Here is a 131,683-nt window from a genome sequence, read left to right on the forward strand (position 1 = left end):
GAGCTGCTACAGCAGTGACCGCAGCCACCCACCCAGGGGACGCAGCCGTGGTGCCGGTACGACCAGCGCCGAGCAAGGCGGGTGCATGTGGGCTGTTGGGGTTCCGGCACCCCTTCCCTTTCCCCAGGACACACTGTCGAAGCCAGCCCGTCCCTGTCCCCCGGGGTCCCGTGCCCTGCAGCCTGCCCTTCCCAGGACACAGCTCCCCACTTGTTCCCCAGCCACCACCACCCACCCTCGCCACACGGTCGTATACCCAGCTCAGAAATAAACTGCCGTTATCCCACCCGGCCTGGCCTGCCTGGCTCCGGTCCGTCCCCGAGGTGGCCTGGGCACACGTGGCACATGGCCACCTCCTGCTGCTGCTGTACGTCTGCCATCCCGGTCCCCAAGGGTCAGCCCTGCTCCGTGCCAGGGTGATGGTGTCCTGGTTCCCAAGGGTCTGCCCTGCTTCATGCCAGGGTGACAGCATCCTGGTCCCTAAGGGTCTGCCCTGCTCTGTGGGATGAGTGACAGTGTCCCTGTCCCCAAGGGTTAGCCGTGCTCTGTTCCACAGTGACAGCATCCCAGTCCCCAAGGGTCAGCCCTGCTCCCGGGTGCAGTGACAGCGTCCCCATCGCCACGGGCCAGCCCTGCTCCATGCTGGGGTGATGGCATCCTGGTCACCAAGGGTCATCCCTGCTCCCGGGGGCAGTGACAGCGTCCCCATCGCCACGGGCCAGCCCTGCTCCGTGCCGGGGTGACGGCATCCCGGTCCCCAAGGGTCAGCCCTGCTCCGCCCCTTCTCAGCCAGAAATAACTGCTGTCCCGCAGCCGGACCGTGGCATCTGGGCTGGAGCCCAGCACGGGTCGGGGCGAGCGGCAGGGAGCCCGGGGGTGCCGCCGAGGGCCAGCCGGGGCTACCGAGCGCGGGTGGCAGCAGCTTGGCTTCGGCCTCGTCCCCAGCGCAGCGCGAGAGCATCTTCAGTCCCCGGCATCTCCCCTGGCCAGGTAGGGGAGATGAGAGCCCACCCTGGGGTCGGCAAGGGGGGGTGGGTGCAAGGGGCTGGGGGACATCCCAGCCTTGGCGGTGGGGACATTGCCACCGTGGGGGTCAGGAATGGTCTCCCTGGAGGGGACACTGGGGGAAGGACGGGGTGCAGGTCCCAGGCTCGCTGTGCCGATGACGAACGTTGAACTGGGAGCTGGCGGGGAGCCGTGTGCCAGGCAGCCGCAGCCCCGCAGGGACCCCCTGCTCCCCAGGGCTCTCCGGGCAAGCTGCACAGCATCAGCCCCAGCCGAGGGGCGGGAGATGCACCAAACAGGGCCAAGCTTCGCCCCTGCTGAGCCAAACGCCCCGGCCGCGCGGAAGGGTGCTGCTGTGGGTGGGCAGCTCGGGGGGCTCGGACCGGGGCTGGGCTCCAGCCACCGCCCCGCGATGAAGCTGGAAGCTGAGGAGCAACCCAGCCCCAGAAGCGGGGACAGTGACCCCGCACCCCGTCTCTGTGCTGGCTGGGCTCGCCGGCTCCCCGGCAGGGTCGGGGTTGTGGCTCCCGCACCCTCGGGGCCAGCAGCTGAAAATAGCTCTGCTGAGGCGGAGGTGCTGGCTGGGGGGACAGGCTGTGGGCAGCGGGTGCTGCTCCAAGAGGGCTCAGGACGCGAGGACACCGGCTCGCTGTGGGCAAGGACAGAACTGGGGACATTTTCTGCCCTACAGAAAGGCAGAGAGGAATGATGACAAGTAGGGCCTGAGAGGTGGAACACTTTGGACATTTTCCTACATCTACTGAAGCAAATGGAGACTGGTGCGGGGATGATGCTGGCCAGGGGTGACACTCAGGGATAATGCTGGCCAGGAGCAGTGCTGGGGGATGACGCTGGCCAGGGGGGATGCTCAGGGATGATGCTGGCCATGGGAGATGCTGTGGGATGATGCTGGCCAGGGGAGATGCTGGGGGATGACACTGGCCAGGGGCGATGCTCAGCTGAAGCCTGGCCTCCCCCCGCAGCACGCCCCGGGCTGATGTGTCCCCATGCTCAGCATCACCCCGGGGCTGCCTCTCTCTTCCAGCCAGGCAGAATCCGTCCCTCTCCCGCAGAGCTGCCCCAGGAGTGCGGCAGCAAGTGATGACCATCATGAAACCGGGCCCTGAAGACGGTAAGGGGGGGGGCTGGGGGTGCCGCTGGTCCCAGGGCAGTGCTGCACCCCCTGCCTAGGGTGGGTGCCCCTAAACTCCCCCCACCGAGGAAATGCTGGTCCCTGGCACAGCTCCCGGCATGGGCGCATGGCTGAGCCGTGTCACAGGGACCCCGGGGAGGGGACACTCTGTCCTTGCGCTGGGCGCGGGGGTCCCCAGCGCCGCAGCAGCCTCAGCTGCTCCCCCCCGGCCTCCCCAGTGCCCCGGCTGGACCTGGGCAAGAAGATGAGCACGCCGCAGGACCTGATGATCGAGGAGCTCTCCCTGCGGAACAACCGCGGCTCCCAGCTCTTCCAGCAGCGCCAGAGGCGGATGCAGCGCTTCGTCTACGAGCATCCCGGCGGCTCCCGGGAGGTGGGTCTGCGGCTGACCCCCGGCTCCGAGCGGGACAGCCCTTCCCCGGCTCTCGCAGCCTTTGCAGGGAAGCGGTTCCTTGTGGGGCTGGGGGTCTCAGCTGAGACGAATGGAGAGCGGAGATGGCTTGGTGGGCTGGGCATGGAGACGGGCAAGCATCAGATTCAGCATCCACCGAAGAGCAAGGGTGCTGGTCCCCCTCTGCACCCAGTAACCCCTCTCCTCGCCTCCTGCAGCATCCAGGCCTGGGTGCGGGTGGCTCACACCTCACCAAGACAGCTGACCTGGAGGGAACGGCAAACGAGCTGACGGTGAGCAGCTGGAGGAAGCTCCGAGGTGCCTTCACCAGCCTCCCGAGCCCCAGCCGGGGCAGGGGCTGCTCCCGCGCCCGCTGACTCTCCCCTCCGCAGGCAGGGGAGGATGCCGGGGGCCAGCAGAGCTATCACTCCGAGCTCCACGTCGCAGCATCGCCCCAGGGCGGCCCCCCCGAAGTGCCCAAGAAGACGGAGAAAGTCTTGCAGATGAGCAAAGTCCTCAACCCCGACGCTCTGGCCCCGGGTAAAGGCCACCTACACCCCAAAGACTACACTGTTGTAACCTCAGTGACGTGGGGCTGGAGGCAGTGAGCTGGTCCCCCAGGCCCTCCGTCAGAGATTTTATATAGACAAATATATAACATGTTTATGTCATATATACATAACCCTGCCCCCAGCAGCAGGTCCCCCAGGGCTGTGTGAAGCCAGGGCTGTTCCCAGTCTCCCCTCTCCTGCTTGGGACGATGCCCCAGCCCGGCTGTGGCCGCAGCAGCCCACACCGTCTCTCTCCTCCCACACAGGGTACTCAGGCCCCCTCAAAGAAGTCCCTCCAGAGAAGTTCAACGTCACTGCCATCCCCAAGGGCTACCGCTCCCCGTGGCAGGAGCTCCTTGGTGACAAGGACAACGCTGTGCACGGCGAGAACCAGCCGCTGGTGAGACCCTGTCCATGGGACTTCAGGAGCTTCAACAGGTAATACTAGCCGAGGAGCAGGCACCGCCAGCCTGTCCATCCCTTGGCCAAGCCCTTCAGCCTCAAGAAGCACCTACCACTCTACCAGGGAACCACAGTGGGCCATGTCCTCTTTATACTCCACAAGGGAGCAGCAGGGGCTCAGGTTGCTCTTTTTCTTCTCAGGAGCTCCTCCGTGACCCCTCTGCAAAGGTCCTTGCCTCCAGCACCTCCCCAGATCTCCTTTCAGCTCCACCACCGTTTTTTTGCGCGGCCTTAAGCAGCTTGGTCTCACGGGGTAGCCTCGGGGCTGAAATTTGGGAGGACTAATTCTCACGCACGTGGTCCTGGAGGAGGAATCGCTGCTGTTCCCAGCCGGGCTCAGCTGTGGGCTGGGTGGAGGAACGGCACAGTGTGCCAAGTCTCTCCTAGCTTCCTTAAGGTATCCAAGCAGCTGCTGGAAGCAGTGGGGCTGTGAGGTTAATCTTCCCGCAAGGTGCTAAGAGGTCACCCAATTCCTTCCAAATTCCCTCCAAACACCTGCTTGAGGCTGACGTCTCCAGGCCGGGGAGTTTCTGTTGGAGTCTGGCCACCTCCATGCCCTGCGGCTGCTTCCAACAGAGCATGGCTGCCATGCCTCCTCGCACCGCCACATCACCCTGGGGTTGAGCTTAGGACCCTGGAGCGGAGACCGCCAAGGCAAGTCTCAAGTCTGGAAAGGTGCTTGATGGGGATTCGGGAGATGGGAGATCTGGTGGTAGCAAAGCACCAGCAGCCCAAGGTAGAATAATGAGAACTGAACCTTTAAGCTGAACATCATCCCAGGGAATCTGCAAACCAAGGTCCCGGTTCTCCTTCTCCCTGAAAGCCTCTTTCATGAGGATGAAAGCACATTAGCCTTGGTGGTCTGGCCAGCATCACCTTCCAGTAGGCAAGCTGCCACTGGAGCTCCCCACGGGGACACAGCACTGCTGCCCATCAGACCGTCTGCCATGGTGCTTGGCGGACCCCGCACCAGCGTTGAATCTGAGCTGCGGGGGTCACGGCTGCTGCGCTCCCAACGCCTGGTTGCAGCCCCTCTGCGTGGGCACCACGTCCCAACGGGCCGAGATCGGCCGGCGGAGCTGAGGTGATGCTGCTGCTGTCCCTTTGCCGTTCTTCTCACCCTCGGCTCCAGGGTTTTGCCGTGGGGCACAGCTCAAGGCTGCTGCACATTCAGCCTCCCTGTGCTTCCCCTTCCACACCAGTGAAAGCGTGGCAGCGCACTGGTTTGCACTGGAGTGGAGCTGAGGGAGACAAGGTTAACAGAAGGGACAAGAAGCCAGGGGCAGCCCTGGACAAATGCGGAAAAGCAAAGGGGCTGCGTGAGCTGTTCCCTCAAGGTCTCCTTCCCAGTTACTCGGCCACCTTGAGCTTTCCTGGAACGGTAACATCTGAGGAGGTGCCGTAGGAGGAGAACAAGAAGCTGCTGCAGACACTTGGCTCTTTTCTTTCAACATTTAGCCATGCTCCTGCCTCCGTATTTATTTACGGACAGGGACCGAAGCAAGGGCATGTTTCTGAATAATGCTTTACCCTGTCCCATTTCTCCCTTCTCACATGCTGCCTTTCTATTTAAAGTCTTGAGCTGTTATTTAATACAGATGGATGCTAATTTAACACCAAGCCTCTCGCCACCTCCTCTAATTCTTCACCGAGGCATGCAGATTCAGAGAGCCAATCTGCTTTTAACTGGGCTTTTCATGATCTTCCAAGCTGTTGGCTTTTAAATCACTTCTCAGTTCATCAAATACCAAACTGCAGAAAAACAAGCTTTTCGGAACAAATCAGCTAGCGAGAAGCCAGTGGTCTTGCCTAGAGCTAGGTGAATCCCAGCACAGCTTACATGGGTCACAGGGCAAGGGCAAGTTCACCATCCCAACAGCAACTGCGTCACAGTAGACTGATTTACTCCCAATTTAAGCACTCGGGCTGTGATGCAAAGACCTTCAGGTGATGCCTAAACTGTGCTGCCCTAAGAGAGAAGGAAAACCAAGTTTTGAAAAGGACTGTCTTTTCTTAGAAGGGAGAAAGTTTCTGGAGCAAACCCCTCTCATTTACCTTTCCCCCCTTATTTCTCCCTCAGGCACCATTGCCAAACGGTGCCGCGTTACTCACGTTGGAGCAGTGCTTCCCAAAGCAAACACTCCCAGCTATGCCTCGTTGATAGCTCAGCCTCCACGCGCTGCTCCAAAACCAACATTCTCAGCTTTTCGGGGCTGGCACTCTCTACCCCGGTCCCTTTCCACGTTTCTCCAGGAAGAGATGACAGCTCTTGCCCCCGCGCTGCTCCCCCCGTTAGTCAGAATTCAAGAGAAGCTGTCCCAGAAGGCAGCCTGGGGTGAGACATTTGCCTGCACACGTGCTAGAGCAGTTGGGAGGCTCCCTCGGCCCTCTGCAGAACACAGCAGTGGCGGCCGAGTCACCTTTTAGAGCCCAGGGAGTTTGTCACCGTCACCCGCTCTCTTAATCTCACCCCTTCCACACACGAAACTTCGCTCTTGCTGTTGCAAAGCCCATCAAGAGAGACTACGGCGAAGGCAGCAACGCGCTTCATCCCTCCCCTGCGTGGCCACTGATGCTCAGGCACCAAGCACCGCTCTCCGGGCTCACCGAAGCTGGGGTTGAGGTTGGCTCTGTACAGAGGCAGCTCGCTGGGCTAGCAGAGCCGCTAACGGCATCCTGGGGAGGAGGAGGAGGAGGGTTGCCATCTGCTACAGGTTGCTGCTGGGCTCAGAGTTAGTAAATGCAAACCTGCTTCTTCCATCACCTTTACAACGCGCACAACCTCTCCTCATGACGCGCCGTCTGCTTCTTCTCGTGCTGCAGGACTCCCACCCCCTTCGACAGAGCACTGGTCGGCGACCCGTTCTCCATGCCCACCGTGGAGCTGGAGACCCTCAGCGTTTTGGAGGTGATCTCCCACAGACGCAACTTCAACAGAGTGCCGCAAGGCTGGGTGCGGGTTCTACCGGAGAGCGACGAGCTGTAGGACGCGTGCTCCTTTCCCCATCGCTACGGCTGCTTTTCTCGCTAGACTCCAACACACTGCGCAGGGTAGGGGAGAGGAGAGTAAGTATTCTTCGTGAAAGCTAAGCTAGTGGTCTCGGGTTGTCATCCTCTTCAGTGGGACCTGAACAAGCCCAGGTCTGGGACCATTTGGAATTCCCCTCGTACCAGCCACTGTCACAAGGGTGCTCAGCGCTAAGCTAACCGGCCAAGTGCTCACCGTTAGTGCAAGCAGATCCTTGTAAGCTCCCGTACAGAACCCCCCGTACAGCCTGTCCTCTGCCCTGCCTCGCGGAAAACGGCAGGGCCACACCGAGCTGTCCCGCTGCTCCTTCGCCGATGCACAAGACCTGCTCCGACAGCTGGTGCCTTTGCAGAGAAATTCCATCTTCGGGACAACTCTGCATCTGTCATCCCCATCAGGACGGCGAGAGGAGGTGATAACTGAAGAAGAACACCAGCAAAACAAGTTACTGGAGACACTGGCATGTTAAAAGCAGCTACCTTGGGCCTGGCTGCACAACAAAAAACAGATGATGAACCGAGCGTGTTTATTTATCAACACATCTACAGCACAGCCAGGATGGATGGGAGGGGAACCATGGAAGCTGGAAATTTGTGCCCCATTTTCCACAAGCTACTGGCTAGCACTTGGCAAGCTGTTATTTCCCCTCCCCTCCTGCTATTTGCATGCCTTGCTTGAACACCCGAGCCCTTGGGTTGACTTCGGCCAGATTTGCTTCACGGAGGTGGTCAGTAAGGACCAGCCCGCCTGGACCCGCTGTGCTGCAGAACGGCACCGGTCTGAAGACACTGCCAGGGCGCGGGGGGACTCTGACATCGGCGGGAAGGGAAAGCAGCACAGCCCTGGCTCCGGCGCAAGCTTCTCCATGAATGTAAAAACCAGCAGCGAGGATTTGACTACAGGAGTGTTTTCAGCAGTGACAGGCAGCGGGACATGCAGCTAACAGTCTGTAGGACAGTCGTCAGAACATCTGGAAACCCCCGCTAACAAAAACCCCAACTTAACACAGGCTTTCTACAGCGGCTTTTGTCAGGTTCCTACTGTTCCCCTTCCTTAACCTGGCAACAGCAGGAGCATCAGGATAAAAGTTTCTTTTTCCACCACTGCGGTTAAACCGGGCAAGTAAGTTTTGTGGTAAAAACGCGGTTATCGGCCGCCTCGCTTGTGAGGTGCATTTGTAACGCTGTGCAGACAGATGCGCGGAGCAAATCCCACGCAGGGATTCTGCTGCCACAACGCACCATTCAGGCAGGAAACTTTCATCGCTCTGTTCTTCCCCCAGCAGCAGGAGGGGACAAGCAAAAGGAAAGAAAAAAAGTCTGCTCCTTAAACATGAATTTATGATGCTCAGCTGCTGTCCTGTTCCAAACCCATCTTTCTCCTTTGTCCATCAGCTGAAGAACTCGTGTACCCTTGGGGACCTGGCTGGAAATAATAAATAAATAAATTGCGATAATGTAAAGCCTGCTTGCATTTGAGGCCTCTGCACAGCGCTCACGGGCCCCGACTGCAGAGCGGTGGCAAACGCTGCAGCCCTGCCCGACCCACCAGCAGACCTCTGCCCGTCCTCCAGTGCTGCCTGGGGGTGGCTCTTCCCTGACAAAAACTAAGTCACCTACGCCCAAAGCCCAGCTCTTTCTCCAGAGAAAGCCAGCCTGCCCGCCAGCCATGCCCCTGGTGCCACCTCTGACAGCCTGGCAGGGCTGGCAGGACTGGTGGGACCCAGGGGCATCGCACAGGGCAGCACCCAGAACTAAAACGTGGACCTGCTGCCGCTGCCCGCTCTGCATCTTGGCTTTGGCAGCAGCCAAATATAAATCAAATTCCTCAGACACTGTGCTGCAGGAAGCAGGGTCTAGGCAGAGTGTTGAAAAATTCAAATATTTTAATGCATTCTTTTTAAAACAAGCAGGTGAAGCTTCAGAACAGGTCCCATCAAGTTTTGCTTTACAGAAAGCTGTCCACAGATCCATTACGTGAAAGCAGCTGACATACAGACACACTTCCAACCCTCCAGCCATGTGTGCATACATCTCACTCAACGGCAGGCTCCATGCAGGACACAGCTGCTCCTGGGCAAGCACTAGAGCTGGAGCACAGAAAGAAAAGTCTCATGTCTTATCAGAGCAGGACGGAGGGGGATCCACCTCACAGTTTAAGAGCAGACGGTATCCACAGGCCCCAAAAGCCCCACCCGGGCTCCAAACCCCCCCTCACCAAGCGGGCAGCTGCACCACATCCTCCCCTGCGGCCACCACGAGCCCAGCCTCTGGGGGCCTGCACCCACCGACACGGGCAACCGCTGGCCCCGCTCCACCTCGCACCTGCGCTGCTCGGGGGCTGCTCGCACCACCGGACGCTCATCTTGCTCAGGACAGGCAGGAGTACAAGTGAAGCATCAAAAAAGTTTGGGTTTTTCGTTTTTGTTTTTTTTTAAGCAGGAAGTCAGGAAAAAGGAGGGAGGAAAATTCTGTGGCAGTAGTAAGGCAAAGCCATGGGTTTGGCACGTCTGAAAAGCTTGTTTTTCAGCCCTTCTTCAGTCCTGGTTTAATACCTCATTAGAGTAACACGTCATTAATTACCTGACATAGACAAGAATCTCTGGTTATATTTAAGCAGCCCATAGTGTTCAGACTGAGGATATCAAACGGGCTTGAAAAGGGTTTGGTTTTGTTTTTCCAGCAGTTTATTTCCAAAGTGGGATACACTGATAGCACTGTAATTCACCTGATCCACAGAGCCCCGACAGCCCTTCTGTCTGCCCCCCGCCCCACCCCCACCCCCCAACACTAAACGAAAGACCCGGGACCTATCACCCATCCGATCAGCTAGCGAGGACACGGAGCTCGGCTCGCCCCGTGTCTGCAAGCAGGGGAATAAGGCTTCTCTAGCTCACCCACAGCTCAACATACGCCGCTACCATGGTAACTAGAAAGTAACATTTACTTAGAGGAGGAGGGCGGCATGCCGTGCTAGGGGCTGCTGTGCTTCCCCGCGTGGGCACCCATCCTCTGCGGATCTTGCGACGGGTAGTGGATGGGGCCCGGGGCTCTCATGAAGGGAGGCGGGGGCCCCATGGCGTGGAACATGTGCGGGCCGAAACCTGCAGGAACAAAGTTGTCAGGTTCAGACAAAGCAACGGAACGGTGAAGGCAGATGTCCTGCTGCTGGAAACTACCGGCAGAAAGCAGCTGGCTTACGGCTGTGCCTGAGAACGGTGGACATCTCCCATGGCTCCTCACATCCCCAGACTCCTTCCTCTCTTTCCAGTACAACGGGGGGCAATCCTTACCCAGCACACACCTTACTCGCAGATAAAAGCCAGTGGGGGGACCGGAGAGCTGTCTGTAACGCCAATCTAAATGCTTTCTGTTCAACTGTGGAGCAAAACAAACGCATCCACAAGGGTCTGACATCCCGTAAATAAAAGGGGGTTGCCGGATAGATACATACGCACAGCCAAACGCAGGCTGGCATTCCACAAGCTGCAGAATTACCCTTTGCAGTTCAGGTTAACGTGGCATTTACACGGCCAGTAAAAGCACTGAGTATGTCTCAGTACCAGTAACAGGGATCTCTGACATGCCTGAGACTTTGCAAGTGAATACATACCACAGGAGGCAGCTCAGTTTAATTAAACTGTGCTGACAGCTCATTTCAGATCGTTGGTTTACACTGTATGATCGGCGATGAGGAAAATCAACTCGGGGCATGCACCAGTGCTGCGGTGCAGCCAAGCAAGGAGGACTAGATCATCTACAGCTGAGCCAGACACCCCACCCGCAGGGGAAACCCACGTACCTGGAGGCGGCGGCGGAGCAATGCCAGGAGGAGGTGGCAAGGCAATGTTAACCACGGCTGGAGGGCCGCTCGGAGGTAGGTTGAAGTAATTTGCAGAAGCCTCCTCTTCTGCAGCTGGAGGAGGGGGGAGAGCTGCAGAAAAAACACACAGTGATTATGGAAACATCTCTCAGTCGAGATACGCAGAGGTACCTCCCTTCAGAGAGGAGGCACACTCAGCTCTTCTGCAAGGGCAAACTGCTGCTACTACTGCATGTCCGAACCGGAGCGAGTAGCGGGACCGCACTGTAACTCCAGAACAGCCACCATGTTTCGTCACCCAAAACCAGCTTTGCTTTTTCCATCATACAATACTCACTGGATCAGGAAAACATTAACCAAGCCTTGAAAAGCGTGGGTTGCCAGTATCTCAGACCTAAGTAACTTTAATTCCGCTTTAACTTTTCACTCATCACGTAACGAACCCTCTTTTCATCGCGAATTTGCTTTGAGACCAAGCTCGCCTCCCATCCCAGCTGGATCCGCCGCAAACCTGCCTAACTGCCCACCCCGGGCTCGGCAGTGCCTCTGCTGTCCTGGACTCTGTCACTGCTCTCCGAGGCTTGACACCAGCCTCCCTCATGGGAGCAGGTCAGCCTTAGGTGTTTCAGAGATGAAAACAACTCCCTTACCTCCGGGAAGTCCTGGAACTGGCTCCAGCTTTATCCCGGATTCTGTAGTACCTTCCTTGTCCTTTTCTTTTCCTCTTGCTGCCTGGGACCTAAAAACCAGACAAACATTTGAGAACAAGGATGAGAAAAAGCAGGATAAGCAGATATTCCACCACAATACAATAGTTTCCCATTATCTAATCCAGATCCATTGCTTCAGGCCAAAGATGAAAAATTCCCAGAACATCAGAAACAGCTGGTACAAAGTGCGCAAACCGTGCTTACAGGAGACGGATTTGAAAGAAAACTGAAAAAACTCATTCATAACCCTCAACCACAAAACCCCTCACACAATCTGTGTCATCTCCAACCCAGATCCCACTGCTGAAAGAAAACCAGACTGGAAGAGGACCCCAACTATATACCAAATCAGCATCTACTACAGCGCAATATCCAACCCTGCTCAGCAGGACTGCATCAACCAAGCAAAGGATCTTGTGGCAGCATCCTCAAGGATTCCCCCCCACTCACCTCCCCCACTTGACATTGAGCCTGCGACCATTGACAATGAGCTTGTTGAAGGATTTCTCAGCAGCCACCTCTGCAGCTTGCCGGGTGGCAAACTGGATGAAAGCACACTGTTGTCTCTGCACTACAGTTATCGTCCGAATCTCCCCAAACTGGTAGAAGTGATTCCTGTGTAGGGGAAAAAAACGGTGATGAAATCCCACTCCTCATCACTGCAGGGTACACAGGATCTCATCATCTCCTGAAACAGATACGCACAGATCCTTTCTTTTCTCCATCACCAGTTCAGACTAACCATTAGAAATCAAGTCTCTTGCCCTGCTGTGCTATTATGGAACGATAAAAACTCTGCAGCAGCTTTTCTCAACAGCTAGCTAGAGAAGGGTGACGGGACTTTCTTGTAAAAGGAGTAACACAGTACCCCCAACAGCTCAGAATGATGACTCATCTTTAAAGAGAGAAAATTTAATCAAAGCATTTGAAATCTGCCTGTTTATCTGTTCTCCAAAAAGCTGGCACTCCTCTGCACTTGCCCACCACAGTTCCCCATTAACGAAAACTGAAAACCAGATTATGTTTTTTTTTTTCCTTACAAGAGAGAGTTCCTCACTTCAAGATGAACAGTAACCAAAGCGTCAAATAACAAGGCAAGGGCAATACAAATTCACCAACACACCTGAGATCCGATTCAGTGATAGTATCTCCAAGCCCTCCAACATACAGCGTAGTAATAGTCTTGTCATCAGGGGGGTCTAGACGAGGCATGGTTGATGCTCGTTTCAGAAGTTTATCAGCCACAGGATCATTAATTCCATAGTAACGATCTTTGATGTTCTGATCTGCCAGAGGATCGTCTGGATCTGTGGGTTTCTCATGTCTAAGGTTCAGAAAACAAAGCATTTCGTAACACCAGTCACAGCTGCATCAGATTAAAATGACTCTAACTGCTGCCTTCCCCTCCAGAGGCCTCTGGTCACTTCTGTGCCTAACCCTGTTCACATAAACACGCCAAAAGGGAACAAAAAGCCTGGAGAACTTAAATTGCAGCCAAGACTGCCTCGAGTTCTGAATGAATGGCACTTCTGACAGCTCAGCAGTCAACACTACAAAATGCAAGAGCTGGATTTCAAATGGCCTCTTGTTCACACACAAAGATCTCTGATTGAGGGGACTGACGCCACGCAGGGAAAAAATGAACTATGCAAGAGAAGAGCTGCAGTCGCTACTTCAGCAAAGTGCTACAAGGCCACATAGCTAACTCCCCACAAACGAACCTACCACAACAGTGATTCGTTCACTGCCGCCGCGTGCCAACCGAACGCACGTTCCGCACTGACCCCATCACAGTGCTGGGCACTGACCCCATCACAGTGCTGGGCACTGACCCCATCACAGTGCTGGGCACTGACCCCATCACAGTGCTGGGCACTGACCCCATCACAGTGCTGGGCACTGACCCCATCACAGTGCTGCGTCTCCTGCCCACGGCAGCATTTCCCGTCCTTCGCAGCCCGAGGGCAGCTGTATCTGCCCACGGTGAACGGGTTAACTGTTTAAGCTGTGTTGGTACCTGTAGGGACACTCTTCTCCTCTCTTGCATTCTCCTTTTACCCAGAAGGAACAGATGTGAGGACGGTTACGTTTATAGTAAGGAGTGGTCCGCGCCAGCTTCAGCAGCATGTCGCTGGTAGAAGTAGCTTTTCCTAGCGCACCAACTGGTCTAGTGCCATCAGAATTGGATATCTAAACAGTAGATGAAACGCAAATAAATATGTATATCACCACGGAAAACTAATGCACAGAATCAGAGCGAGCAAATGATTTTAAGATAGCTAGGTCATTCCTCCCCTTTCCTCCCCTACACACATCCACAGAGAACACGATTATAACTATACTCTCCTACCTCTCGTTCCATGTTTTGGGTGTAATACTCTTTATTGACGTCAGACTTCGGCATTTCATCCTTAAGGGAGAGTCCTGCATCCCGGACTTGAATAGGCAAACCTACAACGAAACAGAAAAAAACCCCCCACCAAATCCATATGAAGCACAAACTGGAAGAGCAGACATCGTTACTGCACCCTGCATCAGCCAGAGAGAACTCCTCCGCTGCTCAGGTTCACCACGCTGCCCCTGAACCTCCGGAGAGACGGGATTATCAAAGACTGTCCAGAGACAACCGTGCCAATTACATGCACACACGTGAAGACATTTCACCAGCTTTCATTTCAGAGGCAAGCAGACCACCTTCTTCTCTTAGTTTACGTTTTTCGGTACGCACCATATTCCAGGTCAAGCAGACAGGTTTGACAGACGTTCTTCAGCTTGCTGCACGTCTGGCATACTTCTGTTTTCTTGAAACGCATACGAACGCCAGGGCACCAGCGGAATACTGTGAAAGGCCTGGCACAAATCTGAAAGACAGAAAGTCAACGCTCATATCGCTACCACACAGCAACGAAGTCACCATTCTGGTTCTTGCACAGAAACTTAAAGTCCAAACACATCTAATCTCTTTAAACCGTAAATTCAATTTCTTCATCTTAATGCTAAGATTCAGACCTCAGGAAATATTTGTTTCTCTTTGGTGCCTTACTTTGACAGGAGAAAGTGTTAGGAAGGTTTCTTTCCTTGTTGTTGTCTTTTTGATTTATGACAATAACCCAAATGCTGCAAGCAGATCTACTCAAAGGAAGAAGAAATTCCCCTTCGCTCCAGGTGATGTCAGTACAGAGCTATCAGAGAGAAACGGCCAATCGGTCACCAGCACAGCAGCAAGCCCAGGGAGACTTCTGGTCCAGAAGAAGACTGCTGCTCTCTACCGTACCCTGTGGAATGATGCATCTGCTTCCGCTGCACATACGGTGTGAGGAAGGGAAGCGAGATTTCAGCACATACCTTCTCCCCACCTCAGATGACGATTGACAAAAGGGGCAAAAAAATCTGTTACTTCCCTCAGTCAAGACAACAATAATATTTCCTGCTCTCTCAGAAATAAACATGGCTTATTTCTTAGACAGCTAACACAAATCACCACCTAGCCACGAATAGCATTCACAGCAAAACCTAAACTCCAATTATTTGTGCACCAATTAGGAATAAAACCAAACTTGCAAGAGAAAATATGAGATCATTCCAAATGCTGAAATACCTTCAAGTATAGCACACCAATATTCACAAAACCTAATTCTGATAAACCTGAGGAAAATAAATCTGTCTGAACAGTCTTCAATAATTTTACTATTTTAAGACCAACTGACTTTGTCTAACAAAGCACACAGCAGATTGACCTGAAAATCTATGTAGTTACAGAAACATTTTGTTAACCCAGATAAGCACTTTTCTGAAGCCAACAGGTTTCTTAACACAAAAATGTATTAACCCTAGATGTGCGCCAATTTAGACGTTCTTTCTTCAAAAGACAACACACATACCTTGCATTCTTTTCCATATTTTTCTTTGGTCTGAAATACAATAAAAAACCATAAAAGAAAATATGAAATATCATCAATTGAACATAAAACATATCATTGGTGTTATATAGCACAGTCATTTTTTCCTACTTATGCTGCATTCAGACTCACCCACACCCATCTGCTGGGCTTACACCTTGGCAGGTCAACAGGATGAACAAAAAAAAAATTCTAAAAAACTCTTGAGTCCATTTTTGTTCTCTAAACATTCATTAAAAACACAGCACTGTAAGTCCCATTTCACATACCGGTGAAAAGCAAGACTAAAACCGAACATTAATAGCAATTTTTAAGCAAAGATGATGTTACATAAAACAAATCCATGAAAATAAGCAGTTGTTGCAATATCACCTATACTGACAGTGGGGTTATGTTTCACAAAAATATCACAGTCTCTCTCAGCAAACTCAGTGGAATGGCAATGTGCAGGGGAAATCGTGTACAGGTAGGGCACACACAACTGGACTGAGCGCAGAGAGCGACATAAAATCGACTCACCCCGCACAGAGTGTGAACAAACCAGGATGTAAATTAGGGTCGGGCAGCCTTCATCAGACAGTTTTAACTTCTTTTTCCAGGTGCATATTCCTCACATTTCAGAAACTGTGCTACCTAATACTTCAGCACCTCACTGTTCTCTGTGTCGCAGGATTTACCAGCACCAAAGCTTTCTTTTCTTGTATTTCCTGCACTCTAGACACTGGACGATGTCATCTTGCTCTCCTTTCTGACTGATCTGTTCCTAAATCGCATACCTAACACCATGACGCCATATCCCAAGAACGGCTGGAACCTGCTGTGCAGAACCAGCAGAGGAGGAGGGCGCGTGCACCTCGCCATCTCCTCACTTCGGTCCCCGACACCCAGCAGTCCGAGGGCCAACACGAGGAAGGGGCTGCACGGCCGGACGCGTACATACCATCCGAATGTAGGGGTTTTCTCCAAGGCATGTCTGGCACAGGATGGGGAAGTCCTGAATTGAGCGAGAAGAAAGAAAATCAGGAATCTGCACCCAACTTTCACCCCCGCAGCAGCGCTCACGTTACGCTCTGAGGTAACGCAGCTCAGCTCAGCTCATGGGAGTGCTCGGAAGAGGCAAAACCACCCCAAGAGCCACGGGGAGAGGGCGCAGCCACGACGCCAGGCCGCGGTGCCAGAGCTCCCCGACCTGGCTGAGGGGAAATATGACGAAATAGGAAATATGAGCTCCAGGCTGAGGGGAAATACGACAAAGGCGGACCGAGCATCTGCGGGCACCGCGGCTCCTCAGCGGCCTGACCGCCGCGGATCCCAACCCCCCCCCCGCCCCTCAGCACCCCCGCTCTGCACCGGGCCCGCCCAGCAGAGGCACCGGGCGGGCCCGGCCCGGCCCCCCGCCCGCCCCGGCTCACCGCGTCCTCCCAGTTCTGCCGGTTGTAGGTGTTGGAGCCCAGCGACGTCGACATGGCCGCGCGGCCCCCGCTCCCCTCCCCGCACCCGCCGGAAGCCCCCGCGCCGCTCCGCCTCGATCCCGGCAGGCGGCGCGGGGCCGGAAGTGGCACAGCTTCCGCCAGGGACGCGGTGGCGTCAGCAGGGCGCTCTAGGCACGCGGCGAGCCATAGAGCGAAAGCGGCGGGAAGGGGCTGGGCGGACGAAACCACCAAGAAGGGGGACGGGGGGAGGGACAGGGGTGAGACCATGTGGGGAAGGTGGGGGGGAGCTTCGCTTTTTTTTTTTTTTAATTATTATTTTCTAACGAACCGCAGCGTAAGAACCAGCGCAGAGCCTCCAAGAGCCACGTTTGCTTTATTGAAGGTCACTACACGACGCCAAGCAGCAAGGCACCAGCGGCCTGGCAGGAAGGGGCGCGGGGACAGACATACAGATGGGGGACAGACAGGCCAACACCCTTCCTATGGCTACAAGCACCTACTGGCAGGGGAAAAACAACCTCACCGAGCTCAGAATATCATAAATTGATGCAACCTTGTCGTTTTCGGTGAGAAACAGCGCGTTCCCGAGCAAACCCGGCAGCAGCTCCCTCCCGCAGCGGCGTCCCCAACATGGCGGCTGCTTCGGCTGCTGGAGAGGAGAAGCCACAGCCGAAGGCGAAGCGCTGTGTTATCTGGCGAGGGAAAGCCGCAGCACGCTAGCATTACACATGAACTACAAACTACAAGTCTCAAGGCCGTACACCCGCGTGTCACCCACGCGTGGAGGGGCTGGCAGCTCCGGGCTGCGGAACCACAGCGCGCGCGTCCCCAGCGACGCCGCCGTGGCTGGCCGGCAGTCGAGGGCTTTCCCAGCACAGCAAAGCCCATCAGAAACGTTTAACGAAGGTCAGCATCTGAACCAGGAATGCAAGCTGGAGCCTCGGCAAGAGCGGCCACCTCGCCCGCTCGCACTAAGCTAGGCAGTTACTGGTAATCCAGTATCCTGGTTACACTACTCTTAATTACTGGGTTTAGCTTGGACTACAGCCAAATTACACCCCAGATAAACTACCTCCTGGTACAGCGTATGCTAGTTAACGTGTAACTGTCTTCCCACCTTTACACCTCCCTCCCACCCCCCCCAACTGGAAAAAGACAGAGATGAACTCAAACAACCCCTGCAGTTTTATGTCCACCGGACCTACCCGTAACTCCCCAGGCTTCACACTCTGATCCCTACCCCTACGACACACGTTTAGCGATCGGCAGACGGCCAGGCAGCCTCTCCGCAGCGTCCCTGCCCCAATCAAGAGCTGCAGCAGAGCCTCCACTCCCAGCTCGCCGTGCATCCTGCTACCGTGTCCACCTGCACCACAGTGGGCTGGCAGCGGGCTCGGTTGCCAGTCAAATCCACAAACACTACAGTAACTACGTTTTGAGTTTAAAGGCAAACCGACCATTTCCTTTGTGACAACAGATCTACCGCCTTGGCTAAGCACGCTGCGTGTGCCGGAGCGGCAGGGTGGTATGTCCCAGTCCCCCCAGCTGAGGTATCCTACGAGCAAGCAGAAAACCAGTAACTTGCCAATAACGCAGCAGACACAGCCGCCTCCTAAAACGTTTGTTTAGGAAGGGCATAGCTCTGCGTGACAAATAATTTGTTCGCTATTGAGTATCTAATGTCAACGTATGGGCTGACACAAAGAAAAAACAACACGGGTTCTTCTCTGTTGATAAACCCAAATTCAGCCAGGTGCAGTGCAAATGGGGAGACAGTGAGACCTTTTCCCTGTGCTGAAACACGTGCTGCAAGTTGCAGGAGCCTGCGGCGGTCGGGGGGGAAGCAGAGCGGCGGTCAGTGGGCACTACGACAAGAGGAGAGAGCACAAACCACCCCAAACCACGGCACCCTCAGCCACCTCCTCGCGGCCCGGCCGGGGCCCGTGGCACACACCCACACATCACAAAGGAGCTCTCGCCGAAGGTTTCGCCAGCTGCTTTCTCCACGGTGACAGCCCGTCCTGCGGCCAGCCGTCGGGCACAAGCGTCGGGAGCGTTTATGGGAGCACTGGGCCGAGGCTGAGCTCCACGTGATGGGTGAGCCAGATGACCTCAGAGCTGTGATCGCTGTCCTCGCTGGGCCGGATTGGAGCAGCCAGGTTTTTAAACTCGTGCTTCATCTTGAAACTCACGGTCACTTCGCCCTCTTCTTTCTGTGGGGTGACCTTGATGAAAACTCCGACCTTATTAGCTTTTCTGAAGGCAATAACGCTGCAAGGCAGAAAACAAAAGAGCGCTGGGTCAGCCAAGTTCTCAAACAATTGCTGTCAGAGATTTGTTCTGACACCACAGAGGAGGGATGCTCAGTTTACAGCCCGTGGGCTGAATATGCCCTGCTAGGAATGCTGCCCTGCTTTGTGACTTATTCCCCGCTGCTCCTTCTGCAGGGGCCCGCAGCCCCTCCTGCCCCACGACCAGAGCGTGGGTACCCCCACTCTATGCTGACGGCTTCTGGCACATCCGCCAAGCAGAACATGCCCGCGTTGGCCACGGGAGCTGTGTACCCAGCTGTGCAACAGGGAACGGCCGTAGCTTACAGCTCGAGTTGCTCTAAGAGGCTGCCAGAACGTATTCCGTTTTGGAGGCACCTCTGTCACACACCCCACTGCGTTCTTCTCACCGCTACTGTGAACCCTCTGCTTGCAAAGGAAAGGATGACACAGGGTGTTCCTGGAGGGAATTAGTACCACCACCTACAAGTCAACGGCTATAAGAATATGCATCTTGCCTCAGAGGGAGCACACTTCTACCGAGCAGTCCAAACCACAAGCAGAAAGATTTGCATTGCTGATCTCTGACCCCCCAAAAACCCCACCACCACTACACCCAAGAAAACCTGAAAAAAGCCCCAAAATGTGCTGAAGACAGAGAGGAGAGCAAATTACTCTGTTGAAGTGCCAAGTATTTAAGGGAAAGGATCTCCACAAGACAGACAACACTCACTCCGGGTCATCCTGGAAGTCTTGGGGCTCTGCCAGCTCATCATATTCCGCGGCAGCATCTTTGCCGGCCAAAATAAGCTCCTTGGGAGGAACTACCACCTGAAACAGAGCACGAAGAAAAAAAGCCTCTCAGCGCTGATCACTACATACACTGTGAGGAGCAGAGAGCCCACCCTTTCTGAGGGCTGCTTTACTACAGTTTAACAGAAAAATGATTCATCCTCAGCTTTCCTCCACTCTGGTACCAGCTGGTCACCAGCCTACCAGTGACATCGTGTATTTCTCCTCTGGGTCCTAGATCTCCAGGAACAGACACAATTTCAAAATCCTTTATCATCTGATGTTTACATTGCTGACAGTCATTTAAGCTCCAAGGAGGAAAATGCAACACAGTCAGCAAGGACTGAAGGACGTATGAAAAGCGTGATCTGTGGAAGGACAAATGCGAGTGGAACACCTGGGAAGAGGCTTGGGCTCCCACAGCAGGAGGGTACGATACCTTGGCAGTGCTGTTGATGTCGTCAGGGTCTCCCTCCTCGCACTCCAGCAGTGTGACATGCGTGATGTTCTCCACCGGATTGGTCAGAGTCAGAAGGACTTGGCTCTCCTGGGGAGGTTCAAGAATCACAGTTCAAGCAGCAATTACTCTAAAATTCATCGTTACTCTTAGCACCTCCATCTTCTGTGACTGATCAACACCTTCAAAAACTGCACCACATATCCATCCCATCACGGGATGGCTAACGAACACCCTCAGTCCATAAGAAAAGCGTCAATGCCATGCAGCACTCTTTCTTAATGTAAGAAATATACATCTTTGGAATCTGGCCAAGATCTCAACTCCACGCCTTTCATTCTTCAGATATTGGTGTGTGCTTGTGATGCCAGATGTCACACTGCACGGTAATCTGCTCCTGCAGAGTGACAAGTACATGCAGTGTTATCCCGACCACTCCCTTAATCCCCGCACCTTCTCTAAACAGGGCGAGCGAGGCCCTCAGGGTACAACCATCACACCATGTCATCTCCCAAGAAGATCCCACATCCACACCTCACCCTATGACATTTCTGGAAAAATCCACTGACCTTCATGTAGCGCAGGTTGGGAATAGACATGATTCTCACTTCAGGGATGTAGTTACTGCAATGAGAACAAAGCAAATGACCATGACTATAAGCGACCTCTTGAAGTAGAGAGATGTATTCAGAGACATCCATGTAACTCATTCAACGCTATTAGAGCTTAGCTTACATTAAAAAGAAAACTGAAGTGCCTTTTTGCTATATAAGCCTGATCCTAAAAACTCCTGCTACCGAGGGGTGCTGACACAGCCCGCAGTGCCCTTTTCAAACTGCTAAAATCTCCAGAAATCTTTTTAGTAGATCAGGAAACAAACCCGTTACAGATAAGCTAAATTTATTTTAAAAGCTGATTACACCATCCTAAGAGATGACTTGATCATACAAGAGGTCAAATCAAGAGTACAAAAGAAATTAAAACAGCAGGCATTATTGTCAGGTATTGTTCTCCCCAGTCCCCGTATCTTACTTACACAGCAACAAGCTGGATCTTGAATTTGATAGATGTTGGATTGAATTCTGGTTTGCTCAGGTTATGTTCACATTTCTAGACAGAAAGATATTTCAGTCAGCACCAAAAGACAGCGTCCAGCCACACACTGAACAATCAGAGCTGTAAGCACCACGCCACTAGCCAGGACACTACCGGCCTCCAGCGCAGCGCACATAAAGACTACCTTGGGATGCCTGTAGCCATAGCTGTGTCACGTCACTGATACTCCAAAAATGTCATATCCAGCACTATCAGTGCAATCTCAAAAGCATAAGATTTGGAACCAGGATTGAAAACACTTGCACACTTACTGAATGCAGCAGAAAGAAGGCACAAATACCTGCAAGCCCTTTGTCTTGCGCTTCAGAATCCATTAAAAAACACAAACAGCTGGAACTCAAAACTGATCTCCTCATAAGCTTCAAACACAGGCTCAGCCTGACATTACTTATTTCCAAGAAAATATTCTGCATTTGCAAAGCGTTCTGCATCTTACTTACAAGAATATTGTTCTATTTTTCTGGAAACTAGACAAATGTCCCTGTTTCACCAAGTAAGCAGGTGGCTTTTTAAAGACCAGGTAGTAAGCCAACAGCAGAACTTGGATTTAATTCTTGCCAGTCTTCACTTCCCAGCTCTCTGCTTTTCTCCTCTGAAATATCCTCCTTCTGCCTTCGCTCTAAGGGCATCTTCAGTATTCTGCACTGCCTCTCGCTAATGTTTGCTGACTTCATTTTCGTCTTTAGTAATAGCAGAAATTTGTTAATTCTGGCTGTACTGGCAGCCTTCTGTGACTCCTTGGCTAGGCAGGGCACACAGACCCTTATACAAACCCACCCCTGTACCTTTCTGCATCTTTGACAATGTTGTCTCCCCTTCACAATCTTCATCACATCAGAGATGTGACTGCCTCTCTCATCTCCCAGTGCTGTTACCAGTAATTTGGTTGAGAACGTTCAACAACCAGCAGCATTTCAGCAGTTTCTTTTAAGCAGAAATACACAGCCCGTTTCCCACCATCCAAGTTCGGTGAGCCTAGAAAAAGCAGGTTTTTGTATTGAATTACCCACCCGACAGCGCAGCGAACGTTTGATCAGGAGGTGCTTGTGACGCGGGTAGAGCTGGGAAGCACAGATCGGCTGGAAGTCGGGCTGCAGCAGGCGCTGACGCAGAGTCGTCACTGGGCACACAAAAGAAAGCAAGACCAAATCAACGTCTCACCCAGGGACCGCAACTCGAGCTAGACTGCACACCTGCACTGGCCTAAGAGCACTGTGCGCAGACGTGCTACAATCTCTAAGAAACTGAAGTTTCACCCGCACCCAGTAATTCAGAAGCCACCGGCAAGTGTCACTGTTTCTAGCAGTGAATGAATGGAAGGTAAGGGTTGGAGGAAGGGCTGCCCTGACTGGGCATGGTAAAGCTAGAGCAACAGCTGTGCCAGCCCAGGAGAAACAAGGGACCCTGATCTCTATTCAAAACTCAGCTGGGGTGGAAGCAGAATTTTGTAATCATCTAGAAAATAAGCTCTTTCCACCCCAGGGGCAAAGCAGTTGTCATAGCTTTGTCACCCTCACAGCTGGGTGCTGCAGGAGTACAATGAGTACAATATGCAGCTTCTCAGCAAGGAGTTTGCGTAACTCAGACTCACGCACAGAATTAGTGACTGCATAGTTCCTGAGGCAAGGGACTCCAGCAGCCAAACAGCCCGTGGATTTCTCCCAAAAAGCAGGCTCCTCGCTGTTCCCGGTGTCTAACAGGCAGTGAGCCACCTGGCAGCCTTTCCCTCACTGCGGGGAACCATGAAAGCCGTCTTCTTTACCAGCACCACTCTCACAATGCTGACAGTCTCATGAGAAAGGGAGACCGAGACAATCCACCCCCTCCCATAAACCTTTCATGAATCAATTAACACTGGTGGACTTTGTAGGCCTGCAGGACTACCGAGAACACCTGTCCTACTCAGAGCCACCTCAGCACCAAGTCCACATCGCTTCCCGTATCTGCTGTTTTACCCCATTCGCTCCTAAGTTTTGTTGACCAATTTACAATATTTGCTCATTAAATCATAAGCGAGCTAAGTAATTGGCAAGTGTATGCAAGCCGTTCCAAGCTGATGTCGAAGTAATGTGCAATGGTTACTGAACAGGTCAGTTAAGTTTCCAGCTCCCCAGTAGCTCAGCTATTTCCTTATTTCCTGCTATTATTTGAAAAAGGACGTCAGCTCTTCTCTCCCTCCAAAAGCTGACACTTCACATGCAGAGAAAATAAGGTCAGCAAGAAAACAAAACAACCGTTACCACGCCTGACGTATTTGGCTCTGAACTTTCCACATACAACACGAAGCTGAGGCTGCATTCCAAGTTACCATTTCAAAAGTCACAAAATTCCCACCGTTTCAATCCCAGCGTAAAGATTACTAAGACCTTGGGCCATTAGGAACCCCACTGACAAGTTTCCAGGCACTGTCCGTGTTATAAATTGCATGGGCAAAAAGTGACTGAAGATTGAGGTGTTACCTTCTGTCAGATTGATTGGTCTCGTGTAGTAATCCTCAGGAAGAGGTTCCACTTCTTCCACTGCATCAGCTGGCTCAATCTTGATCTCCTTCTGGTCCTCTCCTTCTTTCAGCCTGAAGCAAAGTGAAGGACAACTGGGTCATAAAATATGGCACACGTGTTCTGTCAAACAGCAGTGGCAGTAACTGCATTACAACATAGAAGGCAGCAAGAGCCGAGATTGCAAGACAACAGTAACTGCACATGGAGGTGAGCTGTCACTTGCTTCTATCAGGAGAAAGCAAAACATCTGGAGCTGCTGCACAGAGATGCCAGAGGATCTGACATCTAATACTCCAAAGAAAAAAGCTCCTTCCACTGTTATCTGCCAATACGTTCATCATCTTTCTGAAGCTGCTTCACTGTTCTGTAGGAGGTTGCTTACACCTCCTACCCTTCCCAGAAAGGTAACCCCAACCCTGAGACTCACGAGAGTCCAGCGAGGGCACTGATCGGTGCTCCAGGCCTCTGGCGTTGCAGCCTGGTTCCCAAGCCGTATTTGTCCTACAAGGTAAAAAGGAAGTGTCAGCTTCAGGTCTGCTTCCTGCCAGGACAAAAAGACCTACTGCAAACTCATCCTCTGAGCTGCATGACAAGCATAGGGAAACAAGCAAAGAAAAGCAAAAAGGGAAAGGTATTCAATGCTTCCCGAGGTTTTTTTCCTGGCTCAAACTGTTAGTAAGGAGAAAACAATTACCACCGCACTGCAGACAGGGAAGAGACAGATGTGGCTACTGCTTATAAAGCCATTTCTCTTTCCTTACATCACCAGCCTGCACTACTGACACATTTTCCTTTGATCTTCTCTTCAGAGCAACTGGATGCCAACTAGCGCAGAACGAGAGCTCAACTGCTGAAAGAACTGGGTCAACGTGGGTATGCATCCACCTGAAATACTCCGTGGCCCTACCAGAAGCAGCTGGAAGGTTTAGCCTCCTCCAGGCCTTGTTACCTACAGGTGTCTCTCACCGGGCACCACCAGCTGGGAGGAACAGCTGAGCTACTCCTCAGCTTTCTACAGCTGCACTGTACACAGGGTGCCTGGAGGCAGAAATCTTCCTTCTGGGCAGGACCAAAAACCTGAATTCTGACCAAATGAGAAATGTGAGCCTACCCTGGTGATTTTCCATGGATCAGAAGACTAACGTTAGTGCCGTTTGCCTCAGGCAAACAGGCGGCTGTGTCCCAGCCGAGCTTTGCCAAGGACTCCATTTCACATGTACGTTACTTACCCAAAGACACTGCCCGATTCGTAAATAACAAAAATACTGTTTTGTAACAGATGTTATGTTCTAATCAGTTAGTCTCACATGGGTTTGTTCAAGGCACATCCAAATTGGAGGCCCTGAGGCAAGGTGAAGAGTAGGATCTGTTACTGCCCTTTGGTCGGTACCATGACAGCTTTAACACCAGCAGAAACCGTGAAAAGACTTACCACTACGTGTATAGTGTGTTGCTGTGGAGAGCGCCCAAAATAGCAGCAGGTAGCAACGGAGACAAAAAATGCAGCCATAAGACACAAGCAAGAGCACAGAGCAAGCACAGTTAATTGAGAAGTAGCAAGCATACGCAGAGTCATCCAGCTAAACAAAGTAAGCATTTACCTGCCAGTTACAGTAAACAAGTCATTCAGGGCACAACCAAGTCAAGGTTAATTTCAGTTGAGGCATCACATGGAAAAGCGCCAGACAATCCTGATCTAACTGCTGCAGAGCTGTGGTAGCAACTGTCCTGAGAAAGAGCTACCACCGGTATCATGATGGCGGTTACGCTGCATTTAACTGCTGATAACGTATTCCTCTGCGTGGCAAGTATAAACCCTTCTGGCATTATCAGAGAGGACTATCAGAGAGTGAGGCAATGTAATAGGCAATAATGGGTGTAAAACTACTTGTCCCTAAAGAAACCCCTGTGCCCTAGCACATTTTCTCCACGTTGTCCTCAATAAAGAAAGGCTGAGCAGCCCTATCATGCTACCAACTGGCTAATCTTTCACGCTGAGGCTGTTGTGCATCACTTCTCCTGCTCCAGACCCCAGTACTCCCAGCTCACCGAAAAGGCCAGGGGCATGTAGTTTCGGCGCCGCACCAGCTTCTTTCGGTCCCGCTCAATCTTCTCTTTCTGAGCCAACTGCTGGTAGTACTCCACCAGTTTGTTAATCTGGAGGGACGAAAAGGAACAGACACCCAGTGAACTGGGAACAAATGCCAGACCAGCTGCAGTACTTGGCTGTGAACAAGGTGGGGTTCCTGCTACTAGTTTTACTCTGTTCCTAGTACCAGTTGTATTTGGAAGGACATATATTAAAGAAGTCTCCATGTCTTAACCCACACCGTGAGGTACAAACTGATCCCCCTTTGGGAACGACGTCTATCGGAGAGCAGTGTCCAGTTCTCACTTTGTAGTTGGGCAACTGCAACTTTGTCCAAGCATTTGCCATGACTGAAGACAGTAATGTCATGTGGCCAAAGCCGAGCAATTTGGATTAGTGCGGCAAACAGCACTTTCTCCCCCACCCTGAGGCCGATGACATTTAGTGTAGTGCCCTAACGGGTGACAGGGAAGAGTAGCAAAGGTGCAGTTCTGTTTTCCAGATCCTAGATGCACTCTTGGTCGGAAAACAGCTTTTGTTCACATACATACGCAGTATATTCATCGGTGTCGTTTTAACAGCACTATTAGTTATGGTGTTTGCAAATGAGTTTCTTCTGAAAAGGAGATTTTATACTGCGACATCCACGGGAGAGCCTCTAAGAGGCCTTCCTTCCACTGAATTCAGTCAAGGTGGAGATTAGGAACTGGAACTGGTATCTGAAGGATTATACAGATGCAGAAAAAGTGATCGAGAGGGCCTGGCGTCTCTAACAGCTCTTTCTAGCTGATGTATCTCAGCCTAAACACGGCCTCCCCCCTCACTCACCCGCTGTGTGTGAGGATTCTCCGGCTCCTGCCAGCCACCACTAGCTGCACGAGAAACAGAAAAAACAAAGTCCTCAGGAGGAGATTTCCAGACTCCACACAGAAATCACATCTAACATCCAACTATCTTGCTTTTACTCACGAAATATGACGTTCCTTATTTTTGCTACACTCGGCATTGCAATTCTTTAAGTTCACAGCTGCACAAACATACACCTCTGAAAGCCTTTCACAGGCAGGTTTGGGCTGAAGGAGCTTCGCCAGCTTTTATACTGTGTTTTTAAACAACTGCTGTTTGAGAGATACTCAGGCCAGCACCTAGGAGTCACTCTGGCAGCAGGTACATGAGTTTACAAGAACGGCCTCTTATTACTGGCTGCCCATGTCTCTGCATCTTCAGCTCCCAGCCTTCAGTCACAGCAACACTGGAAGTCAGAGGATCTGCTTGGTCTACTCAGCCCCATCTCTGGAGCCTGACAGGTACTTTCTGAATGTCTTATGCACCAAGAAAAAGATGAAAGCTTTGTTCTAGTAATGTCATGAAGAGAAAAACCAGGTACAAACACTGACTAGCAACTCTGGAATAAGCCTACATGATGGAAAATAAATTAGGTGTTTACGCTGTCAGACAAGAGTGGCTTCAAAGACTCTGAAGGTGCACAAACAGGATCTCAACCATGGCAAGAGCGCACCAACTAACAAAGCCCCTCATCTGACAGCTTTCTCACTAGTCAGGTAAGACGAGCATGGGAGCGGGTCACGTGTTTCACTAACTCATCTCAGCTCTTCAGGAGACTTCAGCAACAAACACTTTTCCTGTAGATTTCCAAGGGTGACTCAAAACTTAGACAGATATTACGTCTATCATACAACCAGAAAGCAATTTAATCATCTATTATCTTCAGAACACATACTGGGCTCCTGCTGTTACTCAGTTTTCTGTCTTTGACTGTCACTTACCGACAGACTTGTCTGCCATGCCAACATCCCGGGAAGTCCAGCGGCAAAATCCACAGGCCAGGTAATACGCTTTCTTCATGGTGGTCTTGGCTGGGTCATCAGGGAGCGGAGCAGGAATGCTCGTGGCCCGGGTGGAAAGGGTGTGCATGCAGCAGGGGCAGTCAAAGCAGTTAGCACACCTGCAAAGAGGAAGGCACTTCAGACACTGCCCTGGCAAGGGTCCTTGGCCGAGGACAATGCTCTAAACCAGCAAATCATGATTAAACCAACAGACCTTTTCATCTTATGCAAGAGCATTAAGGAAAAAGGGCAACAGAGCCATCAAGGGGAATAGGAGGGCTTCAGAGTCAACATAAGAATGGCAACAGCAAGAAATACTGGGTGATACTAAAAAACCCTTTCTAATAGGAGAGCAGGTCATCAAAAATACTAAACGTGATGTACCAGTGCAACACCCATCTACAAGCAGGACCGGAAGAAGGATCCTGGGAACTACAGGCCTGTCAGCCTGACCTCGGTGCCAGGGAAGATTATAGAGCGACTTATCCTGAGTGAGCTCACTGGGCACGTGCAGGACAGCCAGGGGATCAGGCCCAGCCAGCATGGGTTCATAAAAGCCAGGTCCTGCTTGACCAACCTCATCTCCTCCTATGATGACCAGGTGACCCGCCTAGTGGATGAGGGAAGGGCTGGGAATGTCATCTACCTGGAGTTTAGTAAGGCCTCTGACACTGTTCCCCACAGCATCCTCCTGGAGAAGCCAGCTGCTCGTGGTTTGGATGGGTGTACTCTTCACTGGATCAAGAACTGGCTGGATGGCCGAGCCCAGAGAGCGGTGGTGAAAGGAGTTAAATCCAACTGGTGGCCAGTCACGAGTGGTGTTTCCCAGGGCTCAGTTTTGGGTCCAGTCTTGTTTAACATCTTTACCAATGATCTGGGTGAGGGGATTGAGTGCTCCCTCACTAAGTTTGCAGGTGACACCAAGCTGGGTGGAAGTGTCGATCTGCTTGAGGGTAGGAAGGCTCTGCAGAAGGATCTGGACAGACTGGATCGATGGGCCGAGGCCAGCTGTATGAGGTTCAACAAGGCCAAGTGCTGGGTCCTGCACTTGGGTCACAACAACCCCAGGCAACGCTACAGCCTTGGGGAGGAGTGGCTGGAAAGCTGCCTGGTGGAAAAGAATCTGGGGGTGCTGGTCAAGAGCCGGCTGAACATGAGCCGGCAGTGTGCCCAGGTGGCCAAGAAGGCCAATGGCATCCTGGCTTGGATCAGGAATAGTGAGGCCAGCAGGAGCAGGGAGGGGATCGTGCCCCTGTACTCGGCACTGGTGAGGCTGCACGTTGAGAGCTGCGTTCAGTTTTGGGCCCCTCACTACAAGAAGGACATTGAGGGGCTGGAGCGTGTTCAGAGGAGGGCAGCAAGACTGGTGAGGGGTCTGGAGAACAAGTCTGATGAGGAGTGACTGAGGGAGCTGGGGTTGTTTGGTCTGGAGAAGAGAAGGCTGAGGGGGGACCTTATTGCTCTCTACAACTACCTGAAAGGAGGCTGTAGTGAGGCGGGTGTTGGTCTCTTCTCCCAAGTAACTAGTGATAGGATGAGAGGCAATGGTCTCAAGTTGCATCACGGGAGGCTTATATTGGATATTAGGAAAAATTTCTTTACTGAAAGAGTGGTCAGGCATTGGAACAGGCTGCCCAGGGCAGTGGTGGAGTCACTGTCCCTGGAGGCATCCAGAAAACGTGCAGATGTGGCACTTTGGGATGTGGTTTAGTAGGCATGGTGGTGTTGGGTGGATGGTTGGACTTGATGAGCTTAGAGGTCTTTTCCATCCTATTATTCTATGTGCTCTTCAGGGAAAGCCACTTATTCCCCAAAACAGACTAAAACGTAATAAGCAATGTAATATTTGAAGACTGTTTCAGATACACATGGTCAGGTGTTGAATAATGAAGGAGCCATTTAAAATAGCAAGTCTTGATGAAAAAAGCCAGAGCGACCTTACCTATTCTTTTTCAGCTTGGCTTCAGCTGATGGCATGTTTTCCAGGCAGCTGGGGCAGTAGTGAGAGTCCACCTGACGAACAAGACGGTCACATCACACTTGCTGGCACGTGTCTGTCTAGACAGCATGCTGGCAGCAGCCAGAAACTCTGCCGCAGGATTTAACAAGGCTCTGTGTCTGGCAACACACAGGTGAAGTCAGGGAAGACTCAAGACATTTTTTGGTATTTGAAATCTTAGACATTCTTAGCCAGATTTTGATCTTCAATAATGTAAGTCAGAAGGTTTCTTAAGTTAGAATAGATTAAACTACTCTGCCTCGTGGGAAAAGGACAACCGGGTGGTGACCTTTTGCAGTTACCAGCATTTAATTTTTCAGCTTTAACAACAGGTTTTAACATGTTATTTTCCATTTATATCTGTATTTATTCTGGCCTTGTAGTTACACTGGTCAGATCTGCATACATTTCAGAAAATGCTTTGTATCTGTCTGCTGTCACATATTAATTTTGTAAATTAAAACAACAGTAGGAAGCAGGGGGTTCCCTTCTTAAAGAGGAAAACGAACCTATTATTAAATATGGAAATGGACAATGACTGCACTCCTCCCACTATCGCGAATTCATGCCGGACGCAGTCTGGTGACAAAGCTATTTTCTACTCTTCAGTGGCTTTAACATTTACGAAGAGAAACCTCTGCCGAGATCTGGGCTGCACAGTCATTCTTCTCAGCCTTTTCAAGCCTATCACAATTCCACAATTCACCCAGACTTCCACCAAATCCATTTCACCAATTTTCCTATGACGTCTCGTGAAGTCACCGCCGCAGCCCCAGGCCCACGGGCTCCCGGCAGGCCCCTGGGCACCAGCAGACCATGGCCCCAGCCCGGTCACCACCTACACCCTACGGCTCCGGCCACCCCCGGGCAAAGAGCGAGCCCTCCGCGGCAGGAACCGCGGGGAGAAACCTTGTCCGGGGGGAAACAAACTCCCAGCAAGCACCCCCGGCCGCGACTGCCCTCTCAAACAAGGGCGATGCCCTCCGGCCTCAGCACGCCGCCCCTGCCCGCTGCCAAGGCCACCAGGCCCCGGGGGCCGGCCGAGAGCTGCTCCCCCCGTGAGACGGCACCGGCCCGAGCGCGGGAGCGGTGCGGGAGCCCCAGGCCGGGCCCCGCGGACCCGGCCCTGTGGAGGGGCGGGGGGGGGGGGTACACCCCGTATCAGACGAAGCCGCCTCTCGCGGCAGCCCCTCACCCCTGGGGACGCGCGCCTCAGCCAATCACAGCCCTAACTCCGCCGACGGACAGGCGTGCAGGCCAACCCGACGCGAAGCCACCGCCCCTTCCCTCCTCCGCTGCCTAATCACGCCGCTCCATGGAGGTACCGCTGTACCCACCCCTTAGCCCCGCCACCAACCAATGGCGAGGCAGACCGCGAGTGAGCAGCAGGAGAGCCACCCAATCGGCGCCCGCAGTGGGGCGGCGTCCCGCCCCATCCCACCCGGTCGGCGGGCGCGGCGCGGCGCGGCCGGGCCGCCGTTACCTCGTGCGAGACGCACTCCAGGGAGCGGAGCTCGCTGCAGTACCGGCAGAAGTACAGCTGCGACAGCGGCGCCCGCATCTCCTTCTCGCCGCGCACCAGGTACAGCACCCGCTCCGACTGCAGCAGCGACGCCATCTTGGGAGGGGGGCGGCCGCCGCCGTCAGACGTCACCACGCCGCGCCGCCCACGTGACCCCGGCAGGAGGGGCGGGGGCCGCGGCGCGTAATGGCCGCCGGGGCGCGGGGCTCTGCGTTCCTCGGGGTGGGCGGGGGACGGGCCCTGCCTGGGCCTTCACCCGCCCCGGAGCCGCCGGGACGCCTTGGAGCTCTGTATCCTTCCGCCGGCCTCGCTGCCCGCCTTCCCCTGCGAACCCCCCAGGGGCCGGGCTCCTTCCCACCCCGGCGGGGGTTTCTCCTCAGTCCCTGGTCCTCAAGGCCGGGTCCCGCCCAAACCAACCAGCCCCGTGGCGCGGGATCACAGAATCACAGAATGTTCGGGGTTGGAAGGGACCTCTGTGGGTCACCCAGTCCAACCCCCTGCCCAAGCAGGGTCACCCAGAGCAGGCTGAACAGCACCGCATCCAGGTGGGTCTGGAATATCTCCAGAGAAGGAGACTCCACAGCCTCCCTGGGCAGCCTGTTCCAGGGCTCCGTCACCCTCAGAGGGAAGAAGTTCTTCCTCATGTTCAGCTGGAGCTTCCTCTGCTTCAGTTTGTGCTTGTTGCCCCTTGTCCTGTTGCTGGGCACCACTGGAAAGAGTCTGGACCCATCCTCCTGACACCCACTCTTCAGATATTTGTAGGCATTTATAAGGTCCCCTCTCAGCCTTCTCTTCTTCAGGCTGAACAAGCCCAGCTCCCTCAGCCTCTCCTCATAGGAGAGATGCTCCAGTCCCCTCCTCATCCTCATAGCCCTCCTCTGGACTCTCTCCAGTAGCTCCTCATCTTTCTTGAACTGGGGAGCCCAGAACTGGACACAGTGCTCCAGATGGGGCCTCACTAGGACTGTGTAGAGGGGAAGGAGAACCTCCCTCGTCCTGCTGGCCACACTCCTCTTGATGCACCCCAGAATGCCATTGGCCTTCTTGGCAGCCAGGGCACACTGCTGGCTCATGGTTAACCTGTCGTCCACCAGGACACCCAGGTCCCTCTCCACAGAGCTGCTTTCCAGCAGGTCCGCCCCAGCCTGTACTGGTGCATGGGGTTGTTTCTCCCCAGGTGCAGGACCCTGCATTTGCGCTTGTTGAACCTCATCAGGTTCCTCTCTGCCGAACTCTCCAGCCTGTCCGGGTCACACTGAATGGCAGCACAGCCTGCCAGTGTACCCACCACTCCTCCCAGTTTGGTGTCATCAGCAAACTTGCTGAGGGTAGGAAGGCCCTGGCCCGTCGGGATCCGCCGCCGCTCCCAATAAAAACCCCACGCTCCCTTTATCCGATGAGGAATTGCATGCCCGGCAGTCCGAGAGACGTGGCAGTGGTTTCTGCCACCGGGAACCCGTCAGGTTTCCCCGGGAGAGGCGGAGGTGAAGGGTGCCGCATGTGGGCCCCCCTGCAGGTGACGCCGGCCTTGGGTCTTGGCAGGAACACCGGAGCATCCCGCCTTGCTTCCCAGGACTGGCTGGGAATAGCTGCTGCTGGCTTTGCCCTTCGGCATCACCAGTGGAGCGGGGCGTTGCACGGGGCAGCTGAAACACCGTTCCCGGGCGGTGGGCTGGCGTCTGTCCCCTCCCCAGAGCTTCTCTCTGCCTGCAGCCCTGGCTGCCACCTCGCTGCTGGGGTTCGGCTTCTCCCTCTTATAGAATCATAGGTTGGAAAAGACCTCTAAGATCAAGTCCAACCGTCAACCCATCACCACCATGCCTGCTAAACCATGTCCCAAAGTGCCACATCTACAAGGTTTTTGAACCCCTCCAGGGATGGTGACTCCACCACTGCCCTGGGCAGCCTGTTCCAATGTCTGACCACTCTCAGTAAAGAAATTTTTCCTAATATCCAATCTAAACCTCCCCTGATGCAACTTGAGGCCGTTTCCTCTCCTCCTATCGCTTGTTACTTGGGAGCAGAGACCAACACCCACCTCACTGCAACCTCCCTTCAGGTAGCTGTAGGGAGCAATAAGGTCCCCCCTCAGCCTCCTCTTCTCCAGACTAAAGAGCCCCAGCTCCCTCAGTCACTCCTCATCAGACTTGTTCTCCAGACCCCTCACCAGTCTCTCTGCCCTTCTCTGGACATGCTCCAGCCCCTCAATGTCCTTCTTGTAGTGAGGGGCCCAAAACTGAACACAGCACTCGAGGTGCAGCCTCACCAGTGCCAAGTACAGGGGCAAGATCCCTGCTTGCTCCTGCTTGCCTCACTATTCCTGATCCAAGCCAGGATGATGGAGAGTGGCTTGGCCAGCTCCTCTGCCAGGTCCCTCGGCACTGTCAGGTGGATCCCATCTGGCCCCATAGACTTGTAAGCGCCCAGGTGGCACAGCAGGTCGTTCACTGCTTCCTCCTGGATTATGGGAGGTTTGTTCCACACTCCTTCTTTATCTTCCAGCAGTGGGGGCTCACTCTCCTGGGAATAACTGGCCTGACTATTAAAGACTGAGGCAAAGAAGGCATGAAGTACCTCAGCCTTCTCCTCATCCTGGTTGACAATATTCCCCCTCGCATCCCGTAAGCGATGGAGACTCTCCTTGGCCCTCTTTTTGTTGATGTATTTGTAAAAACATTTTTTGTTGTCCCTTACAACAGCGTGAGCTCTAGCTGGGCTTTTGCCTTTCAAATTTCCTCTCTGCACGACCTAACGAGACCCCTGCGCTCCCCTAGACTCGCCTGCCCTTCCTCCATAGCTGCTCGACCCTCCTTTTTTTCCTAAGCCCCAGCAAGAGCGCCCTGTCCAGCCAGCCCAGGAGGAGCGGGAGCTGCTCTCGCTTTATCCCGCTGCAGGAAAAAGGTGCGTCCCGCCCTGCCCGCCTTCCCCATCCCTCCCTCCGCCTTCCCCATCCCTCCCGCCCCTCTCCCCTGCCACCCCCCCCCGGGCGGGGCCAGCCCGGGGCTCCCTCCCCCGCCGGGGATCCGGCCGCTGCCGCAGCCGCAGCCGGGACCGCCGCAGGTAGGGGGGTGCGGGCAGGGTGCGGGGGCTGCTGCGGGGGTTCGTGTCTCCCTCACCCACCCCCGGGCTGCCGGAGCCTGGGACGGGGTGGGGGGTGGGCTCAGCCCGGTGCCCTGAGTCGCGTCCCGGCTGCCGGACCCCCGGAGGGGTGGTCCTCCGCCCCGAGCCCTGCTGCTAATTAAGCCGCTAATAAGCAGGAGGCACGGCGGTGGGGGCCGGGACGTGCGAGGCTCCCCCGGAGCGAGGGGGGCTCCGGCTGCCGGGGTCCCGCCGTTTCCCTGCTCGATGACCCCTTCGTGAGCGGCCGGCGGGACGCCTGCGTCTGGCTTTGCTTCGTCAGCTCCCTGAACAGCGGTACCAATTAACAGGGAAGTTTTTTTTTTCCCCTGGGCTTTTATCCAGCCGCATCAAAGCATCCTATAAAATCCTGGGGCTTCTCAAAGGAGCCTTTACCAAAGCCCTTTGCGCTCGAAGGAGCCCGAGGCCAAGGCTGGACGTGGCTGCAGGGGTCTCCCTGGGGAGAGCAGCGGGGTGCTCGGAGTGGTGGTGGGGTTTCTGGCTATGGGAGGGAAGGAGGGGTCTGCCCCGTCACCCCTCTGCCTCTCCCTTGCAGGATGGACCTCCCTGACCCCGCAGGTCCCGCTGCCCTCCCCAAGCACATCCTGGACGTCTGGGTCATCGTCTTGATCATCCTGGCCACCATCCTCATCATGACAGCCCTGGTGCTCTGCCCGGCCACTGCCGTCATCATCTACCGGGTACGGACTCACCCCACGCGCAATGGCATCGTGTGAGGCCACGGCAGGGGCGACGAGGGACGGCCGGCTCGCTGGGCAGGGGGCCACAGCCCTGGGACCCCGTGCTGGGGACCCCGCAGAGCCCAACAGGGCACCCCGAGAGCTGGGGAGAAACAGGCAGGAGCCGGGGTGAGCCAGCACCCAGACCCCTGCCCTTGTACCTGGCTCTCACTGGGTGAACCCGCTGCCTCCTGCTTACCCACCGAGCTCACGGGGACTGTCGGGGTGATGGCGGCCTGGGCACCAGCGAGGAGATGTGTGACTTTGCAGCTAGAAACAGCTCGCTCCCGCGAGGCAGGCAGGCTGGTCTCACCTTCGCCGGCCACCCCGTCTCCTCCCAGGCGAGCAGCAAGGAGTGGAAGTGCCCAGCAGAGTTTTCTCTCCTTGGGAGTCCCAGCTGCTGGGGTGGTTGGGGAAGAAGGGACAAAACAAGATGGATGTGGCTTCTGGTTGTGCATTCAGAGACTTGGCTAAAAGCGTCGGCAGCAGAGCCTGTCCGGCTGCGCAGCAGGCGTGTGGCTGGCACTGGCTTTTCCTCTGTGTGATATCTGCTGGAATTGTAGGGAAACACGATGGGGTGCTCGCTTCCTCTGGGTCTCGTGAGACAGAGGAGCGCAGGCAGCTCCTGCCTGCCCACACGCCGGCCCCGTGTGGGGGGTCTGTGTGCCCCTCACCCGGGCAGGCAGAACGGGGGGAGCAGACAGGTTTGCGCCCAGGCGGTGGCAGGGACCACGTAAGCTCTTAGATTGCCCCTTGCTATGAAATAAATTGACTTTATTCTGCATGTGAGTGTGTCATGCAGCTCTGTCCACAGAATCTAAGATGTTTCACAGCCTCTCCAGCAGCCCTCCCTGCGCTGACCTCCTGCACCGCCTTGGCTCGAGGTCCCCGGGGTTCTTGCCCGGCCTTGGAGCCTGCTGGCCGCAGCCCCGCGGGAGGCACGGTGCCGGCCCGGCCCCGCGCTCCGGGGCTGCAAACCCGAATCCGGCTGTGGTAGCGGCAATGGCTGTCGGGCAGCGAGCGCGAAGGATCCCTGGGGACTTTCTGGTGGTGACGGCTGCTTTTCTCCCGCTCCGGTGACTGGCATCGCTCCCTGCCGCCAGCCTCATGCCGGGCTCTGGCGTGTGGAAGCAGTCCTGGGGCTGAAACAGCGTCCCGGTGACTCACGGTGAGGATGTAATCAATAATAATAAGATGAATCAGGGTGGGATGTGGGGAAACGCTGCGGTGATGCTGACGGGAGTTGCTTAAATCCCACTTTCACTGCTGGAAAGAGCAACCAGCCCCACAGTGTTGGAAACCCTGCGTCCCATCGCTGTGCGGCTCGATCTGCGGCAGCCGGCGTTGGGTTTGCTTTTGGCGTTGGGACCGGAGTGGCAGGCGATTCCCGGGGAAGCAGGAGCTTGGGCGAACGCCTCCCTTCCCGGGGAGGGAGCCCAGCGCGGGGACGCAGCCCCCGGGGAGCGGAAACGCCTGCGGCTGCGCCGGGGAGGGAGCGGACACGTACTCCTTGCCCAGCCCAGAAACAAATTTCTGTTTTGAGCTGTTGTCTCTCTCTCCCCTCTCGAGTTACAGAATTTGAGGCAAATAACGAGAGTTCTTTTCCTGTTGTTCCCCCTTTCTCCCTCCCTCGCTGGCCCGTGCGGCGGCGGCAGCTGGAGGAGATCGCGGCTGTGCTGGGTGGGAGCAGCCCCAGCTCTGCTTCCCCCCCACGCTCCAGCCCAGTTTCCCTTCCCTGGGGACACCATCGGGTGTGGGGACAGCCAACAGCATCTGGAACCGGAGCTGAGCAGCTCTGCTGAGTGGGGAAGAAGCCACAAACATTGGACCGGTTTGAGGAGGAAGCCTGGTTTGGAGCAAAACACTCACGGAAAAGCCTGCAAAGCCCCCCCCGTCCCTGCAGCCGTGCCCGGCGGCTGCTCCCACCTCCCTGTGCCCCTTGTCGCGAGCAGCCAGGGGCTGCGAGAGGTTTCCTTTCCTGGTTGGAGTTTTCTGGGAAATTTCAAGCCCGTGGCAAATGTTTCCCGGAAAGGTGTTGCAAAGCCTCGGGAAGACGGGTTTGCTCACGGCGACAACAAACTCCGCAGAGCAAAAGGGGAGCAGGGAGAAGCCGGGACGTTTTTAAAGCGTGACAACAGGGGGGATGGACTTCTACTGATGTGCACAGTCGAGCTGGACTGAGGAAGATAAACAAATCCCCCCCGCAGCCCCGGCTGGAGCTCGGAGGCAGCGTCTGCGTGGCGTTTGCTCCCGTCGGGGAGCGGGTCCTGCGGCCGTGACGCGGCGGCAGACAGGCGTGATGCGGCGGCCGAAGTGATTCAGCATCCACCGGGATGCTTCCCTGCCAGGGCCGGCGGCTGCTGGAGCGCGGCGGGACCCGGCGGCCGGCTCGCAGGGGCTGCTGCGGGGGGAGGCCGATGCCGGCAGCCCCGGCAGGACGGAGGTCAGGCGGGATGCTGGCTCTCCCCTCGCCTCGGGGGATACGAACACCCGGCTCGGTTGCCTTATCCCTGCCAGACGGGGCATCGCGGACCCCGTGGCTTGTCAGGAAGGTTTTGGGGAGCCCCAGCAGCAACTGCGCAGCAGGAGCCGACCCCGAACATCTTGGACGCTGTGGGGGAAGCATCTCCTGGAGCAACTGTTGGTGCAAGACCCAAACACAAGCCCCGTGGCCCCAGAAGGAGGTTTACGGGGTCCCGACCCGCCCTCCGCGCTCCAGGCTGCAGCAGGGTCTGCGGGAGCACATCGCAAGTGTCACGGCCGGTGGGCTCGTCCGTCCCCAGCCTCGGGAGGACCAAATCCCCGCAGGGTCACAGCACTCAGGGGAGGTTCTCATGCTGGAGGGGAGAGCAGCAGCACCCAGCAGCCACCCGTGTCCCATCCCCTGCTCTGCAGCAGCGGATCACTCTGTGCTCATGCCCCCTTCGGGTGGGGGCAACAGTCCAGGGGCAGGGGGCAAATCTTTGCCTGGGAGAAGAAGGGATGGGGGTGGCGGAGGGGGCAGCACCTGCAGCCATAGCCCACGGGGCTATGTTCCAAAGGGCGCTGGGCACCGTGCCCAGCGGGGAGGCTGCCGGGGAACGGGCAGGATGGCGAGGGCTGGGCGAGCAGCGTGGGGGAAGCCGGGCACAGGGCGGGGGGGAGCCGGGGCCTCTCACCCGGCAGTGCTTGTTTTGCTTTCACCTCCCGTTGCACACCTAGAACAAAAGTTCAGAGGTTGCCCTGGGACTGGTGCCGTGCCAGGCTGCCGGAGGGAAAGCAGCGCCGCTGCCAGCCGGGGTGATGCTGCCTGCCGCTGCCCGAGCCCCTTGCCACTGTCCCCAGCACGCTACTGGCACCGTCCCCGGCACGCAACGTGGAAGAAGCTCCTCACTCAGCTCTGGGACAAGGCCAGCCAGCAGCAGTGTGTGGTCCCCACCGCTGGTTTCACATTCCCTGTGCTCCCCATGGCCCTGGAGCCTGGCGTGAGGTCCCTGCAGCCCCTGGCCGGTGGCTCAGCCAGGGAGGCTGGTGGCAGTGGCAGCATGGCGGCCGGGGGGCTGGAAGCGCTTGGCCTCCCACGCCGAGACTCCTGCCAAACGTCTGCAGCAGGCGGGGGCTGGCTCCAGCCCAGCTCTGGTGGAGAAAACAACCGAGGAGGGAGGTTCGTGTGTGGGTCAGCCCGCCCAGCGCGCCTGCCATTTGGGGGTGGGGGACCCCGATGTGGCAGGGTGGAGCAGCATGCTGCCCTCGGCCGCTCTTGTGGAGACCCCGGCACCCTCATCTCTCCCGTGCTACTGCCAGCACGGCACGGTGGGGACGCTGGGTGACATGCCCGGGGTCACACAGAAGCTCAGTGGCAGAGGTGGGCTCCATCAATTGTGGCTCATTAAATCCTCCCCCGTTCCCCACCTCTGCCGAGGCCGATTCCGTGCCAGGACCTGAGGAGAAGGCACTTGGAGGGACGGGTCCCTTATTTTTATTTTGGTTTTAGGAAAACACGATTCAGGAGTGGCTCAGCCTTTCCCTGCATATGGTGGGGATCAGGGACACGTGGAAGGGACACAACCACGCTGTGCCACCACTGCGCGTGCCACACTGCTCCTCCCAGCCCCCCAGTCCCTGTTAACCCCGGAAAGCCACCACAGCCCCACGCAGGCAATTAGGGGTTATAATTAGAAGCGGGCGGCTGTTCCTGTGGCAGGAATTAGCGGCTCAGCAAGCCCAGCCCCGAGCAGTTCCCCGCTCTGTGTGGCTCTGTCCCGGGAGGTGGCTCAGGCCCTGGCTGGGGTCAGCAGTGTGAGCCGCCCGGGGAGCGCAGCACCGTGCCGGGGAGCGTGGCACAGTGCCGGGCACGCACCCGTCAGCGAGCTGCAAGCAGCGTGTTGGCTGAGCTGCAGCCCGATGGCCCCACGGCCCCAGATCTCCCCAGAGCCTGGGAAATGTGCAGGGAGGGTCAAGCCCCTGGTTTTGGCTCCCACAGGCTCCCTGGTTTTGGCAAGGAGCCACCTCATGCTGCCCACAGCCACGTCCGTGAGGGGTGACCGGAGCATCCCTGCGGCCAGCCCGGCCGTTGGCGTGTTGTGTCGGGCCCTGGGCAAACCCCAGGCAGCAGCCGAGCGCCTCGGGGGGGTTCGCCTGGACCTGGGGGAGCACCCCACTAAGCCAATTCCCCAGCAGCAGTGCAGGTTTAAAACTTTGGGAAACGCTGCCCGCGAGAGAGGGACCCGCAGCCCCCCTGCTCCATGGGTTCCCCGCGTGCTGGGGGGATGTAGCCGACCCCCAGCCCTCCCACACCAGCCGAGGGAGCCTGACAGCATCAGCCTTTCCCAGGACGTGCTGTTCCTGCCGGCAAAGGACATGGGACGGGAGCTTGCCCCCAGCCTCCCCCAAGCCCACGGCCTGTCTCCGGGAGCTGGCTCGGTGACAGAGCCCTGGCAGGGCTGCCCCTGCTTTCTAGTAAAGCCAAACCTCGTGCTGGCACCCATGGTCCCCCCTCAGGGCTCCCCTGCTGCACCCTGTCCTGCCCTCCATCCCAGGCCAGCTCCCATCCCAAACTGCAGCCCCCCCTCCACCCCTCAGCTCCCCTCCCGCCAGTTGATTCTCCCATCGCGTAATTTTTTTTTGCAAGATTTCACGGAATTTTCACCTCACCACGGATATTTCCCTTGGAGCCAGCCCAGGGTAAATGTTTGCATTCCCCCAGCTTGAAAACAGGGCCCTGGAAACTCCTGTCCCTAGGGACAGCAAGGGCTAAGGGACAGCCGTGCCCTGCCCAGCGGGGTCACCGTGGGGCCCCGGCACAGACCCCCCCCCCCCCCCCCAGGGAAGGACCCTACTCCACGGTTTCATCTAGGAGCACCCAAATACGGGAGAGCAGCTGGATTAACCCTTCCGCAGCCCCGAGGCGGAGGGGAGGACAGGGGACCCCAGCCCAGCATCCCCGGGGATGCTGCTGGGGCGGTTGGGTCCCCCCTCCCGGGGTCCCCGCACCCCGCCCGGGGGTGGGTGTCACCTCGGGGTGGGGACATCGCCTGGCACCTCTCCCACCAGCGCCGGTTGTCATCCCCCCGGGGTCCCCTTTTCGCATGAATCGACGCATTAAACCCCCCGGGTGTCCCCCATCCGCGCCGCGCCCGCATGGCAGTGCCACCCCCCCCTGTCCCCGCGTCCCCCCCGCCTCCGCCCCAGAGCCCACACGGTTAACGCAGCCCTCGGGCCGTCCTTCCTCCGGCCATTGGCTCCCCCCCCGCTCAGCCCAGCAGCTATTTCTCGGCTGTCGGGCTCGGAGGTGGCAGAAGGCGACGTGGGGGGGGGGTGTCGTGTGTGTCCCCCCGCCCCGACACCGCTCTCCCCCGGGAGTGCGAGGAGGGTCCCCCCCACCCCGCCATGGGGGGCTGGTCCCGCAGCGCCTGGATTTTGCCCCTTTTCTTGGCTGGGCTCGTCCAGCCGGGGCAGAGCCAGGAGAGGGAGAAGGTAAGCGGGGGTGGGGGGGGGGGGACGACGACACGGGAACCCCCCCCACAGGGGCTGCAGGGAAGGGGGGGGATGTGGCACCCTGGGGACCCGCCTGTCCCCAAGGTTTGCTGCAGAGCTCCCGGGGGCAGCACTGGGGCAAGGTGATCCTCTCCCCTCCCCATGCCTGCATCATGGGGGGATTTTTCCGAGCCAGTTCTTGCGGGAGGGGGGGAATCGCTCTCCTGGGGTGGGGACAGAGGGGGATGGAGCCTTGTCCTCCCCCCCAGTGACCCCCATAGGGGCAGAGTGCGGGGCTTTTGTGGCCAGGGGGGGTGCACCCATGTTTGGAGGATGTGGGGGCTTGCTGTGTCCCCACGTCAGGCAGAGAGCAGGGGTGACCGTCCCCAACCCCCCCCGACCCCCGGGCAGCCTCCCCACCCCGGGCGGGTGAAGCAGAGCCCGGCTGCCGGGATCCGGCTGAGCTCCCCCGGACAGAGCCCCCGTGACTTTATCTCCTGCCAGGTCCCAAAATAGCCCCTCGGTGTCACTTGGGTGCGGCTGGGTGCCCTGATGGCAACAGGAGATGGGGTCCCCTCGGTTAACCCCTGAAGCACCGCAGGCGGAGGCTGCTCCACCCGGGTCTGATCCAGCCCTGACCCCTTGGCCACGGCACAGCATTGGGTGCTGCTCCCGGGCACCCCAACTGCCCCTGCCCCAGGGGTGCGTGTGGGGGGGCTGGGGTCCTGCCCGCCTGCTGCCCTGGGGGGGGCTGGGGCTGGTGTCCCCACGCCAGCGTGGGCCGTTTTCCAGCTTCCCGCCAGACCCTGGCCGGGTAAACATCCCTCCAGCTGCGGCCGGCCCCGCTGCCGGGGTGTGCGCATGTGTGCACACGCGTGTGCACGCACACGCCAGCCGGTCCCGCCACCGCGGCCTCGGCACGCCGGAGCCAGCGGCATTCCGGGCAGGAGACGCAACGCTGGCAGCTGCCATCTCAGCCAGCACCAGTGGGCGTGGGGTGGGTGGCAGCCCCCAGCCCTGTCCCACGGGATGCTCCTCGCCCCACGGGATGCTCCTCGCCCCACAGGTGAAATGCTACGGCTCGGTGCAGGGCACCATCTACGACTACGGGGCCCTGACCATCCATGGGGACGAGTACATCCCCTTTAGGAAGTACGCGGGGAAGATGGTGCTCTTCGTCAACGTGGCCACGTACTGAGGCCTCACCCTGCAGTACCTCGGTAAGGGTCCCCCCGGGGCACGGGCACCCCAGGGGACAGCGCGGCGTCACCCAGGCGTGCAGCCCGTGGCAGGTCCCCACGGTCTGTCCTGCCTCGGGGAGCTGGGAGAAGGGGTAACGCCGGCACCCCGCGATCCGGCATGGCTGGGGATGCTCCAAGGGGGTCAGTGTGGGTGGTGGGGTGAGCCCGGTTCCCTGCTAACCCACCCCTGGCTCTGCTTGTCTGCAGAACTGAATGCACTACAAAATGAGCTGGGGCCCTACGGGCTCGTCGTCCTGGGCTTCCCCTGCAACCAGTTTGGGAAGCAGGAGCCTGGCCAGAACTCGGAGATCCTCCCCGCGCTGAAGTGAGTACCGCCACGGGGGCTGCGGGGTGTCTGCCCCATGGCTGGACGGGGGTCCCAGGCTGGGCAGTGGGTGCAAAGGCTGCAGCTCCTGCTGGCTGCAAACCCCCTCCCAGCCTGGGGCTGTGGCCCCCAAAAACACAGCACTTGGGGTTCCCCTGGTGCCCCCGTGCAGCCCCGAGAGCTGCCCGCTGCGTGACGCTCTGCCCACCCTCCCCTCGCAGGTACGTCCGGCCCGGGGGCGGCTTCGTCCCCAACTTCCAGCTCTTCCAGAAAGGGGACGTGAACGGGGCCAAGGAGCAGAAGTTCTACACCTTCCTGAAGGTGGGTGCCATGGTGCAGGGGCAGCACCCAGCTTGGCTTTTTGGGGGGGCAAGGCAGTGATGCACCGGGTCTCTGTTGCAGAATGCCTGTCCCCCGGTGGCAGAGGAGTTCGGGAACCCCAAGAACCTCTTCTGGGAGCCCCTGCGGAACCACGACATCAAGTGGAACTTCGAGAAGTTCCTGGTGGGCCCCGACGGCGTGCCCGTCATGCGCTGGTACCACCGCGCCAACATCGCCGTCGTGAAGAACGACATCATCGCCTACATCAGGCAGCAGCAGGGTCTGTAGAGGCGGGGATGCCAGCCTGGGGGATGACACCCCTCCCGCTGGCACCCCCCTCGCTGCTGCAGGGCTGGTCCCCACCGTCCCCTCCCAGGCTGCTCCCCAACAGCAGGAGCCAAACGCCGAGCCAGCACGCTCCCCCCTCCATCGCTTCCATCTCCACCACCCGCGCTGCCGGGCTGGGCAACTCGGTGGCAGAGACCTCAGCGATGGGAGGGGGACGTTTCCCAGTAACCCCCTGTCCCACCTCCACCCCGGCGGTGACATCTCCTCCCGGCCCCCAGCTTGCCCCCCTCCCCGCTCCACCATCCCGCCTCGCTGGGCAGCGGGGGGATGCGGGGACCGGCCGCCCCCGGAGCAGAAGACCACGTCTGGATGAAGGCTCGGCCCGAAAGCCCCTGCTGGGGGGTGGGCCCGGCCTGATCCTGCTGGGCACGGAGCAGCTCTTCAGTGCATTCAGGCTGCCCGCGGTCCCGGCGCAGAGACGTGCTCCTCTCCCGGCCGGGGGCAGCCGGCCCCTCGCCCCCCGCCGTAGAAACGCCAAATAAAGGCTCTGCAAACACACAGCCCCACTTCTTGGCCAGGGCTGGGGGGAAAGAGTGGGGGGGCACAGTGGCCACGCCGGGGGCACCAGCGGGGAGGGATGGCTCCCAGCTGGAGAAACTAAAATGTTTTTGCAGGTCAACTGCAAACACGTATTTATCAGCCCAGCCCAGCCCAGCATCTCGGGAGAGGAGGGGGGGACGTGTGCGGGTCAGCGCAGAGCACAGCGGGGCAGAGGGGGCTGCGGGAGCAGGGAGCAGCCCCGGCAAGGAGCACATCGGGGTGCTGTGGCTCCGGCTGTCACACACGTGACAGCCACACTTACAGAAACAGCGTTGGGTTTGGTTTTTCTTTTTCTCTTCTCCTGCTCCAGACTTGTTTTCCTGGAGCAAGATTTGCTCTGTGCAATGCGAGAGCGGCCCTGAGGCCACTGCTGCCGAAAAAGGCAGAGGGGGAAGCGAGGGGCTGAGCCCAGCACCCCAGGGAAGGTGGGGGGCATGCACCTGGGGCAACAGATCCTGGGGTGCCTGTGCTCTGTCCCCGCAGCTACTCCTCAGCACAGGGGGACCAGCAGTCCTGGCATCCCTCCCAGTCGTCCCCCCCCCCCCCCAGGAAGCAGCTTTCAGGATAAAACCAGAGAGACTCGGCTACACTTCAGTCCTTAAATAAATACAAAGACACCAACCCCCCTCAGCCCGGGCTGTGGCTGCGGCAGGCACCCGCCTGCAAGTGTGGGATCTCCCACCGCCGGGAGAGTCCCCCCCCTGCTGTCACCCCCTGCTCCAGGGGCTGAACCGGGCCAAGACCCAGGGCGAAGCCCCTGGACTGGGGCAGCTCCTGGGAGACACCAGCTCCTCTTTGATGGAGACCTGGCTCGGGTCTACAGCGACGCCAGGCCTGACACCTCACGGGGAAAGGGGTGGCCGGGGGGGCTGATCCTGCGCTGGCCACCGCCGCGATGGCACCTCCGGTCCCCTCCTTCGCACCTTCCCGGGGGATGCGCTGCCGAGCCGCTCCAGGCCACGGGTGCGGCCACGTCCACTGCATGTCCGCGCGCGGGGATGGGCAGCCGGAGGAAGCTCCTAGATACATACACACGGGCACACACACACACCCTAGTCCTCTTCCCCCGGCGTCGCAGCGCAGCTGGTCCTTGGCGTTAGGGCAATCCGGGACCTGCCTGTTCTGAGACACAAGAGGGGCAAGCACAGGGTGAGCCCCCCGGGAGGGATGCCAGCCCTCAGATGGCCGTTATCCCCGAGCACCGACTGCCATAACCTTCACGCCTGCCTTTAGACGCTGCGGGGATGGTGGGGGGGGATGCAGCAGGGTCCATCCCCACGGCAGAATCATCCCCTCGGCTGATCAGAGGTGGGGGCTGGAGGGAAACGGCCACTGCCCCCCTCCCCATCCCACCCCAAAGTGTTCAGCCAACCGCCCAGGGTCTCGGGGTGCAGGGCAGGGACGCTCCCCTCGCCGAGGGGCTAAGCCTTACCCAAGTCCTTGGGGACCGGCTTCACGCCGGCCACTGCCTGGGCGTTCTGGCTGCGAGCCATGGCGCAGGGCGGGCGCCACGGGTACTCGGGCTGCGGGAGCAGATGGAACAGAAACGGAGAATTACCAGGGATGTGACTCATGAGGCTGCGCTCCGTGTTTGATTGCCGGGGCGTGAGGAGGAGGAGGGGGATGAAGAGGGCTGAGCATCATGCACCAACAGGACATGTGTCCTCAGCTCCCTGCTGGGTGGCTTGGTGGCCATGGAGGAGCCACTCGCTCAGCAGCGAGCCCCAGACCAGCTCGCACGGGACCCCCCGCTCCCTTTCGTGCCAGCATGAGGAGACACTCACCGGGGGAAAATGGTGGAAGTTCTGTCCCGGCGCGTGCTCGCCCGGCATCGCTGGCGGGTATCGGATCTGCTGCCACTCGTCAAAGCCATGGTACACAGGGTGACCCACGGGGGGACTGTACTGGTACGGGTACATGGGGCAGGCAGGGGCCAGCGGCCCCGGCAGCGGCTCGGCGTGCAGCCTCTCTCCGGAAGCCTGCGGGGAGCCAGGGGAAATGCTGGGGAGATGCCCAAGGGCAGACCACCACCACCCATCGCCCACAGCTCAGAGCTGCCCCCCCCAACAGGGGATGAGGGGCTGGCACCAGGCCTGCAGCCCCCAGCCCCTCCGCCCAAGAAGGTTTTTCCCCATCCCCACCTGTTTGTGCTGTTTCAGCAGCTTCTTCAGCTTCTCCTTCTCCTCCTTCTCCCTCTGGCAGTCATCCTTGGAGGCCCGCAGCTGGGAGCAAGGGGGGGATTAGTGTGGAGCCCACCCTACCACCCACCGTGCCCATGGGGTGAGGGATGCTGCAATGCCCTGCGGGAGTGCCTGCACCAGTGTCCCCCCCCCCGCAGATCCCCAGGAGAGGGGCAGAAGGCAGAGACGAGCGAAAGGAGATGCTCTGGCAGGGACAAGCAGCAGCAAAACCACCACTGACCCTTCTGTCCCTGCTCCGAGGTGGGCACAGGGGCTGTGACGCTGGGGACGAGCACACCTCTGACGCACCCGGGGGGGTCACGGGGCTCCCGGGGTGCCACCCGCAGTGCCCCAGTGCTGCTCACCTGGTTGTTGGAGAGGACCAACTGCTTCTGCAGCTTCTCCAGCTGCTGCTTCAGCTCCTCCTTCTCCTCGTTCATCCTCTCCCTGTCACTCCGCTCCCGCTGGAAGTCCTCCTCGAAAATTTTCACCTGGCAGGAGGGAGGGGTGTGGGTGCCCCCGGCCGAGGGCAGACACCTCTCCCAAACACCCCCGTGCTGCCATCCCTGACCCCACCAGCTACACCAAGCGCCAGGCACTCGGGTTGGCACGATGGTCCGTGGCTGTGGTCCTTCTAGCTGAAAGCCAGGAGGATGCTGAGCTCAGACCCCAGCTCCCCCCCACACCAGCACTGTCCCCCTCAGGGCTGCTGGGCTGCTCCCAACCACGCCGGGCTCTTTGCCAGGGAGGTCCAGGGCACATAGCTCCCTCCCTGCCTCCGGCAGCTCCACGTCCTGCCCTACCTGCTGCTTGAGGAGCTCGTTCTGGGTCAGCAGCTCCTGCTGCGGCACCTTCCCCGCCGGCTCCATGGTGCTGGCAAAAATGGGTGGTGGGGAGGCCTGGACATTCAGGGCCTCCTCTAGCGCCTGGAGAGGAAGAGGAGCAGAGAGGGGGCTTAGAGCAAGGTGCTGTGCCCACAAGGATTCCGGAGAACCATGGGCACGCACCCAGCATGGGAAGCAGGTATAACTGGGCAAGAGCAAGAGGGACTACAGAGCCTTCCTATTCCCCTTTCCTGGGAGCCTAGAGGGACGTGGCGGGCATCGTCTGACACGAGCTCCCGCCTGGGCAAGGAGCTAGGCAGGAGCGGGTTGATTGGGGTCCGTTTTGGATTTGAGAGGGAAGAGGCTGGAGAACATAAAACTTGTTTTGCAGGGAGGGGTTATGCCTGGGCTCCCACCTTGTTCAGCCTCTGGATCTCCTTCTCCTGGTACTCCCGCTGCCTGGTGACCGGAGCCAGCTGCTCCTGCAGGAACCGCATCCTCTGCTGCAGGTCCCTCACCTCCATGGCCAGCCTCTCCTTCTCCGCCTGCAGGATCCAGGGAGGGGGGATCAGCCAGGGCAGGACGACAGGGCCGGCCGGGCTCCCCGCCACCCTTCTCGAGGGACTTGCCTCCTCCGTTTCGATCCGGGACTTGGCCAGGAGCAGCTTGCGGTCGAAATCCCGTTGCTTTTGCTCCCGCTCTGACTCCAGCTCGGTCAGTGCCCTGCGAGCCTCGGCCAGCTCCTGGTGCAGGTCCGTGACCTGCCGGGAGGGAGCGGGGACGTTGGCATGCGCACAGGGACCCACACCGGGGATGAAGGAGGTGCAGGCAAGCGCCGAAACCTTCCCCTGCACCCAGTCTCCTCCAAGCCCCCACAGCCAGCGCCCAGCAGAGATGTGCCCCCCGACCACCCAGACCCGAGCACCCAGCCCTACCTTCTGCTCATACTTCTGCTTCGTGGCTCGGAAGTGCTGATCCCATTGCTTATTCACCTCCAGCAGCTGCGGGGAGAGAGGGATGGCTGAACGCGAGCCCAGCCCCTGCCCTGAGCCAGCCGTGGCAGTCCCAGCAGCCTCCCGTCACGACAGCACCTCAGGGACCAGCTGGATGGAGCTCCTGGCTCCGGCAGCGCTTCCCGGCGGCTCCGCAGCCCTGCCCCGGTCTCCCCGTGCCGTCCCAGCCACGCGCCCCCGTGCCCGCTCCCACCCTGCTCCTGGCAATGCCTCCCTCCCAGCCTGGTCCTCACCTCCCTGCGCTGGTGCTCCAGGATCTTCACCTTCTTCTCCTTGGCCTCCAGCTCGCCTCTGCCCGGCGCCTTCTCCACTGTGGCCCCGCTCTGCTGGACGCGCACGGGGGGACCCTCAGGGCTTTTGCGGAGGCTGTGCCCGAGGCCAGCTAAACTCAGGCCGGTTCCCCTCCCACGGCCTCCCCCGTCCCCTCGAGACCCTGAGAAGTCCTGCTGGTCATACTGGGACAAACTGGGGGCTCGATTTCAATGAGGCCACCTTTGCTGATGTGTCAGCGGGCTGCCTGCCTCCTTCCCAGCCCTCTCCGAGGGCGATGCTGCCTCCTCACCTGCTGCTGCTCGGCACCTTCCCTCTTCCCGCTGTCCTGGCTGCTCAGCGTCACCATCCTCCGGAGCTCCTGGTTCTCACACCTGCAGCCAGCGAGGGATGGGTCAGTGGGAAGAAGCACCCCGGGCAGCCCCGTCGCCCTCCTCACCACCCACCCTCACCTGAGCTTCTCCAGCGCCTGGTTTCTCTGCTCCAGGTCCCGCTCCAGCTTGGTTCGCAGCTCCTTGTTCTCACTGTGCAGCGTCTCACACAGCGTCTGGGGGTGAACACCAGCAGCGTGTGAGGACCGTGGCCCGCCCCAGGAGCTTGCCTGGCCACCCACCTCCCACCAAGCCCTGGCATGGAGATGGGTGTCCACCTTGGGGTGGACATGAGGGGCCTGGTGGACAAAAAAACAACACGGAGGGGGAGGGAACCCCCATGAAGAGCCTCACCAGCGCTTGCTCACCTGCAGGAATGATGTTCTCTGCTCATTCTTGTGCACCTTGGAGGCCAGACGCTTGAGCTCGGAGGCCATGTAGCCCATGCGCATGAAGACCTGGTCCTTGCTGGCCTCCTTGGCACAGCCGCTCAGCGTGCTCTCCAGCTGCTGCAGCTGGGGCAGCAGGTTGGCATCCTCGTTCGGCGGCTGCTCCAAGTCCTGGGGATGGGGAAGGGATGAATCACGGTCAGATCAGTTCAAGGAGCATTGCAAAGTTCCCTCTCGGGGCAGGTCAGCCTCGTCTCCCATCCAGGGGTGTGGCGGGGAGCAGAGCCAGCACCGAGACACTGCAACAGCCCTTCCTACGCTGAAAAACGGTGTCAGCTTTGTAAACGTTTGATTCCCAGCTGCTGAACACGGGACACCAAGTCCCTGGGTGGAGGGGGACATCACGGCAGCAGCTCTCCCAGCCCAGGGATTCCCTGTGCTCCTTGGCAGTCTGAGCAGACCACGCTCCCGGCTCGCTGATACCAACGGAGGCATTTCCACCCGCGGTCCCTTCTCCCACAGAGCTCTCCCAGGCAGCACCAAGACTAGAAATCCCAGCTCCTGAGACCATCCCCTTCCACGTACATCCTGGTCTGCGCCGGGAACTGAGGTTTGCCGTGTGAGGGGTGATCTTACCCCAGCCCTCATCTTCTCCTTCCTCCCGTCCTCCCTCTGCGGCTCCCCTGCCGCCGCCGCACGCCAGGCGCTGGGAACCCGGGCTCTCCCGCAGGCAGTAGCCCAGAGGGTGATGCACGGGGTTTAAACGGCGGCCGGGAAAGCCCAGTTCAGGGTGCAGCCACCAGCGTCAGGGCGCACCCTCACCCACGCACGAGGGGTGTCCCCGAGAGGCTGGTCCTCCCCTGGTGTGGTTGCTCAACACCTCCATCGCCTAGGAGACACCGCCGGCACAGCAGAGCCCGGCCGGCACTGCCAGGGAGGAGGTGGGGATGTGCCGGCACACCTTTGCCCGCTGCGCTGCCAGCCCCGCTGACTCACCCAGCCGCCCGTGGCAACACCCCGGGCAGCACCCCGTGGGGCCAGGAGCCCGGCGTGGCCCCAGCGCCCCGGGGTCACAGCCCCGAAACTGCCACGGGAGGGTGTGCGCAGGGCACAGCACGGCCGGCTCCTCCGGCGAGGGGAGGCAGCGGGGACCCCAGCCCAGCCGGATGCCTGGCAGAGCCCGGGAGCGGGCTCAGGCGCCAGCACCCGATCGCCAGGCAGATGCCACCCCATTCTCTATTACCCCATGGCTGCACCCCCAGGAAGGTCCAACAAGACTCAACCCCTCTCTGGCCAAAGCAAACAGGGATGTGCAATGGGAGCACGTCCCCTTACCAGCACCGTTTGTACCCCCTGGGCTCCCCATCCCTCCTCCCCGCCCTCCCAGCACACACAGAAAGAGCGAACAGGGCAGGACAGGGCAGTGCCAGCCAGGGGACATTCAGGTGGCAGCAAACACAGCACACAGAGGTGCCTTGGCTGGGGCAGACCCTGTCAGCAATGACAGAATCTCAGAATCCCAGCATGGCAGGGGTTGGAAGGGACCTCTGTGCGTCACCCAGTCCAACCCCCTGTCGAAGCAGGGTCACCCTGAGCAGACTGCACAGGACCTTGTCCAGGCGGGGTTTGAATATCTCCAGAGAAGGAGAATCCACAACCTCCCTGGGCAGCCTGGGCCAGGGCTCCGTCACCCTCAGAGGGAAGAAGTTCTTCCTCATGTTCAGATGGAACTTCCTCTGCTTCAGTTTGTGCCCATTGCCCCTTGTCCTGTCGCTGGGCACCACTGAAAAGAGTCTGGCCCCATCCTCCTGACACCCACCCTGCAGATATTTATAAGCATTTACAGAAATACAAAAATTTACAGGGCTTGGAGAGGAGACCTGGTCCTCCCACCCGGTGCGGGCATCAGGAGGTGAGCGTCAGAGCATCGCTGGGTCCTCACAGCCCTTCCTGTCACTCTCACGTGGCAACTGGAGACACTGGTGTCCCCGTTTGGACAGGGCTGCTTTGCTGGCCTTGTGTCCAGGCAGCCCGGCAGCCCTTGCCCTCAGAGGGCAGCCTGCATGTTGTCCCCCCTCCCTGCCTTGGCCAGGCGAGAGGAGCGGTACACGTGCCATCACTCCCGAGCTCTCCTGCCCCAGCGAGACACGGGGAGACACGGGGAGGATCAGCCATGGGGCCGCACGGTTCCCTCCTGCCTGCAGACCGACCAGGTCCCCTCGTCATCATCGTCATCTGGAGGCACCGCAGCAGAAGCCCTGTGCCGGGGGCTGCATGCAGGGCTGGCTCTGCTCCCCTGGGAACCCCCGGGCGCAGCTCATCCCTCCTCTGCGGTTCGCCCAGGGGCTGCCTTACGTGGGTCCCCCAGCCCTGCCTGTCCCTGCCAGCGGCTACGGCCCCGGGGCACACCGCTGCCTGCCTGCGCACCCTCCCATGCCCTGGGACCACCACCGCGCCCACCGGCTCGACCCTCCACCCGCCGCCCACCAAACCCCGCCGGCGCCAGGGCCACTCACCGCTCTCCCGCTCTCCCGGGCGAAGCCCTGCGCTTCGACGGCAACGATCTCGAACTCCGAGGAGGATCCCTGCCAGGGGAGGCAGCCAGGTCAGGTCTCCCCGGGGAACCGGGGAACGGCAACCCCGGATGCCCACCGCACGGAGGCAGGGACTGCCAGGACGGGAGCACAGCGGGGAAGCTGACCTCTCCTTTCAGATTTATCCCCGTTTCTAGAGGCTAAAGGCTGTCCCCTTTTGTTCTAACTAGATGGAGAGTCTCTCCCTCCAGCTATGCCAGCACCAGCTCTCCCGCTCACCAGACTTACGCTTGGAGGAGATTTCCGTGCTTCCACGTCTGGCTGGGCGCTGCCCGGGGCGGCCTGTGTGGAGCTGGGATCAGGGCTGACAGCTGTGGAGAGGGGAGAGGATGTAGCCGTGAGCCTTTCGGAGAGCGAGGCCTCTCCCCACCCGGCGCAGGGATGCAGAGAGCAGGCACCCTGCAAGGTCGGGCACTGATGGACAGCTCTGGTTTGACACACTCTGCAGATGAGAGGGCTGCAAGAAACCCTCATGGAAGTCTCCTTCACACCTTCTCCCTTCCCCTGAGCACGGGATCCCAAGCCATCAGGTTACACCTCCTCAGCGAGCCTCCCGTCTCCTACCTCCGGTTTCCACCAGGTCCTCCAAGGAAGATGATGCCATCAGCATTTTGTTGTCCTTCACGAGGTCCTCTGCTTTCTGCCGCAGCTTGGATGCCTCCACGTGGGACTCTTCCAGCAGCTCTCCTGTTGTGGGCAAAGAAAGATGCTCAGCCTTCCTTTCCCGAGTGCCTGCCCTGCAGCAGCTCCATCCACCAGCACCAAGCCCCTTGCTTGGGTGGAAAAGTGCCCGGCATGGTCCTTCATCCAGAAAGAACCTTTCTTGGCGAAATCCAACGGCAAAGCTGTATCAATGGCTCACTGGCCACAGAGTCCCCTGTGCTGACACACAGAGGACTGCTTACAGGAGGCAGACGGCCAGCACTGCATCTCGCAGAGGTCTCCTCCACTTCCCAGAAGAGCTGAATTTAAGCCTAAGTGGTGCAGGGTCCAGCCTGCCGGCCTGGGGTCTGGCACCGGCAACGCAATCCTCTCCCCAGCCCGGGCGGCTGCTCCCCCAGTGGGTCCCGGCCCCAGGTAGGGGCATGGTGACACGACGGGAATCACGAGGCAGGTGGAAATTCAGCTGCAGAAGCAGGACCCGAAAGCGGAAGCTGGGTCACGAGACCGAAAGCAAAACCGGGGGCGGGCGGGGGAAGGCGGCCGAGGAGGAGAAAGGGGGGGGCACGACTCGGCTCGGGCGTTTCAACGCCAGCACCTCCCCGTCATCGCGGGGAGCACCCGACACCGGGGTCTTTGAGCAGCACCCTGGAAAAGCCCCTGACCTGACAGCAGCTGTGGGAGGTGGGGGCTTTCATCCAAGGCAGAACAGGTCCAGGCATCTGCGACCTGCCACTGCAGGACTCTGGGAAGCCCACCTTGCTCCGTCGTTTGCCTTCCCGCCCCCCCCCTGCCATTTACCCCACCATAAAGCACCCCAGGAATTCAGCAAAAGCCTTGCTCCCTCTGCACCCCGGTGTGAAGAAGCCCAGACATCCTGCTTGACACCCCCAGGACAGGGAGAGCTTTGCTACTGCCCCAGTGCGAAGCCCCCCAGCTTCTTACAGCACCCCTCCTCAACTGAGCCAGAAACCCCCAGGCTCGGTGGGCACAGGCTGAGCTGCCCTGCACGCCAACCGCGTCCCCTGGCCACGCAGCAGTTACCGATAGACTTTATCCCCTGCATCTTCTCCTTCAGCCGGGTGTTCTCCTCCACCAGCCGCTCAAAGGCCGCCGACCCATTCTCCTCCGTCCCCCCACCAGGGTCGTAGATGCGGTAGGGTCCTCTCCCTTCCATGCCCGCCATTCAGTCGCCTGCCTCCCAGCTGGGCATCCCTGCAAGGCAACGGAGCACGGTGTCACCTTCCTCGGGCCCTGGACAGCACCGTGGTCCCCGGTCCCACCCGCGCAGGGGTCCGTGGTGCCACGCCGATGGAGACCAGGCTGCCGCACCGCTCACTGGCCAACAGAGAAGCGTCCCAGGTGAAGGCACTTCCCCCCCAGCCCTGCTTGGGGTGATGCCGGGGTGACTCATGGCCATGAGAAGTGTCACGAGAGGAGGCATCACCAGCACCCCCGGCCGAGGACGGCTCTCGCCTCTGTGGGAGTCCCCGAGGAGGTGGCAGCCGCCTGCATCCCCGTGGGGACGGAGACCCAGCCCAGCAGCACCCACCCACACCAGCACAGACCTGGGCACTGTCACCGGAGCATCCTGCTCAGCACAGGCTATTTTTGGGGGGCAGAAAGGGTTGCGGGGGCTGTCTGAGGTAGAGCAGTGTCTGCAGCTGCAAAAGGCTTAACCCGGAGCCGGCGGGCTGCTGGGCAGCACCGGGGCAGGGCAGCTGAGCCCCAGCAGCCAGGCAGGGACCCGCTCTGTCCTCCGGCTGCCAACGGCACGGCTTCCCGAGTCGGGGCGTCGGGGACAGCCCGGCACGCGCCAGACCGGGAGCAAAGTACGAGGAGAGGAAACACCCACAGACAGCGCGCTGTTTGCTTTTCTAATCCCTTGTGTTTGTGGGTGGCCCAAGGCCTCGCTCCTGCTGAGGTCTGGCCTGGGGACGGCCGGGCAGCACCCTGGCCCCAGGTCTCACCCAGGTCCCGGGAGTGACAAAGCCACTGCTGTGAATCATGGCCCAACTTTATCAAAAATATCCCCCCCCCCCCACATGATGCCAGCTAGCTACATAGCAGGGTAGCGTGGCAGCCGAGACAGCCCTGGTGCGATGCCAGCAGCGCCCGGTGCCAGGGGACACCGCGGGAGCAGCCCTGGGCACCCCCAAGTGTCTTCCACCCAGCCAAGGCAGCCGGGCGCTTGTGAGCGGGAGGGGGCCAAGGGGGGGCATTTTGAAAGAGGAAGGGGGAAGCCTGTGCTCGACCTCAGACTAATGCTCAAACCACGAGCGATCCCAGGTGATCACCGGTTTAGGTGACCTGGGAGCAGCAGGGACTTTCCAGATGACAACTGCCACCTGGCAGCATCCGCAACCGGAGCAGCAATTAACGCCGGCCTCGGCGACAGGTAATGACACGCAGCCTCAGCAGCAGCGTGTTCCTGCGAGACGTGGCTGTCGGTAGGTCTCACCGGGCTGTGTCCCCGTCGCCCACGGCCCCAAGCCGGGAGCCAGAGGTGGTGGCCGCCGGGAGCTGCCGAGCTGCGGCACGGGGCAAGCTGGCGGTGGCTATTTCTGGAGCCCACAGCAGCTGACAGGAAGCTGCAGAAGGACCGGGGCAGTTTCCGTGCCGCGGGTCCCGGCAGCATCGTCACAGCCGGTACGAAATCCCCACCAGCCATGGGATGGGGAAAACTCCTGGAGCAGAGCTGCTGGTGGGCAGGACGGAGCCCAGCATGGTGGCACATGTGTGGACGGGGACCCAGCAGCACCTCCACCGCAGGGAAACACCATCGCCTGTGGCCACGCAATCGGCCCAGCAGAGGACGAGGACAAAGTCACAGGCAGGCTGGGGACCTCAGGCCTTCTCACCATGTCACCTCCTGAAAGGAGGTTGCAGTAAGGCAGGTGTTGGTCTCTTCTCCCAAGTAACCAGCGATAGGACGAGAGGAAATGGCCTCAAGCTGCGTCAGGGGAGGTTCAGATCGGATAATACGAAAAATTTCTTGACTGAAAGAGTGATCAGGCATTGGACCAGGCTGCCCAGGGCAGTGGTGGAGTCCCCATTCCTGGAGGTGTTAAAAAAAGACGCAGATATGGCACTTCAGGACGTGGTTTAGCAGGCAGTGATGCTGGGTTGATGGTTGGAATTGATGATCTCGGAGGTCTTTTACAACCTTAATGATTCTGTGATTCATGTGCCGCTCCAGATCCATAGCCAGGGCTCTGGGAGGAGCTGGTTAGCAAAACAAACTTGCAGCGAACATCTTGCAGGTCATCTTGTCTTGGGTGATGGAGCCCTGGCACAGGCTGCCCAGGGAGGTTGTGGAGTCTCCTTCTCTGGAGATATTAAAGACCCGCGTGGACAAGGTCCTGTGCAGCCTGCTCTGGGTGACCCTGCTTCGGCAGGATTGGACTAGATGACCCACAGAGGTCCCTTCCAACCCCAAACATTCTGTGATTCTGTGATCTGCATCCTCCGCTGAGACGAACCCAGGCGTGGGTCAGGGAAGGTGAGGACAAGATGACCTCTCACTCAGGAGCCTTTCCCCTTGCAGGTCTGCAGCAGTCCAAAATACTCCATTTTCTTGCACTCTGGACCCCAAACCAGTCGGTTTTACACCTCACCCTGTGGTACACTTGGGATGTCCCCTACCCCTGGGCAACCCTGCCTGCAAGGCAACGCGGCACCAAACACCCAACCGCACCGACCACTATGCTTACCAGCAGAGCTCACCCATGGTGACCCCATATTCTTCCACATGGATGGAGCCACCAAAAGCTTCTGCTGTTCCTAATTCTCATGATTTTATCAAGGATTTTTTTACCTAAGGTCTGCACCCCACCAGACTGACAGCAGCAGAGAGGTCACAGGAGCTGTTTTCAAACACCAGCTGGGGAGAGAAACTGAACTATCTCCAGCTGACAAAAGCACAGACCAGCCATGAATTTACCAGCAAACAAGACCCAGCAAGAAGGGAGGGTCTACACACCATCCAAGCCCATCGCCCTGGGGTAAGGGTGGGCTTGCCTGGGGCAGAGGAACAGCCCCATTTCTGCAGTGAGCCACTGGGGCCAAGCCATCACGCTGGGGACAGGACCATGGACCAGGTCACTGTTCCCAGTCCTGTTTCTTTTCTTCCTTAAGAGTTCTGAAAGGTGAGATTTGCAGTGAAAAACCTCACATTTCAATAAAAACACTAGGGGAGGACAGAGAGAACAGACAAGCACCTGATGATGGTTAGACACGCAAAGAGGACATGACTACCACAAACTCCAGAAGAAACCACCAAACCCCCAGAAAACATTTCTCTTTTTGCCAACTGACAGCTTCTAAGCTGATTAGATGGTATGTCACACCCCCGAGGGTGGGGGGCCAGCCACGGACCACGGCTGCCTGGGTGCAGCTCACCAGCTCCATGCCCAGCTGCCGGACGCCGCGGTCGCCCGTGGGTGTTGCCGGTTGCAAGCAGGGCTTCGAAACCTTTAGGTAGTAAATTTTTACAACAACTCAGCAAAATGAGAGAACAAGAGCAGAAGAGGGCAGGGAAGACTCCCAGGTGACGACGAAAGCAGGGTGGCATTTCAATCGCCGAGCTGCAGCTTGGGTGCGGGCTGGCACCATGTAGCTGTGGCCAGGCTGCTCCCCGCCGTGCATCACTGCCACGGCCACACAGAAGCGGCAGAAGGAAACGATTCCTGCTTAAAATTACTGAACAGCTGAAGATGTGAAGGCAGACGACACGAATCCTGCGCAGCGAGTGGGCTGGCACGGCTGGCGGTCTGCTTTCGGCAGCGAGCCCCGGGGTGGAGACCAGCCCGCCGAAGCCGCGGGCTTGGCAGCCCATCAATTCCCATCCCGCAGTCCATGGTGGGGGCTCGGCCCAGCCTGTAGGAGAATGGGGTTTTCCTTATCCCAGCAGACAACATTCCCAGGAATTCTGCCAGGATTGCATGGGGTGAAAGCAAATCCCTGCAGGCTCCCAGCATCACTGTCCCACGACCCGGGCTGCCGGGCCCCCGGCATCCCTCCTCCTCAGAGCAAAAGCAAAAGCCGCTCAGCTAGACACTACGGAGGGATTTTCTTTGTTTGATCATTTTACTGAAAATCAGCAAAATGCCACAGCCCCCAGCCTGGTTTGTTTTCCTCTCCAGAGCTCCAGCAGCTCCCTGGCCCCAGGGACAACCATTCCTGGGCTGGTCTCATACGCAGGGAAGCAAAGACAGAGATGGCTTTAGGAGTAAGCAATAATAAGGAGAGTTTCTGGGCACTGCAGGCCGCTGGGCTGGGAGTAATAAAAGAAGAGGAAAGCAGACACTGGCAAGGCTGTGGTCTCAAAGGGAAAGGTCTGAATCTCCGCTTGAAGCATCTTCCTTCCCAGCTGCAGAGAGAGGGTGGGAAAGGCAAGAGCCCCATCTGAAACGCAGCAGCTGTTACAGATGTGCTCCGGCCAGAACTCCCATCCTCGCCCGAGAAACCCACCCCCCGCAGAGGCTTCACGAAACAACCTGCTCCCCTCGAGGCAGCCAGACTTGGCGGTGGTGCTCCCCTGGGCAGCACGACGGTGTTCTACATGAGACCCTGTCTTGAGCTACGAAGACATCTCACTTCATGCCACCCGCTCCGTTTCTTCCCTCTGCAGAGCTCAGCAGCTATCATGGCTCCTTGACACAGCACTCAAAAGCGGAGCAAGGCACAGCTACCCCTCTCCTCCGGCACAACCCAGGCTACCCCATCCAACCTGGCACGCTTCAGCCGAGCAACAACCGAGCAGCAGAAGGCAGCGGCACCGCAAAGTTACACCAGCAAAGCTGCCTCTGCCACCCAAAGCGTAAGAACTGTTGCTTTAAAACGAAATCTGCAGTGCCACAGGAGGAGATGGTTCAGCTTCCTCCACCCACAAGTGTTTTGTACCAGCTGTTGGCAAGCAACAACCCACAGCCCTGCGCTAAATAGGTCTGTTTGGCGGAGGTCAGGCTGAAAGGGCGTCGTGGGATTTCTTGCAAGGCCAGGAACGACGCCAAAGGCTGCAAAAAGCCTCTCCTTTTTACTCTATTGCTTACTTCGCCTCACCACAAAGACGGCTCTCAAGGACGTGCCTGGCTGGAGCCCTCCTGCCTCCAGACCTTGGCCCAGCGCTCAAAGTCCGTCTCCCGTGTCCAGCACGCTCCCGGCTGCCTTTGCCAGCGCTCTCAGCGCAATCTGCACTCCGAAAGAGATTGTGGCAGCAGAACAGCTCTTGCTCACCCAAGCAGATGGAAACAACGAGCTAAAGGGGAAAGGTTGCATTGCCTCCCTGGTATGGGGGCACTGAGGAATGGGACAGCCGGGTCTCTGGGAGGCTCCAGGTCCGCAGCATTCCCATCCCGAGCTATTTTCACCCAAAAGCAGGGCTGACAGGCAGCGTGTTTCTTTCCTCTGCCCTCAGCGGGGTCTCAGCCGGGAGCTGAGGAAGGGGAGATCGGAGGCAAGCCGTGCATCACCTCCCCGAAAAAGGACTGGAGGTGGGGGGGGGGGAGATGCTGCCGCCCAGCCTCTGGATCCGCATCCAACCCGGACCCCTCCATCAGCTGGGGGTTCCCCGGAGCCCCCCCGGGCTGGGCCCCACGCACCGACCCTAACCGAGGGGGACTGCAGACCCCGAAACAGCGGAAAAGCAGACGCGTGGGCCTGGGGAAACGCCGGGGTTGTGTAAGGCGGAGAGCGAGGGGAGGAGCGTCCCGCCCGGGGCTTCTGCCCGGCTACGGCAGCGGTGCGGGGCTGCCCGGCGCAGGGGACCGGCCCCCCGCAGGGACTTCCGCCCCGGCTCCGCTCCCCCGGGCATTGCCACCCCGTGAACCCAGATTCCCCCGGGAGCCCCTTCGGGAGCGGCGAGGGGAGCCGGCAGCCCCCGCCCTGCGCCAGGAGTGGGGAAAAACTGAAGCACGGCGCGACTATCGCGACTCACCCGCGGCACCCGGGCCGGCCCCGGAGCCGATCCCCGGGGGACGGCGCGGCCCGGTCCCTCTCCGGGGGTTTCACCTCGGCCGCCAGCGGGACACCGACAGCCCGGGAAGGGGCCCGGTACGGCCCCGGCAGCCCCTCCCCGCCGCCGGGACCCCCCACCGCGACCCGGTGCCCAGCCGCCATCCCCCCCCCCGGGCGGCGGGTCCCGGTGCCGCTCCCAGCTCACCTGCCAGCGCGTCCCCGAGGCGGGGCAGCCGCCGGTACCGGTACCAGTCCCGGTTCCCCTCCCAGGTCCCCTCCGCTCCGCCGCCGGCACGGGAGGAAGCGGGCTGGGGGGTGGGGGGCAGCGGTTCCGCCCTCGGGAAATTCCCAGCCTGACGGACAGGCGCCGCAGCCAATCGGCGCGGCGCGGGGAGTATAAAGAGGGAAGGCGGGGAGGCGCTGGGGAAGGCGGCCTGTCATGGCGGGGCGGGCGCTCTTTGTGCCGCTGTCTCCTGTGAAGATGGGGCTGCGCGGGGTCCCGCGGGCTTGCGGGGCCCTGAGGGGCGGAAGGAGCCGGCCCGCCTGTGCTTTCGGGCGGTTTCGGCTCGCTGGGGCAGCGGCCGGCCCGAGGCCTGCGGCGGCTCCCTCCGGCTTAGCGAGAGACAAAATGGCGGGGCCGAGGGGAGGGCAGGGCCCGGCCGCGGAGTCTTCCTGCCCGGGGGGCAGACCCCTCCTTGCACCCATGGTGCTGCCTGTGGGGTGCAGCCGGCTTGGGGTGGGCAGGAGCACCCGAGGGGAGGCTGCGCTGAGGGGGTCCCAGCTTCTGGGCTGGGGGGCTATGGCTGTCGTGGGCTCTCCTGCCCCAGGAAGGCTGCTGGTCTGCTCCCCAGGGCCCGCTGGCTCGCTGGGCCTTTCTGCCTCAGCAGCTGAAGCCAGGAGAATTCCCCGCCGAGCCTGCGTCTCTTGAGTTATGTTACACAGGGAAATTACACCCCCAGCTGGAGCGTTCCTGATCGGGGATCCTTCTCTGCGCTGCTGTATTGATCGTTGTGCGTTCGTGAGGAGCAGGAACCACAGGGAATGCCTTCTGGTTTCATACAGCTCTTTGGGACTCGCTCCGTAGCCACCTGATTTTCTTTCTTGTGTTGGTTGCCACAAGGAAGGTGCTTTTTATATATATCTATCTCTAAAAACGACAAACCAGAAGCAAAGAAAACCTGCTGTATGCAGACATGCTGGCTGCTCTCTGCCTGTACTGCCATTTGCTCCATTCTGTGGGTGGCTGCTGCTGGGCTCACAGAGGTGTCCTTCACGGGCAGTCGTGCTCTTTCCAGCTGTCCTAGTCCTGGCTTTCTACTCAGTTCAGACAGTTCCCCTGCTACTTGGCCATTTGATGTTTTTTTTAGGTTGTGAAAAATAAAAAAAAAACAAACTCTTTTCCCTGACCGTCCTTCACTCCAACCAGGACATTGCCCTGGCACCCTGGCTGGGTTATGAGACAGCTCATCAGGTGCTGGGACCCCGACATGCTCTTTGCCCGAGGTCTCAACTGTGGACAAGGCAGCAGGACCCCATGCACATGCAACACCTTCCCTTTTGTTCCCTGAAGGAACTCTGGACCCCAGAGGCCCAGTGCCATTCTGTAAACCCTCAGAAAACCTGGCTTCAAAGCTAAATGCAGTCCCACAGAACCAGAAAGCATCTTGTTTATAAGACAATGTCTCAGCCTGCAAATAATAGCCAAACTCTGCTGTTTCTGAGGGGGGGTGGCATGGTTCGGCTTTGCAGCGCTGCGGGCTGACAGCCGAAAAGCTGCCTGCCTTCCCCTTGCTCCATCTTGGGCGCGCTCGCACCGAAAAAAGCATCGCTCTACTCACCCGGCCGGGTTGTGGAGGGGCTCGGGGCGGGGGGCGAGAGCCCTTTGGGCCAGGCGCTCTCTGTCTGCAATCCCCAAATGCAGGAAGGCCGGCCCAGCTGAGCTTACTTTTAGGCATGGAGAAGGGGAATTCCCCATGATGGAGGTCCCAGACAGCCGCTGCGTGGTTTTGATAAGCAGCCAGGCACTGCTTAAAGGGCTCTCCTGTGCCGTTCCTTCCAGGGGCCGCCGAGCTGTGGCAGGTATTAGTCAGCAAAAGGAGTGGGGGGAGAGGCTGTCGTGGGGGCTGTGATTCAGTTTTGGACACCCGGAGAGCCTGGTTACATCATTCTCCTCGCCTGGTTTCTGAGTGACTTTGCCGGGTTTGCAAACACGTTGTCGTGCTTCCCCCCCGGGAACCTGCTGCGTCTTGCCAGAGGCACCGTCACTGTCCCATGCGTGTTTCCATCCCCTTCTCCTCCACCTCTGGAGTCGGAACAGGATGCGTCTTCCCTGGGGAGCGGGGAAGAGCTGGCTCTGCTGGTGGAGCTGGGGAGGTGATGGGGTGCCGGGGTTGCAGGTGGTCGCTGGAAGCCACCCACCAAGGCGGCTGATGGTCACCACCAAGGCTGGAGCCAGCTGGTGCTGGAACAAACACCAAGGATTGAAGTGTTTCTGTTTTACAGAGGCCGATTCCAGCTCCCCAGCTCCTCGGCAGCAGGCACAAAGCTGTCCCTGGCAGGGCGTTTGGTCTGCCCTCGCCAGCTGTGAGCTGCGAGGCCTGAGCAGCGCCTGGCTTTATCCTGGCTGCTCTGGGTGGTCGGAGCATGGGTGCTTGGCAGGAGGGGTGGGGAGCTGTGGGCCTGGGGCCTGCCTGCAGCCTCGGTGCCCGTGGAGGTGGTCGGTCGATGGTGTGCTCACCCCTGCCTCCCCACCGCTCTAGCCAGATGCTCTTGGTGCTTCTACCTGAGGTCACCAGCTCGGGCTGGCCCAAACACCGGGATGAATTTCAGTATCGAAAACAAAGGCTCTTGGTCCCGTTGGTCCTTCCTCATTCCTTCAGTCCTGCCATCCTCTCATAAGAGAAAATTCATCTGACGGCAGCTGTGATTCATGAGCACGCCTGCGTGGCTGTGAAGATGCGTTCAGAGCAGACACTTTTACGTACTAGGGGTTTTTTTGGCACGGAGGGCTGGGTTCAGCACCTTCAGAGGTGAAGGCACCCTGATTGCTTCCGTGTTTGCAGCCGTGCTGTGGGAAACGGGGTGAGGAGGAGCACGGGCCATGGGTGCGGGTGGGAGCTCTCCTGCCCTCTGCTGCTGCTTGTTTTGATTCAGGTCTGCCTTCCTCCATCCATGTCGACCTTGCTCATGGTTGACCCTGCTCATGGGTGAGCAGGGTGGGCCTTGTGCATGTCCAGTGGTGGGAAGCCACAGAAGTGTCCCGAGGTGCCCAGCAAATCCCCCTGCTCTCGGTGCTGCGGGGCGAGGGGAGCGTGTTTCAGCCCTGACGGGATGACGGGGCCGGCCAGGGCCCCACTCTCAGGGGTGGCCATGCCGGGGAGCTGCCCCGGAGCACGGCGGGAGTGGAGGGAGCAGGTGGAGGGTTTGGCACAGCACCCCAGGGCCACTCGTGGGCTTAACTCTGCAGAGGGCTGCGGGGTGCTGCTGATGGGTGCCTCGGCATCCGCAGAGGGTTTTGCTGGGGGCTCCTGCTTGTGCTGTGCTGGTCGGATGGGTCCCGGTGCTCCGGCAGTGAGGGGAAGCAGAAGGCCGACAGTGACGCCATGAAAGCGGGGAGGAAGCTCCGGCCGCAGGAGGGGATTTCCAGAACATTGCGATCTGCTGCCTATGCAAATCAGGAACTCAAATTAAACGGGCAGGATGGGAGGGCTCTGGGATGGAGGGCAAGGGAGAGGCCGGGGAGGGAGCCCAGGAGACTGGGCTGCGGGGAGAGGGCAGGAGGGAGCGTGGAAGGGGTCGGGTGGGCGAGGGGTCAGCAGAGGGGCGGCGAAGGGAGGCACTGGGGTCTCGCTCCCCCAGACCTCCCGCAGCGCCCTGCCTTCGCGGGGGTCGGAGTCGCAGCGTGGCTTTCCAGGGATGCCGGGCTGCTTTTGCTTTGCTGGGTTTACCCTCTCGCTGAACGTGAGCTCTCTTCTCCCTCTGCCTCTGGCATGTGAGGCAAGGCTCAGTGTCACCCGATTCGCGGGAGGAGATCACCACCTCCTGCCTTCCTCCACAGCCTCACCATCCTCCCCCTCCCTCCTCCACAGTCAGCAGGGGCTGGGTTATGGTGGGACCTGGTGCAGCCCCACAGTGGACATGCCAAGAGCTGTGGGAACTGGGTCTGGGAGTGCTCAGAGGATTTCCTGGTGTGCTTTAAGCTTTGAATTATTCAGAGTTCCAATTCACAAGATCAACAACAGGCACAGAGGGGATTTTCCCCTCTTCCTCTCTCCCTGGGCCATGTCTCATGCAACTGCAATGCCTGAGAAAAGGGCTCATCGGCAGTCATCACGTCCTGGAAAGCCGGCTCCAGGGATGATGGCGTGGGGAGAGCGGCCTCGGCGAGCTCAGCCATTTCCCCAACCCAGACCGGGCTGCCCAGTGAGCGGCACGTGGATGTGAGGGGCAAGGCTGCTTCTTCCTCCTTTGGCTTGGGAAGAGGAAGAGCTGAAGAAGAAAACTCTGCCGGCTCCCAAGCCTCCAGGCTGGGTTTCTCCCCTCTGGGGGAATGGGAGGGCAGCGGGTGGGATGGAAGTGTCTCGCTGATGGTGCGGCGTTGGGCCAGGGACCGAGACCCATGTGTCTCTGCACCAGACACGGCTCCTCCCAGGGTCTGGTAGTGAAGAGGATCTCCAGCGGCCCTCAGAGCTGACTCAGAGCGAGAGGTCCGACCCTCTGTACACCAAACACGGCCTCGAGGGGTTTTCTGGATGTCGCAACCTGTGAAATCTGGCGTTGGCTTTGCCTGGAAGCGAGTCCTTGCCCCCGGCATTGCTGGTCAATGTCCAAAGCAGCCGTGTGCTGGGTGCTGGTGTGTAAATCCCTGGTCCTGGCAGCAGCTTCTCTACAGTGGCCCTGAAGGCTGAGGCGTGGGTGGCTGGTGCTGACCCACGCTGCTTACAGCCTTCTAATTCTTTGCCTTTTTCATGCCCATTATTTTGTCCTCCCTTTTCCTTACCTTGCCTTCCTTGAACCGCTTGCCTCCTTGTTGATCACAGAGGCAAGGCATGAGGTTTGTCACCAGTTGCCCTCGGACTGGGCTGGCTGGAGCCAGCGGATGGAGCGGAGGTGTTCCTGGAGGGCGGTGCTGTGACGTGTATTTTCTCTGGAGACCGGGATGCTGCAGGGATGAAGCTGCTTTGTCTGAAGGGTCTGTGACCTGCCCATGTATAGAGGGTTCCATGGGCAAAACAGTGCTCACTTGGGGAATTTTTATTTAATTTATTGTCAGTTAACACAAATTGCTAGTGAGTGATTTAGGTATTAAACAAAACAAGTGTTCTTCCTTTCCCAGGCTTGTCTTAGGGCAATTGTTTTCTTTCCCCATCCTAGTCTCAGTGTTCCTTGTTCCACTGCAGGTGACATTCATTCTGTCCCAAATCCTTTGGCAAGGTGACAGCTCACGTGTAACCTTCTGGCTGCCACCTCTCCATGCTTCTTACTGCACTTCTTCCACTCGGTGCTTCCCCATGTGCCAGGGTCCACAGCCTGTCTTGGTGCTGCTGGTCCCAGGCTCCTCTTGGTTTGCTTGGAGTCCTTCCAAAGTAACACCTCTGCCCAGTGCCTCCTCCTTCCTCCTGGCTGCTTTTAACAGAGCATCTCATTTCTCTGAGCCTGGTGCAGAGTCCTCAGGCTCTCCAGCAAGCGAAGGGAGAAGGAGTTTAATTCGGTCAGCAACGGAGATGCGTTTACTGCAATGCATGACACCAGACAGGAGCAGGTCACCAAACAGGAGCAGGTCTCCGGACAGGAGCTGGCTGCAAATTCATCATCTTCTGCAAGAAGGCATCAGGATGAGAAACGGGGAGAAAATGCCCCAGGTGTAGAGTCAGTCCCAGAGGCCATGCTTGTGCTTCCCAAGATGCTGTCACCCTCCTGGCCTTGCCCTTGGGGTGGGCAGCTCTGCTGAGCTCAGTCCAGTTCGTGGTTCTCCCTCATAGGGCAGCCCACTGTGAGCAGCCCCAGTGTGCTGCCAACCCCAGCAGCGTGGGGCCAGCCACGCTGAAATATCCTGTGTTTAAATAGGGTATGGAGTGTGCTGAAGTGTTTGCAGTGATTAAAATGTTGCTGGCTGTTTTCTGCTGCAGCCGTAGCGACCGCTGCTGGAAATGGATTACTATGGAGCTGGGGCAAGACGAAGGCTTTTTGGCAGCAGGACTTCCCAGGAGAGGGAGTTGCTCCAAGGAGGAAATCCCATCTCACTCTCTGTGTAACTCTGGTATCTTGCCCTCATCATAGAAGCAGCTGGCAGTGGGTGCCAGGGAAATTCCTGGCCTTGGGACTGGTGCATTGGGGTCAGCCGGGCTTCCCAGTGGCAGCATCGCTTGGAGCCAGGCTGGGGACCGGCCCCGAGGGGCTGCCTGGCCGTGTTCCCGGTGCTGTGCAGCTCGAGGCAGCTGGGCTGTGGGTGATGGGGTCACCGGTTGCGGGCTTACAGCAATTGTGGTACAGCCAGAAGTTTCACTGGAGTGTTTACGCCTGTGCCCAGGGAATGCATCCCCCTGTGCGCACCCCCAGAGATGGTGTTTTGGCCACAAGAAGGAGGCAGGACGACAGCTCACACGTTGTGGCCCTGTGCTAATGCCGAGCAGATTTCCTCTCCTGCTCTGGAGGAGCAGAGCTGCACTGCCCCGAATCTGGCTCTCCCAGGGGTACTGGGCTGTCTCCTGAGCCCCAAAACTTCCTTGAACATTGCAGCTGGGTCCCCGAGAGCACCGTTACCAGCTACGGGGACACGGCCAGCTCTGCTCCCTGTGGTCGCTGTGCTGTGCCCGGCTCTCCCGCAGCCTCGTGCCTCTGCTGCGAAGCTGAGAGCTGTGGTGCTGAGCCTCAGGAAGAGATGGGCAGATGAAGATTGGGGTTATATCCTCCTGCAGAACATCTTCTGCAGCTGCTCAGAGCCCTCACAGCAGGTTCCCAGCCACGCGGGTGACCCACGAGCTGCTGTGGGCGTGGGGTGGGCTGAGCCCACCCCAGTGCCACCGGGACTGGGATGCCCATTCCTCGTTACACACAAGGGCAAGACAGAGGAGCCCAGATGTCTATGGGAGAGCATCACGGTTTAACCACAACCAGTAGCTAAGGACTGGACAGCCACTCGCTCACTCCTTCCTGGTGGGACGGGGGAAAGCATCGAAAGGGTAAAAGTGAGAGGACTTGTGGGCTGAGGTAAAGGCAGTTTAATAGGTAAAGCGAAAGCCGCGCACGCAAGCAAAGCAGAAGAAGGGATTCATTCCCCCCTTCCCGTGGGCAGGCAGGTGCTCAGCCGTCCCCAGGAGAGCCGGGCTCCGTCACACCTAACGGTGACTTGGGAAGGCAAACGCCACCGCTCCACACGTGCCCCCCTTCCTTCTTCTTCCTCCAGCTCGGTGCGCTGAGCACGACGCCGTGCGGCATGGCGGGTCCCTGGGGGCAGCGGGGGTCCCGGCTTCCCGCGCACCCCCAGCCCGCTCGCCGGCGGGTGAGGAGCAGGGAAGGCCTTGGCTCTGTGTAAGCACCGCTCAGCAGCAGCTCAACCAGCCCTGTGTTACCAACCCTGGTTTCAGCACAAATCCAAAACACGGCCCCATACCAGCTACTGTGAAGAAAATTACCTCCACCCCAGCCAAAACCAGCACAGAGAGAGTGAAAAAGCTTCAGCCAGGCCATTTCCCCCTGAGAAAGGTGATTTTGTTACAAGGGGATGTTTTACAGGAAGGCATCAAGGGAATTTTCAGTGGCAAAACAACCAGCTGAGTCGTTTCAGCTTCCCTGGTTTGTCTCTACATGTTACTGCTTCTCAACCTCAGCTGGTTGTGAAGTATTATAATAATACTGTGTTATTATCCCTCACGCTGCTTTGATATTTTGAAGGTGAAGCTTTCCTCACCCAGCTATTCTGAGGAAGACTTGGGCATTCAGGAGTTTTTGTTCTGACTTGGAAACAATTGAAAGTGCTGGAATTTCCCACTTTTGGAAATTCCAGTTCTTTTCTCCTGGGCACTGGGGGGAAGTGCAAACAAACTGTTTGGGGGTGTAGCCTCTATGGCATGTGCCTTTCAACTGCTTCTTCAGCAGCTTGAAAGCACAGGAAACCGCGTGCGAGGACGGGTGGATGCCATCAAGTCCGATTTCTATCTCTGTTTTATAAAAACATCATCCACACAACGGCACAAACTCTGCTGGGGGTTTTCAGAGGCGTGAAGCGGAGCTCTCTGAACTCCCTGCGCTACTGCCGGCCCGAGACGCATCTCCAGCCCCTTTCTCAGCACCTGGGGGGCCCTGCGGCGCTGCTCAGAGGGGCTTCAGGGTCTCCAGGGCCCTCCCTGGGGCTGGGGCAGGGCAAGGAGACACCAAGACTCCTCAGCACGGACTCGGTCCCACCCAAACCTGCCCAAATAAATCGACTGCTCTTGCCCCCGGGTCAGCAACAGTAAGGTTTTATTTCTGAGACTTACAGTTGTCTTTTCCATCTGGGTAAATTCCTGGGTTAGTGGCATGTTTGGGTATGAATTATACAAGAATCCCCCTACCCAGACCCCTCTGCTCCCCTCCCCGAGACTCCCCCGCTTGCAATGTGGTGCCGCTTTCCAGCGCAAAGTGAGTTGTCCTCTGCAGGAGTCCAAGTGTCCCCCGAAGCCCCCGAAGCTGCAGTGACATCAAGGCGGTGGGTGCGCGTGTGCTGGCTCAGACACGAAGAAGGGGCTCCCATGGCCGCCTAGTCATCCCCCCCGCACAGGGCCAGCAGAGCCTTGCAGTAGTCGCCGGAGGTGTCCTTCTGCAAGAGGGAGACCCGTGTCAGAGAACTCCTACTGGTGCCTGCCCCCGGGGAAGCCCAGTTCAAGGCGCTGGGCACGGGGAAGGCGTAGCTCCGTGCCTTGGCCACCCCACAGGCATCCGCGCAGCAGTGGAAGGTGTTGGCACATCCCTTCCACAGCCAGACCTGCCAACGCCGGGGCTGACTGGGACAGGTTCCCCCTCCTCAGGCAATGCTCAGCTGCTCATGGCACTGCTCATGGCTCGGGTCCCAGCAGGGCTCATGGCCAGGGCTCAGCCAGACAAGGCGACAAGCTGGGGAGGGACACCCGTGTCCCCTCACCTCAATCATGTGGTGCAGCGATTTGTCGAACAGGTCTATGAACTCGCCCCGGATGTTGAGCAGGTCGATCTCGCTCCGGGAAATCATGATCCGGGTGAGGGTCCTCTCATCCGTGCCAGCACCCTGCAAAGGGGAGCTTGAACAAATAACCCTGGAGGGTCTGGGGCTCAGAGACCCTGCTGGCATCTCCAGCCCAGTCCACGCTGGGGATCGGGTCCAGAGGAGGCCACAAAACTGATCTGATGGCTGGAACACCTCTCCTGTGAGGAAAGGCTGACAGAGTTGGCATTGTTCAGTCTCAAGAACAGAAGGTTGCAGGGAGACCTTATTGCAGCCTTCCAGTACTTAAAGGGGGCTTATAAGAGAGACGGGGACAAACTTTTTAGCGGGGCCTGTTATGATAGAACAAGGGCTCATGGCTTCAAACTGAAAGAGGGTAGATTTAGCCTGGATATAAGGAAGAAATTTTTTACACTGAGAGTGGTGAAACACTGGCACAGGTTGCCCAGAGAGGTGGGAGATGCCCCATCCCTGGGAAGACTGAAGGCCAGGTTGGATGGGGCTCTGAGCAACCTGATCCAGCTGAAGATGTCCCTGCTTATTGCAGGGCGGTTGGACTAGATGGCCTTTAATGGTCTCTTCCAACCCAAACCTTTCTGTGATTCTGTGATCTCTCCTTGGACATGTGCTGGGCTTGCTGCCGGCAAGACACTAGCCTACCACATCTCCTGCTAACCCCAGAAATCTGATGCAGCATTGGTTTGAGCTCAGCCCTGCTCCCTTGGGGACAGCTGAGGGACAAACCCCATCACTGCCATGGGGTTAAATCAGAGAGTCCCAAAGGGCGTCTGCCCAGCAAAGCCCCCTCCCGCAGCCCAGCCCCAGGAGAGCCCATCTGCACCTTCATGGACTTGTAGAGCTTGTCAGCAAAGAAGGCTGGCTTGTTCTTCACGCTCCGGACTGCAACACAGAGGGGAGACAAAGTGAGCTCCTGGCTCATGGCACCCAGAGGACGTCACAGCAAGGAGCTGTGCCACCCATCGGGTCAGCTGCAACCCCTCCTTGGTGTAAGGGTGCAGGCTTGGCCCCATAGGATGCCCAATAAATGCCCTAACCCCACGCCGTGCTGGGAGCCTCCATGGCCCAAAGGCAGCAGGAATCTGCCCTGACGTTGCCTTGGCAGAGGCAGGCAAAGGGGCCCCCGGCAGGCACTGACCGATAGCCAAGAAGGCGTCCCTCACGTCTCCCGACATCCGCTTCCTGATGGCGTGCTCCACGTCGTGGTTGGTCATTTTGATGAACTCCTGAAACACTGGGGATGGGGAGAGGAGAGTGTCACCGCTGAGCCACCCCATCCCAGCCCTGGGCACCCAGGAGACCCAAGCCTCAACCATGGAGACTTCTGAACCAGAACAGGTATGGGGTGACCTCAACCAGCCACCCCAAAGGCCATCTCCTCCCACCACTGAGGAAGCAGGGCCACCCCAACCGCCTGCTGCCCGGGAGCCCTGTTCAGCCCAAATCAAAGCACTTGTGCTGCAGCTGAGGGTCCAACAGTGATGGAGAAAGGTGGTCCTACCTCTGCGGAGGTGAGGGTAGCTGCGGGTGCAGAGGATGCTGAGGAAGCGGGTCTCCAGGGAGTCACTGGAGTCGTTGCTGGAGACGTCAGCAAGTTTCTGAAAGAACAGCCGAGGGTGAAGAGGGGGACAGGGGGATGGGTGTAGGAGAGAGAGGCAAAGATGTCACACAGCTCTTCCTGGGACAGCAAGTCCTGAACATCCTCTTGCAAAGAGCACGGCCTCTCACGAGCAGGAAAATAGCTATTTTTGGCCAAAAAAGGCATTTCTTGTGCATGGATGTGAAGGTGCACAGCTGCACACTCACACACTATGTCTGAGAAAAGATAGTTTCTGGTTTTTATGAGAAAAGCTGTGCAATGCTTGTGGTTAAGACTTTTTTTTTGTCTTTTGGGGAGGGTTTTTTGGGGGTGACCAGTACTGAACAGAGAATTCAGAGCTGCCAGACACAGGAGCTGCCCTCCACCCTGGGCCACAGCAGTGCTGCCCACGGCTCAAACAGCTGCCACCCACCCATCAGGCTACTGCAGTAGAAAGTTGCCCCTTCCCCAGTTCCCACTTTCGGTGAGCCAGAGGACCCAGCCCCGAGTGCCACGCTGCCAGGAACGTGGGTCCTGCGTGCAGGCAGTGGGCAGGATTGGTCCCCAGCCCTCCCAAGGGCAGGAAGGCGGCTTTCTCTCTCTCCTGCCCAGCGCTGCAGGGAAGTGCCCTCGTGCATGTCTCATCTGTCCCCTTGCCACCCATCCGATGCAAGCACCCTGGAGCCCCCAGCAAGCGAGCACAACCCCTGTGGTCAGAGGAGCCCGGCACATGGGGCTGCTATTCCCAGCCCCAGCCCTGCGCCCGAGGACCGCAGCATCCCCTCAAACATGCAGAAGGCTGAGGAGCGAAAGGGCAGGCACTCACCAGGGTCTCAGCAACAACCTGGTGGAGAGAAAGAGAGAGACAGGAAGACAACAGGGTCAGAAGGTGCTGCTCAACCTTTATCCTTCCCTGGCAAAGCGAGGGAAGTCTAGCAAAATCCCTCAAAATGACCTGTCCCCAGCTGCCCTGTGAGCGGGCCTGATCTTAGGACCTGTGCCCTCCTCCACTTTGGCCTCTACACGACTATCTGGGGTGGGGTGGTCTTTGGCCAAGCAAAGTGAGCCCCACCACACCCCTGAGGCTCCTTGGGGAGCATCCTTGCCCGGCCCCAGGCTGGCTCACAGCAGCCTGCCCGCCTCTGCCAGGCGCCGGCAGCGAGAGCAGGGGAAGGGCAGCTTAGCTGGCAAAACACCGCGCCAGGCCAGCTGCCATCCATCTGGCCCGTCCCTGCGTTCGTCATCCCTGGCTCTCTCTTTCTCTGCAGCGTTCCAGGCGAGCGGCAGCGCATGCGACGGTGCAGGCAGCGCAGCGTCCGCTCCCTCTGCCGGCTGCGGCCCCGCTGGGAGAGCTGCACGGCTGCGAGCTGCCGGCATGCGCTGGAGCGAGCGGGCGGCCGAGCGAGGGCTCGGGTTTGGCCCTGCACCGAGCTTCCCATCCCCTTTCAGAAAAGGCTTCGCCCAAAGGAACAGGAGGCCGGGGTGCACAGCCTGAGGGTCAGGGGTCTCCTGACAGGACCCCAGCAATCCCCCGCGCTGCTCTGGCTGCTCAGCCTTCCCCCTCCGTTCCTGGCTCACCACAGCCCAGTAAAGATGAGGCATCTCTCCTACGAGGAACGGCTGAGGGAGCTGGGCTTGTTCAGCCTGAAGAAGAGGAGGCTGAGAATGGATTTTATAAATATCTGAAGGGTGGGTGTCAGGAGGACGGGGCCAGACTCTTTTCAGTGGTGCCCAGCGACAGGACAAGGGGCAACGGGCACAAACTGAAGCACAGGAAGTTCCAGCTGAACATGAGGAAGAACTTCTTCCCTCTGAGGGTGACGGAGCCCTGGCACAGGCTGCCCAGGGAGGTTGTGGAGTCTCCTTCTCTGGAGATATTCAAACCCCGCCTGGACAAGGTCCTGTGCAGCCTGCTCTGGGTGACCCTGCTTGGGCAGGGGGTTGGACTGGGTGACCCACAGAGGTCTCTTCCAACCCCTGCCATGCTGGGATTCTGAGATTCAATGGTTTGAGGGCTGTGGCAGGCATCCCGGCGCACTGGCTGTGTGCAAAGCAGCTCAGGCTTCAGGGCTGCCCCGTGCGCAACGCAGAGCTGGGTGGCTCCTCCAGACCAGCCCAAAGCTGCCTTAGAAGCTCCAGTGCCAAATTTCAGCATCGCTGTGTGTTGCCGGTCCCCAGCGTGGCAGCTCTGCACAAGAAATGCTGCAGCCCCCAGCTGGGAGCTCCCCGGGGCTGAGCCCTGGGGCTGCTCTCATGGTTTGCAGCTTCCCCGTGTGTGGGGCAGCAGAGCCCGCGGCAGCAGAAATCAGGCCTGGGAGCTTTACCTCCGAGGATGTCACTTCACCTGGCATCTCCCCCTGCAGCTCACAGACACCCTGCCCCAGCAGCATTTGCTTCCCTGAGGATGCTGTTTCCAGAGCAGAGGATGCCATATCCTCATTTTTTTTTTATGCAGATCCTGTGGCAGTGCTGCCGGTATGGTTCTTACCTTGGCATCTTCATGCGCCTGTGTGAGGTTCTCTGGTCCTTCGTCACGGTTGCCCTGTGGGTCAATACAAAAATCACGGAGCTGGGGAGAGGACATCTCCCGGCAAAGCCCCAGGGAAGGGGATGGCAGACGGGCTCCCGCAGCGCTGCCCAGCTGAGCGGTGATGTCTCCTCCACAGCCACATCCTCGCAGACCCCCACCAGGGAGGGGACAATCCTCAGCGAGACAGCCGCTCTTACCAGAGCCAGGGAGACGAGAATCCTCTTGAAATGCCCTGATGTGTCAGAGCTCAGGTCGTCTTCCAGGCGCTTGTGGTAGGCTGCGGAGAAGGGGGACGGCTGAGCCTTGCACCCCACCTGCAGCTCTGCTTCCCACCCACCAGCGCCTGTCCTGCCTGTGATGCCATGGGGCCCACGCATGGTGGTGGCCATCTTCCAGCCTTTTCATTGCTGAAGCAGATGCCTCCACCTGCTATTTTCAGGCCTGGGGATCAGCCCAGCAGCTCTAATGCCCTGGGTGTGAGCACAGCTTCTTGCTCCAGGTGCTCCCGAGGGAGAGGGGTCATTGCAAAAGAGCTCTCGGTGAGGACACATCGGTGGCAGAGCTGGGACATGTCACCGTGATGTGGAGAGAGGCCAGGACCAGCCACAGAGCCATCTGTTTAAAACCATGGGCTCTCTGGGAGAGAAGAGGCTGGGGATTTAACCTGGAGCTTGCAGCTCTTGTTCCCTAGGGAGAAGGGGGCATGGATGGAAGGGAAGGAGAAGCGTATGGTCTGGAGGTGTGAGAAATCACAGGATGGATTTGAGGACTCCTGCCAGCCTCATCCCATGTTTCCACTGCTCTTTGATAAGGTGTTGGACCTGGGGAAGAGCTGCCCTTGCCTGGAAGGACTGATAGACATCCACAGCGCCAAGCTGCAGACCCAGCCCAGAGACAACAGTTGTGCCCCAGGCTCTGGCAAGGGCCTCGTGCAGCGTTAAACCAGGCCCGAGCCCAGGACCCGGGCGCTCCCTGTGCCCCTCCCGTGCCGTACCTTCCTGGTACGCCTCGTTGATAGCTGCGATCTCCTTGTTGTTCCGCGTGGCCATGATTTCGATGAGGACGCTCTCGTCTGTGCCGGCCCCCTGGAAGAGAGCGGCATGGCAAGGTGCTGCGGGTGCCAGCGCTGGCCAGGGACATGGCAGCATCTCCCCACCGGTGCCAGGCAAGGAGCTGCTCTAACCCCGGGGCTACCACGTGCCAAAAGTCCATGTCCAGCAAATGGCCTCAAAGGCTGGTCGGAACCAGCACAGAAGCGTCCAAGCATGCTGCTAGTGGGGTCCCAACCGGTGTGACTGGTGGACAGTGGTGCATGCCACTGGTTTGCCCCTACGCTGGCTCTCCTGTGACTGCCTGTGCCTGGCAGGGCACTGCTCCCACTGCAACGTCGGGATGCTCCGTAAAGCAGCCAGAAAAACCCCTTAAAGGCTCTGTGTACAAGCTGGCTAGAACGTGCTGAGCTGCAAAGAGACCAGACTGGGCTCCCAGCAGGTCTTGAGTGCAAATCAGGTCTTTATCCTGGTGTTGTCTACTCTGCTTTCCTTCCATATAGGAGATGAGAGCCTGGGGGTGTGCAAACCCGGGGTGCGCTCACAGCCCTGGGCCCCTGGCAGTGCGGGTACAACCACAGCGAAAACCACCTCGTCCTCACGTGCTGCAGCCAATGCCACCAGCGCGGCCGTTACCTCCACGGCCTTCTGCAGCTGCTTGGCATCGTACTGCGCCGGCGTCAGCATGAGCCCCAGGATCAGCTTGGCCAGGCTGCCCGACAGCTCGGATTTCAGGTCTGCCATCAGGTCCTGCAAAAGCGTTTGAGGGTTCAGTCCCTGGATTATTCTGCAGGGGCGGATCAGCCAAGGCAACACCGGGAAAAAACAGGGGAGGAGAGTGTGGAGGTGGGAGACATCTGGGAAGAGCCTTGGGGGCGGTTTAAGGTCACATTTTGGGGAGTAGCTCTGGGGAGATCCTAGCTCTGGAGTCCTCTGTGAGGGACCATGGATGGGCCAAGCGAAGGGGAAGGGACATCCTTCCCCTCGGGCTGGTGGTGCACCCAGAGCAGGAGGCTGCTTTGGCAGCTCAGTCTTAGAACCACAGAATGGTTTGGGTTGGAAAGGACCTTCTAGATCATCTAGTTCCAACCCCCCTGCCATGAGCAGGGACACCTTCCACCAGACCAGGGTGCTCAAAGCCCTGTCCAACCTGGCCTTGAACCCTGCCAGGGAGGGGGCAGCCACAGCTTCTCTGGGCAACCTGGGCCAGGGCCCCACCACCCCCAGAGTGAAGAATTTCTTTCTTGTATCTGATCTAAATCTACCCTCTGTCAGTTTAAAGCCATCACCCCTTGTCCCATCACTGCAGAGAGTCATGCTGGGGCAAATCGGGGTGCCCTGGCTGCCCGCTGCTCCCCGGGTGGGATTTCTCCGTGTGGGAAGGGGCAGGATGCGGGCAGAGGGAAGGAGCGGGGCGGGAGTGGGGCCGGCGTACCCTGCCGTAGTGAGCTTTGTAAGCCTTTAGGATCTGCTGCCTCTGGGCGTTGCTCCTCTGCGTCACCACGTCGATGATGGCCCCTTCGTCCGTGCCTGAAAGGACAGCAGTGATGCTGGGGAGAGCTGAGGGGGCCAGCAGAGCCACACCATGTCACCCCTAACTGCGGGCACATCATTGCCGCCCCGTAAATGGGAGATGGGGAAGAGGGAGCTCCCAGGGCTCCACAACTGGCTCTTTTCCCCCTCCCTGCGTGCACCAGGGTGGGTTTTCTGCCCCAGGAGCTGCTGAGGAGCAGCAGGAAGGGGCTGGGTGTACGGTCCCCACTTACCCAGGCCCTTCATCGCCTTCCTCAGCACCTGTGCGTCCCCGTCGTCGTTGAAGCCTGCCGCGGGCTGCACGGTTCCTCGCAGCTGTGGGTGCACAGAGAGGTTTGGGTTCATCCCTGAGCTGGGTGGGATGGAGGGAGGGATGGAGAGAGAGAGGGATGGAGGGAGGGAGAGAAGGTGCCACCCGGCAAGCCGAGGCCAAAGCACGTCGTGTGTTAGTGCAAGCACCTGGGGCTCAGTGAGGACGTCCCCGCCACCATCACCCCTGCCATCGAGGGGCAAACCATAGCCAGGCCAGCAGAGAGCGGGGAGAAGACAGCAACAGACAGTGCCTGGAGTCTCGGTGTCCTGCTTGGTGTTATACCCATCACCCCTGGCACTGGGACACCTCGGCCGGGGCTGGCCACGTCAGCTGAGAGCCAGGAGTCGCTGGAAGGGTGCCCGCTCCTACCCTGCGATTCTACCCTCCCGCATCCTCACAGCTCCCAGCACATCTCCATCCTCCCCTCTCATGTGAGGCTCTGGGTGCCTTTTCCACACATCCCAGTGCACCCTTTGCGGGTGCCTCCAGCTGCATGCAGTGTCCCAGCTCCCCACGGCACAGCCGTGTGCCCCGGCGTCAGGGTGGGCTGCTGCGGGGAGCGGGAGGTCTCCGGCGGGCACCGGAGCCAGGGCTGCGCGTGATGCATTGCACAGACATGCAGGGCCTGCCACCTCGGAGAGAGGAGGGGGTTAGTGGAGCCCATGGGGAGCGACCAGCCCTGCCAGGGTTACGTCCCACCAGCCTCGTGCCCCAGAACCAGAGAAAGGCGTTGAGAGAAGCTGCGGAGCGAGAGGCAGAGCAGAGGCGCAGGGCTGGCCGTGCCCCACAGCAGCGAGGAGCAGGCGGGGGTCCTGAGCTGGCAGGGAGAAGAGAGGGGGTACAGAGAGGGTCAGGGGTGCTGACCTCGACTTTGGCCACCGCGCTAAGCTCCCACATCCGATAGGCCACCTGCGCCGCCTCGGGGAAGAACTCACCTGCGGCACTGCAACGGGAGGGCAAGGACAGGGGACGGTGAGCCCTGGGGCCCCGTCCTGCCCCTCCACGGGGGGTTTGCACCCGCTGGGTGCTGGGCACGGGGGGCAGGAGCTGGGTGGGAAGGGAGGGGAAGCGGGTGGTAAATCCCAACGGCCCCCATGGGAGCATCCTCCTCCTCCAGGTGTTTGTCTGTGTCCTGCGGGGCTGCCACGTGCCAAGAAGGGACCATGGCATCGCGGTTCCCGTGCCGAGGGGCCCCAGGACCCCCCATACCGAACCGCTGTCGCTGCAGGTGCTGCTGGTCCAGGTGCTCCGCCAGGCTCTGACCCGGGGGTTGGTACCCAGCACCAAGGGGACAAAGAGGGACAGATGGGGTGACAGGCAGTCTTACTCATCGTCCCCTCCACACAGCTTCAGCAAAGCCTTCTTGTACTCCCCGGAGGTGTCCTCCTGGAAAGACAGACAGAAACGGAGAACCATGCATCACGGAGGGTCAAGGTATCGGCTGGTGGAGAGGGGTCTCACTGAGCCTTGCCCCCAGCCGGCACAGGGGCCACGGGCGCTGGCATTGCGAGGGAGGCAGCACCAGCAGCCGCTGGGAGGGTGACTGGGGACCCACAGCGCTTACCTTTATCATGTTGTAAAGAGATTTCTCATACTTGGTCCTGAACACCTCCCGGATGTCCAGCATGTCGATCTCGCTGCGGGACACCATGATGCGGATCAGCGTGTTGTCTCTCGTGCCCAGCCCCTGCAACGGAGGAGCCCGCGCATCGAGCATGGGATGGCCGAGCAACCCTGCTCAGCCCATCACACCTGAGACCCTCTGTCAGATTTCTACCCAGCCCTGGGTCTGAAGGAATGAGTCCTTTGGAGGGAAGAGCAGAGACCCCAGGTCACATAGGTCCTGTCTTCATGGACCTGCATCACCGTGCCCTCCAGCAGCACCCCGTGGCAAGGGGACCCCTCCTCTGCCCAGCTCCCCAAAACACTACGGGGGATGCCCTGGGGAAGGGGTGAGCCACTCACCTTCATGGCCTTGTGGAGCCTTTCAGCAAAGTACTCTGCCGTGCTTCTGACGCACTTCACTGCCGGGAAATTGAGGCGTGGTGAGGGATGCTGGCACCCGGCTTCACCAGCACCCCGAGCCTCTGAGCACCGGTGCCCCTCAGGCACCGCATTCAGCATCCCCACCCACCCTGAAGGAGCCTCCCTGAGCTCCCTGAAACCAGGCACAGCCACAACCCAAACCCTGCTGGCTCTTGGGCTGAGCCCTCCCACCCTGTCAAGGCCAGCGGCGCGATTCCACAGCACTCCCCACACAGGGGCTGACGTACCCACGGCCAGCATCAGCTTCTCGAAGTCACCAGAGAGCTCTCCCCGGATGCTCCTCTCGATTGGCTTCCCGGAAATCTTCAGGTACTCATCAAAGACTGTGGGACGAGAGCCAGATAATGCCTGGAGAAGCTGCCAAGATACCTTCAAGCCCAGCTTCGGGCTTGCAGGAGATGCTCACCCAGGCGGAGGTGCTGCTTGCTTCGCCGGCCAAGGATGTAGATGAACTGGGCCTCGTCCGTGCCCCATTTCATCTCGCCAGCTTCCAGCAGGTCCTTGTGAGATGGGGAAGGTGGCAAAGCCTGAGTCCGGGTGCTGCTCACGTGGGGCTCTGCCCAAGCATGGGTGCCCTTGACACCCACCCACCCTTCGCAGCCCTAGGTCTGCATGGTCCCAGTGCCACCCGCCCGTCCCTGCCTAGATGCCACCCGTCCCAGCCACCCACCAGCCTCACCTTGGCATCCTGCTCCACCAGGTCCTCGCTCACCACGTCATCCTCCTCCCTGGTGCCCTGTGGGACAGACAGGCTCAGCCCTGCTGGGCTCAGGCACCCACCACCTACAAACACTGGACAGACGGACATACCTGAAGGAGAACAACGAGCATCTTCTTGAAGTGGCCTGACGTGTCTCCAACGATGTCAGCCTCCAGGTCTCTCTCGTAGGCTGGTGGAAGAGGGAGAGGTCAGGGCCTGGAGAGATGGATCCCCTCACCCCAAGGGGATATGGGGCAGGCCCTGCCCTTCCCCAGCCCTCACCGTCTTTGTAGGCAGCCACCAGGTTGTGGATCTCCTGGTTGGTGCGGGAGGCGAGGATCTCAATGAGGCATTTCTCATCCGTGCCGATGCCCTGCGGGCAGAGACGCAGCCCTGTCAATGGCAGAGCCAGCCAGGGCATCCTCAGAGGGGTCCTGGGGGGGCTGCCCACCCCTTACCGCGATGGCATCTTTGATCTCCTTGGCATCACTGTAAGCTGGGGGCCGCATCAGGCTCACAATCAGCCGCTCAAACTTCCCTGTCAGCTCGTACTTGAGGTCTGCGATGAGGTCCTGGTGGAGGGGGAGAAAGGGGCTGGGGGACCCTTTGCTCCACAGCATCTCTGAGCGGGACCAGGGAGCGGTGGGGGCACGGGCTGGGCAGCATTCCTGCCGTTACCTTCCCGTAGAGGGACTTGTAGGCTTGGCAGATCTCCACTCGCTGCTTGTTGCTTCTGGAGGTGATGAGGTCAAGGATGGCCTCCTTGTCACTGCCTGCGGGGACAGATGAGAGTCACGTTTAGCCCCACGGCTGGGTCTCACCCCCCATGGCTGGGCTGGTCGTAGCCATCCTGCTGTGCCCAGAGCTGCTTCCAGCTTAGGGCCGGGAGGAGAAGCAGAGCCAAGCTGGCCCCGGGGAGGAAAGGGGAGCTGGGGGAGGTCCTGGCACGGTGCTGAAGCAGACAGGCAGCTGAAAGGGGAAGCAGTGCAGGATGCCCAGCCATGCAAGGGTCAACCGAAGGAACAGGGAAGATCAGGGCGGCCCCGGCGTGACAGTCCAGGAGCATCCGTACCAAATCCCTTCATGGCATTGTACAAGGCCTCTGCATCCTGACTGGCATCAAAGCCTGGGAAATCCTTCACCGAACCCCTGTAGACCTAGGGGAAAGGAGGAGAGAGGGTGAAAGGAGAAGGAGCAGCCACCGGCTCCTAGCAGGACAGGGGGAAGGAGAAGTTGAAGCTGAGCAGGATTCGGGCAAGATCCGCTCCCGCTCGGGGCTGCCCGAAGGCAAAGCTCAGCCTCAAACATAAACACTTGTTCTTTTCCTCAGTTCCTTTCTTTCCTGTTTGCTCTCCTCGCTGTGCAGATTGTTTGTGTGCTGGGTCACTGGAGTACACAGCCTTCCCTCTCGTGTCTCGCTGGCATCGCTCTGTTGGCTGCTTGTGCCCTGTGTTTAAGCTGGATGCAGTCCTCCCTCCCGCACCAGCGAGAGCCAGGGTTTGAAGGCAGGTTCCTTCAGCTCTTTCTGTTCCCAGCACTGTCCTGGGGCGGGGTGGGGGGGAGGGTGGGCAGGAAGAGGGAAGACCCTGTGGGAGGGCTGGACACCCTGAATGCAGGGGCAGGCACCCAAGGACCGGGGTGATGCCCTGCGGTGCAGCCGGGCTGACAGGAGTTATCGAGGATGGATTGGGAGCGATGATGGAAGTCATTTTGCAACGCCTGCTGCGAGCAGGGAAACCCTCTGGATGCTGAGGATGCCCAAGCTCTGCATGGCCTCAAAATGAGGAGACACGTTTACAGGCACAAAATCATGGGCTGCTAAGTGGAAAGCACCGAGAAGTGCCAGAGCTGCCAACAGCTTGTCCTGCCCCAGCGTGAGGTCCTGCGGGACCCAGGCTGGTCCGAGGGGTCGGAGCTGAGATCCTGGCTACAGGGAAAGGCTTTCCCAGGAGCCTGAGAAATCCTGGGGTTTGGCATGACCCACTTCAGTCTGCTCCTCTGCACCTCCAGGCTGCACCACGGGGAGCCCAGGAGCGACACCCCCAAACAGAGACCTCAGGGAAAAGCGGGGGCTGGGGTTTCGCTCCCCAGGTTGGCTTTGTCCGGGGGAATTCACCTCGCGGGAGCCTGGGGCTGGACTCTGCACGAGATCAGCACAAACCCTGGGTGGAAGCAGATGTGAAACCAGCCCAGCCCCACATAAGGAACTGGGACGCATCCCCACTGGAGGCACAGAGTGGAAGGAGCTGGACAGCAGCATTTCCTCGGCGGTCTCACTGGGGAGCAGGAGGGCTGGGAGCCAGGGCTCTCGGCTGTGGCAGCACCCTGGAAAACTCTGAGCACCCCCCTGCACTCTGCTTGTACCGCGTGCCAACCGGGCACGGGTCCCATCCCAACTCCACAGCACAACAGCTCTGCTGCACATCTCAGTCAGCACCTTCAGAAAGAAACTGGCCTCTGTACCCCCATTTCCAGAGAGAAACCAGTCTGGGCTGGGCACATCCCACAGGCCCTCCCTGGAGGAGCTGCTGGCTCTGGTGTCCCACGTGGTGGGGACCAGGTCGGGCAAGAGGAGACGCTGCCCTTCGCGGGAGCCGGACAGGCACAGGGACGGATCGTATTGCAGGCAATTCATCCAGAGAGCTGGATTTAGCCCCGCTTCCCGGCAGCTCCCAGACCCTCCTGGCTCGGTGCAGGCTCCTGCCCACACACATGCCTCGCAGAGACGTAAATAAGAAGTTGCAGGGCAAGGAGGTGCCCGGAGACAGCAGCAGGGGACAAGGGTGGCCAGAGGGTGCTGGCAACGGGGAGACAAGATGTTGGCCCTGGTTAAATGCGGAGGAGGAGCAGGGCTGTGTTGCTGCCTGCTGAGCCACCGACGCACGAGCTGCCTGCCTTGCCGCAGTGCTGCCATGGCGGGGGCGAGGGAAACTGAGGCAGGAGCTTGGTGCTGTGCTCCCTGCACTCTCGTGGGAACAAGCCCCGGGGAGGTGCAGAAACATCACTGGGGAGGGAAGCAGCATCCTGCCCGCCGTGCCCTCCTCACACCCCCATGTCCCTTTCCATCCCCCCTTCAGCTGCCGGGGCCCCCGCCTCCCCTCCTCCAGCCTCTGAGTCATCCCGGCCTGCCTGGGACCTCCCAGCTAAAAATAAGCCAGGCTGGGGCCAGGAGGGTGGAAGCAAAATTCCCAGCGTGGCTTCGTTCGCTCTCACACCGTGGCTTCTCGGGGTCCTGGACCACTGCAGGGGTGATGCTCACCCACGCTGTGCCTCAGTTTCCCCACCCAGAGGCAAAACCACCTCTTGGCTGGGCAGTGAGCCGCACGTGACAGAGCTTAAGGCAATGATTACTTGATTTCTGGAGGGAATGGAAAGTGGAGTCTGGCCCCGAGCGGTGGAGAAGGGAGGCTCTGGGCTGGGACTCCTCCCCAGCCTGGCGCAGTGCAGCCATGCTGTACCCCGGCAGCCACAGCTGCCCGCCGAGGCAGCGTTTTCCACCCACGCCGAGATGTTTTCCTGGCTGCAAGGGAGCACCTGCTCACCCAGCTGCCACATTGCTCCAGCCCCGGCTTGGAGAGGGGGAGAAATCCAGGCTGGGGGAGGGAGGTCAAAGCGGGGCCGCACGCCTCGCAGCGGGCTCAGGCACCATTGGGATTTCTCCCCAGCAAAAACCCAAATCCCCAGTGCAACGTCTCTTCTCCTCTCCTTCCCTCCCCCGTCCCATGCCAGTCCCAAAAGGATTTTTGCTCCTCGCTATCCCTGCTCTCCCAGCGCTTTCCCTATCTGCATCCCATCCAGACAGCGCTGGCTGGGCAGGCAGGAATGTAAACAGGCTGCGGGCAGCCCGAGCGCGTCACCACCATCCTTGGTGCGCAATGGAGACCCTGCCTGGTGCTGGGGTCTGCCCTGCGGCACCCTCCGTACCCATCCCTGCCGGGTGTGGGTCACCCTTACCTTCCCTTTGGGTGCCATGGCTTCCCGAGCTGGAAATCCCTGGAGTGAGGGCAAGGAGGAGCTGCGGGAGGGAACAGAAAAGCCGTCGTGAGCCAAAGGCCCCTCTCCGCGGGCTGCGTTGGCTCAGGGAGGCTTCGCTCCCTCCCGCGGGCGCTGCTGCCGGCCATGGCTGCCGGTGCGGAGCCCACGCGAGGGCCATGGCTGGGTGCTGCGGGGACCCCGTGGTCACCAGAGCCAAGGTCCTTTGGTACCAGGCACCGAGTTGGGGACCCCACGGGCTGGGAGCTGTGGATACGGGCCCCCCGCGCACCTTCCTGACAGCGCCGAGAGAAACCGGGAGGGGAAGAAAGCGCTGAATACGTGGAAATGGGCTGAGCATCCTCCGTGGGGCTGACGCTCCTTACTGCACCCCACAACGCTCCCTGCAGCCCCCCTCCCCGAGCCCTGGCACCGTCCCAGCTTCAGCGGCCGCTGGGGACGCCTCGTTGCCGGGCAGCCCCCGCCAAGTCCCACCAGCTTTATCTGAGTTTCCGCGCGCCGTATCAAGGCCGCCATCAGCCCCACACAACCAGCAGAGCCCAGGAAACGCAGCCGGGTTTCCAGGGTAACTCGCACGTTGTTTTTTTAACACCAGCACCATTTATAGCTGCAAACCGCTGCGGTGGGGGCTCTCCCCACCTCCCCAGAGAAAGTCCCCAGGCAGCGCCGTCTGCTCTGAGAAAGCTGACGGAGGGAGAGAAACAGCTGGAAAATGGAGCCCGGCCATGAATGAACCACTGAGCGTCAGCTGAGCTCCAGCCACAAGGCACGGCTCCCTCCTCGCCCTCCCTCCGAGACACGTTGCAGGAAGGCTCAAGGCGCAGTAGGGAGGGGGGTTCTGCCCCCAGCCGAGCTCAGTTTCGTGCCATGGAGCCAGTAGGCAAAAAATTGCCTGAACTTCCCCAGCTTGGCCCTGTGTTCCTGCAAGAGCACCCGTGGAGGGGGAGACCCAGCCCCGCAGCCGTCGGTGTGGCCGGGTCACCCCGCTCGGGCGCAGGGAGCTCCCTGGCATCCGCAGCCACCTTCGCTGAGGGGAGGAAATTGTGCAGAAAAGCAGATCTGCCTTCGCCTCCCCTTCCCTTTTCAGCTGGGGCGGCCGCAAGCCTCGGCCACCCTTTCCCACAGCTCCTGGCTGGGGGAGAGCCCTTGTGTGCCCTGTGCTGCAGCCAGGTGCTGGGTGGGCACCTGGGGATCACAGCCCCCAGACCACGTAGGAGCCTGTACGTGAAGCTTTGTACCCTCCAGGGAACTGAGAAAGCCCTGCGTGTCGCGGCCCTCCTGCCTGCAGCAGCAGGGCTGAGACCGCCCAACTCATCTCAGCAGTGGCGGAGAATCCCCGGCCACACCCAGGCCGCAGCCGGTCCCTGCAGAGCCCCTGTCCCCGTCCCCCCCACCGCTGCCGAGGCCTCTGCGGAGGCCGGGGGAGCAGCCCCAGCTCTTGCCCTGCCAGCAGGCGATGCGGGGAGGATGCCTGGACAAACACCGCGTCCATGGGGTGGGCGGCGAAACCGGGACGCTGCAGAGCCCAGGCATGGGGATACCCACCCACCCCCCCGCCGAAATGATGGAGAGGTTTGAGTTGTGGGGGTCCCTGCACTGAAAGTGCCACGAGAAACCCTAAATGATGTGCACAGCCCGTCCCCTTTGCCAAAAATCCTCTGTCCCCCCGGCAGCGTGCACCCCGCCACGGCTTTGGGCTCAGAGGTTTCACCCCAGGAGCCCGGCAGCTATTTCTGCAGCCCGCTGCCTGGCAGGGCTCTCCCGGCACACCCAGCACCCCGACACCCCTAGTCCTGCCCGCCGGGCGGAAAAAGAGCTTTGCTGGGTTCAAAAAAGCTGCATCCGTCCCCACCACGAGGCAAAGGAGGTCTTGAAAGTCCCCTGCCCCACCCCAGCACCAAAAAGCCCCCCTGCCCTTCCAGAGCTCCGTGTCTCTGGGGCGTCGTATGGCACCTTTACCCGTGCGAAACTTGGCGGGTACCGAGCCAGGGGGATGCTCCCCACTGAGCCCAGCTCGGACCCCCGCACCGAGGGACGGGCGCTTCCGTGGCAGCACGGACAAAGGCGCATCCCGGCCGGGGCACACCCATGGGCCCCGCAGCAGCACCAGCGCCCGCCCGGAACAGCACCCGCCGGCAGCGCAGCCCCCCAGGCTTCTGTTAAAAAAACAAGAACTTATCATAAAAAAGAGAAAGAAAGAAAACAAGGATCCCCCTTGCAGCCACCCCTTGAAGGGAGCCTCCGCTTCCGCGGCTCGCCGCTTTCCACCCCTCGCACCCCACCGCGGTGGCTTTGCACACCAGTATGGTCCCCCTGCACGCCAGCACGGTCCCCCCACATGCCAGCACGGTCCCCCCTCATGCCAGCACGGTCCCCCCGCACACTCACGAGTGGCACCGCGGCCCGTCCGGTTGCGCTCGGTGCGTTCCTGTGGCCCTGCGCTCGTCCTTGGCGTGCAGCTGTTTCCTCCCGGCGAGACGTCACCGCTCGCCAGCCCTCCAGTCCCCGCCTGCCATGACACCGGGGTCAGGGCCCCGCTCCCACCCTCGCCGCCACGCCACACCTCAGCCTCGTGGTTTTGGGTGCAGGGGGACCCGATGCCGCTCGCAGAAGCCCCCTGCCCTTGCTGGGGTGTGGGAATGGCTCGGCAGAAAAGCCCCGCCGGTGTGTGCGGGGGCTGCGTGCCAGCAGCGGTGACGGGTACGATGCAAGGCAATAACGGGGATTGCATTTCGACTGCGGAAATTTCACCCCTTCCCGTCCCCCCGCCCCGGTTTCCTGGTGAATGCCGGGGTGTGGGGTACCCTGCTGCCGGCCACCTCCGCCCGCACCAAACCACCCCTTTCCCTGGTCGCGGTCAGGAAACGAGCACCCCCCACTCTCTCTCTGCAGAAGCCAAGGAGGGTTTTGGCCCCCCAGGACCTGCTGACCAGGGCTCTGCAAGGAGCGCCCGTGCGGCAGGAGCCGAGCTGGCACGGGGAGCGGGGCAGAGGTGGCTCGCTGTGCCCCCCAGCCCTCCCTCCCGTGCTGCAGACACCCTCGCAGCGCAGCCCTGGGTGGAGATGCAGGCTGGGTCTCTCAGAGATGCTCCTGGCAGGCTGCACGCTGCCTGCAGTGCCCTGAGGCCCTTCCCTTCCCTGCCTCGCCCAGGTTAACCCCGCTCCTTCCTTACCACCACCCTTTGCCCCAGCCAGCCCAGAAACTGCAGAAGGAGCCGGCGGGGCTCCCCAGGAGCCATGGGCAGTGGTGCCTGCGCTCTGGCCGATAGCAGCAGGAGCAGATAAAACCAAGGGCCCCCTTGAGATGTTGAAGGATGCCGGCGTGTAACCTTCCAGGCATCCAGGCGCTGGTGGTACCCGCTGGCTCAAGCATCTCTCTGGGGCTGCAAGGCAGCGGTGCTGCTCAGCCCTGCCTGTCCTGAGCGATGGTGGTCCTGGGCAGCAGGGACCCCAGGCTGGGTGTGACATGATGGCAAGCATGCAGCCACAGGGCTGTGTGTGTGTCCCCAGGGAGGAGATGACAGCCAGCCAGCACCCGCTGCTCCTTCCTGCCCCATTGTTCCCTCAGGGCAGTGTTCCCTTGGGCTGGCGTTGGTGTCTGGAGACCTTGCTCATGTGAAGCGGCGTGGGTGACAAGCACAGCTTTGTTCACCCTGCTCTGCAATGCAGGACAACAGCCCTGCCCTCCTCCCGGTGCCCCTGGCTGTGTCACGCTGTGCTGAGCCCCCCCGCCCCAGACGTGCCAGCCCAGGAGCTCACAGGGTGCACTGAGGACATGAGGCTGCCCCACACAGCCAGGACAGAGCAGAATTAGGGTTAGAGCATACACCTATGCTTTAAGTCCCTTACATCCTTCCTTGCTTTGTTCCTGCATGGCCCATATCCCATTCCTCTACTCCTTGCAAACTGAAGGATGTGCTGAGCCAGATACCACAGCCTCAGAAGGCTTTGTCCACAAATACTATAAGCAGACTCAGCCTGAGCACTATATGAAAAGAAATAAAAGCTAATTCCTCACCCTAAAATACCAGCTCACAGCCTCCTATCAGATCCCAGACTTGGTCCTCTTCATAGCTTCCCCCATGTTTCCTCCCTGCTAGGAGCAGCCCTGCAACACAGCTGTGCTGGGGCCTGAGGGCACTTCTATGCCTTACTGGCCCTGAGCAGCCTCACCTGAGACCCCCACCCAGACAGCCCTGGGCCCTTATTTAAGCCCAGCCCTGGGCTTGTACTGGCTTCTGCTTGTGCTCTGCTGCTCAGCTGCTGTGGGCTGTGCCCAAGGAGGGAAACACTGCATCAGGGTCATTCCTGGTGCTTCTTTCATTCTCCTTGGAGGAGCACCCAGGTCTTGTTGCGTCTTTGCAACCCCCTAGCTGGGACAGGAGCTGGGGAGGCTGAGGGCTGGGATAGGGTGGGTGTTGCTTGGGCTGGGAGGTGGTGGATGGTGCTGCTGGCTGCTCTGCTACAAGCTGCACTTGGGCTGGCTGGGGACTTCTTCCTCTAAGAATGTGACCTCTATGTAATGGGGTTGTGACAGGGTGTGGGTAATAACTGAGGTCTTGGTGCCCAATTATTGTATGTTTTACATATATATCTAAAAGTGCAGGCAGCCTCAGGGCTCTGCCTGTGGGAGCTCCAGCTGGATGTACTGCTGCCAACATCCTATGGAGCTGGGTCTGCTCCTCTGCCTCGCTGCTGCTGTCAGCCCTTGGAGCTGCTCACCTCCCTCGGCATCCCCAGGGACAGCTCAGCCGAGGTGTGGTCACAGCTGTACCATGCTGTGGGTGCGTGCACCCCTGCACCCTGACCTGGCTGTGTTCCTGGGTTTCCTCCAAAGCCTGCTCCACAGATTGGGATGGGGGCTGCTGGTGCGAGGGAGCAGGGGCAGGGAGTAAGGGTTCCCCCTTCTACCTGCCCAGGCAGCTTTAACATGTTAATTAAACCCCCTCAATAATGCCCCTGAGCCTATTAGCATTGCATGCTCGTGTGTGTGATTTGGAAGGCGTGGTGGGAAAAATATTTCTGCATAGATTTCCCATTGTGCAGCCCGGAGCAGCGGTCGGTGTGGGGAGGGCCCGGGTGCTCCCAAAAGGGATTTAAGGGGAGAGCGTGGCTGGGGCTGCCCAGTGCTTGCCCTCCTGGTCAGCTCGCACCTGGAGCAGTGTGCCCGGAGATGGCTGGAGTAAGTAGACTGTTCTGCAGAAGAAGGGAGCATGGTGAGACCCTCACCCTCATCAGGATGAGGTGCCCTGGGTGGGACTGGTGGGGTGCAATGGGTGGGTCCTGCTGGGGGGTGAGAAGGCAGCTCCAGCTGGCTTGGCCTCAGCCAGCAGCTCTCCAGCCCCTGAACATGGTGGCTGTCCCCAGAGGTTGGGGGTCCCCATGCAGCGAAGGCTTGCAGCACCCCATCCTGTGGGTTGGGGTGCTGGGCACTGTCCCCAGGCAGTCCCTGTCCCCACTGGGCACTGTGCTGCAGCAGGGATGGTGTGGGACCTCGGTGCTGCTGGTGGGCAGGGTTTCCAACCATGTCCCTGGCCCTCTAAGTACCAGACAATGGGATTTGAAGAATGCAGCATGGACTTTGCTTTGCTGCGGGGTAACCTGGAGATCTTGGCAGCACCATGCGGATGTGGAGGCATGCAGTTGTGATTTCTCCAGTCCTGGGAGCTCCCAGGGAAGGACAGGCAGGATGGGGAAAGCCCTATGAATCCCAGGTGTGTCATACAGGGCACCTCGCTTTCCCTGAGCACAAATATCATGCGATACAGGGTTTCTGCTGGACTGACATCCCCGTCGGTGACCTGAGCAAGCCAGAGCATTCCTGTACAGACTGACAGCCCAGGGGACCCAGTCTGAGCTGTGCCATTGACCCACAGTTTATGGGATGTGTGGGAGCATCTTCAGCTGAGCAGATGGGTCTTTCCTGGCCTCAAGCTGTGTCAGGGGAGGTTTAGACCGGATATTAGGAAAAATTTCTTTACTGAAAGAGTGGTCAGGCATTGGAACAGGCTGCCCAGGGAAGCAGAGGAGTCACCATTCCTGGGGTGTTCAAAAAATGTGTAGATGTGGCACTTCAGGACATGGTTTAGCAGGCATGGTGGGGATGGGTTGATGGTTGCACTTGATGATCTCAGAGGTCTTTTCCAACCTGAATGATTCTATGATTCTATGATTTAAAGGCCAGCAGCTGCTCCTGGAGGAGAGCATCTCCCATCCCTCCTTTGCTGGCCCAGTTTCTGCATTTCAAGTAGTGTCAGTGTCAAAGCTGGGACAATGCTGGCTGTGCATCCCTGTGGGATCCTGCTGGAGCAATAGGATTTTCTGAGCTGGCAGGGGGACAAGCAGGTGTCTTTGTCCCCTCTCACTGTAGGATGAATCGGACAGCGCCCAGCAAACCCCAATCATGCATTGCTCTGCTTCTCACCGGGGATGAGAGCACAACGCAGCCACTTTAGCTCCATCTTGCTCCACACAGGGTGGCTTTTCTGGCAGAGACAGAAAACAGGCAGCAGCCAGAGTCTGGAAAGCACCTCATGGATGGTGGGAGCTGCAAGGAACATATTCACGCTGGGTTTGGGTCGTGCCATTGGGGCTGCAGCATCCTCATGCTGCTGCTTTCCTCTCCTGTAGATCCCACGCTGGGACTCCCTATTCTCCATTTTGAAGATGCTTTCCCGCAGAAAGCGAGTCCCAGCCAGCTCGGAGGGCTCCAGCCTTCGCCGCTGCCTCTCCACCATGGACCTCGTCGCCTTGGGAGTGGGCAGCACGCTGGGGGCCGGTGTCTACATCCTGGCAGGGGAAGTGGCTAAGACCAGCTCTGGCCCGAGCATCGTCCTCTCTTTCCTGATAGCAGCCCTGGTGTCTGCTCTGGCAGGGCTCTGCTACGCCGAATTTGGGGCCCGCGTGCCCATGGCTGGGTCCGCCTATCTCTACAGCTACGTGACGGTGGGCGAGCTGTGGGCGTTCATCGCTGGGTGGAATCTGCTGCTGTCCTATGTCATCGGTATTCAGGCCCTTTTGATCTCTCTTTGCTTTGCTTGGGTGTCACTCCCAGACCCCACAGGGCCACCAGTGCTGCCCCAGCCACCACCTCTCCCCAGGTACTGCCAGCGTCGCCCGGGCCTGGAGTGCTACCTTTGACCAGCTCCTCGGCAAGAAGATGGGGAGGTTTTTGAGTGCTCACGCGGCCATGAGCTCTGTGGGGCTGGCGGAGCACCCGGATGTGTTTGCCGCTGGCCTGGTGGTCCTGCTGGCAGGTAGGATGCCTCCCCCCGTGTAACCCTCCTTCATGTACGATGAGCTCCTCGCCCCACCGTGGGCTCTTCAGGATGGTGGTGACCCCTCTGAGGATTTGCCATTTCCCTGAGCAAAGAATGGGGCATCTAGGGAAATCTGCAGATCCTCCTGATGCCACCACTGTCCTCCCTTTTCCACCTGTCTCAGTAATGTTTACCCTGTGCCTGGTGTCATCCAGGGGACTTGGCCACTTTTGCTCTTTCTGTCCCCAGGGCTTCTTTCCTTTGGAGTGAAAGAGTCCACCATGGTCAACAAAGCCTTCACAGCTCTCAACGTGCTTGTCCTGCTCTTCATCACAGTGAGCGGCTTCATCAAAGGCGACCTGAGTAACTGGAAGCTCAGCGAGGATGAGCTGCCACGGGCAGCTGCCCATGAGGATGGGTACGAGGGGCACCACTCTGCCTGTGCTGCCTTCAGAGGGCAATGGCTGGGTCATCCCCCTAATGCTTTATCCCAGGAAATCCCGCTTTCTCCAATTTTTCCCTGCCCTGTTGGCAATGCATCAAAGAGCCAGAGTCCTAAGCGCTGTTGGGTTGATGCTGGAGGGGTGAGCAGGTTCGATGGGCTGTTCAGCCTGGCCCCACCTGAGGCCCCATTGCGTTGACCCCTCTGCACTGCCTGACTCTTCCTCCTCCTGCCAGGAACCAGTCCATGGCCGACAACAAGACCAGTGCCTTTGGCGTGGGAGGCTTCATGCCCTATGGTTTCACTGGGACCTTGGCTGGAGCCTCTACCTGTTTCTACGCCTTTGTTGGATTTGACTGCATCGCTACCATGGGTAAGTGAGGTGGGGAGAGATGCCAGTGGGACCCTCCCCTGGGGGCTGGGGGGCCGTGGCAGTGATTCTTCCCGCAACCCTGGGAGCTGGTGTAGGGCTGGGCTGGGAATGGCTGCATTGCCAGCTCTGTGCCGTAGCCGCTCTCTCCTACCCTTGGTGCTCAGAGGAGGAACTGAGTCCATGTGGCACAACTGGGCTAATCCTGATGCAGAGGCAGTCCCTATCCCCATAACGCTGGAGCCCAGGAGCTCTAGTGGTCCTTGCTAGAAGGCCTCTGTGTCCCTTCTCATGGGGGGACACAGGATATTAAATGGGCATCTGTTTTTACAGCTGAGCTTGTCCTCCCCAGGGGAAGAAGTGAGGGACCCACAGAGATCCATCCCCATAGGCATCATCCTCTCCCTCCTCATCTGCTTTCTCGCGTACTTTGGTGTGTCTGCTGCCCTCACCCTGATGATGCCCTACTACCTCCTGGACACCATGAGCCCACTCCCAGCAGCTTTTGAATACGTTGGCTGGAGCGGTGCAAAGCATGCTGTGGCTGTGGGGTCACTGTGTGCCCTGACGACCAGGTGAGGGGTGATCCCTGATGGCAGCTCTGTGGCTCAGAGCAAGGTTGCACTGGATCTATAACACATCCAGGAGCTATCCCCAACCCCTTCCTTCTGACTGCCCTCCTTGGCCGAAATCCCTCAGCCCTTTCTCACAAACCCTGTTGCTCCCAGCCTGGCCCCTCCTGATCAAGGAGAGTGACCAGACCCCTTGACATGCCACTTAGAGCCCAAAGTTGGAGGAAGTGGTCAGGCGTTCGGTGGCACCGTGACCGCAGGAGGTGCTGGGGTGTCTTGGTGTGCACAGGGCTCCTGGTGACCTGTGGACATCAGTTCCCCGGTACTGTCCCTCCTGTGAGGGAGGTGATGGTCTTGTCAGGCAGGTCAGGCAAGGTGAGGTTGGATGGGGCTTTAAGCAATCTGTTCTAGTTAAAGATGTCCCTGCTCACTGCAGGGGGATTGGATCAGATGACCTCTAAAGGTCCCTTCCAACCCAAAACATTCTATGATTCTTATCAGTGTGGTCTTGAGGTGGTCATGGACCGTACAGATAAACGGGAGCTCCCTTGGCACCCGGGGAGGAGCAACAGGCAGGATGGCACTTCCTGGATTCCTGTCCTCTTCTACCCCATCTCATCCCCTCTCTGCAGCCTTCTGGGCTCCATGTTCCCCATGCCACGGATCCTGTATGCAATGGCTCGAGATGGGCTCCTCTTTAAACCTCTGGCCAAAGTTAGTCGCCGTCGGTGCCCGGTGGTGGCAACACTGGTGTCTGGAGCAGTGGCAGGTGGGTGAGCGATTGGGTTACCCCATAACCTTGGGCACGGCTTGGTGGATGTCCTCTTCCAGCAGGACAACACAGACCCCCTAGCTTGCCAGTAGCTGTTTGAGCAATGTCTCTCCACCCAGAGGGAGGTCTTCTCGCCGTGGGTGAGGCCCATTTGGCCTCGATGACCTGCAGGGGCTGCCAGACAGGAGGTGGCAGGATGCTTTGCACCAGTAACTGAAGCATCACCAACTCGTCAAGGTGCTTGAGTCCTGTTGCAGCGAGTGCCAGGGGAACCCAGGGGGGCAGAGGCAGAGCACAGCTGAGATGGGCACAGCAGCAGTGTCGCCAGCTCTGCTGGGAGGCTGAAAGGGCTTCTCGTCCCCACAGCTCTCCTGGCCCTCCTCTTTGACCTGAAAGCCCTGGTTGACATGATGTCCATCGGCACACTGCTGGCCTACTCGCTGGTGGCTGGCTGTGTGCTGCTGCTCAGGTGAGGCTGCTGGGGACAGGGCTCACCTAACTTCTGATGTTGGCCATGCCCAGAGGTAAAGACAGTGGCCTTGGTGCACTGCAGGTACACGCTCATGTGCCTTGATATCCAGTATCTGCTCCCCAGGTATCAGCCTGAACCCAGCCCTCAGGACGCTCCTGTGGGGAAGGTCCTGGCTGTGAGGCTCTGGTGGGACCATCTTATCCAGCCGTCCCCGCATCCCACCCCACGTACCTCTGCTGTGGTGGCCTGGGCTCTGACAGCCATAGGTATGCCCGGGAGCGATGGACGGCTTTATGGGGGAACCCACGGGGGACATCACTGCTGTAGCATGGGCTGGCAGGTTCCTGCTCATTGATAACCATCTGGCAGCGGGATGCAGGCAGAGCCTGCTTGGCTCCATCCTGCCCTCTCCTGACTGCCTTCTGCTTCCCAGGCTGAAGGGAAAGCCTAAATCCCCTGGGATAAGCTGCCCAACCCTGTCCCCTGGTTGCCCTTTGTCCCTCCTGCCATGGCAGCCTTGGGTGCTGCACCCTGGGTGAGGGATGGGGAAGGGCTGCCCTGAATCGCTGCCGTGGTCCCTCCGCAGCCGCCCTGGTCTGCGCCGTGAGCGGGGTGAGCATTGCTGGACTGCCCTGCCTCCGGGCCGCGGGCGCCTGGTGCATTGCTACCCTGGTTCTGGCTCTCCTGGGGATCCTGGCAGCAGCTCTGCTCATCTGGAGGCAGCCTCAGACCCGGGAGAGAGCATCCTTCACGGTGAGCACGCAGCCCAGCCCTCGGGGACCGTCCCCAGGGAGAGGGACCTGGGGGACAGCGAGGAAGGAAGCGCCGCAGCCCCGTGGGGAAAGGGTTATGTTGCATCGCGGGGTGTTCCCTCTGCTTCAGGTCAGGCAGATCTTTGCTGCATCCACCTTGAATATAGTGCTGCTGGAGGCATGGGGCAGCTCGTGGGGTTTTCTGAGGGCTGCTGGTTCTTCACCCCATATCTCGCAGGCCAAAGGGTCATCTCCTGCAGCCCCAGCTGAGCCCAGAGCCTGCTGCACAAGTCAGAGCTGTTCTTAATAAGAAGATACCTGGCCCTGACACCCTGGCTTGCTTTCGCTAGTGGCTTACTGCCTCTCCCTTATATCCTGCAGCAACTCCTTCCCGGGTGCAGGGCCTGTCAACCAAACCATCCCTCTCCAGCACAGGCTGCAGTCCCAGCTCAGGTCTCCAAGCCCTGACAGCCACGCTGGGCTTCCTCTTGCCTGTTGGCGACCAGCCAAAGCAGCAAAGAGCTGAATTCGGCAGCGAAACCCCTGCCTGCAGGCCAGCCAGTGCCTCCGGGCGAAGGCAGGACTCCATTCCCTTCTGCTTGGTCCCTGCAGGTTCCCTGCCTGCCCTTCCTGCCGCTCCTCAGCATCACCATCAACAGCATCCTGATGGCCCGGCTCAGCGCAGCCGCCGGGCTGCGGTACCTCCTCTGGATGGCCATTGGTAAGCTCTGCTGCCCTCGAGGTCCCGGAGCGGGCAGCAACCTCTTTGGGTGAAGCATAGGTGGTTTGAGAGCCCGTGGCATTGATGCTGGCTGCAGAACGGTGGTGGGCGGGTGGAGGAGATGCTGAACTTTCACGTCAAAGGGTGGTGGGAGCACCCCACCCTCTGATGTGTTGCCCAAAGGAGTAGGAACTTTGTGGCTGGGAGGAGAGGGAGGAGAGAGGACACCCTATTCTGTCCATTCCCAGGTTTTCTCATTTATTTTGGCTACGGGATCCGGCACAGTGCGGAGAGCTGCCAGCCCGAAGGGGCAGCCCCTGGAGAGCCGCCGGGAAGCACGGCCAGCGCAGAGGCCCCAGCACCCTGCGGGACTGCTCGGTGCCCATCTGCTCCCGGGCAATAAACAGGCTGGTCCCTGAGCGCCGGGCTCCCTCCACCCTCTGCCTGGGGGGTGAAGAGGCCCCTTGGGCTGAAGGTCCCATCCCACGGAGGGGCTCAGCCCTGCCACCAGCCACGGGAGCTGGTGAACCTCCCTGAGCAACCTGAATCCTCACAGCGAGCCTCCTGCTCAAGGAGTTTTGTTTGGAGAGGATAAAGCAGACAAGTGGTTTTGCTGCTGTTATTGGGTTGTGGGGTTTGTTTGTTGGTTTTTCTTTGCCTTTGAGACCTTTCCCTGCAGCCAGCCTCCCCCTGCCCCCTTGCCCACCCTGGCCCCTCAGCTGCTCACAGCGGAGCGGAGCAGAGGTTTCTTGTGCTGCCCCAACCCTCCACGCTGCCTGGACACCCTGAGGCAGGCAGGGCTGGCCCACCTGTGCCCCCATGACTGCCAAGGCGCTGCCTGGGCCGGGCTTTTTCCTCCTTACCATGGGCCAAGTCCTTTTCTGGACTCATTTATTCCTCCTCCTCAGTTTCCAGCGCTCTCCTTTCCCAGAGCTGGGCACATTCCTCTGGGTCCCACGCAGGGTCTGTCTTTGGGCAGTGGGACATGGTACCAGATGCCTGGAGCAAGATGCCGGACCCCAGCAGCCTCATGTCCCTTCGCCCGGAGACCCTGCCACCTTCAAACACAGCTAGGTGGGATTGCTGGAGCAGCAACCTGCCCCATTGCCCCGACTTTGGTGTCACAGCACCTGGGGTTTGTCCCCCCACGTCCCTGAGGTTGCTGTGTGAAGCTGGAGGCTGCCCCACCACCTGTCCCCAGAGCCGTGGGGTGCCCAGGGGGGCACTGCTCTGACATTTCCCACTCTGGGCACCCTCTGGAGGTGCTTGGGTGAGAGCTGGACCTCACATCCATGTTGCCTTCCTGGCTGCCTTGTTCAGCCGATATTTTCCCGATAAGAATCAGCACAAAGGACGGAAGCGGCTGTTTCAGTGACCCCGCTGGCCTGGGAGGGTTGTGCTGGAAGCCCACTGAAATGAATGAAATGAGGGAAGGAGCAGGAAAAGGGGGACCGGCAGCGGGGCCCTCCTCTGGGGCTCCCTTGTTGTGGCTTCGTGGTGCTTGCTCCCACCCCTCCCCGTTCTCCCCCCGCCCGAGGTGCAGAGCACGTGGCCCCGCTGTGAGATGTTCCCAAAAGCACTGACATGGGACTCTTGAGGCTGCTGCTTCTTACAGACTTGTAATTGTCACAGCCAGTAGCACGTTGGTCTGGTGCACACGCATACACACACACTCACAGCCCCGGGGAGCAGTGACCATCCCACCACACTCCTCTGCCCAGTGGAAAGTGCTTGTGTGCATCCAGCCCTGACCCGCAGCCACGCTGGCGGCATCTTCCCCAACAGGGAGGGATGTGACCTGCTGACAGCCACCACTAACCTGGTCACCCTTGGGAGGATGCTCTGCTCCCCTAACGCGTGCCTCGGGGCACGCAGCCTCTGCCTGGCTTTGGGGGAGATGGGGCTGGTGGTGCTGCTGACGGGCAGCGGGGACAAGGAGGGCTTGGCGTCTGCGTGGTGGTCAGCGGGGATGCACTTGGGTTGTGGGAGCAATCCCTGGGAGCTGTTTGCTGGAGATGGAGGCGGCGATGGGGAGAGGAGGGCATGGGTGGGAGCCCTGCCTGGCCCCCCTCCCCGGGAAGCGAGCCAGGTCCTGGGCAGGGGAAGCCCTGCTTTCGCTGGAAACGGCAGGAGTGGGTGGCATCGGCTCGGAGCAGCCTGAGCAAGAGGCCAAGCCCCAAAATGGGACAGGCTGACAGGGTCTATGGCAAGGGCAGCGCTGGAGGTGGTAGACAGACCTGGCTGCACCCACCCCTCCTGCCCTTTGCTGCTGCCCCATGAAAGCCTCCGTGGCTCAGCCCTGGGCTTGGCCATGCACGTCCCAGGGATGCTCCCCAGGGAGCAAGGTACGTGAACACCACCACGTCCCCAGCGCCCTCCTCATCCTCCCGGTGCTTGTCCCAGTACCATTCCAGTGACGGCCCTGTCTTCCTCGCCTCCGTGCCCCTGGGCAGCACCGATGCTGGTTACGCTCAGAGCCAAGTGCTGGGTCGGATCCAGCCCAATGCACATCTGCGTGTCCTAGCTGACCTCTTTTACCCCCAGGAAGGCCCCCACAGCCCCCCCACCAGAGGAAGATGTGTGGGGATGGCACAGGGCGGGTAGCCGGGGACCCCCCACAGCCCCGCATGGGCTAGGGAAAGGCAGGCACAAGTGAAATGCTCCATCGTCCCAGTCATCTGGGGGCTCGGCCGCCCCGAGGGTCTGCCCAGGCAGCGGGGCCACTCATGAGAGCAGCCCGGGGCTCCCACGCCCGGAGGAAGACCCCGAGAGCCCCTCTGGCCTCGTGCGGTGCCGGTCGGCCGTGCTACGTGGCGATGAGGGGCACGTCGCCGGCCGCCATGGGGAAGCGGGAGCCGTCGCCGCCGTTGAGCACGCGGAAGAGCAGCTCGTCCTTCTCGCAGGCAGCCCGCTCCCGCAGCTGCGACTCCTTCTCCAGCGCCCCGCGCGCGGCCCGCAGCTCCTCCGACAGCTGCCTGCGGGCACACGGCGTGCGCTGACGGGGACGCCGGCTGCGGTGCGTCCCCCCGGCCCCGCTGCCACGTCTCCCGCCGCCGGAGATGCCACCTGCGGCGGCTGTCACCCTGCCACCGCGCAGCGGGGAGCCAGCGGGTTGCGGGACCAGCTGCTTACCTCGCCACGACCAGGTGGTTCTGGGTGCGGACCTGCAGGTCCTCGTTCTCCTGCTGCAGAGTCTTCACCTTCTCCTCCAGCAGAAGGTTCCTCTCTGCCTGGAAGGGGAACACAAGGGTGAGGGGGGAGCTGGAAAGCGCCTCTGACCTCCCCGCTGCCCCATCTGCGGGGAATGATGGCTCGGTGGGAGCGTGGTGGGAGCATTGCACCCACATCCCCTCCCCACTCTGAGCAAGGAAGCAGGCTCCATCCAGTTCCACTTCAGCTGCAATCTCTGGATGGGATTCAGGCAGAGAGAAGAGGTGGAAAGAGGAAAGCCCACCTGCAGCCCCTGCTTTGAACCTACCACAGTCTCCAGGTTCAGCAGCTTTTTGTCCAGGCTGTGGATGTGCTCGTTCTTCATCTCGATGACAAAGTGCAGGCTCTCCAGCTCCTGCTCCCAGAAGGGGCTGGGGCTCCCGTGCTCCTGCGGGGCACAGGGCATGTGGCAGCTGCAGCGGGGTGGGCCCTCGGGGCATCTGCCATGGTTCACCGCCCCAGCATGACCCCAGTGCTCTCAGCTGCATGGGCCAGGATGGGTTTGTACCCGTGAGGCACCACGTTTCACCCATCGCTTGTGTTACAAGGACAGGCTAAGAGAGGTGGGGCTGTTCAGCCTGGAGAAGAGAAGTCTCTGGGGTGACCTTAGAGCAGCTGCCAGTACCTGAAGGGGCCTACAGGAAGGATGGAGAGGGGCTTTTCACAAGGGTGTGTAGTGATAGGACAAGGGGGAATGGCTCTAAACTAAAAGAGGGCAGATTTAGATTAGATATTGGGAAGAAATTCTTCACCATGAGGGTGGTGAGGCCCTGTCCCAGGCTGCCCAGAGAAGCTGTGGCTGCCCCCTCCCTGGCAGTGTTCAAGGCCAGGTTGGATGGAGCTGGAAGCAACCTGGTCTGGTGGAAGATGTCCCTGCTCATGGCAGGGGGGCTGGAACCAGATGATCATTAAGGTCCCTTCCAACCCAAACCATTCTATAATTCTATGATTCTATGACCCTAACCCTGGGTGGACCATGCACCTCCCAGGGACGGGGCTTTGCTCCCTCCTTCAGCTGTCCTGTAGCCCCCTCCAGCTCCAGCCCCCTGCTCTCAGTGTCCATCAGAGAAGCACCCCTGGCTTTTGGGCAGCATCCCGGAGCAGGTCCCCTCCCTGACAGCCCTCTGCAGAGGCCACCGGTCCCGCCTCTCCCTGTACCTGGATGTGCTTCTTGTAGTCTGTGCTCAAGAGCGATTCCTCCACCCGCTTCATCCTCTCCTGGAAGGACTTCAGCTGGGAATTCAGCGCCTGGATCGTCTCCTAGGGCAGCCGGGGAAGAAGCAGGATGGGAGGTGTCTGGGATTTCTTCCTGAGCAGGGGCACTGATGGGCTATGGCACCCTGATAACCCCAGGGCTGGAGGAGCCTGCACGGTCCCTGGGCACAGCAGGGACCGAGGCGGCTGCTGAGGAGCTCAGGGCAGTGTGGCAGAGCCAGCAGATGGTCCTCAAGCCCTTCATGAGCACACTCTCCCCAGGTATTTCTCCACGGGTACCTGTAAGGCTGCCTGGGACCTGTGGTGGGACTCCGCCAGCAGCAGCTTCTCCTCCTCATGTGCTCTCCGGAGCTCTGCAGTGGGGACATGAACTGAGCATCGCTGGTGCGGGGACACTGGGGCAGCCAGCCCCACCTGAGCCCCACAGTGCCATGGAGCAGGGGGGCAGTGTCCCCAACAGCCCCACACAAAGCTGGAGGGGCACCGGCGGTGCAGGGGGCAGCGGGCAGGGGGCTGCGGGAGCCCTGCTGTCCTGGCACGCACCTTGCAGGGTCTCCGTGTGCTCCCTCCTCAGGGCATCGAACTGCTCCTCCAGTTCCAGGTCTTTTCTCTTTTCCACCTGGGAAGAAAGGAGATGACAAACCCTATGCGTCTGACCCGGTGTAAGGGATGCTCTGGCCCTCCCCACCTCTCGTGACTCCCTGCCAGACCCGCACTGCTCCAGACTTCCTAACTCCTTCCTAACCACTTCCTAACCCCTTCCTTCTCCCGAAAACGGGAGACCCCAGTCCATGATTGCTGCCTGGGAAGTTCTGGCTGGACACGCGCTCCCTGCGCAGCCGCTGCCCCCAGCAGCTCCCGCCTGTTCGACCGACCTGGATGTTAACGTCCTGGGCGATTCTCGCGGTCCCTGCCCGGCCGGCATCCCGCAGCCGCTCCTCCTCCTCCTCCTGGCCTTGGAGGAGTTTCGTGTTCTCCGTCCGCTCCTCTCGCAGCGCTGCCTTCTCCTTCCTGTCCTCAGGCAACAGCGCGGCATCGGCTGCAACGCGAACATCGCTGAAACGCTGCTGGCCGACCTGCCCGCGCGGCGGCCTGGGTTCAGCCCCTGTCCTCTTCCCACTGGACAAATACCTCCCCTCCATCTCACTGGTGCAAATTAGCACTAATTGGGATGGCGCTGGCAGGCTCAGAGAGGACACAGCTCGTTAGGCCTCCTGCCCCGGGGACGACCTGTCTGCCTGAGAGGGTGGGATGCCATCGTCTCTGTGATGTCATCATCACTGGGATGCCATCATCTCTGTGACGTCATCATCACTGGGATGCCATCACTGCGGCGTTGCCGGGATGCCATCGTGTGGAGGCATCACACCAGTGCCGTGTGGAGGCTGCAGCCATCATCCCCATCCTCCCCTGCCCCGGGGTCTGTCCTGCTGCTTTCTGAGGGTCACACAGAGAGAGCACAGCGGGGAGGAGAGACACATTTTCATCTCACCATTCGGTGTCTTCAAGGCTGTGAGCTCCTGGGAAGATGGTCTCCTCTGCTGCTGGGCTTTGAGCTGTCTCTGGGAGAGAGAGAGGGGGCTGGAGCCGGGGTGGGGACAAAGGGGGGCAGGCGGCTGCAGGCAGAGGACACCCTGGAGCCAGGCACCCTGCGCTGAGCACGCTTCCGCCCTGCTAAAACATGGGTGCTCGAGCAGCAGCGATCCCTCTGCGACCCCCTGCCCTCCGCCAGCCCCGAGCACCCATGGGTGCGCACCCACTGCCTGGCAGGCAGCCCAGAGCACGTGCCGTTTCCCCGCGTCCCGGCCGCTTCACCACGCAGCGTTGCCAGCCACCGGCTGGAAAACCTGTCAGATGCCCAACCAACACCGTGCTGGTGCGAAATGGGCTCCGGCAGCAAAATGTTTGGTGGGGGAGAGCGGGCAGCACTTGGCGGGGCTCTGGCTATGCCACGCTCCTCCTGCCCCGTCCCCACTGCCTTGGGATGCTCCGGGTCAGCGTGGTCCCCAGCACCTTGCAGCTCCCCAAGCCCACCGCTCTGCCGGTGCTTTACACAGCTGGGCTTTGACACAGCCCGTGCCGGAGCAGGAGTGAGAAATGAAAAATAACCATAAACCAGAGGCGATCCCGACCCCGCGCAGGGCTGGCAGCAGGCGAGGGCTGGCGGCAGTGCAAGCAATGACCTCAGGAGCGCAGGAATGTGCTGCTCGGCCCCGCGCGCTCCCGCACGCTCCCACTGCTGCACGGGGCTGACATAACCCAGGGCCAGCAGCTGCCTTCAGCAACACAGCTCCGCAGGATGCCTTCCAGCTCTGCATGGGTTTAATTTAGTCACTTGGAGGGGGGGGGGGAGGAGAAAAAAAAAGAGATGGACATATTTTTATCTGCCGCTGGAAGATAGAAGTAAAGTTTGCCTGCTCTCCCAGCTCTGCCTCCCTGGCGTGGGGCACGTCTTGCCCCCGGTGCCCATCACCGGGCTGTGCTTCTGGGTGGGGATGCGGATGCACCGTGGTGAGGGAATTCACCTGCAGACACGCTGCTGTCCTCCAGCACCCGGTAAAGCCACCCCTAAAAATACCAGTCCCCCGCGAAACCAGCCCCGCAGCCCGTGGGGTGCTGGGGACCCCGCTCTGCCGGCCGCACCCCGGCTTGGCCCCGCTGTCACAGCGGAGCGGCCAGATACAGACCGGATTAGGGAGCCTGGCTTGGGGAAAAAGCGGGGCAAAGCAAAGAGGCGTCCCTGCCTCCGCCCCCCCTGCACCCCCCCTCCTGAAGCGCGGTTGCCAGAGAGAGCAGGAAAACTCTGAGCCTCTGGGAAGCCCCAGCTTTATCTTCCCTTCTATGGCGCGAGCGGCCGCAGCGCTGAACGCGGCCCAGGCAGCGGGGCGAGGAGGCACCGGGCGGGCGGGATTCGCAGGGTTTGGTCTCGTTGCCGACACGGAACGTGGGGTGCCCCGGGATGCTGCCGAGCCCCGGCAGCCCTGCCTGCAAAGGGTCCCCAGGGTCCCCAGCCTGCGCCCCGCACCCATCCTGTGCTGATATGCGTCCCCCCGTGTCCCGTGCTGGGTTTTGGAGCCCGATGGGGAGTGGATGGATGAGATATTCAAGGCTCTGCAAGCCCTGGGGTATCAAGGGAACCTCAAAAGCCTCCTCCCTTCCTGCCCCCCCCCCCCCCCCCCCCCAGTTTTACTGTCACAAAGCAAAGGCTGTGCAGGGGGACCGTGCTGGCACGGTGGATTCACACAGCCACCAAGGGTTTTGGATGATCTGAGCCCTGCCGGGAGCGGGATGCTGGTACCTCCTCCAGGAGTGACCCCCAAACCTCACCTGCCCCAACCAAACCACCTGTGCTGCGTGCGTCCCGCTCGCCGGCGAAGGCGATGCCCAAGGACAGAGAGCCCAGGGCTGGTCACTCCTGGTCACCCCCATAGCATGGGCAATGTCCCCAGCGTGGATTCAGGGTGCTTCCATGCCCAAACCCAGCGGGACAGGGCCTCAGAGCCCCTCGGCTGCTCAGGGAGGATGATTTGAGACAACTGCACTGAACTTAGAAATGGCTACAGGGAGCAAGAGTTATGCCAGCATCAGAAAATAAATCTAAATACCTGCCCCGAGGCCACAAGCGAGGCACCCTTCCTACCTCTAGGAGCAATTAAAATACTATCTGGAGCTAATTTTACTCCTGAGCACTCAGTTGTTGGGATGAGAGCAGGATGACAGCTCCACTGCCCAAGACGGAGTGAGAAGCAAAACATGGCTGAAAACTAACTGAAATAAATACAGAGGCACCTTCCGCCGCCAGTTCCAGAGCAGCACGTGGCACCCGCTCTCTGGTGATGCCCGGCACATTTTGGAGAGCTGGAAGATGCTCTCGGTATCTGCTGCGTGTGAAAGGAGCAGGCTGGGAGTTGCTTCAGCTGGAGTGGCTTTGGCCCAGGGTGAAGCAGCCCGAACCGTCCCACCGGCGCAGGCACGGGCAGCGCTGCTCGCCCTGTAAGGTCTCTGCACGGAAACCTCTGGCTTCGGCTTTGAGGAGGCTCGTGCCAAAAAATACCTCCTAGCTTTGGAAAAAAAAAAAAGCCTTACAGCTAAATATTTCTAACGGTCTGGAGCAAAACTGTTTATGGATGGGTTGGTCAGGGTTCCCGGCGGAACCTGAGGCACCTCGAAAGGCGCCAGCGGAGGGGAGCACCCTCACAGAGGCAGCCGGCACGGCGCGGGCAGCTGTGGGCAGCCGGCCCGGCTGCAGCCTCTGCTTCAGCTCTTAGCGTGAGGTGGGGTTTTGTACGGTCTTTTTCTTCCTCTTTTCCTGTTTTACAAGCATGTTAAGCAATTAAACCACGCAGCGTTACCATCAGCAAATGAAATCACAAAGAGGCAGGAAACCAGCATTTAAATCCCGACGCTGCTCCTGGGGACGAGGTTTTGCTTCGTGGCTGTGGAGAAGGGGGACAGGATTTGGCCCGTGTGCCTAAAACCTCCCCAGCACCTACAGCAGATGCTCAGAGGAACGCTGATGCAGGTCCGTGGGACCTGTCCTCGACTCTGGCCGCTGTTTTTCTTCCGGCGACGGTTGTGTTACAAGATGGCTATCACCTCTCGTGCAGTCGGATCTGTGCCGCAGACCGTACGCACGCCCTCCACGCCGCTGACAGCCCCAAGTTTTGCGTCCTGACCTTTCCCTGGCTCCCGCTGCTACATATAGCTCCTATATCTCCAAAATAAATCCACCCCAGCCCTGGCGGGCGGCCAAGCCTCAGCCCTGATCTTCTGGGAAGGCGTCTTGCTCTCTCTCACACCGGGAGCACGGCTGAACGGCGAGCAGCGATGGCGAGCGGCCGAGTGTGGGTGGATGGAGCCGGGAGGGGAAGGGACGCGCAGGGATGGTGCCCGCAGCTCGGGACCGGGCTCTGGCCACGGCACTTGCAGCCGTGCCTGCTTATCGCCCCGCTGCCCGCGGGCCGGTGATGGGAAGGATGTGGCTGCCAAGCCGCCTCCTCCGGGGCACGCAGCGGTGCCTGGTACGCCGTCCGCCCACCGGACCCAGCCCGGCACGGGCTCCCCAAGGTCACCTCCAACCTGGGACCAGCCCCAAAAGCCTCCGCAGCTGCCAGCCCCATGACAGCCCCGCGCCCAGTGATGTGCACCCAGCGTCTGCCCAGGGGTTTGAAGGCTCTCCCCGTCCCCAGGCAACCCCAAGGGACCCGCTCTGCAAGTCCACCCATCAGCAGCAGGAGGGTGAAGGTCTCCCACCCCGCCTTTTGGTACCCTGGGCACGAGAACGTGGGCAGGAGTGGCTCGACGCCCACCCTAACCCCTTTTTTGCCAGAAAGGGGATTTTTGGTGCTGCTTTCAGGATGAACTTGCAACTCAGTCACAGCAGCAGGGCTGTGTTACGGGGCACAAATCGTGGTGAGCAGCACCGCGAGGCTGAGCAGCAGAGCTCGAGAGCGGGCAAGTGCAGGAAGGGAGGCGTCTGCGGGCAAATGACTGACTTAAATTTCCGCGTTTCGGTAAACGTGTGGCTCTCGACACCTGGGGCCGCGGGGCTGATGTTTCTCCCTGTCCCATACCCCTTCTTGCGAGCTCTTAGAGTCACAAGCCAGCCCAGAAGTGTCTGATCTTATGACATGGAGAAGAGTGTTTTTTTTTTTTTTTTCCCATGATGTGGAGAAGCAGCCAAGACTGCAAGTGCTGTAAATAAAGGCACTTGCTGGCTCCCGGGGCTGTGCAAGCTCCACGCCTGCTCCCCCCACACGTCCCAGCAGCGGGTCGTGGTTCGGCCGCGTGTTCCCGGCGGCCGAGCTCTCACAGCTGCCTCTGCAAAGGGCTGCCCGTGTAGGGGGGGCACGCCGGCACCCCGGGGCCTTTCCTCCTGACCCTGCCACCCTCCAGCGACCGCAGCCCACCGACACCAGCGCGCGCAGCACACCCGACTTCACAAACAACCCCTGATGCTGATGGCAGGGTGCTAAGGCAGCATGAGCACGTCAAGAAATAATAATAATTAGCAGCAGATAATTTCTAGACCTTAACTCACAGAAGAGCCATGCACCAAGCTCTGCTGGGGACTCAGCGTTCCCCTGCAGCAGTGTCACCTTCGGCGCAAGGGGGGACCCGGCACGAGGGGGACACAGCTTTGGGGACGGGGGAGGATGCTGCGGGAGGATGGCTGAGGTCTAACTGGGGGAAATCATCCCGGTCCTGTCCGGGACCGGCATTTCCAACAGGCACCGTCACCCCAGAAGCTGCACCCCCCTTAGCACCCCCATGACGTGGGGGGACATCCCGGAGGGGTGCAGGGGGGTGCCGCAGGTGGCTGCCAGCTCCCGCCACGCCTGGTGCCATCTCCCCCTCTGCCGTCAATGCTGGCGGGGTCACGGGCAGCCGCACGGTCCAGCCCCACGCTCCCAGGGGCAGGGGGGACACCCACGCAGGGTACCCCCACCACACACCCCCTCCCTGGCACCGCGAGCGGGGCTCCACGCAAACCCCCAGCCCCACGAAGACCAAAACCCCACGCAAACCCCAACCCCACACAAACCCCAACCCCACGCAAACCCCGACCCCACGAAGACCCCAACCCCACGCAAACCCCAACCCCACACAAACCCCGACCCCACACAAACCCCGACCCCACGCAAACCCCAACCCCACGCAAACCCCGACCCCACGCAAACCCCGACCCCACGCGAGCCCACCGCAGCCCACCGTAGCCCACCGCAGCCCGCAGCCGGTACCTGGCCGCCGGCGGGGCAGCAGCGCAGGGCGCTGCCGGTGCAGCCCATGGAGCCCCCGGCCCCGGAGCCCGCTCAGCCGCGGGGCGCGGGGTTCAGCATCCCCCGGGCGGGACGCGACGGGACGGGACGAGCCACCCCAGCGGGTGCTGGCAGGCAGGGAAAAAAAAAAAATAAAAAAAAAAAAATTAAAAAAATAAAAAAGTCCCCGCAGCTGCTCGGCGGCAGCGCCGGGAGAGGGTGCTCTGCACCCCCGAGCCGCGGGCAGGGCCCCCGGCCGCAGCCTGCCCGCCCCCGGGGCTGGCCCTGGGAGCACGGCGGGGGTGCTCCGGCCCTGGGCCCCTCCACCGCGGGGTGTCCCCGCCCTGGGCATGCTCCTGCCCCTGGGGTCTTCTGCACCCCGCTCCGTGAGGGGAGAGGGGAGCAGGACTCCTGCAGCGGGGGTGGGGGGCAGCCGGAGCAGGGCTGGCTCGGGGGGCTCAGCCTGGCTGAACCCAACCCCAGCACCCTGGGAGAAGGGGTGTGAGGGGCGAAGGCAGGATCCATCCTGGCCGTTGCCTTCAGCCCACGAAGTTTCAGCTCGTGCCGGGGTGGTTGTCTAAAAGTGGTGGCTTTGGGGAATTCTCTTCCGGCAGCAGCTCTGCTCTGGGGGGGAGTTGCGCTGGCTGGAGGGGGCTTTTGGTGTGGTCCGTAGTGGCTGGGGGGCTGGTTCCTGGCAACCCCTCTCCTGAGCATCCCAAAGACCCCAAATGCCGGGCCTGGAGCCGGGGTGCCCTTTTCCAGGAGGAAATCCTGTGCTTTGGAAATGGGTCCTGAAGAGGCAGGGAAATAGACGGGTTTGGAAGCGTGCTGTCGAAATGCTAATGGGAGGGAAGGTAGGTTCTCCAAAAAGTTTTGGTTTTCATAATTTTTTAAAATGCTGTTAAATAATAGGCATTTCTAAATGAAGACACATTCTGACCTGAAAAATCCACCGCTGCCACCCACCACTGCTGAAATAGAAGCGTTTCAACCTGGTCACGAGCCTGTGCCCGTGTGGAAACACTGCCAGTTTTTGTCAACAAGTTTCTATTCTGACATTTTCCAAATACCCTCTGGGAGAACTCCCGGCAGCCCGCAGCTCGGGGGCTGCCAGCGCGCCGGTGTTTCCCTGCCGCTCCGGCACTGCCTGCCCGGCCGGCGAGGGAGCGGAGGTGCGTGGCCACCCCATCGTGGGTGACTCGGCGGAGTTTATCCTGCCCTGGTAACCCCGGGACCAGGGGAATTGTGAAACGCCGCTTGGCTACCAGTTGTCTGCGTTCTCTTGGGGAGGTGCTGCTTAACCTGGGTGAAGTTTCGTGAGTCACGGCACCTTGCTGGCATCAGCTCCCACCGCTCAGAAACCACCGAGAGCTGTTCTTACCTGTTCTTATCTCCCCCAGCACATCATGCATGGGGCAACTCTCCTTCCCTGCCTGCGAGTGCTTATTTGGGCTGAGTAGATAATTTATGGGATAAAAAGCTCCCTCGGTGCAAGGTGCTGGTCTCCACCTCTCAAGGGTTAGTTAAAAATCCTGGTCCAGACTTTGGAGACTGAAGGCGTACAAGGGCAAGCACAAAAACACAAGCGCGTTTCCCATCTGAAATTGCCTTGCTGGGGCCGTGGCTGTGAACAGCAGCAGCTGCGTGGGCAGCTGGCGAGGGGCCTGTCCAGCTGCCATCACGTCTTGCTGGCGCACAAAGGCCCAGCAGTTTGCACATGCGCTCGTTGTAACTTCTGGTTTCGCTGGGGCGCACTGGGATGCCCCTGTGCCACGAAGCGGGGCTCTGGGTAGGGTTTCTTTTGCTAATGGCGGAGAAAAAAAACAGAGGATTTGGTCACATCAGGCTGAGGCATCAAGGCAGATGCCGCGGGCTCTGGCACGCCGTGCTCGCCGTGGCAGCTACAGCCCTGCGCTGCTATAAATCACCAACTTTCGGCGAAGGGGCCGCGCTCGATCACGTCGCATCCTTCCTGCAGCCCGCGGGTGCGTCGGCGAGGCTGCCGGCTGGAGGCCCCGCCTGTGCTGCCCCAAGGGTCTCTTACTTTAGCTTGATTTTAGCAGTTTCTCTGTTTCTCCAATCTTTCCGGTGCGAGATGCATGGGAGGTGTCCCCACTGGAGCGATCTCCCGTCTCAGCCCTGCTTCATCTCTCCTCTGCCCCAGTACACTGATAGCTTGCTCTCTTTGCAGGGCAGCACTTCAACAGCCAGAAACTTTTCTGTTCAGCCGCTTTCGAGCAAAGCAGGGGCTGTCCACGGCATTGTAGGGGTGGAATTCCTGGCTGCGGCAACTCACCCCCCTGCTCCCTACCCAGGGGAGCCCAGGAGCCGGGCAGCTCGTGGGGCTGGGGTGCCGCAGGCTGCTCGCAGAGGGCTGGAGGCGACGGGGATGGTGGCAGCGAGGGGATTTCTGCCTGTGCAGAGACAGGAAAGCGGGGGCGGTGCGTGTGGCAGACCTACCTGGGGCAGCTTCGGCTTGTTTTGAAGTTTGCTCTGATGTCTTTTTTGGCGTTACCACGATCTCTCCGCAAGAACGACAGCAGCTGGAGACATCTCAAAGGTTTTGCCTGGGAAAGCGAGCCTAGGGGGGTTTATCTCCTGCTCAGCTGAATTGCCGTAAATGGGATAACAGCTGGCCAAACGTTGAGCTAATTTGTACCAATGGTCACGCGAAATGTTTGCCAAAGCTTATGGATAAGAGAAGTATTTACGCAAACTGGTAAGTGTCTCAGCTCTCTCTCCAGTTCCAGCTGGTAAGGACTGGGCAGGACGGGGTGGGTACAAGGCCACGTCGTACCAGCACATGGGACTTCCACCTGGGACCTGGCCCTGCGTGACCTTGTGTGCAAGGGTGATCCTGTAAGCATGGATGCGGATATTTATTTTTTTGTTTCCTTTATTTTTCAGAAAGCCGGCGTGGAAAAAAAACCAAGGGGAGAAGAGTTTGGTGGAAGGTTTTTGGGCGATGAGCCGGCCGGTGGTGATGCCCAGCGGGTCCCGGCAGAGCTGGTGGCATGGGCGATGGGGAGAGGGTGGTCCGTGGTTGCGCCCCTCAGCCCTGCGCATCATTTTTGCAATCTGTTTGCTTTTGCAAATAGGAACGAACAAAGTCACTGGCGTTGCCACCCATCTGTGCTGGCTGCTCTTTGTCAATGCAAATCGAAGATGTTTATCGAGATTTGCTGAGACCCCATGACTCAGGCTTTGCATGGGTGAGGTAGCGCAGGAAACTATTTGAACTGCACAGGATCTTGCATACGCTGGAGACAAAGGAAGAGGACACGGACTCCTTTGGTGGGGATCTAGGTCACTCGTGCTTCTGTCTTGAGACAGAGCAGTGTCTTTGTGTAATTTCTGCCCCTGCCTGTGTTTTTCTGAGCAAAAAGGTATGGGTTAACCTCTCCCTATAGTCCTTATTCCTCTTTTTTTCCCCATGGCAAAATGGAGGGGAGAAGGATGGGAACGGGGTTGTGAAACCTTCACCCACGTGGGTTGAGAGCAGCAGGAAAGCACGTGGCACCGAGGGCTTGAGGCGAGGGGCTGTGCTCCCCTCCTGGCCCCAAACACGATGCTCTGGCCATTCCCGTGTCTCTTCCTGCACATCCCCATCCCCATCCCCATTCCCCGGCTGCTCCAGGGCCTCAAAGCGAAAACTAATCCCAGGGGATAACTTTCTGCCCCGCTCCTGGGTGGGGGGAACAGGGCTATTTATTCCTCGCCCTTAAGCCCTCCGCAGCAGATCAGCGACGCAGTTGTCGCTGCCGGTACGGGGTGGGCAGCAGAATCCGTCATGGCCCCTGCCCGCTCCCGCGCCCTGCCTGCACGCTCCCGGCCGGCCGCGCTGCTAAATAAGGATGAAAGGCTAAAAATAGAGCTGAGGCAGGGCTTTGGACAAGCCGGGCAACCCTTCCCAGGGCCGAGAGTGATACGGGGATGCCGACCAGCATCAGTGTGTGAGGGAGAGCCGAGCTGCCGGCGGGGAAGGGTCCCACCAGTGGGTCCTAACCGTGCTGTGGCGGGGGGGAAGGTCTGAGACCTGCCACACTCATGTCCTGTGTGCTCAGTCAGCTCAGCCCCGTTCCTGCTTTCCACAGGAAAAAAACCATCTGCTCACCAAAATATATGGGAAAACCCATGCTCCTGTGCCATCCGTGATGGCGGGGTGCCGTGGGGCCATCCCAGTGTGGCAGGGGGGCTCTGGCTGGAAAGTGGGCACCCGAAGGGCAGAGGGTGGAAGAGGGAGGTGTTAAATCCAAAATGGTGGATAGGTGGGTGGTGGGTAGCGGGGTGCTGCGGCTAACAGCCCACTCAGGGGCTGCCCGATGCCCGGGTGCCCCCACTCCCCGCAGCACACACGGCATCGGGTTCGGGGTCTCCAATTATTACAGCAGTTGCCACCTGCCCTGTGCTGAATGCGGGGGGAGAGCGGGGGTCCCGGGTGCCTGCCTGAAGTGGGCACCCACCCTTTGCCCACCCGCAGACGCCTCGGCCAGCCTGTGCGGGGTGCGAGAAGGGACGCAGCCCTGGGCTGGGGGGCGAGCGGTGGGGAGAGGAAGCTGAAGCTGGGTGCCGTGGATGCACGGTGTCGGGGGGGGTTCCCTGGCGTGGTGGGTGCACCCCGGCACCCCGATCCCGGCATGGGCAGAGGGCAGGCCCTGGGTGCCTGGGAAAGCGCAGCTCCCGTCCCAGCATCCCCGCGGCTCCAGCCCTGCGCTTGGCAGCGAACCTCGGGAAGGGGAGGGAAAACAAACCAAAAAAAAGAAAATGAAGAGGGGAAGGGAAATTCTGTGGGCGTACACGCGGGGTGGGAGGGGAATCGGCTGATGGGCGTGGAGACAGCAGCGGGTACTTCCACGAAGCAGAGATCCCGGAGCCCCACGCAGGACCCGAGCGCCGGGCCCACCGCATCCCGCTCCCACCGCATCCCGCTCTCCTCCGGTCCCGCCGCCTCCCCCTCTCCTCCCGACCCCGCAGCCCTCCGCCGAGCCCCCGCCTGCCTCCCGCCGCGATGCTGGGTGCGGGGCTGGCGCTGGCCCTCTGCGCCCTGCAGCTCTGCCCGGCCGCGCTCGGCGGCTCCCGCTCGCCGGTGCTGGTGGAGCGGAGCAGGTCCCGCAGGGTGATCGAGGTGAGGAGGCTCCGGACCCCGCACCCCGCTCCGCTTCGGGCAGGGGAGCGGGCTGGGGGGGTCGCCGAGGGAAGAAGGGTGGGCAGGAAAGCTGTCTCCGTTCTGCTGGGTTTTGCAAGGGATGGAAAGCATCTTCGGGCTGAGGAGGGAGGGTGCGAGGTCTGGCTGCGGGTGCGTGTCTGCGGCGGGGCTGGGGGGAAGGTGGGATCCCCCAGACCCGGTGCATGGGGGGAGCACGGCTGCGGCTTCGGGTTCAGCCTCCGAGCAGGAGGGGATTTCATTTTCGGCAAACCGTTCCGGACCAAGCAGCCCAGCGGCCTCTCCTCCTTCGAGCGAGCTTTCCCCGCAGCCTCCCAGCACCTCGGCTTTCGTTCCTCCTGTTCGTGAGCATTTTCCAGTTCAGGCTGCTGCCTCCTCGTTCCCACGCAGCGCTGGGCCGGGCTCATCAACACACGCTGATTAAGATACAGCTGATTAAGATGCATGACTCTCAGGCCGTGCAAAGGGAAACTTCTCTATTTTCCAGGAAAGCTGATGTTGCCCCAGGGAACACGGAGCCGGTTGGGAAGGCTTGGGGGGGCTCTGCGGGGCAGCAGGAGGGTCTATAGCAGAGCAATATGCAGCTGATGTTTAGCTCCTGTGGAGCCTCTTTGCTTGCAGACATGCAGGCCAGGGGCTCCCAGCTCTTGCTAAACGTCAGGACGCAGCCAGCCCCTTGCTCCGGCTTGCCCTGAGCCCCACGTCCTGCCCTGCGGCCTGGGATGCTCCTGGCTGGCGAGCGGGACGGCGAGACGGGCTGCTCGCCTGCGTGGGCAGCGCTGCCCGTTGGGGCTGCCGGCTGGCACTGGGTGATGCAGCCTCCACCGGTTCTGCGGCTGCTGAGCAGGCAGGGAGAGCCCCGTGGCGCGGAGACACGGGCTGCCCCAGCCAAACCTGCTGGGGTGCACAGCCCAGGCGTCCTCCTGCCTCGCCGCCGGGAAAAGACCTGGAATTAGGCTGGATCCTGCTCGGGAGGGAGCTGGGGCTGGGCTCTTGCTGCTGGCTTGCGGCAGTTTCAGGGTTGGCTGTTGTAGGCGAGTGCCGCCATCACCGTGCCTTTGAACCTGGGGTGTGGGAGCAAAGGGCTCTGGTGCTGCTGCCAGCCCGCGGCTTTGCTGGCAGTGGCCGGGGAGGCTGGTGGGACTCAGAGATAACAGGGGAGATCTCCCAGTACGGCTCTTGGCCCAGCTGGGACACAGGAGTGTTGTCTCTCTGTCCGGGTGACATCCTCTGTGTGTGGATTTTCATTATCGCATGGGACAGCGTTGCTTTCATGGCTCATTTGGACTGAACCAGCTCAGGATCAGGCCCCTGGGGTGTATCAGGCAGGGGATGAGCCCAGCTCATCTGCCCCACTGAGCATCAGCGGAGATGGAAATGTTAAGCCATGTTTAAAGTGCAGCGTGTGAATGTGATTCCTGTTCCTGTGCAGGACCAGGAGGCTGGAGCCGGCGGATGAGGGCTCGCAACAGCCAGGCTGCTCCTGGCCGAGCCGGGATGCTGTGCCAGCCCCCCAGCCCCCCCAGAGCACAGCATCCCCCTGGCCAGCACAGCCACCGCCGCCCTTGTCCCCGCTTGCTCTCTCGCCTTCGCTCTCTCCTTGCTCGGTGCCCTTGGCGCTGGTGAAAGGCATCCTTCTCGCCTTGCTCACATGCAAAGCGTTCAGGGGCTGAGCTGGGGCAAGTTTGGAAATTGCAGCCTGGGAAGACTCTGGGTGAGAAGTACATGAAAGGGGGTTGTGGCAATTGCTGTTGGATGGAGTTTCTGCAATGTCCTCAGGCTCAGAGAGCTGGAAGTGTGAGAAAAGCAGAGGGAAATATTTATTTGGCATTTGAGGGTAGGCTGAAGGTCATTTTCTGGATGTGTTTGTGAGCAGATCCGTGTATCGGGGGGTTTGGGGGTCCAGCGCTGGGGAAACCTCCTGCAAACCCAGGGCAAGTCTCACCCTGGCTCTAACTCCTCCTGTCCCTCGGTGCCATAGCTTGTGGAGTTTGCCTGGGAGAACTGCGGTGACGAGACGGACCCCGTGGTGGTGAAGAGCCTCACCGTGGCACCTGACCCCATCACCATCCCGGGGACTCTGACCCTCAGTGGGACCGTCAGTTGCGGCGAGACCATCTCCTCCCCTCTGAAGGTACGTGCTGGAGCCACCGCCGTGGGACAGGGGAGGGCAGAGCTTCCCAGATCCCCCAGCAGCTGGGAAATGCCCGGCAGTGGACACGGGAATGAGCAGCCCTTGGGGGAACGAGGCACGGAGCAGTGCAGGGCTGAGCGCACAGGGCTCTGTACGCCAAGACGGGGCGACGGGCGCAGGGAGACCTGCGGTGGGAGCAGACAGCCCAGTGGGAAGCTCCCAAACTTGTCCAGTGCCAGAAACCACCTGAGCTGTGTCGTGTCCTGGGGACGCAATGACTCAGGGAGGGAAATGAAACCCCAAATGCCCTGGGTGCTCCCGGCAGTCGCCGCAGCACTTGTTTTTCAGCGGCCAGCCCCGGCTGCTGGCTCCAGGGACGTGCCAGGGCACCGCTGCGGGAGCCCCGAGCTGGCCTGGCTGCCCTGCACCAATTTCTGTTGACTTTTTGGGATGAGACCAAACATGTCTGTCTGCCCAAGGTGTATGGGCTGTCTTGAGCAACAGCACGGTGCCTGTCTGGGGCTGCAGGGAACGTGCTGGGGGAGCGTGGAGGCAGAGCTGCGGGACGGGAGCTGCTGGGTGGTTTTGGGATGGGGCAGCGAGGAGAGGGGAAGGAGCAGGGTGCGTGGGGTGCTGGGGGGTGTTTGCTCAAGGGGTCAAGCTGAGGGTTGAGGAAGGGAAACCTGCAGGCAGAGAGGAACTGAAAGCAGGAGGGGAGGTGGGAGGGCGTGCAGTGGCCCCATGGACACCCCAAAAAATTGCACAAGCTGGAGCTGAGGGAGACGGCTTGGGAGAAGAGGGGTTGGGACAGGCTGGAGGAGCCGTGGGTGCTGGTGCCGGCTGTACTGGTGCCAAACACCTTCCCTCCAGGCAGTGCTGACGGTGGAGAAGCAGCTGGGCAGCGTCTGGATCCAGCTGCCCTGCATTGACCAGCTGGGCAGCTGCACCTACGACGACGTCTGCACCCTGCTCGACGACGCCATCCCGCCCGGCACATCCTGCCCGGAGCCGCTGCTCACCTACGGCATCCCCTGCCACTGCCCCTTCCAAGAGGTACACCTGAGCCCCGGCCGGGGCGATGCTGCCAGCGCGGCCGGGTGCCACCGTGCCCATCGGCACGGGGCCGGGGGCTTCGGCTGACGTCTTGCCTACGTGTCCCCTCTCTCTGCAGGGCTCCTACTCCCTGCCCGAAAGCAACATCGAGCTGCCCGAGGTGGAGCTGCCTTCCTGGCTGACCAACGGCAACTACCGTGTCCAGGCGGTCATCAGCAGTGATGGGAACCAGCTCGCCTGCATGAAGGTCACCTTCTCGCTGCAGTCCTAGTGAGGGGCAGGGGACCATCCCTCGTCTCCCCACCACCTTGGTCCCCTGTCCCATCCCATCCAGCTGCACCCCATGCTGTCCCACCCCATCCCTGTGAGATGCATCCCTCCTGCTGACGGGACGAGGCAGTTCCTGTACCCCTGCTTGGTGCCCCCCTCCCCTGCTAAACACAGAAAGACCACTCCAACTGTCACACTGTCCCCAACCCATCACCAGGGTGTCCCCTGCCCCGGACAGGGTAGCTGTGCAGCTAACCCCAGCCTTTCATTGTGACCTGGGGGAAGTTATTTTTTACCTAGTTTTTCTTTTTTTTTTTTTTTTCCTAATTCCATCCAAGGAATCTTAGACAAAAACATTCCAGGGAAAAGCAGTATTTCTTGGAGCAGTCCGTGGGGAGGAGGGAGCGTTTGGGAGTGCTGGGGGCAGGCTGGGGGGATGCAGGATTAGCTGTCGGGGGTGTCCCCGCTTGCCCCCACCACCTCCGGCTGGAGCACAGGGCTGTTTTGCAGAAGTTGTCCCCAAAGTGGCCACAGGAGCCCCGTCCCTCCCCTCCCTCCCATGGCAGCTCTGGGTCTGCCTTTGGCTCATTCCTGTCCTGTGCGTGGGACCAGCTCAGCGACACGGGGCACCGGTGAGGGCACCCGCCCGTGTCCCTCCTGCAGCAAACACCGCGAGCACAGCAGGGCTGAAACTGCCCAAACCCTCCGTGGATGTTCCCACTCCCAAACGGACCAAGCGGCTGGTGCCGCTCCCAGCAGCGGGAGAGGTGACCGGACACCGGCTGCGCTCGCTCCGGGGGGACACACCGCTGTGACGGGCAGCTGGGGCACAGCTTGGCCGAGGACAAGTCCCACTCGTCTCATTTTGCCACTGGGAGTGAGCCGAGGCAGGGCGCTGAACTGGGACCATCCTTCCCCTGCATCAGCATTGTGGCACATCCACAACGTGGAGCAGCATCCCGGGCACGCGATGGACTGGGAGATGACCATGAAGACCAGCAGCCTGTGTCCTATCTGGGGACACTACAGCCCATCTCCTGGTCATGGCTGGGGACTGAGGCGTGGGCAAGCAGCATCCTCCCCGCCTGCAGCTCCGGGCAGGGCATCCGTCTGACATCGCCTGCCTGCGCCAGGTCCAGCGCAGAGGTGGAGGCGACCCACCAGCCCCTGGCATCCCTCGCCATCCCTGCCTGCACGCGTTATTTAGCCCCTCCGTCGGGCTGGCCTTCCTCCAGGCAGTTTATACGCCTTGACTACTGCCGGGCTGCCCCGGCGGGACGTCCTCTGGCGCGCAGACCTGCTCCCACCGCCTTTCTGTGCCCTCGGCTCACTCCGTTTCATCCTGCTGCTGGGTCAGACCCGGGTTCGTCTGGCCTGGAGACGCGCTAACCCCCTCGCTGCCGCTGCGCAGTGCCTGTGCCAGGGCAGCACCCTCCTCTCGGGCAGGTACTGCAGGTTCTCAATAAATCTTCTTGCGAGGAAGAGGAGCTGCTGCCTCTTGGTGCCGGGGGTGACCTGCGGGTGCCATTTGTTTGGCGTGAAATGGCGGGGACGGGGTTTTGAGCTGGGGGAAGCGAAAGCGGTGCTGGGGGGGGGAAAGGGGGGCAGCGGTGGAGGATGCCGCGGCCCAAGAGCTCAGTGTGAGCAACCCTGAGCCTGGCTGCTGCGCAAGGAGCACGGCGGGGATCTGCAGGCGCTGCCTTCGGACGCAGGGACACAGCCCCACGCCCGCGGGGTGGCCACGACCCACGCTGGGGGGGTGTCTGTGGGGGTGTCGCTCATCCCAGCGACCATCCGTCTCCCTGACGCCTTCCAGCTCCGCAGGCCTGGCCCCAGGAACAGCCCGGCCGGAGGGGGATGCTCCTCGCTGCCCACGCGTGGAGGGGCTCAGCCGCGCCCGCCTCTGCCCCACTCGTCCCAGCGGCCCCGCCGCGCCCGCCAGGCGGCGCCGCAGTGCCCAGCCCCGCCCCTCGCCTTCACCGCTCCCCGTGCGCAGGCGCGGGCGCCGCGGTCAGCTGAGCCGGCCGTCACGTGACGGCGCGGCCGAGGGAGCGGGGCCGGCGGCGAGGTGCGGGGCCGGGGGTTCGGGGCCCGGGCGTGGCGGGGGAACCGAGGGGGGACGGGACGGGGCTGGCAGCGTGCGGGGGTTCCCCGGGGTTCCCGGGGAGGCCGTCACCCGCGTGGGTGCCCGGGGGTGCGGGAGAGAGCTGGCAGCGTGCGGGGGTGCTCGGGGCAGCTTGGGCGCGCTGACAGGGCCCGGGGTGGGGGGGGGTGTCACTGACAGCCCTTCGGGGTGGCCGGGTGTGTAGGGGCGTGCTCGGGTCCTGCCGGCAGCGTGCGTGGGTGCCCGGAGGTCCCGGGGGGGAGGGGCTGGCATCAGGCGTGGGGGCTCGGGGGTGCAGAAGGGTGCTGGCAGCCCACGCGGGTGCTCGGGGGAGCTTAGGGGTGCTGGTACCCCGTATATGCGTGTGTGTGGGGGGGGGATACTCGGAGCCTGAGTGGGTGCAGAGGGGTCCTGGCAGCTTTACAGGGGTGTCCAGAGATCCCGGGGGTTCCCGGCAGCTTACAGGGGTGTCAAGAGGTCCCCGGGGTTCCTGGCAGCTTACAGGGGTGCCCAGAGGTCCCTGGGTGTTCTGGCAGCTTACAGGGGGACCTCAGGGTACCCAGAGCCCCCACGAGTCTATGGTCTGTCTGGGGCCTGCGTGGGCACCCAGGGATGTGTGCTGGTGGTGCCTGCGGGGATGCTGGCAGCCCGAGGGGGTCCCCTGGGGGTGTCGGGGGGGGCACAGTCCCCCCGAAGTGTGCAGCAGGCTGTGAGGTGCTGGTAAGGGTGCAGGGTGCTGTGTGGCACTGCGGGGAGGGCGAGCTGGAGGGTGCAGGGAGCCCTGCGCTCTGTGGGGTGCAGCCGTGCTGGGGGGGGCCTGCAGGTTGGAGGGGGGGCTGGAGCTGTGGGGACTGGGGGGGGTTGTGCTGAGCAGCTGGGCTGGGGGGACCAGGCTGTGCTGGAAATGCGGCCTGGGGACAGGGCTTGACCGCAGCCTCCCTGCGGGCAGGGGAACGGGGCAAGGTGGGAGGGGGGTCTGGCAGTGCTGGCTCTCCCGTGTGTCACGCTGGGCTGGGTTACAAGCAGAGCCTTGGAAATAAAGGATTCAAGACACATGATGGGAATTGGCGGTGAGTTTTGCTGTGCAGCTCAGTTTTCTGGATGATTTCATGTCACCCATTCTGCACGCAGCCCCTGCTCGGCTGGGGAGAGCTGTCGGGGTCAGCGGCAAGTTGCGTCTTGCTTTTGACTTCTGGAGTGTCACTCTGAGGGACAAACTGCTGTGAAAAGTGGCTGAGGAGTCAGTTTGAAAGTGGACACCGAGCGTGGCTGTTCCTGTCTTTGCTCTTTGTAATGACGAGGCAGCAACGTAGTGGGGTTTTGCTTTGGTTTGAAATATTCATTGGGTGGATGAGACAAGTTCTGCAGCTTCTTCTTGTTGGTGGCGGGGGAGCCGAGTGCTCTGTCCCTGCTGCTATGCAACCTTTCATCCAGACGCAAAGAAGACAAGTCATGATGAACACATCTCCCTGGCTCTTCAGCGCAAAAAGCAGCCGGGCCTGCTTGGGGGGGGAAAAAAAAATCACAGGGCACGATCGAGCAGACTGATGTAACCATGTTGTGTTGTATCTGGAGGACGTCACTGCTGGGTACTTCAGCTGGCCTGCAGGCCATCTTTGGGGAGGGGTATCCATGCCTGACCCAACCCTGGCACCTGCTCTGCCTGCCGTCCTTGCCTGCTACCAGCCCGCGGTGCTTGGCAAAGCCTCCCAAGCCTCTCCCCTGACCCTCGGGCCGGTCACCGATGACAAGCAGTTTCTAAAGCTTTCCTTGTGTAAACTACCGCCACTGCTCTTCCCGGTCCCTGCCTCGCCGGGTCGCCCTGCCCGCCGCGGAGCCGGTTCAGGGCACGGGGATGGGGCCCAGCTGCGGAGGCTGGGCGGGAGTGATGCGCGGGCTGCCGGCGGCTCCGGACGCTGGCGTTGTGCGGGATAGACCGGCCCTGCTTTCCGCTGCCGGCGTTGCCCGTTGCTGCAAGAAATAATGCAATGCTGCTGGGCGACGCTGTGGCCCGTGTAACGGCTCCGGAGCAGCTGGGATCTGGAGGAAGCGCCAAGAATTGAGCAAAACCCCTTCCTCCCTGTTTCCCTGCGGGTTGCAAGGCCGGGCCCTGCCAGCGATTGCAGCTCTTGGCTTTTGTTTGTTTGTTTGTTGTTTACAAACTGAAGCAGAGGAAGCTCCAGCTGAACACGAGGAAGAACTTCTTCCCTCTGAGGGTGACAGAGCCCTGGCACAGGCTGCCCAGGAAGGTTGTGGAGTCTCCTTCTCTGGAGATATTCAAGACCCACCTGGACAAGGTCCTCTACAGCCTACTGTAGGTGACCCTGCTTCGGCAGGAGGGTTGGACTAGATGACCCACAGAGGTCCCTTCCAACCCCGAAAATTCTGTGATTCTGTGATTCTGTTTGTTTTGCACGTAGCAGCCGGGTTTACAGAGAGCGGTGCTGGGGAGAGGGGGATGGCTGTGGGGTCTGGGGGCGAAGCAGGACCCCAGCAGCCCGGGCTGAGCTTTCCGTGCAGGGGCAGATGTTTAGGTCAGTGCCAGGGCCGCATCGTGCGAGTGCTGGCGTGACCCGGTGGGTGCCCGCGGAGCCCTCCGGCAGGAAACGAGCCTGGCTGCGGTAGCGATATTTCTCTGCTGCTTCCGCTCAGCCCTGCGCCGGCTCCCCACCGGTGCTGGGGGACGGGGTGGGAAGCACTGGGACTGCTGGGTGATGCCCGGGGCGGTGACACCCAGAGGAGCCCGGGGACAGAGACCGAATCGCCAGGCTGTGTGTCAGGAGGCCAGTAGATAATTTCCGTGCCTCCCGTGCTCCTTCCTGGTGGGCAGTCGGGGTGCTGGGGGGCAGGAGGAGGGAAGGGGTTTTTTTGAGGTGGGAGCAGCCGGAGCTATTCAGGGCACGTGTGGGAATTAAACCAGCCGACTGGTTTGCGTCACCAGGGTTTGTGTCCTTGGTGAGGCCGTGTGCCTGTGCTGCTGGCTTGCAGGACCCTGCCGGGGTTTTCGCTGGAGCAGGAGCTCCAGGTTGTGCAGGTGCCTCGTCCCGCGAAGCTGCTTAATCCTGTGGCTCTGAAACCTTTGGGGCGGGCGGTTTGCTGCCGGCACGTGGGCTGTGCTCCCGCCCAACGGAGCATAATCAATTTCTAAATTTTTTTTTTTTTAATGAAAAGTCTTCAATTTTTTAACAAAAGGGGAAGTTGGGAAACTTTCCTTTCCCTGGCAAGAGCAAGCTGTCCCCTTGCAGCAAACTGTGTGTGGGCTAAAAGTGGTTGCTCTTTCCTGGCTGTCCTCATCAGCCCCGGTCCCGAGTGCCAGGGCTGGGGACGCGCTGCCAGCGTGTCCCTCCCTGCCCGCTGCCTGCGGCTGAGGTGCCACCTTTGCCAACCCTCGAGCAGGGATGCACAGGTCCCTTGCCTGATGTGAAGTGGGTTGCATCCGGGCTCTACCTGCGGGATCCTGACCCCTTCCCGCCTGGGTGTGCCCGAGTCGGGGGCATGAACCTGCAGGAAGAGCCAGTGGGAACATACCATGCATCTTTGACCTTGGGACATGCCGGCTTCGTCATTGCTTGGGCGGGAGCGTGTTGCTGTATAAAAGCCCTGGAGAACACCTTGCTCCAGCAGTAGGAGCTGGTGCCTCTGCGCGATGGCTGACCCCAAGGAGCCTGAGAATGGGGGTGTTGAGCTGGGCACCCCTAACACAGCTCCCTCCACAGGGACCATGTCCACCCGGCGCCTCCGCAGCGAGGACTACAACGACTACAGCTCCACAGATGTCACGCCGGAGGGGAGCCCGCCCGGCGGCATGAACGGCTTCGCCCACCCCGAGTCCTACCAGCGCTTCGGGGAGACCAACGGGACAACGTGAGTGAAGCCTCCCTCCCTCCCTCCCTCCCTCCCGGGCTGGCCCAGCACCCGAGGAGGATGGAGGAGGTAACGGTGGCTCCTTGCTGCCTGTTGGCTTTGCTGGAGGATGGTGGAGCCGTGGTTTTATGGGGCATCCCTCCAAGGGGTGGCAAGGGCAGAGCTGTGGTCCTGCCTCCATGGGATGCTGGCATCAAGTGAGCGACTTCAGGACATGGTTTGGCACTTCGGGACGTGGTTTAGTAGGATGATGGTGTTGGGGTGATGGTTGGACTTGATGATCTTAGAGGTCTCTTGCAACCTATGATTCTGTGACTGCCCCAGCGTGGCTCTCCACTCTCTGGTGGAGCTGGGCTGGCTGGCAGCGGGCAGTCTTTGATGCTGTTCACAGTGTTCACTGTCTTCACCTAGGTTTGTTGGGGAGCTGTGGCGAGTAGACAGCATGTCCAGCTTCAGAGGATACCTGGGCATGTTGCAGCCATACCCTGGGGGTTCCTCATGCCTTATTCATCCAGGTGGGCAGAGGATGCTGTCTCTGCTTGTGGGAGACCGATTCCTTCAGCTCGGAGACTTTCTTGTGCAGCCCCTTGGTGCTGAGCTGCGCTCGTGCTGGGTTTTGCCTGGAAGCCGGTTTTGCAGATGCCCACCCAAAGTCTATTTGTTGAATCTCTGCCTTTCGTCCTTCCCCAGTGCCACTGGGCTGAGCTGGGTTCAGGGGACTGATCTGGACCTCCACATTTGCCGCAGCAGCTCAGAGCGGTGCCTGGACCCCTGGGCAGGATGCGCCGAGGGCTGAGACTGTGCGTGGTCCGGCTGCGGGCATCTGCCGACGGTCATCTCTGCATCTTCTCTCCCTCAGGTGGTACCAGACCCTGATCCACCTCCTGAAGGGGAATATTGGCTCGGGGCTGCTGGGGCTGCCTCTGGCTGTGAAGAACGCTGGCATCCTGGTAAGGTGGCTCTCACCCCGCTGCTGCCCGTGGGGCAGAGCAGCCTCGGGGCGCACTGGCTTGTCTCCCTGCCAAGACGCCTGTGGGTGCCCGGTGGCTTGCAAGCTTTTGCACCCTGGGCTCTGTGGCTTGCTTCGTTTGCTGCTGAGACCGTTCTTGCTGCTCCTGGGTTGTGCTGGGTGGTCTCAAGGAGTTCAGCGAGCTGGGGCTGCGGTTTTCTCTGCTGGGGTCAGGCAGGGCTCTGGGTCCCTGCCCCTGCACCCAGCTGAGTGTTACCTCCCTACCCCTCTGGAATCAGCCCCTGCCTCCCAAAACACTCCTTGGCCTCCACTTGATTTGTCCCAGCCGGTCCGTGCTGAGCGGGCTGTGTGTCTCCTGAGGGTGCTACGAGCACAGCACGCACGTAACGAGCCCCGTCGGTCAGCGGTTAAGGCTGGTGATGGGAGATGGTGGTGTGCTTCCCTCTGCGGGGTTTCGCGTGGGCTGGCCCAGCCTCGCAGCTCTGGCCGTGTCGAGGTCGATGGATGTGATGCAGCTTTGCTGTCTGAGGGCTGAGGTCGTGCTTGGAGGTCAAACAGCAGCCCCTGACCCCGTCACATCTCCCCCCCCCCTTCTGTCCTGGTGCTCAGCTCCTCTGTGTCTGTATCGTGCCCCAGCGACCGCCGTCCGTGTGAGTGGTGGGGGCACCTCGCTGCTCTGCGCTGTGTTTCTGCGCCCACCAATGCAGCGTTCCCATTGCCCAGACTGAAACATTAAAATAATTAAAAAAGAAAACTTCCTTTCTTTGTCCACACCACGACCTCTTTGTCCCCTGTGTAATAATGGTGTGCAAGATTAGTTCGAAAAACAATCCTGGAAGCGCTTTGCTGCACCCAAACTGCCCCAGCTTGTTGCTTTTGCATCATTCCTGCCAAGCTCGTGGCTCTCTGCGGGGTTACTCGGTCCTGGGGGGCTGGATCCGGGGAGCAGCACCCGAGCTCCCGTGCAGCTCACCGAGCCCGTGGGGTTTTGTCTGGCGGCAAAACCCATCGTGCAGCTCTGCCTTTGGCCATCAGAGTGCAGCCTTCCCCCTCTCTTCCCCTGCAGCTGGGTCCTGTGAGCCTGCTGGTGATGGGAGTCGTGGCTGTGCACTGCATGGGCATCCTGGTGAGATGCGCCCATCACTTCTGCAACAGGTAAGGAGCATCTCCGCGTCTCGGCACTGCTGCTCCTGCGGCTCTTCCTTTCCTCCCCACAAGCCCTGTGGTTTTTCTCCCAGCAGCAAGTTGCCTGTGTCAAAGCCTCGGTCGGGAACTGCTGCTGGGCTTTTGCACAGGAACTGTTTTCCCATTAATGTCATCATTTGCCTTGGGAACCAGCAGATGGGACTGATGTGACGTCCCTTCTCTCTTTCTTCTCTGGACAGGCTCCAGAAGCAGTTTGTGGACTACGGGGGTGCCGTGATGTATGGGCTGGAGTCGACTCCCAGCGCGTGGCTGCGGACGCATGCTGTCTGGGGAAGGTACCTCTGCCCCTCTTCCAGGCAGGGGACTTGTCTTCAAGTCCAGTGCATGCTGCAGAGGAGCTGGCTGGTCCCTGAGCTGCTGTGGCAGATGAGCACAAGTGACATAAAATGTTCTCTGGCTCACCTACCCTGAGTGCTCAGTGTGCCCTGGGGGGTAATGTTAAGGTCTTTGAGCCAGTCCTGTCCCCATCCAGATGTGGCTTCTACTAAAGGGGTGGGAGAGGTGAGTGTCTGCAGCATAACAAAGGGGTAAATATCACGTACTGCAGTGCTGGCTGCCTTGTTAGACACTGAGCATGGCTAATGGCTGCCCCCGGGGATGCTGCCAGCCTGTGGATGTCCCCCATCACATCGCACCGATCCCATTGCACGTCAGATGCTGGGAACGTCCACCCGTTCCTGTGTCTGGGGAGCGTTGTCTCCAGCTGTGACAATTCAGCAGCAGACTGGAGATGCTGAACTTTCCTCCTGACTGAGGTGGTCCCAACCCTATGGAGAGGTTGGGAGGGGGAGATGGGAGAGCCTGATGTCTGGGAGGTTAGATGGAGATATGGTCCTCTTTACTGAGCATCGCAGAGAAGAGACCTGGGCGTGCTGTGACCTGCGCACCTCAACCCCTGTGGAGAGCAGCATCGCTGCAGTGCAGCCCTCGAGCAGCCCAAGCGGGCTTTTATTTCTGTATGGCCTGGCTAACAAACGGTCTGGTTTCTTTTCTAGGCGTGTAGTGGGGCTCTTCCTGATCATCACTCAGCTGGGTTTCTGCTGCGTGTACTTCGTCTTTCTGGCTGACAATCTGAAACAGGTTAGACTTACTCCCTGCTCCGTGAGCAAGGCGGGGGTGTGGAGGCACTTGGGTTGTTCTTAGCTTCTGTGTCACGACCCTGATCTCCACCAAAGGTCCACTTTCTGAGTTGATGCTGCTCGGGGAGATACTGCTCCTCTGTCTGGGTATTTTGGAGGATCGGTTTTCTCGTTCAGACAGGGCAGATCTGTCTGAGAGTCCCTGCAAGTTTGCTCTGCGTGCGGAGGTGCTGGAGCCATCCGTGTCACCCAGGGGAAGTGGGGGATGTTCCTGGCTAGGGAAGGCAGGAACATGGTGACAGCAGAGGGACTGTGCCTTTGATGTCCTGCCCACCTCAGTTAATTGGATTATTGATACTCTGTGTAGGTGGTAACGTACAATGGGTATCGGGACCTGCTGTGAACCTCTCCTGCCTTTCTTGGACCTGTTTGCATTCCAGTTTCTTGCCTCATCCTGTGGCCGTGGAGCTTAATTACATCTTTAGGGAAAGAGTTTCCTTCTGCCAGGCATAGGGATGAAATAAACAGAAACCCTGAACCGCTTGGCTGGCTCCCGTGCTGTGAGAACCTGGGAATAACAAATCCCTGTTCCCAGCCTCCAGCGGCTTGATGCCTTGCAGGTGCTGCCGTGCCCTTTGGCAGCCCTTGCGTACTCCCGTCAGCTTCAGAGGTGGTTCCTGGGGGAGTGAGGGGGCTCTGCTGGTGGGTGGCAGGGGATGAACAGGCTCTGCCTCTGCTCCGGGAGCAGCAGCCGAGGAGATTCTCTTTGTGCTGCCCCGTGGGATGGCTGGGAGGAGTAAAGAGTTGAGTGCCAGTGATCTGATGCCAACAGCCCCGAGACTGGGAGAGAGGAGGTTGTGTGCCTGTGGCCAGGCTGCTGCTGGCCCTCTGCTCCCTGCAGATGGCCCCTCGCTGCCGTCTCAAGGTGGGCTTCTTTCTGCTCGGCCTCTTGCAGTGGAGACTGAAGGCTGGCTCGAGCTGCAAGGGAAATTTGCAGAAACCTGCTAATCCAACCCATTTTAGGCCACAGCTGGGAACCCCCTTGGCTTCAGTTTTGGAATTTTTTGGATGGGGAGTGGGGAGTGTTGCTTGTTTCTTTTTGTGGTGGGGAGCAGCACGCTCGATGGGGAGCGATGTTACAGGTGATACCTCAGGCAAGGTGCTGCTGTGCTGGGCAGAGCTTTGGTTTGGAAAATGACTTTGGAGCAAGCAGGGCAGGCTGGGGCTCAAGCAGCACTGCCCCGGGAGTGCATGGCTTTGTGCTGCCCTCTTTAACCTCTCCTCTGGGGCAGGACTTGCTCTGGAGCAGGTGAAGTTAGTTTGCGGGTAGCCCTTTGCTGTAGTGGCCAGACAGCACGTGGTACCCAAACCAGCCTGGTTGTGGTTGTATTGGTGATCCACAGCGTGCCCGTGCTCTTTTGAGGGATGGTTCAGCCACCTGGTTCCTGGAGCAGAACTGTCTCTAGAGGTGAGCGCATGGCCCCGGAGCGCCTTTGGAATGAAAGACCCCAAGGAAGGGATGGTTTCCCATGAAGAAAGCAAAGCTGGGGGCCAACAGTAGCTTCCTTGCAAGGGAACAGGGCACTGGGTGAAGGGGTTTGTGACGTTGAATGTAAAGTGGTACAGCAAGAGGGAAAGGACCTTTGAGGAAATAGCACTTAATGCTTCTTTCCTCTCTTCTCAATTTGCCACGTGGGCAGCAGAAACCAACCTCTGCCCTCGGTGCACTTGGCTGCCGGGTTCGCGTGCTCAGCATGCCTGGGCTCGGGCAGGTTTTGCTGTCTGGGCTCAGATGCTGTAGCTAGTCCCACCTCTGCTCCTAGCCAAGGTAACAGGGATTTGCTTCAAAACTACCTGAAAAGCTGCATTGCTTTGGTTTTAATCGACTAGCTGTGTATGGAAGTGAGCTTTTGGGGTAGCAGTCTGACCCACGTGGGATGGGGTGCCAAGTTCATTGAATCTGACCTGCATGATGGGGTTCATCAAGCATTCCTGTGCTTCTCCAGGTCATATCTGCAGCAAATGGGACCACCAATGACTGCAACTCAAACAGGACGGTGACCATGACTCCCACCATGGACTCCCGGCTCTTCATGCTTTCCCTGCTGCCTTTTGTGGTGCTGCTCACGTTCATCCAGAATCTCAAGGTCCTGTCTGTCTTCTCCATGCTGGCCAACGTGGCCATGCTCTGCAGCCTCATCATGATCTACCAGTACATTGTCAGGGTATGTGCGGGGCCGAGCCGGATCGGCTCTCCTCTGTCACTCCTGTGATGCCCCATGCTTTGGCGGGCAGGGGGAGCTTGGTGGTGGGACATTTGCACCCCGTGGGGTGCTGCTTGCTCCCGTGGGCATGCTGGTTACCCTCTGCTCCGCAGGGCTTTCCCTGCAGCGTGGGGCTGCAACAGGGAGCGGTGAGAGCAAGCCAGGTCCTCCCTGCGTCTGAACTCTGTGTGGGCTTTTTTCCAGGACATTCCTGATCCCAGTGACCTGCCTCTAGCAGCAACCTTCAAGACCTACCCCCTGTTTTTTGGCACGGCGATCTTTGCTTTCGAAGGCATCGGGGTGGTAAGTTGGCGTGTGGCGGCGGGGCTGCCTGCGCGGGAGGCTCAGCCCGTGCTGGGGCTTGCCGCAGCACCTGCTCTGCGTGGCAGCTGGCTTTGCAGATGAACTTCTCCGACGGTAGCCTAAATTCTGGATGATGCTGTTAGCTTCAACCTCCAGGCTATCTCCTGGGTCAAACCCTGTTGCTTCCATCTGAGGCTGGAGGAGCACATGCTCCAAACCTCAGGAGGTTGGTTGCCGCTTTGAAGGTGGCTGTATCTGGCCGTAGGGTGGGCTCTGCTGGGAATCGCACTGGCAGCTGCCTTGGGCTCGCTTGGCTGACCTGCAGAGGAGGAATCGTCCTGACTCTTGTTGCCTGCCTGAGGGGGAGGGCAAAAAGCATGACACAAAGAACCATGATCTGTTCCTTCCCACCCTGATGCCGAGGTCCTGTGACCCCCGCCTGGCAACTGCATGGCCCCAGTCTGCTTGGGGCTCGATTTGCTTGTGCCTCTCGTGAAAAATGCTCTAAATAGGCCGGCTGTGTCTGTGAGAAAAGCTGGGTGGGTGATTGCAGAGCTTAAGGGCTTGCTAAGATGTTGTGGGTTGTTTCTGGGAGCTCCCTTCAAAGGAGGAAAAAATGTTTTCATCTCCTATTATAAGCTGGCTGTGTAAACATAGGGCTGGAGAGGGCCAAATCCGTTACAGGAGGAGTGTTTACTGCATGCTGTGCGCAAGGCAGAGGGCTCTTGCGGGCAGTGAGGCACAAATGCTCTCTTGCTTGCATGACTTGGAGGTGGGGATGCAAACAAATGCTTTTTCTGGTCCTGCCTCCTCACCAGCTCTGCCACTCTGTCTCTTCTTGAAATCCCCACCACCCAAGGAGAGATATAAAAATGTTTGCTGAAGTCCTATATTTGAAAGCAGGTGTTGGTAGTACAGATGTGAGGGACTTGCTTCTGTCCTTCGTTTTTTTTCCTTTGTCCTGCCTGGTTGAAATCTGTCTGGACAAACTTCATAGGAGAGGAGAAATGTCTTGGTCTTTCCAGGGTCTGCTGGGGATAAGAAGACAGTTATTAGTGATGAGCCTGTCCCAGTGGGCATGGCCATGCTGTTTTGGGGTGCAGAGTGTAGTGCAGCCAAGGTATGGGGCGAATGGCATCGCCCCAAGGCACCAGTGGGCACGGCTCCTGCCAAGGGGAGGGAGCAGGTCCCTGCGTTAGGGCAAGGGCCATGGGGCTGCCCCTCCTGCTTTCTAGGGCTGAGGGGTGCAGAGGAGCGGGGGCAACCTGTGCTCTGTAGTCATCCTCCTCCTCCTCCTCTCCCAGGTACTGCCTCTGGAAAACAAGATGAAGAACCCCCGGCAGTTCCCAGTCATCCTCTACGTGGGGATGACCATTGTCACCATCTTGTACATCAGCCTGAGCGTGCTGGGGTACCTGCGCTTCGGGGCGAACATTCAGGCCAGCGTAACGCTCAACCTGCCCAACTGCTGGTGAGTCGTGGGGGGCGAGGGACGAGGGTCCCGGCCAGGGAGCAGGAGAGGGGGCAGCGGGGGGACATCCCTCCTTAGCAGGACTAATCTGGGTGAGGTTGGGGAAGGATTGACCGTGCTGTAGCCACACCGTCCAAAGGAGCTTGTCAAGGGTTGTCTGATGGCAAGAGTGGTGAGGCTCATTGCTGCAGTGTCTGAGCTTGGTCTTGGCTCTGCAGCTCAGGCTGCTTCCTCGGGGTCCATGGTGGTCCCTGCCTGGGTAGGTGCAGCTCCTGCCTTTTTCTTGGAGCCTTGCTGTGTCTTTTTTTGGGCTAAGCAGCACTCTGGCTGGAAGATGTTGAACATAACCTCCGTGCAGCCGTATCGGAAGGTTGTTGAACAGTGCAAAAACTGCTTCTCTTCCCAAAACAAAGCATATGGAAAACTAAACCCAAAGCTGGGAGCTCCCAGAGAGGGTGAGCTGTGATGTCTCCACACGTGGGTTGTGTTGCTTGTTTGCAGCTCCGGAGCTTAAACTCCCACTCCTGGGCTCCGTGTTGTGCCTGTTGTGCTTGAGCGAACACTTTGCCTGTGAGCGCTGGTTCCGTGAGGATACCCCTTTCCTTCCCGTGGGCTCTGAGCTGTGCAGCTCCCCAAACCCGTCTGTCCTCTTCTGGGATCCATCAAGGCCTCCTGAGATGCTCCGGTCGCTGGCTGGAGCCCGGTGGAAACACACGTGGCCTGACCCCGTACCTGCTTACCCAGCAGGGTTGCTTCTCCTCTTGCTGGGGCTGGTGGCTGCTGCAGCAGCTGGTCTGTACCTGGGGGCGAGCGGTTGCTCAGTGTCACGGCTCCATAGTCATCCCGGAGGAGAAATGCAAGCCGTTGGCGCTTGCCTTTGGGACAGGAACTGTGGAGCATGCAAATGTTGAGGACGAATGCCTTTTCCAGCGTGCTCTGCTTGGGATTATTTGAGAAAGTCCTGAAAAGAACCCATCTCCGTTGCTTCTTGTGACACGCTGCTGTGGGGTGTCTGTGGCAGGAGGTGGTGCTGGCAGGCGAGAAGGAGCTGGAGAGAAGCTCTGCTGAGGTACTGATCGCACGGCAGCATCTCCTGCGCCTCGGTGCGCGGCTGAGGGCTGGCTTTGATGCCACAAGGCTGCTTGGAAAGCCGTCCAGCAGCAACACAGTTTCTCTGGGTTTGCCTAGGAACACTCTGAAGTTCAACAGCTTCTCTTTGATGTCTCTGATGGCTTGAAATCCTGCAAGAGACCAGAGTGAGAATGGGAGCTGGGGGTGCCTGTCCCCCTCCCCAGTCCATCCTCTCTGCTGTTAGCAGCTGCCCAACACCATGCAGCATGGCTTGCTGCCTCTTCCCCCCTGATGAAGTGGCTTTGAGCAGGGCTGAGATTTTGAGTCACTAGTGGGCTTCCACGTGCTGACCTTGTAGAGCTGCGTGGCTGGGGCTCTGAAGAAAGCAAAGGTTTAAAAAAAACAAAAATAGAGCCTGTTTTTGCTTTAACTGTTGCTCTGTTTCTTTCAGTATGAGTGTGTGGACTTCCATTCAAACTGGATCTGTGTAGTGGTTGAGCTGTTGGGTGTTGGTGTCGGTGGGGCAGAAGGTCCTGCTCCTGCTGAGAGCCTCACCTTGTCCCCTGTTGGGGCTGGGAGCTCTGCCTGGTCCCTGCTCTCAGCGAAGAGGGATGGGGCCGGTGGGAAAACATGCTAGTGTCGTAGGGACATCGTGAATCCCACCGTGCCAAGCACAGTAGGTGTGAATCCCACCAGCTCAGCAAGCTGGAGCAAGATGTGGAGGGGATGAAATGCAGCTGCTGCTCCTGATGGTGGAAAGCAGGTCAGATCCGGCTCTCAGGCTCTGCATCTGCTGAGCTGTAGTTTTGCTCGGGGGCTTCTGCAGGCAATCTCAGCTTCGTTTGCTCTAACGGGTGACGTTCTCTTAGAAGAAGGCAGTGGGATTTCCATGACTCGCTAGTCTGCTGAAAGATCCGATTTCAAATGCACCTTTCTAGCAGTATCCACACTTTCTGTCAAAGGACTTTTCTGAAGAAAAGCTGTAGGGTTTTTCAGGCAGGGAGATGAGAATGGCCCTTTGGCAGCAGCGCCTGGGGAGGCCCGGGTGTGCGGCAGGGCTCCTGCGGGCTGTCTCCGGGGAAGGTGTGCTGCGGTTGTGACTCAGCAGAACGCTGCTTCCTGGCAGGACAGTCGATGGAGGCTGTAAATACTGGACTTGGAAATGGGTTATCTGAAGCAAAAGGATACTTGGGCTAAAGTCTGTACTGCTGTATTCCCATGCATTAAACTGTAGGCGATGGGTGAAGACTTGCCCGTGAAGTGAGTGTTCTGCCCGTCCCGCGTTGCCTGCGGGTTTTCTCCCCAGCAGTAAAACGTGTCGGGCTGCAGAAGCTGGTCATAAGGGCTGTGCGTGAGAAGTCACGGGGTTTGCCTGCAGCGTGGGAGACAAGGCGAGGATTGTGGCCGAGATGCTGCATCCTTCCTCGGCTGTAGCCATTGCCCGGAGGGCTCTAGAACAGATTCGGTGAACGTGTTTGGAATCGTTGAGCTGCAGGATGACTAAGGACTTTCAAGCCTCATTTCTTTATAACCGCAGCTTCCTCAAATGAGGAGTGTGTCGGTTCCCAGTGCCTGGGTCTAACCATGGCCTCTGAAATACTGCACTGCTATGCAGAAATTCCTCCTTGCATCCTCGGAAGGGTTGCTTCACCCCACCATCTGAAGAGTGAAGAAATGCTGTAGTGAGGGGGAAGATGTTTGGTTGCATATGGCCAGTTGGAGGTAGGTAACGACAGAGCTTACGGTCAGAGGAGGGTACGCTGTTTCTTGCAGCTTGGTGGGATGGCCTGGCGTGGCTCTCTAGGTTAAGCAGGTGGTTGCTGTGGTTGACAGAGTGGTGTCTCTCCAGGACCCTGCATGGACCCATGTTTTCTGTGAGTCAAGACTAGCACTTGAACCCTTCCCCTTCTTGATACTGAAAATGCCCTTTGAGCATGTTCTCCTGGTTCCTGGCCTGTACTGGATTGGTACCCAACCTTATTCTGTAATTTTTATTAATAACATCTCAAGGCTCAAGGCCTTTTATTAATAACATCTCAAGGCTTTTATTAATAACATCTCAAGGCTCAAGGCTCAAGGCTGCTGTGCACTCAGTCATCTGTGGGTGAGTGGGCGCACTCTGGACTCTGTAATAGCTTTGTTTTTAGTTTGCCTGTGGAATCACAGGATAATTTAGGTTGAAGAGGGCATCATGAGATCATTGGGTCCACCCACACCAACTTAAATTTTGAATAACAGTAAGTAGGGAGGTTGCCCACCTCTTCAGGCCTTTGTTCTGGTGCTTAACTGCCCTTTTGGGATGCAGCTCTGTCCTGTTGCCCCTGGTTCTTCTGCTGTGCAACTCTGAGAAGAGCCTGTCTCTGTCTTCTCTGTGCTCTCCTGTTAGGTAGCTGAAGACAATAATAACATCCCCCTTAAACTTCTCATCATGCTGAACAAGCCCAGGTCTCCCTGCCTCTCCTCGTACGTCATGTGCTCCAGCCCCAACTATCTCAGTAGCCTCCACTCAACTTGCTCTGGTCAGTCAAAGTCTGTCTTGTCCTGGGAGTCCCAAGACTGGATACAATACTCAAGAAGCAGCTTCACAAGCCCCAAACAGGGGAGTAATCCCTGCCCTTAACCTGCTGGCCATGCTTGTGCTAGCACAGCCCAGTATGTGATTGACCTCAGTCACTGCAAGGTCCATCTGCTGGCTCATGTTGAGTTTGCTGCCCACCAAGACCTCCAGGTTCTGTTCTGGCCAGACAGAAAGCTGGGACCCACCCCTTCCCACGTGTGGGATTTTTGTGTTTGCATTTGAACTTTGCCAGTGCCACCGCGTTGTTTACGTCCCACTCGAAGGCATGTCAGCCATTCTCTCCATTTCGGTCTTGTTGTGTACTTGCTGAGGGCATGCTCTGGGTCGCTGAGAGCTCATCCAGGTCACCAATTAGGATATTTGTGTGATAGGCGCTTGGCAAATCCCTGCTGGCTGTTCACCCTGTCCAGTATGTGCCTGGAAGTGGATGCCAGGAGGACTTAGCTCATACTTTTCTGGGGATTGAGGTGAGGTTGATGAGCCTGTAGCTTCCCTCATCCTTCCTGAAGGTGGATATGATTCTTCTTGCTAGGCAGTGGGACCTCTCCCTGATCACCCTGCTCTTTTAAAGATGGTAAAGTGGCTTCAGGCTGATACTGGCCACAACCTCGAATGTCTCTGATCTGGTCCCATGGACCTGCGTAATGTCCCATTTGCTTAGGTGATCCCCAGCTCCATCCTCTGCTGTTGTGGGAGGTGTTTGGCTTCACCAGATTCTGCCACTCATGTTCAAAGTTGTCTTGCATGTGAATACTTGGACTTCTCTGGTTTGAGGCTGTTGTTGTAGCAGCTGGATGCTGACAGCCAGCGTACAGAGGGACACTGGCTTCGGCCTGAAGAAGGTAAAGGGGTGTACGAGGGCAGGAGGAGTCAGATACTTTCCTCAGCTTGGATCTACTTCGTATTTACATCAGTGGTATGGCCAGGACCCATATTTCCTCCTTGGTCAGCATGTCTTGAGTTGGGGAACTGGTAGGACCATATGTGATGTAACTAGATACCACTTCTCTTTGGGAGAGGCTTGTTCTGCTGTCAGGGAGCTCAAGACAGAGACGGGGCTGGGAGGTGGCTTTGTGGGCCCCTGCAGCAGGCTCTTCCCTGCAGCCGCGCTTGCCCCACTGCCGCAGCACTGTAGGATCAGGGACGTGGTGAGATCTGACTCGGGGTGAGCCTGAGGTGCTGTTTGCAGCCTGTCTGCGCCGCCCAAAATGCTCTTTTAACTGTCTTCTCCCCAAACATGCATGATGCAGCATTCCAAAAATAGCTGCTCTTTCTGTTGTGTGAAGGTGGTTGAGTTGCAGGTGGTGACGTTTGCATCCCATTTCCTTTGTAAGCCCAGACTTACCCCAGCATTGCTGTCCTCTTCCCCCTGCTCAGAAGCCAAGCAGTAATCCAAATCTTTGAGATCTTAGAGGTCTTTTCCAACCTATAATTCTATGATTTCTTGCACAAAGCCAGGACTAAAACCTCTGATTAGGCGTGGGTTGCCCTGGCTTAGAGGTTGCTCTGTCTCCTTGCTATTTCTTGCCCAAGAAAGGTCTCTGTGGATTGAATGCATCACCCCGAATTTTCCAGGAGAGTGTTCAGGAGGGCAGACTGTTGGGACACAGAATTCCTTCTTGGCAGAGCGTTCCCCTTCTGCTTTCTGCTGTTGGTGCTGCAGCGACTGGAGCAAGAGTGTGTCTCACTGGGTCTCCTCCTTCTCATTTGCAGGCTGTACCAAGCTGTCAAGCTGCTCTTCTCCTTCGGGATTTTCATCACCTACGCCGTGCAGTTCTA

The 131,683-nt window shown here is 59.4% G+C and overlaps 11 protein-coding genes across 22 annotated transcripts in view; 6 read left to right on the forward strand and 5 right to left on the reverse strand.

Moving 5' to 3' along the window:
* The first annotated feature begins 812 nt into the window (after positions 1–812).
* Positions 813–8,052, forward strand: MYOZ3 (myozenin 3). 2 transcript variants are annotated; one of them, XM_075441801.1, is made up of 7 exons: positions 813–990; positions 2,055–2,137; positions 2,377–2,531; positions 2,768–2,842; positions 2,942–3,089; positions 3,367–3,538; positions 6,386–8,052. In XM_075441801.1, the coding sequence occupies exons 2-7, from the start codon at positions 2,107–2,109 to the stop codon at positions 6,546–6,548; spliced, it is 744 nt and encodes a 247-aa protein (XP_075297916.1). In that variant the 5' UTR covers positions 813–990; positions 2,055–2,106; the 3' UTR covers positions 6,549–8,052. The 2 variants fall into 2 exon arrangements, with proteins under 2 accessions (XP_075297916.1, XP_075297915.1); XM_075441800.1 differs by having other exon boundaries at positions 814–990; positions 2,051–2,137.
* Positions 8,053–8,457: 405 nt separating this feature from the next.
* On the reverse strand, positions 8,458–16,555 carry RBM22 (RNA binding motif protein 22). Its single transcript, XM_075441726.1, has 12 exons — positions 16,434–16,555; positions 15,962–16,015; positions 15,004–15,033; positions 13,851–13,983; positions 13,473–13,573; positions 13,140–13,312; positions 12,246–12,446; positions 11,573–11,737; positions 11,063–11,151; positions 10,392–10,523; positions 9,537–9,693; positions 8,458–8,679 (listed from the first exon to the last, which is right to left on the reverse strand). The coding sequence occupies exons 1-11, from the start codon at positions 16,485–16,487 to the stop codon at positions 9,563–9,565; spliced, it is 1,263 nt and encodes a 420-aa protein (XP_075297841.1). The 5' UTR covers positions 16,488–16,555; the 3' UTR covers positions 8,458–8,679; positions 9,537–9,562.
* Positions 16,556–16,808: 253 nt separating this feature from the next.
* Positions 16,809–31,190, reverse strand: DCTN4 (dynactin subunit 4). 2 transcript variants are annotated; one of them, XM_075441643.1, is made up of 14 exons: positions 31,009–31,190; positions 29,469–29,539; positions 27,467–27,645; positions 26,508–26,551; positions 25,640–25,747; positions 25,023–25,043; positions 24,018–24,091; positions 23,549–23,661; positions 22,100–22,209; positions 21,010–21,083; positions 20,543–20,597; positions 19,956–20,063; positions 19,458–19,555; positions 16,809–18,725 (listed from the first exon to the last, which is right to left on the reverse strand). In XM_075441643.1, exons 1-14 carry the CDS (start codon positions 31,141–31,143, stop codon positions 18,512–18,514), a joined length of 1,404 nt encoding a protein of 467 aa, XP_075297758.1. In that variant the 5' UTR covers positions 31,144–31,190; the 3' UTR covers positions 16,809–18,511. The 2 variants fall into 2 exon arrangements, with proteins under 2 accessions (XP_075297758.1, XP_075297759.1); XM_075441644.1 differs by lacking the exon at positions 25,023–25,043 and having other exon boundaries at positions 31,009–31,189.
* On the forward strand, positions 31,024–35,688 carry SMIM3 (small integral membrane protein 3). Of its 4 annotated transcripts, none has more exons than XM_075441648.1 (3): positions 31,025–31,107; positions 33,872–33,948; positions 34,721–35,688. In XM_075441648.1, the coding sequence occupies exon 3, from the start codon at positions 34,722–34,724 to the stop codon at positions 34,899–34,901; it is 180 nt and encodes a 59-aa protein (XP_075297763.1). In that variant the 5' UTR covers positions 31,025–31,107; positions 33,872–33,948; position 34,721; the 3' UTR covers positions 34,902–35,688. The 4 variants fall into 4 exon arrangements, with proteins under 4 accessions (XP_075297762.1, XP_075297763.1, XP_075297761.1 ...); XM_075441646.1 differs by lacking the exon at positions 31,025–31,107 and adding an exon at positions 31,162–31,337 and having other exon boundaries at positions 33,882–33,948; XM_075441647.1 differs by lacking the exon at positions 33,872–33,948 and having other exon boundaries at positions 31,024–31,107.
* Positions 35,689–40,637: 4,949 nt separating this feature from the next.
* GPX3 (glutathione peroxidase 3) lies at positions 40,638–43,590 on the forward strand. Its single transcript, XM_075441788.1, has 5 exons — positions 40,638–40,859; positions 41,926–42,079; positions 42,308–42,425; positions 42,647–42,746; positions 42,828–43,590. The coding sequence occupies exons 1-5, from the start codon at positions 40,773–40,775 to the stop codon at positions 43,032–43,034; spliced, it is 666 nt and encodes a 221-aa protein (XP_075297903.1). The 5' UTR covers positions 40,638–40,772; the 3' UTR covers positions 43,035–43,590.
* Positions 43,591–44,219: 629 nt separating this feature from the next.
* Positions 44,220–60,820, reverse strand: TNIP1 (TNFAIP3 interacting protein 1). 4 transcript variants are annotated; one of them, XM_075441677.1, is made up of 18 exons: positions 60,731–60,820; positions 52,980–53,150; positions 51,840–51,962; positions 51,504–51,586; positions 51,198–51,266; positions 48,661–48,852; positions 48,374–48,468; positions 48,214–48,295; positions 47,885–47,977; positions 47,574–47,639; positions 47,268–47,399; positions 47,055–47,183; positions 46,618–46,740; positions 46,180–46,305; positions 45,776–45,856; positions 45,419–45,613; positions 45,067–45,157; positions 44,220–44,756 (listed from the first exon to the last, which is right to left on the reverse strand). In XM_075441677.1, exons 2-18 carry the CDS (start codon positions 53,119–53,121, stop codon positions 44,731–44,733), a joined length of 1,848 nt encoding a protein of 615 aa, XP_075297792.1. In that variant the 5' UTR covers positions 53,122–53,150; positions 60,731–60,820; the 3' UTR covers positions 44,220–44,730. The 4 variants fall into 4 exon arrangements, with proteins under 4 accessions (XP_075297792.1, XP_075297793.1, XP_075297791.1 ...); XM_075441678.1 differs by lacking the exon at positions 60,731–60,820 and adding an exon at positions 59,098–59,228 and having other exon boundaries at positions 47,885–47,974; XM_075441676.1 differs by lacking the exon at positions 60,731–60,820 and adding an exon at positions 59,098–59,228.
* Positions 60,821–67,335: 6,515 nt separating this feature from the next.
* Positions 67,336–84,496, reverse strand: ANXA6 (annexin A6). 3 transcript variants are annotated; one of them, XM_075441618.1, is made up of 26 exons: positions 84,220–84,496; positions 81,793–81,853; positions 78,911–78,995; positions 78,517–78,611; positions 78,297–78,410; positions 78,121–78,211; positions 77,949–78,028; positions 77,818–77,874; positions 77,545–77,638; positions 77,366–77,461; positions 77,058–77,116; positions 76,657–76,779; positions 76,420–76,478; positions 75,239–75,275; positions 75,013–75,094; positions 74,682–74,776; positions 73,883–73,996; positions 73,192–73,282; positions 72,395–72,474; positions 72,156–72,209; positions 70,494–70,511; positions 69,590–69,686; positions 69,227–69,322; positions 68,912–68,970; positions 68,011–68,133; positions 67,336–67,689 (listed from the first exon to the last, which is right to left on the reverse strand). In XM_075441618.1, exons 2-26 carry the CDS (start codon positions 81,808–81,810, stop codon positions 67,630–67,632), a joined length of 1,977 nt encoding a protein of 658 aa, XP_075297733.1. In that variant the 5' UTR covers positions 81,811–81,853; positions 84,220–84,496; the 3' UTR covers positions 67,336–67,629. The 3 variants fall into 3 exon arrangements, with proteins under 3 accessions (XP_075297733.1, XP_075297731.1, XP_075297732.1); XM_075441616.1 differs by lacking the exon at positions 75,239–75,275 and adding an exon at positions 75,957–76,035 and having other exon boundaries at positions 84,220–84,493; XM_075441617.1 differs by lacking the exons at positions 70,494–70,511; positions 75,239–75,275 and adding an exon at positions 75,957–76,035 and having other exon boundaries at positions 84,220–84,494.
* Positions 84,497–88,496: 4,000 nt separating this feature from the next.
* LOC104336786 (cationic amino acid transporter 2) lies at positions 88,497–94,813 on the forward strand. The gene is made up of 14 exons (XM_075441625.1): positions 88,497–88,833; positions 88,931–89,086; positions 89,339–89,507; positions 89,768–89,904; positions 90,254–90,476; positions 91,106–91,242; positions 91,612–91,714; positions 91,841–91,983; positions 92,304–92,470; positions 93,082–93,190; positions 93,439–93,568; positions 93,747–93,816; positions 93,910–94,153; positions 94,755–94,813. The coding sequence occupies exons 1-14, from the start codon at positions 88,497–88,499 to the stop codon at positions 94,811–94,813; spliced, it is 2,184 nt and encodes a 727-aa protein (XP_075297740.1).
* Positions 94,814–95,948: 1,135 nt separating this feature from the next.
* Positions 95,949–104,457, reverse strand: CCDC69 (coiled-coil domain containing 69). The gene is made up of 9 exons (XM_075441695.1): positions 104,356–104,457; positions 99,108–99,177; positions 98,491–98,654; positions 98,159–98,234; positions 97,895–97,968; positions 97,559–97,660; positions 96,669–96,788; positions 96,323–96,420; positions 95,949–96,165 (listed from the first exon to the last, which is right to left on the reverse strand). Exons 1-9 carry the CDS (start codon positions 104,401–104,403, stop codon positions 95,997–95,999), a joined length of 921 nt encoding a protein of 306 aa, XP_075297810.1. The 5' UTR covers positions 104,404–104,457; the 3' UTR covers positions 95,949–95,996.
* Positions 104,458–109,175: 4,718 nt separating this feature from the next.
* Positions 109,176–114,481, forward strand: GM2A (ganglioside GM2 activator). Its single transcript, XM_075441811.1, has 4 exons — positions 109,176–109,498; positions 111,519–111,671; positions 112,542–112,724; positions 112,843–114,481. The coding sequence occupies exons 1-4, from the start codon at positions 109,382–109,384 to the stop codon at positions 112,993–112,995; spliced, it is 606 nt and encodes a 201-aa protein (XP_075297926.1). The 5' UTR covers positions 109,176–109,381; the 3' UTR covers positions 112,996–114,481.
* Positions 114,482–114,991: 510 nt separating this feature from the next.
* LOC104336759 (proton-coupled amino acid transporter 1) overlaps positions 114,992–131,683 on the forward strand; it is a 22,100-nt gene continuing 5,408 nt past the window's right edge. Inside the window, exons 1-10 of one of the 2 annotated variants that reach the window (XM_075441736.1) lie at positions 114,992–115,062; positions 118,815–118,962; positions 119,822–119,912; positions 120,999–121,087; positions 121,318–121,413; positions 122,134–122,218; positions 124,224–124,442; positions 124,686–124,784; positions 126,089–126,255; positions 131,618–131,683. The exon at positions 131,618–131,683 is cut by the window's right edge and continues 104 nt beyond it. In XM_075441736.1, the coding sequence (XP_075297851.1) occupies positions 118,820–118,962; positions 119,822–119,912; positions 120,999–121,087; positions 121,318–121,413; positions 122,134–122,218; positions 124,224–124,442; positions 124,686–124,784; positions 126,089–126,255; positions 131,618–131,683 (1,055 nt within the window). In that variant the 5' untranslated portion in view covers positions 114,992–115,062; positions 118,815–118,819. Of the gene's footprint in view, positions 115,063–118,794; positions 118,963–119,821; positions 119,913–120,998; positions 121,088–121,317; positions 121,414–122,133; positions 122,219–124,223; positions 124,443–124,685; positions 124,785–126,088; positions 126,256–131,617 lie in introns of those variants that run through there. The other variant, XM_075441735.1, reaches the window with a different exon arrangement.

The sequence above is a fragment of the Opisthocomus hoazin genome, chromosome 22 (assembly GCF_030867145.1).
Source record: "Opisthocomus hoazin isolate bOpiHoa1 chromosome 22, bOpiHoa1.hap1, whole genome shotgun sequence".
In the NCBI taxonomy this organism is placed as follows: domain Eukaryota; kingdom Metazoa; phylum Chordata; class Aves; order Opisthocomiformes; family Opisthocomidae; genus Opisthocomus; species Opisthocomus hoazin.

Bases quoted from the DNA above. Each gene is read 5' to 3' on its own strand.
- MYOZ3 (XM_075441801.1), top strand. From the start codon at position 2,107: ATGACCATCATGAAACCGGGCCCTGAAGACG. The intron at 2,138-2,376 runs GTAAGGGGGGGG...CGGCCTCCCCAG, and splicing joins GAAACCGGGCCCTGAAGACG to TGCCCCGGCTGGACCTGGGC. The intron at 3,539-6,385 runs GTAATACTAGCC...CTCGTGCTGCAG, and splicing joins GACTTCAGGAGCTTCAACAG to GACTCCCACCCCCTTCGACA.
- DCTN4 (XM_075441643.1), bottom strand. From the start codon at position 31,143: ATGGCGTCGCTGCTGCAGTCGGAGCGGGTGCTGTACCTGGTGCGCGGC. The intron at 27,646-29,468 runs GTAAGGTCGCTC...TCCTCTTTGCAG, and splicing joins GCCAAGCTGAAAAAGAATAG to GTGTGCTAACTGCTTTGACT. The intron at 25,748-26,507 runs GTGAGTGAGGGG...TCGTCCCTCCAG, and splicing joins AGAATCCTCACACACAGCGG to ATTAACAAACTGGTGGAGTA.
- ANXA6 (XM_075441616.1), bottom strand. The intron at 77,639-77,817 runs GTGAGGCTGGTG...CCATCTCACAAG, and splicing joins TGGTGGAGCAGGATGCCAAG to GACCTGCTGGAAGCTGGCGA. The intron at 72,475-73,191 runs GTACGGCACGGG...CCTTCTCCGCAG, and splicing joins CAACGAGGCGTACCAGGAAG to CCTACCACAAGCGCCTGGAA.
- CCDC69 (XM_075441695.1), bottom strand. From the start codon at position 104,403: ATGGGCTGCACCGGCAGCGCCCTGCGCTGCTGCCCCGCCGGCGGCCAG. The intron at 98,655-99,107 runs GTGAGATGAAAA...TTCGCGTTGCAG, and splicing joins AGCCTTGAAGACACCGAATG to CCGATGCCGCGCTGTTGCCT. The intron at 97,969-98,158 runs GTGCGTGCCAGG...TCCCCACTGCAG, and splicing joins GCACACGGAGACCCTGCAAG to AGCTCCGGAGAGCACATGAG.
- SMIM3 (XM_075441647.1), top strand. From the start codon at position 34,722: ATGGACCTCCCTGACCCCGCAGGTCCCGCTGCCCTCCCCAAGCACATC.
- LOC104336786 (XM_075441625.1), top strand. From the start codon at position 88,497: ATGCTTTCCCGCAGAAAGCGAGTCCCAGCCAGCTCGGAGGGCTCCAGC. The intron at 91,715-91,840 runs GTGAGGCTGCTG...TCTGCTCCCCAG, and splicing joins GGCTGTGTGCTGCTGCTCAG to GTATCAGCCTGAACCCAGCC. The intron at 91,984-92,303 runs GTATGCCCGGGA...GTCCCTCCGCAG, and splicing joins CTGGGCTCTGACAGCCATAG to CCGCCCTGGTCTGCGCCGTG.
- GM2A (XM_075441811.1), top strand. From the start codon at position 109,382: ATGCTGGGTGCGGGGCTGGCGCTGGCCCTCTGCGCCCTGCAGCTCTGC. The intron at 109,499-111,518 runs GTGAGGAGGCTC...TCGGTGCCATAG, and splicing joins GGTCCCGCAGGGTGATCGAG to CTTGTGGAGTTTGCCTGGGA. The intron at 111,672-112,541 runs GTACGTGCTGGA...CCTTCCCTCCAG, and splicing joins CCATCTCCTCCCCTCTGAAG to GCAGTGCTGACGGTGGAGAA.
- TNIP1 (XM_075441677.1), bottom strand. From the start codon at position 53,121: ATGGCGGGCATGGAAGGGAGAGGACCCTACCGCATCTACGACCCTGGT. The intron at 51,587-51,839 runs GTAGGAGACGGG...CCCTCTCCACAG, and splicing joins GGACCTGGTGGAAACCGGAG to CTGTCAGCCCTGATCCCAGC. The intron at 47,400-47,573 runs GTAGGGCTGGGT...CCCTCCCGGCAG, and splicing joins AGCAGAAGTATGAGCAGAAG to GTCACGGACCTGCACCAGGA.
- RBM22 (XM_075441726.1), bottom strand. From the start codon at position 16,487: ATGTCGACGTCGCTGGGCTCCAACACCTACAACCGGCAGAACTGGGAG. The intron at 13,984-15,003 runs GTATGTGTGTTG...TCTGTCTTTCAG, and splicing joins AATATGGAAAAGAATGCAAG to ATTTGTGCCAGGCCTTTCAC. The intron at 9,694-10,391 runs GTACGTGGGTTT...TTGTTCCTGCAG, and splicing joins TGCTCCGCCGCCGCCTCCAG to GTTTCGGCCCGCACATGTTC.